This window comes from Vitis riparia, chromosome 3 (genome assembly GCF_004353265.1).
Source record: "Vitis riparia cultivar Riparia Gloire de Montpellier isolate 1030 chromosome 3, EGFV_Vit.rip_1.0, whole genome shotgun sequence".
Taxonomy (NCBI): domain Eukaryota; kingdom Viridiplantae; phylum Streptophyta; class Magnoliopsida; order Vitales; family Vitaceae; genus Vitis; species Vitis riparia.
Genome location: NC_048433.1, coordinates 3,015,073 through 3,156,988, shown reverse-complemented (window position 1 = coordinate 3,156,988; position 141,916 = coordinate 3,015,073). Strand labels below are relative to the sequence as shown.

General features: G+C 33.0%; 13 protein-coding genes and 1 pseudogene across 26 annotated transcripts in view; 9 read left to right on the top strand and 5 right to left on the bottom strand.

Annotated features, from left to right (window-relative positions):
• The first annotated feature begins 1,613 nt into the window (after window positions 1-1,613).
• Window positions 1,614-5,359, top strand: LOC117911606 (annotated as a pseudogene).
• Window positions 5,360-7,939: 2,580 nt separating this feature from the next.
• LOC117911441 (AAA-ATPase At3g50940-like) lies at window positions 7,940-10,847 on the top strand. Its single transcript, XM_034825819.1, has 2 exons — window positions 7,940-9,161; window positions 10,162-10,847. The coding sequence occupies exons 1-2, from the start codon at window positions 8,151-8,153 to the stop codon at window positions 10,636-10,638; spliced, it is 1,488 nt and encodes a 495-aa protein (XP_034681710.1). The 5' UTR covers window positions 7,940-8,150; the 3' UTR covers window positions 10,639-10,847.
• Window positions 10,848-13,564: 2,717 nt separating this feature from the next.
• LOC117911438 (bifunctional dihydrofolate reductase-thymidylate synthase-like) lies at window positions 13,565-20,722 on the bottom strand. Of its 2 annotated transcripts, XR_004650880.1 has the most exons (12): window positions 20,473-20,722; window positions 18,462-18,976; window positions 17,998-18,388; window positions 17,834-17,878; window positions 17,581-17,646; window positions 16,251-16,312; window positions 16,089-16,163; window positions 15,804-15,969; window positions 15,602-15,725; window positions 15,053-15,159; window positions 14,713-14,895; window positions 13,565-13,904 (listed from the first exon to the last, which is right to left on the bottom strand). XR_004650880.1 is itself a non-coding variant. In XM_034825815.1 (11 exons), the coding sequence occupies exons 2-11, from the start codon at window positions 18,887-18,889 to the stop codon at window positions 14,785-14,787; spliced, it is 1,575 nt and encodes a 524-aa protein (XP_034681706.1). In that variant the 5' UTR covers window positions 18,890-18,976; window positions 20,473-20,722; the 3' UTR covers window positions 14,520-14,784. The 2 variants fall into 2 exon arrangements, 1 of the variants encoding a protein (XP_034681706.1); XM_034825815.1 differs by lacking the exon at window positions 13,565-13,904 and having other exon boundaries at window positions 14,520-14,895.
• A 6,721-nt stretch (window positions 20,723-27,443) lies between these two features.
• Window positions 27,444-36,381, bottom strand: LOC117911498 (diaminopimelate decarboxylase 2, chloroplastic-like). 2 transcript variants are annotated; one of them, XM_034825899.1, is made up of 8 exons: window positions 35,783-36,381; window positions 33,777-33,951; window positions 31,738-31,887; window positions 31,011-31,172; window positions 29,678-29,863; window positions 28,555-28,677; window positions 28,335-28,431; window positions 27,444-27,779 (listed from the first exon to the last, which is right to left on the bottom strand). In XM_034825899.1, exons 1-8 carry the CDS (start codon window positions 36,271-36,273, stop codon window positions 27,706-27,708), a joined length of 1,458 nt encoding a protein of 485 aa, XP_034681790.1. In that variant the 5' UTR covers window positions 36,274-36,381; the 3' UTR covers window positions 27,444-27,705. The 2 variants fall into 2 exon arrangements, with proteins under 2 accessions (XP_034681790.1, XP_034681789.1); XM_034825898.1 differs by having other exon boundaries at window positions 27,444-27,786; window positions 28,342-28,431; window positions 35,783-36,378.
• Window positions 36,382-38,867: 2,486 nt separating this feature from the next.
• Window positions 38,868-43,856, top strand: LOC117911059 (phosphatidylinositol/phosphatidylcholine transfer protein SFH12-like). Of its 5 annotated transcripts, none has more exons than XM_034825223.1 (15): window positions 38,868-39,080; window positions 39,339-39,494; window positions 40,240-40,504; window positions 40,688-40,787; window positions 40,910-41,176; window positions 41,333-41,410; window positions 41,531-41,632; window positions 41,722-41,771; window positions 41,902-42,001; window positions 42,127-42,219; window positions 42,356-42,472; window positions 42,615-42,741; window positions 42,821-43,218; window positions 43,321-43,410; window positions 43,510-43,856. In XM_034825223.1, the coding sequence occupies exons 2-15, from the start codon at window positions 39,449-39,451 to the stop codon at window positions 43,525-43,527; spliced, it is 1,851 nt and encodes a 616-aa protein (XP_034681114.1). In that variant the 5' UTR covers window positions 38,868-39,080; window positions 39,339-39,448; the 3' UTR covers window positions 43,528-43,856. The 5 variants fall into 5 exon arrangements, with proteins under 5 accessions (XP_034681114.1, XP_034681115.1, XP_034681113.1 ...); XM_034825224.1 differs by lacking the exon at window positions 38,868-39,080 and adding an exon at window positions 39,098-39,168; XM_034825226.1 differs by lacking the exon at window positions 38,868-39,080 and adding an exon at window positions 39,218-39,241.
• Window positions 43,857-43,978: 122 nt separating this feature from the next.
• On the bottom strand, window positions 43,979-52,919 carry LOC117911057 (phosphatidylinositol/phosphatidylcholine transfer protein SFH8-like). Of its 2 annotated transcripts, none has more exons than XM_034825220.1 (15): window positions 52,729-52,919; window positions 52,535-52,633; window positions 50,342-50,645; window positions 49,178-49,277; window positions 48,630-48,896; window positions 48,450-48,527; window positions 48,237-48,338; window positions 48,084-48,133; window positions 47,850-47,949; window positions 47,600-47,698; window positions 47,362-47,478; window positions 46,742-46,874; window positions 45,521-45,921; window positions 44,743-44,817; window positions 43,979-44,309 (listed from the first exon to the last, which is right to left on the bottom strand). In XM_034825220.1, the coding sequence occupies exons 2-15, from the start codon at window positions 52,566-52,568 to the stop codon at window positions 44,289-44,291; spliced, it is 1,881 nt and encodes a 626-aa protein (XP_034681111.1). In that variant the 5' UTR covers window positions 52,569-52,633; window positions 52,729-52,919; the 3' UTR covers window positions 43,979-44,288. The 2 variants fall into 2 exon arrangements, with proteins under 2 accessions (XP_034681111.1, XP_034681112.1); XM_034825221.1 differs by having other exon boundaries at window positions 47,362-47,468; window positions 47,593-47,698; window positions 52,729-52,918.
• A 5,226-nt stretch (window positions 52,920-58,145) lies between these two features.
• Window positions 58,146-68,977, bottom strand: LOC117911307. 5 transcript variants are annotated; one of them, XM_034825624.1, is made up of 18 exons: window positions 68,769-68,977; window positions 67,015-67,205; window positions 66,298-66,923; window positions 66,142-66,208; window positions 65,881-66,045; window positions 65,639-65,784; window positions 65,500-65,566; window positions 65,244-65,408; window positions 65,074-65,156; window positions 64,917-64,980; window positions 64,485-64,831; window positions 63,977-64,391; window positions 63,795-63,892; window positions 63,607-63,650; window positions 61,948-62,143; window positions 61,125-61,269; window positions 59,726-59,862; window positions 58,146-58,594 (listed from the first exon to the last, which is right to left on the bottom strand). In XM_034825624.1, exons 2-18 carry the CDS (start codon window positions 67,070-67,072, stop codon window positions 58,439-58,441), a joined length of 2,979 nt encoding a protein of 992 aa, XP_034681515.1. In that variant the 5' UTR covers window positions 67,073-67,205; window positions 68,769-68,977; the 3' UTR covers window positions 58,146-58,438. The 5 variants fall into 5 exon arrangements, with proteins under 5 accessions (XP_034681515.1, XP_034681517.1, XP_034681516.1 ...); XM_034825626.1 differs by having other exon boundaries at window positions 59,744-59,862; XM_034825625.1 differs by having other exon boundaries at window positions 65,074-65,153.
• An 11,073-nt stretch (window positions 68,978-80,050) lies between these two features.
• On the top strand, window positions 80,051-81,388 carry LOC117909400 (bZIP transcription factor 44-like). The gene has a single exon (XM_034823439.1). It carries the CDS (start codon window positions 80,694-80,696, stop codon window positions 81,165-81,167), a length of 474 nt encoding a protein of 157 aa, XP_034679330.1. The 5' UTR covers window positions 80,051-80,693; the 3' UTR covers window positions 81,168-81,388.
• A 2,031-nt stretch (window positions 81,389-83,419) lies between these two features.
• Window positions 83,420-89,203, bottom strand: LOC117911048 (pentatricopeptide repeat-containing protein At4g21065-like). Of its 2 annotated transcripts, XM_034825208.1 has the most exons (3): window positions 87,294-89,203; window positions 84,290-84,393; window positions 83,420-83,711 (listed from the first exon to the last, which is right to left on the bottom strand). In XM_034825208.1, the coding sequence occupies exon 1, from the start codon at window positions 89,167-89,169 to the stop codon at window positions 87,382-87,384; it is 1,788 nt and encodes a 595-aa protein (XP_034681099.1). In that variant the 5' UTR covers window positions 89,170-89,203; the 3' UTR covers window positions 83,420-83,711; window positions 84,290-84,393; window positions 87,294-87,381. The 2 variants fall into 2 exon arrangements, with proteins under 2 accessions (XP_034681099.1, XP_034681098.1); XM_034825207.1 differs by lacking the exon at window positions 84,290-84,393.
• A 10,550-nt stretch (window positions 89,204-99,753) lies between these two features.
• LOC117911832 (chaperone protein dnaJ 10) lies at window positions 99,754-107,026 on the top strand. The gene is made up of 9 exons (XM_034826254.1): window positions 99,754-99,978; window positions 100,375-100,434; window positions 100,823-100,905; window positions 101,170-101,326; window positions 101,410-101,539; window positions 102,567-102,725; window positions 102,824-102,993; window positions 105,467-105,550; window positions 106,606-107,026. Exons 1-9 carry the CDS (start codon window positions 99,892-99,894, stop codon window positions 106,684-106,686), a joined length of 1,011 nt encoding a protein of 336 aa, XP_034682145.1. The 5' UTR covers window positions 99,754-99,891; the 3' UTR covers window positions 106,687-107,026.
• A 2,713-nt stretch (window positions 107,027-109,739) lies between these two features.
• Window positions 109,740-111,504, top strand: LOC117911510 (protein CASPARIAN STRIP INTEGRITY FACTOR 1). Its single transcript, XM_034825914.1, has 3 exons — window positions 109,740-109,936; window positions 110,142-110,206; window positions 110,987-111,504. Exons 1-3 carry the CDS (start codon window positions 109,858-109,860, stop codon window positions 111,128-111,130), a joined length of 288 nt encoding a protein of 95 aa, XP_034681805.1. The 5' UTR covers window positions 109,740-109,857; the 3' UTR covers window positions 111,131-111,504.
• Window positions 111,505-125,231: 13,727 nt separating this feature from the next.
• On the top strand, window positions 125,232-131,009 carry LOC117911276. 2 transcript variants are annotated; one of them, XM_034825575.1, is made up of 5 exons: window positions 125,232-125,404; window positions 126,507-126,962; window positions 128,574-128,635; window positions 128,729-129,734; window positions 130,400-131,009. In XM_034825575.1, exons 2-4 carry the CDS (start codon window positions 126,641-126,643, stop codon window positions 129,710-129,712), a joined length of 1,368 nt encoding a protein of 455 aa, XP_034681466.1. In that variant the 5' UTR covers window positions 125,232-125,404; window positions 126,507-126,640; the 3' UTR covers window positions 129,713-129,734; window positions 130,400-131,009. The 2 variants fall into 2 exon arrangements, with proteins under 2 accessions (XP_034681466.1, XP_034681467.1); XM_034825576.1 differs by having other exon boundaries at window positions 125,233-125,404; window positions 128,574-128,605.
• A 389-nt stretch (window positions 131,010-131,398) lies between these two features.
• LOC117911518 (late embryogenesis abundant protein-like) lies at window positions 131,399-132,838 on the top strand. Its single transcript, XM_034825923.1, has 2 exons — window positions 131,399-132,191; window positions 132,318-132,838. Exons 1-2 carry the CDS (start codon window positions 131,871-131,873, stop codon window positions 132,564-132,566), a joined length of 570 nt encoding a protein of 189 aa, XP_034681814.1. The 5' UTR covers window positions 131,399-131,870; the 3' UTR covers window positions 132,567-132,838.
• A 4,850-nt stretch (window positions 132,839-137,688) lies between these two features.
• LOC117909421 (bifunctional phosphatase IMPL2, chloroplastic) overlaps window positions 137,689-141,916 on the top strand; it is a 4,885-nt gene continuing 657 nt past the window's right edge. The window contains exons 1-7 of the mRNA XM_034823470.1: window positions 137,689-138,142; window positions 138,482-138,560; window positions 138,899-138,993; window positions 139,107-139,156; window positions 139,988-140,112; window positions 140,281-140,347; window positions 141,440-141,529. Coding sequence (XP_034679361.1) covers window positions 137,860-138,142; window positions 138,482-138,560; window positions 138,899-138,993; window positions 139,107-139,156; window positions 139,988-140,112; window positions 140,281-140,347; window positions 141,440-141,529 — 789 coding nt within the window. The 5' untranslated portion in view covers window positions 137,689-137,859. The remainder of the gene's footprint in view (window positions 138,143-138,481; window positions 138,561-138,898; window positions 138,994-139,106; window positions 139,157-139,987; window positions 140,113-140,280; window positions 140,348-141,439; window positions 141,530-141,916) is intronic.

Sequence of the window (141,916 nt, the reverse complement as noted above, 5' to 3'; positions counted from 1 at the left end):
CTAAATAGGAATTTGAAACAACTTATCAATACGGAAGTAGACTTCTTTTAACATGCATCTTAAATCTATAAGAATTTAATGAGGTCTATAATGAATAATATCTATAGATTGAATCATACGATAAAAATGATATCATACGAATCCTTACCCTATGTGGAAATTTTGTTTTTTTGATCCTATAAGAAATGTCTATTTATTGAGGATAATTATGATATCTTAGGTTTAGTAACACGTTTCAAACACTATACACTTAATATTTCAATCACGTTAGACCTCCATAGACTATTTCAATCTCTCTTAAAGTAGTGAGAGCCGGCCATTACACTGCCCTACGTACACAAATGCACCAAGAAGGAAAAGAATGCACACCAGTCATGACTTCGAACCTCCATACAATTCAATCTCTCTTTAATATTCAGCAGTTCCATACGCCATATCCATGTATAAAAGGACAAAATATATGTACATATCATTGACATATTTTCTAATGGCATGTATCAAATGATTTAACAAGATATTTTCCATTTTTTTTTTCCTTTGATGCTCATTTGAAATGTGGCTTTAGCTGTTGGGACAGTTAACCGTGTTCATCCCTCTCTTATTTTTTATATAGATTTAGCTGCATTTTTATGAATAAAATGTTTTGATGGATGGCTCATCAGAAATTTCAGGAAGATCACCAGTTTGGTATCAATTTGTGATGCAGCTTCCATGAACTTCTAGCACAAAAGGCAATTTTCTTCCTGAGAGATTTAGATACAAGCATGACAAAAAAGTAGGATAATGATAAGGGAGATGACTTCAACACCATTTTCAGGTCATTGCCAAGCTTCTATAAAGAGATGGGAAAAGAGAGTGGATGTGAGTTGGGGCAATGTTTCATTTTTGGTGCACCCGGGTCTTTCTAAGGCAGGCTCTTCCCTGGAAATTCAATGCACTTTGTTCATTCTTCTTGTGGTCTTCATTGGCTGTCTCAGGTCAGTGCGTCCAGAAAAAATGACCCAGTGTTTCAAAGCCCTGGATGTAATAAACATAATGCAATTTAACACACCCATTGCATATATACGACAGGTTCTAAAGGGTTGGGAAGCAAAACAGGTGAAGCACTGAAAAAGGGGAATATATGCCTATCAAAGGCAAGCCCTCCTGGAGTCTTCAAAGCATACTTTGAGCAATTTGAAAAAGATTGCATGGGGTTGGCATGGTCCTAAAAATCTTGGGGAGAATCCAGAGCCATAACCCTTGCTGCATTTGGGAGTTGGTTGGCATCACACTTAATGACATGGTCTTACATGTACGTAACAACCCAAGATCACCCCATATTTTCTAGAATTAACAAACAAGAGGGAGAAAGTTGTTTTCTCAATTTTCTTTACTTCAATTCCCAGTTCCCAAACAGACTTTCTCTGCATGTATTGCATTGTCTGTATATTTCTCAGGTTGATTGTTCAATCAAGTACAGGGGTTGATCCAAGAGGCGAAATTGGACTCTTTCAATCTGCCACTCTATACGCCTACTGCAGAGGAAGTTAGAAAGGCGATAGAGGCAGAAGGATCATTTACTCTCAAGAGACTCCAAAATTCCAGTGTTGATTGGGATGCAAACATGACCCATGACAAGTACACGAGGAGAAATTGTTGCCAATACCGTGAGAGCAGCGGGAGAGCCCATTCTGAAAAGCCACTTTGGAAAAGAGATTATTGATGATCCCTTTGCTAGATTTACCGACAAGGTAAGATAATCGATGATCTCTTTGCTAGATTCACGGACAAGGTAATTGATTCAAGGGGTAATTGTCTATTGGAGGCCAAAAATTAAGATTCGACTTATAAAAATTACATAATTGATTGAATAATATAAAATATGAAGAAAATAATATACCTTTTAAAAAATCAATATACCATTCAAAACTATTTTCTACCATAATATTTGAAAAACTTTTTTATTTTTTTATTTTTTTAATAATTATTCTGAAATTTTATTATTTTTAGAAAACTAATTTTTTTAAAAATATATCATTTCAAAAAAATAAATTTGACATATTTTCAGTTATTTTTTATATATATAATTTTAAATATATATATTTTCCAAGATGTTTGATTTTTAAATAATAATGATTTATTTTTATTTTTTTGGAAAATTGTGTATTTTTTTTCAAATCACTAAATTATATTAAATTTTATTGAGATTTACAAAATGAATAAAATTTAAACTAATGTTTTTCTACTCTTTTTTTTTTCATAGTCAATAAAGGTCATTTTTGGAAAAATAAATACTTCATATCCTTCATCTCAATTTTCACACTTCATTTAGGTTTTGGGCTTAAATAATGAACTTATATAAACCAAAACTTAATTTTTAGGCTCAACTAGGTCCAAAACACAATTGTCCCTTGATTCAATAGTAAGAGAGAAATACCACTACTTTAATTTGTTCATATCCTTGACAAAGAACGCTTGAAGAAATTTAATCTATTTTTTAATTTAGCAATAAATAAAATTATCAATATATTAAAATTAAAAAAATACTTATATATATCATCATTTATTTTATATCATTAAATACATCCAAATTATATGAATTTCTATCAAATGTGAATTAAAATTCTAAGTATTATTATTGAATGTGATAAATTATGTCATACATATCAATTTTTTTTAATAAAACAACTTCAAAATATCTATTATTACTTTTTATATCATTTTTTAGAATTTTTCTCAATATTTTCATGACTTTTTATCAATTTCCACTTCATCGATATTTTTTAAAATATTTGTAAAATCAAATTACCAATATATCAATAAAAACCAATATTTTATATTTAATTCAAGAAAATAAAATATTAGACCATTTGAATATATTAAAATCTTAACTTTGGTTTAGACTTTAAATGTCTCCGGCATTGTTGGCCAATTCTCTAGAGTATTGAATCTAAATGTTAATCTTTCAAATTCACACATATAGCTTGAGATGGTATTTAATAAATCATTTCAATTTTTGAGATTTGTAGTTTTAGGATTATTTAAACAAATAAATTTTAATTATTTAGGTTATTTCAGATATTCAAATCTTGATTTACAGAACATAATAATAGGTGATTAGAATTGATTGAATTATTTAATTAAAAAAAAAAAAGATAAATATGTTGGATAATGTGATGATAAACATCAAGTGTACTGCAACATGTTTCCAGGGTGTTTGAAGGTGCCAGACTTGGGCTGCTCTCCTGAACACACTTATAGTCGTCTCTCAGATGTTGGATGCTATCTCCACCACTTGCACCCACTTAAATCGCCACCAGCACTGCAGGTGTTCCTTAATGATCTTCCTGGAAATGACTTCAACACCATTTTCAACTCATTGCCAAGCTTTTATGAGGAGGTGAAGAAGGAGAAGGGAGGAAGATTTGGGGCATGTTTCATTGTGGGGGCGCCTGGGTCTTTCTATGGCAGCCTCTGTTGAGATATTAGGAATGCTTTCCTTATATCATTATTTCCTTATATCATTTAGTGTTTAGATATTAGGAAAGTTAAGATATTATGAATATTGATATATTAGGAATATTGAGATACTAGGAATATTGAGATATTAAGAATATTGAGATATTAGGAAAGTTGAGATATTAGGATATTAGTTGTTATTTCCTTATATCATTCTTTCCTTGTATCATTATTTCCCATTCTTAGAATGGTGATTACCCTCTATATATACTCTGTACATGAACAATGAAAGTATGAATGAAAAACTATCATTCATCAATTTGAAGAGCCTCTTCCCTAACAATACCATGCATTTTGTTCGTTCTTCTTATAGTTCCACTGGCTGTCTCAGGCCAGCCATCGATCCCTTTTATACTTTGTATTCTTGGGTGACTTCACCAGAACTGTCTTAGCCTACTGATGAGCTTACTGAATCCATGTGTTGAATATTGGGCGTAACAGGTTCCCAAAGAACTGGAAACGGGTCAAGTAATGAACAAGGGAAATATATGCATAGCAAAGACAAGCCCTCCTGGTGTCTTCAAAGCATACTATGAGCAATTTGAAAGAGACCTAACATTGTTTCTAGAGTCCCGCGCAGAAGAAATTGTCCCTGGAGGTGGCATGCTCCTAACAGTCATGGGGAGTATCTAGAGCAATGACCCTTGCAGCATTTGGGAGTTGGTTGGCATCTCACTTAATGACATGGTCTTACAGGTACTGGGACCATCCCATTCTACAACCCACCCAAGATCAGCACATCTTTTCTAGAAACAAACAAGAGGGAGAAAGTTGTGTTGTCAATTTTCATTGCTTTTTGCTTGTACAATTTCCTTTACATCAATTCCCGGTTCCCAAACAAACTTTCTTGACATATCATCCGATTCCCAGTTCCCACACAGACTTTTCTTTGCATCTAATGTAACAACCCGTTCTCAACCGTGTATATATTGTTCGCTTTGGACCCAAAGAGGCTCTCACGGCTTTAAAACGTGTCTACTTGATTAAGAGGAGCCTCTACATATATAGCGCCAGGAACTTTCTCCTCAATCCGATGTCCGATGTGGAACATCACAAACACCCCTCCCCCCATGCAGACACAACATCCTCGTTGTATCTCATGGGATTGCGGGGTCAAACAAACAAACACCTTTTACGGGGCTAAACAAACCCCCACACCAGGGTCGAGGATCGATTCTGATACCATTTATAACAACCCGCTCTCAACCATGTAAATATTGTCCGCTTTGGACCCAAAGAGGCCCTCACGGCTTTAAAACGCGTCTACTTGGTTAAGAGTAGCCTCTACATATATAATGTCAGGAACTTTCTCCCCTATCCGATGTGGAACATCACATCTAACTTCTCAGGTTGATTATGCGCAACTCCAATAATTTATTCAATCAAGTACAGGGGTTGATCCAAGAGGCGAAATTGGACTCTTCCAATCTGCCATACTATGCACCTACTGTAGAGGAAGTAAGAAAAGTGATAAGAGGCAGAAGGATCATTTACTCTCAAGAGACTCCAAAGTTTCAATGTTGATTGGGATGCAAATATGAACCATGACAAAGTGTTTGAAAAGTACCCAAGGGGAGAGAGTTTGTTGCCAATAACATAAGAGCAGGGGGAGAACCCATTCTGAAAAGCCACTTTGGAGAAGAGATCAGTGATGATCTTTTTGCTAGATTTGCCAAGAAGGTCATTGATTACATGGCAAGAGAGAAACGCCAGTACCTAAATCTGGTCATTTCCTTGACAAAGAAGGCTTGAATATTCATCTATAAGGTTTATGCTTATGGTATGGGCACATATGCCTTTCATGTTTGTGCTTGAGAAGTATTTTTCTTTAACAAGAGCATTCAGAGGTCTTGATAAACACATGCTTTGCTAAGCTTTTTGGTACTCATAGAACTTAAAATCAATTCCAAATCCATTACTTTGATTCAGAGCCTCCAGTTCCAATTTCAGGGCCTCCTTTAAATATGCAATAAATGCAGCTTCAGGGCAATTCAAATCAGAAAATCTGAGCTCCTAATTGACTGACATTCCTCTTAGATTAAATTGATTAATCAATGCTCCTAGGCAGAATAAGGGGAGACTTGGTGGGAAAGTGGAAGATACCTTTTTGTATACGTTATGATCAAAAGGTGTGGGAAAGCTGCAGGAATTCCCTTCGTCTTCAAGCTTTCATTCCTCAGTCCAATGATTTATTCCTTCATAAACCTCCCACCAATAGGGATGGGCCTAACCACGTCCACAAAATGTCAGTACCATGTAAGATGGTTCAAAGACAATTCACAAGGACGGAATAGACTAGACCCTGCTTTGCTCTGCCCTGGCTTCACGGATTTCCACATCATCATGGCCCACTGGATCCCGTCTTTAATCAACCCACCTTTCTTTGAAAGCAGCGACCAGGGAAGGCTCAGTGAGAGGAAAGGATAGAATTTCGGTGAGAGGAAAGGATGAAGTGTGATATCACCATCCAATAAGGACTAAGTAATGCATTTTTAAGTCACAAGGCTTGTTTGGCTCCACAATAGGGACTTGCTGTCAGCATGAGAGATCAATGTCATACCCCAAAGGAAAAAAGTTTCTAATATCATATATAATAGTAGATTTCTCTTAAATAGGAATAGTGATTGGTATTGATAGGTCGTATTTATATAGTAGATTTCTCTTATATACTGTAAATTCAAACCCATGAAAAACTTGTTCAATTCGAGTTAATGAATCGAATTAAACTTTAGATTCAAAATGAAAAATATTTAGAGAAATTATTAAAAATATTGAAATCAATTAAATATCAATGGTCATTTTAGTTTAAATTTGGAGAGGTTTGGTACATCACCAAAATTACATGTTAGATATGATTGAATTGGTGTATAACCACTAACAAGCAATATACACATTGTAGCTTTCATTGTTTCTCCGATGGGACCAACACTTTTTCCTCAGCATTGACTTAATGGAGCCTACCGAAGATGAGAGAAGACAAGAAGCAATTTTCATTCATTAATGTGAGAAAAGAAACTTGGCAAGAAGTTTCGTAACGTCTAATCCTAACTAGCATTGTCCAAACAATTATATTAAAGTGGTAGACGAATGCTCTAAAGAATGTATAAATAATTTATCATCTAAAAATATTCAACAGACATTTTTAAAAATTGACAACCTTTTCAAAAAATAATAAATAAAATCTTTCCCAAAATTATTTAATATTCATATAATTTTTTTTCCAAGTTGCAATTATTATCTTTAATTTATTTTTTCATTAATTTAATGTTTAATTATTATTATTCTTAAATTTGATTTTTTTTATTTTTATTTTTGAAATTTAATCAAATTAGAACTATATAAGGCATGTATTCATATTTTTCTACACCAGTTTATTAAAAAAATTATTTACACGCATGCACATATGTTAAATATATTTTCTTCACATTTTGACATATATATCTATATATATGAAAATTACACCGAGTGTACAAGACATTTTTTGTCATTTTTTACATTTTTATTAATATCAATAAAAACACGCAAATATAATCACAATTGACGGGGTTATGCATGTCTTATATAACTAATATAAATGTTTTATACATTTAATACAAATGTCTCGTAAATGTGTAAAAATTATATTTAACATTTATGCATGTGTATAAATGATGACTCTAATGATAATTCTAATGATGTAAAAAAGTAAAAGAAGAAAAATAGAGTAAAAATCTTCATAATAGGCAGACTTATACAGGTCTCGTACACACAAATATCTTGTACACACGTGAAAGTGTTAAGGAAAAAAAATACTATATTTGACATTTATGGATATGAAAATAATATTCCCAATGGTTTATATGATTTAAGAAAAACATGTAAATAGAAATATATGAATAGTAGAATGCGATTTTATCTATAAATATTTATGGATTTGGGAATGATTATGCAATATGCAATATGTAGCCTTGCCATTGCCACATTCATCTACCACTTTAGCATAATTTTCCCTTAGCAAGAAAGCAATGCCAAACATCTCCCATTGAAGGTTTTTTAACTTTTTGGTTTTCTTGAAGATATGATAAATAGAAGCTGAAAATGACAATGGAAGAAAATTTTCCAAAAGGTTGGCAATGGATTTAGGAACTTCATTCGAACCTACAAAGAAGTTAGGAGTTAGGATGAGAATTCAGCAAAATAGTCCAAAACTTTAGTCTGGGATGGGCCCTATATGCTTACCAAATCTTCCAACACCTCACTATCAACTTAGAATGAGTGGAGAGTAGTAGTGTTTGAAACGTTGAAACGCCCTGTGTTAAGGGTGAAGAGCCTTCAGAGACTCAACCACTCCTAGCCAACTAATCAAAGGATGACAAAAAGGTTGTCAGAAGAGGAAATAAATAAATATTTAAATTCATAGAATAAAGACCCTTTGGCCTATTTTTTCTAAGTCTCCACAAAAAAACAAGGCGCTAAAGGGCCCTTTCCTCTCATCTTTCCACTGCCCCCACTGCATCACCGTTTCCAACTCTCCATGTTTTTCTCCTTAAGACCTAGAAATCAAACCCTATAACCTCATGATCCCATCTCCAAACCTTCCTTAAATCCCCTTTAACACCCATCCCAAAGTCCCCATCAGAAACTTTGAGACCCATCAATCTGTGAAGGCCATGGATCGCAAAAACTTCCAAATGCCCTCCACCAAAACCATGATCTCGGCCGCGGCCTCCCTTGCTGGTTCAGCCATGTTGATTCGCTCAATCATCCGAGACCTCATCCCCCCAGAGCTCCAACACTACCTCTTCTCCAGATTTCGAGGCCTTTTAGGCTCATTCACCTCCGAATTTACCTTGGTAATCGAGGAATTTGATGGGTTTGGACACAACCAACTCTTCCGAGCAGCAGAGGTCTACCTGGGATCTGTCATCTCCCCAAATGCTCAAAGGCTTCGAGTCACATTGCCCAACAAGGAAAGCAAGATGTCGGTAACCATGGACCGGAATGAAGATGTGGCCGATACCTTCAATGGGGTTTCCTTGAAATGGACATTCATTTCAAGGAGCATTCCAACCAGGTACTTCAATGATCCAGACAATTATTACTCCATGGCCAAGTCAGAGCTCAAGTTCTTTCAATTGAGCTTTCACAAGAAGCACAAGCAAACGGTGCTTGAGGCTTACTTGCCATATGTACTGGAGAAATACAAAGCCATGAAAGAAACAAACAAGACCCTGAAAATCCACACTCTCAAGTTTGAGAGGTTGCAGGGAGGGAGCAGCGATCCATGGCAGTCGGTGAAGCTTGATCATCCGGCTACTTTTGATACACTGGCGATGGACTCGGAGCTCAAGAGGACTTTAATGAATGATCTTGAGAGGTTTGTGAGGAGGAAAGGGTTTTACAGGAAAGTTGGCAAGGCCTGGAAGAGGGGGTACTTGCTGTTTGGGCCTCCTGGTACTGGGAAATCGAGCTTGATTGCAGCCATGGCTAATTATTTGAATTTTGATATCTATGACTTGGAGCTCACAGATCTTAGATGCAATTCTGAGCTCAGGAAATTGCTGATTTCTACTGCAAACCGATCCATACTTGTGGTGGAGGATATTGATTGCTCCCTTGAATTGCAAGATAGACTAGCTCAAGCCAGAATGATGAATCCTCATCGATACCAAACAAGCCAGGTACATCTTGTCTTTCTTTTCTTCAATCAATCTTGCATACAAAACTTTTTAGATCCCCAAATTTATTTGTTAATTATGTCTGAGAACTTTGAACTTTGAGATTTCAGTTTGTTGTCAAAAACCACTACAAGAAGAATAATAATAGGGTGAAGAAAACAAGAGAACAAGAATAAAAACAAGCAAAGCATACAATGATTTACAGCCACGGGTGAAAACAGCCAAACGAGTATTTTAGAGAGAGCCAACAAGGAATTCCATTAATGACTGGCCTGGCTGTTTTGGTCCTTTGGCACAACTCAGATTCATTTGGTAGATCCTTTTAGGAGGTCCCCCTCTTAGTAAGCTTAGATAGAACAAAGAACTTCTATTATTGTTGAAGGAGATTATAACCTAAAACCCTCAAATTCCAAAGTCCCAATTACATCCAAAAAGAGACTCTCATTCTTTTAGTCAAAATCTGTTACTATATTTTTTCTATTTATATAGGAAGATTCGATATAGGAACTTGATTGAATAATTGTCCAAGATACCTATTCAAGAAATAAGATCTCACAATAGCATTTTTTTTTAAATGATAATAGGAAACCCGTTACAAGAATATATTCTATTAGGAAACTATCAATGACTTTTCAATTGATTTAAAAATAAAATCTGAAACACTTTCAAACAATTTTGTATGGTTTCTTGAACGTGTCTGTTTGGGCAGAAAGAAAATGTTCTGGGTGGGTGGTGGAGTGCCTTTTTGGGCCTTTTAGCTTTCAACACAAAACCCCACCCTACCTGAGAATTGAGAGAGCTACCCATTCTCACACATTTTCTATCAATTTTAGGTAGGTGACTGACTCTATAAGGGGTCTTTTGAGGATTTACATGACCCCAGATTGGTGTCTTTTGGGTAGAAAGAAAATGTTCTGGGTGGTGGGAGTGCCTTTTTGGACCTTTTAGCCTTAAAAGGGCATAACCCAACCTACCCATTCTCACACATTTCCATCAATTTTAGGTGACTCTATCAGGGCTGCTCAATTTCATAGATGGGCTGTGGTCAAGCTGTGGAGATGAGCGGATCATAGTCTTCACAACCAACCACAAAGACAAGCTCGACCCAGCTCTGTTGCGCCCTGGTCGCATGGATATGCATATCAACATGTCTTACTGCACCCCATGTGGGTTCAAAATGCTAGCCTCCAACTACCTTGAGATCACAAACCACCCTCTTTTCCCAGAGGTTGAAGACTTGATCTTGGAAGCAAAGGTAACCCCTGCAGAAGTGGGTGAGCAACTGATGAAGAGTGAGGAGCCTGATATCACCCTAGAAGGCCTAATTCGGTTCCTTGTGGAGAAGAAAGAAAGTGATGCAGCTAAAGCTAGAGAGGCAGAGCTGGAAGCAGCCAGGGCTAGTGATAAGGAGGAAAAGGAGAAAGATGAGAGTGGGAAACCAGAGAAGGGGGGAGAGGTGGAAATAAAAATGATCCGGTGAGTTGCTGCAGGTGGGTTGGAGGAGATACAATCTATTTCATGAAGCTCACTCCTTAGATTTATGTAACAGAACTTGACATAAATTTTATGTAGGAAAATAAGTCTTATCACAAGATTTTGTTCTCTTTGGTATCATTATTCTTGTTATAATATCTCTAGGAAAATTTGAAGTAAAATCCCTTTCTTTAGTTCTTGTGTTAAATATGACAATGAGTGTCTACTTATTATCATTTTTATGAGCCAATTAGAGTCTTTAATCATATTTTAATCTCGTTTTTAATCTATTAAAATTCAATTGAAGGCTACTATTAATTTGATGAATCCATCGAATCCATTTTTCGAACTAATTCAAGACAACAAGTCTTTCATTTGAAAGAGAAGAATCGATCAAACAATCTTACCAATTTTGCAAATTAAGGATAGCTTATTTCATAGGTTTAAAATTAATAAATTACTTTTATACACTATTTCAAATTTATTTTCCTGGTTTTAAATTTACTATATAAAAATTAGTATACTTGATATTTTTTTCTTTCTTGGATAAATTTAAAAAAAAAAAGTAAAAATAGTAAAAAGAGATAAGAATAGATACCCGTCACTAGAATTGGAAAGGTCAAGGGGGTGGGTTCATAGCATAGCAGGGCAGGCAGAAAGTTAAGTCCTTGTACCTACCCCTTCCTATTAAGATCAAACTTCCCCACATTCATCTAGGAGCAAGATAAGTTACAAAAAATACTCCATACCCAATTTTAAATGATTCTAACCTACTAATAATAATAAAGCCAAAAGTGTCAGATATACCTAAAAATTCCTTTTAGAAGTTGACTTTTTTATCATCCCATACCCACCATTTCAACCTAACTCCAATGTATTTTATATGATTAATAACCTTTTTTTATTAGGAATCCTAAAAATATTGTTATCTTTAATACACTTCTCCCTCTTGCTCACATGCTTTCACTATCTCCCCTATACTTCATCAATGTCCATTAGCATCTTCTTTATCTTTAGTGACAAACCTTCTTTCCCTTTTACCCTGGCTCTACAAACATCCTCACTAGCAAAGGGTTGCCCTTAAAACTATTGGATCACATGTTTGGTTGTCATAAATAATTTTTTTTCCCTTTTACATTGGGTCTACAAACATCCTTACTAGCAAGGAGATGCCCTTATCATTGGATCACATGTTTGGTTGCCATAAATAATTTTTTTCCCTTTTAGCTTGGGTCTACAAACATCCTCACTAGCAAGGGGATGCCCTTAAACTCATTGGATCACATGTTTGGTTGTCATAAATAATTTTTGTGTTATTCCCGTTTTAAGGACTCGTTATTTGCTTTTGTAAGAGTGTATTTAATATTGTTTCTATTTAATGTATTTTTAAGAGAATCACCTCTCGACTCTTCCTTTCAATTCTTTAGAAATAGGAGATGACACTACAACTCGATTAGATGGGCTTTCAACAAGAGAAGCTTACCTTTACCATAAGACTCCAATTGGGCATTTTTACTTGCTTGAAAAAAGGTCTCACTAGAAGACTTGCTGTAACAAAGGATGAAAGCACTTCACTTGAACCAACTTAGAAGCACTCATTAGAATAGCCCAGGAGAGCTAGCCCATAGAGTTATTGTTGCTGCCTTCCCTAAGAGGGGTGAGGTATGAGTGACTTCCACAAGATTTGGCTTACTTTGCTAAGTGTTTCTTCAAAAAAATAGATTTTCCAAAACTTCAAGTAATTATTTAAACTTTTAAAAGTGTTTCTTAAAATTTATTAAACACTAATTTTATTTTATTTTTAAAAACACTTTTTAAATAAACACTTTCTAAAATCATTGTAAAACAAGTTCTAAACTTAAAACAATTCACTAATAGCTCGTTTAGCAGTGATTTTAGAAAGCATTTTTAATATTTTTAATATTTAAAAATTTTCATTATTCAAATATTAAAAATATTATAAACACTTTTTAAAATCACTCCCAAACGCACCCTAAGTTTCATTAAAAACATTTTCCACCCTTAACTTCTTTTGGGTTTTAAGGATAACATCCCAAAGGGTATTCCTCTCACTAAATCTTGTAGTGTATTCATTCAAGATATTTATTTCCTCAAGAGAGAGAAAAGGCTAAAGACCTTGCAATTTAAGTCCAAATGGTACAAAAACTTCAATAAAATACTATTAATATCAAAACAAATAATTTTTGAGGTCTTAATATTAAAGAAATCAATTTGGCATGCCTTAATAAAGATAGGACTATCAACTGAAAAGCAACCATAAGAAATGAAGCTCTTGTTTGGTAATAGTTTTTCATTCTCTAAAATGAAAAATAAAAAACATATACACATTTGACAACAAAAAAAATAGAAAACAATTTTATTTTCTTAAAAACAAAAAACATAATGTTTTGAGAAAACAAATTTAACTATTTTTATTTGTTTTCCAATTATAATTTAAAAAAATAATTATACAAATACAAATAATGATTAAAAATAAAACACCACATATAAAAGTTAGTTTTAAAATATATTGAAAAACATTTTCAAAATATTATAAAACAATTTTCAAAAACTATTTCCAAACTGTTTTGGAAAACACTTCCTAACTTTTGGCCCATCAGAAGGGATGAGAATGAGACAAAGTGTTTTTTTATCCTACTCGTCCTATCTAAGTACAATAGTATTGGGATAAAAGTAAACGAATGAGAAGACTTCTAAATTTTTTTAAAAAACTTGGAATGAGTCCAAGGCAGGTATGGATATTTTAAGCCATTGAAACCACAGCATATTCAGAATTAATAGTTTCAGTGCCTAAGATAGGAAACCAGAATCTACCCATATGATTAATACACCAATTGGCAACCCTATCAAATTTGTTTCCCAAAAATGTTTTTCATGATTTTGCAAATAATGGTGTAAGAAATAAACAAATGAAGCTACAAAGGAATTCTTTTAAGCAACAAAATAGAAATAGTTCCACCAACTAGATAACCACTTCAAGATGAAAAATTGGGTCATCTCAGGTTCCCATTTGTTTCTCAACAGTGCTCGAAAGGTATTTGTAGTGACTGAAAACAGCAATTATAACAGACAAAACAACACAGATTCCAAAAAGTGAAAATAAATATATATCCTAAATCACCTTAGAACCAACATTTTGTAAGAGGAACTAAAGGATTCTCAGTTACTACATATGTAGAGCTTCAAGTGTATCCAACTCTAGGAGTTTTTTATTTGTATATAACTATCAACATTAACTTCCATTAGCCGTGCCTGCAACATCATTAAAAACAGCGAGCTTTAATCGCACAAAATAAATTCAAGATTACCTATTAAAACTGATGATAATCGAACTAAATAACCTAGAATTCCTCAGCATTTAACATGGTGTGTTCCAATCCTCAAGCAGATAGACAGTAGTGTGAAACGATGTGGGACTAAAGCATGAAACGAAACAGAACACAGCAAGGGAGCAACTTTTCTTATCACTGGTAATAGCTGATACCTTTCTGGGCAAGTAGAAACCAAAGTTGCACTCTGACTTGTTTGTGAATCGAAATACCTACCATGAAGCAAATCGTTTACCTATTACCCTTGTGCCTAAATCGGATTTGCCTGATTTTGAAGATATTTGTTAACCTATTTTCTTCATTTCAGGTACTTATTAGCATTAAATAATACCATCCTATCCAAACACAATCCTACCCACAAATCTCAAATTCCATTTTTTTATGAGACTATCACTTTCTCAGACAGAATTATATCCCTACCACATCAATCTCCAAGTGGGTAAATCATGCACTGAAAACCCTAGCATGTGCAAGGGATATCATTCTCCACACCACCCAATGACATACACCCACCAAATTATAAATTTCTACAAGAGTATGAAAGGAAAACACACACACACACACACGAATCTCATTGCCAAAGGGGTAACAAACTAACAGTGGGGAAACCAACGTTTCGAGTTGCTATGGCAGAAGAGATGCATGCCATGGGACATGCAGCGCTTAAGCACATGACTTTATCTAGATTAGAATGTGAAATTGATAGGAGATATAAGCAGACATGTACTTGCCTCAAAACTACAAGCATATATAGCCTGAAAGGGGAGGAAGAGCCTCCATGTTTTCTTTAATGGATTGGAGCTCTATACCGCCATTTTCATCTCTATTTTCTGATGAGGATCATAACCTATGAGTTGGAAATCAGCTGCCACAAAAGAATCAATGTTCTTCTTCTGTGGATTGATCTTCAAAATCTGCATTAAAGTGCGAGTAAGAGGATGTACGGAACAACTCAAATAGAGAGAAAAATACGATAGAATAAGAGTGAAAAACACAAGAAGAAAGGAATTATACTCCTTACAAAACCAATAAAAAATTTGGAATAGAACTAATCAATTCAAGAATACTAACTGGAAAAGGTTTAGGAAGCTTCTGAAGCTGCTCCTGCAGAGGCCTGATATGAGTCCGATAAACATGAGAGTCCCCAATAACATGGATGAAATCACCAGGAACAAGGTCTGTACAAGATAAAATACAATTAAAGACATTTCTTTAATACAAATAATCAAAAACCAATGAGCTGAACATTAAAAATAGAAAAGAAGAAGAAGAAGAAGAAGAAGATAATCATGTGTGGCCATTGTTACAATTAACACTTGCGTAACATAATCATGTGTGGTAATCACGAGTGATGGCCTTGTTTAGTAAAGATATGACCCTCTGCCTGCACATAGAGTCATCAATTGCATATGCAGGGGTCCAAAAACTTGTGTAGATATCTGCACAGGGATCCTTACTAGGTTGCTATTAATTACCACAAGAATGTCATCAAAGAAACATTTGCAGTTATCAAATTTTCAGATGCCTACATGTACCCATCTATCTAGATATTTAAACGTTCTAGCAAATTTGCATGTGAACAAAACTGGTTAGGTTTCTGGATTTGTCACAAATGCATACCACAAACATGAGCGATCATGCATGTTAAGAGCGCATAAGATGCAATGTTAAACGGCACACCAAGACCCATGTCGGCAGATCGCTGGTACATTTGGCATGATAACTCCCCATGGCTTACATAGAACTGCAAGAAGAAAAAGGAAAAATGTAATCAAAGACACAAATGATAAAGGAAATATAAATAAGCCACTTTAATACCAACCTGTGCAAACATATGGCAGGGTGGAAGTGCCATCAATTTGAGATCAGAAGGATTCCAAGCTGAGAGGATAATCCGTCGATCATTCGGATTATTCTTGATCTTGTTAATAACATCTAACAACTGATCAAATCCTTGGCCAGTATAGTCAGCATGCATGTCAATATAGCTGTAAAATATATGAGCAATAGGTTAAAACTGGAGAAAAACTACCTTGAGAAAACAGAATCCTTACTCGAGAAAAATAGAGTCCACCACATAAACTTTCAAAGAATAAAATCCACGAACCTAGCACCAAAGTGCCTCCACTGGAACCCATATATGGGTCCCAAGTCACCCTCTTCCCTGTCTGCCAAGCCAATACTGAAATAGAGAATATTGAATATATCAGTAAGAATTGCATGAAACACACCAGTTTAGCAAAGTAGATATGGATAGACAACCACTTGCCTATCAAGGTAGTCCCTGGATGCATTGCCATCCCATATATGAATTCCCTTTTCCTGTAGGACCTGTTAACAATACAAACATTTTAGAATGATGTACACTTAGATCTGAATTTCACATCTATACTGGATGGAAGAGAAGAGAATCTTGACCAAGGTATTTGGACACTTTACAAAGAAGAAATGGTTCCATTCAGCTCACATTATCATTTGAATGATTGAATGCAACAAAGTATATTCTATAGTGGATTCTTTAAAATAGAAGATTGGAGTTATCACAAAAAATTACAATAAAGACCTAAAACCACTTCTAAAATCCTGATAATGACCTGACATGTACAACCAAATAAACTCAGCTTCTAAGTGAATTCATTTCATGTATAGTCTTCTATGTGTCTCACAGAACAGAATACATTATTCTGTCACTATGCCTATTATGTGAAATATGGGGAAAGGGCCCCGTGTATTTAACAAGCTTCCCTTACAAAAATCCACCAGCAAGGATCACCTACATTTTATAATATGAGTACCTTGTTCTTTACAAATTTGCAACAGGTGACCTTCCTTTAGTGCTTTTGGTGTTACATGTAGTGAATTCAAACAAGCAGTTCTGGGCTTTAACCCTAACACTGTTTCTTGATTCACTAAAAAAAGGAAAAGAAATCCAGGATATCATAACATGCAATATTTTACCAATCACCAACAAATCATACCCATATCTGACCAAGCATCTTCATATCATGACCATATTGTCCCTTAATCATCAAGAAGGAAACCCCTTCAAAATCCCCAAGCATGCAAGTTTACTCTCTAGAATTTTCCATGAGACCACAATTATCTCAGGCTCCAATATACATTGCAAGGAACCCATCCAACACATATCTTAAAACTACCTTCTATTTTCTTGATATGCATCTTAAACTATTTTCAAATTTTTTTCATAGCCTCTCAAAACTATTTTCCAATACACTCAATTGATGTTCAAGGCATGCTTAAAAACCACATAAGAACCTCCACTTCATGTGCAAGTCCAGTGAATTTAAGCTTATAAAGTTATCTTTCAAGGCTTTTCCTTAGTCTCAATCTTAAAAGTTCCATACATTTCTAAGACTATGGTTTAGCCTCGATCTTGAAATTTCCATACATTTCTAAGACTGGTTCTATTGAAGTGTCACAATAAGTCCTTATTTCAACAATTTAAGTAATTAAGAATTTTTCATTTTAATGGAATAGACCTAGAAAGCCAAGTCAAGTCTGTTCTGGTAATACCATGAAAGATATGAAAGAAGGAGAAATGAAGTAAACAATCCATAATACTCAATAACATTTCATACCTTAGCATTTGTTGAGCCACTGATGAACCACAGTAGTTCTTCAACAACCCCTCGCCAAAATACTTTCTATCAAAGCAAACAATAAAAATGTGTAAACTAACATATGAATTGATAAAAAATATTCCTTTTTCACTTGAATTTCACTCATAATGCATCAAATAAAACCAAACTTCTGAGAAACAGAAGCAAATACCCACAGAACAAACTAATACAATTATTTGTAAAGGAAATCTTCATTTTGAAAAATATATACCTTAGTTGTAAGAAGCGGAAAAATTTTTCGTAGATTAAACCGCATCTGTGAATAAAAATTGATTACTACACTGGTCAATAGTTGAATATAAAACCATATAATGGAAACATACATTCAGAAGAGGAACATGACCAACTCTCTCAATTATCTGAAAATAGCAGTACCTGGCAACCAAACTTTGATAAAGTACCAGTCCCTGTCCTATCATCCCTTTGAACACCATTTAAGATGATGTCTTCAACCAATCTCAGATAGATGTATTCCTCATGCCTCTCAAAGATCATCTTGGGCAAGAAAGAGAACTTCTTAATATCAAATTTAATGGATTCCAACCCACTGTCACCATTGTTCTGGATTTGGGATTCGTCTGCAGAACTTCTCACACGAACATAAGTCATGAAAGAATAACGAATATTGTTTTCCACCAATGGGAAGGATGAGTACCAAGGCTGAAATACCAAGGAATCAATAGCAGGGATGAAAGTGTCACATTCGAAGCTTGTCTCAATTTCTGTAATGTGGATAGCATCACATCCAGGTGCATTGAGAGCTTCCCTGTATTGAAAAGATAATCAACTGAAAGAACGAAAAAGCTCCTTAATACAGCAATGATCAACAAAGTACACACCTTAGTATCTGGCCACCTCCTATAACAAACACTTTTTCAATGGACAGACAATAGGGAGATGCGGCTAATAGTTCCAAAGCAGAAGCCATGCTTCCACATATTACAACATTCTCTGCAGTTGCAATATCAAAACTTCCAGAACGAGTCAGAACAACATTTAGGCGGCCAGGCAGAGGCCGATGCTCAAGAGGAATACTTTCCCATGTTTTTCTACCCATTATAACTGCATTCTTTTTCACCGTATCTGACACAGTCATAGTAATGTCCTTGAAAATTTTCATGTCAGAAGGCAATCTCCAGGGTAGTTTCCCATCCTTACCAATACCCATATCTCGAGTTGCAGCCACAACAACTTGGTACGTCCTCTGTGGATCAGGCTGTATATTGGCATTGCCATTAGGAAGGCTCACAACAGTGTCACTGGCCATAATTGAATCCTGAACCCAATGAAGACTTAAAGATGTTGACTGAAAACTGAGACTGCACAACCAACTTTTGCAAAAGTGCAGTAGAACCTGAAATTGAAAAATAAAAATGAAAACAAAGGGAATAAATGAAACACTAGATCCGTTAAATTCATAAAGCAAAACCACAGGCAATTACACATTCAGCAATTTATTTTTTGAACTTCTCAAGCATGTACAATTATGTGGAAGCCTACAAGTGTAAACACATCTTACACAACACATAATCATCAACAATTTTAATTTAAATCAGATAATAGAAATAAAGCATTCAAGCAGTGATTTCAATCTCTTATTAATATCTGGGCTTTTCCTTTTAGAAGACACCGCTTAACTGTCAAAAAGTGGCGGACCAAGCTTATCAAACTGAAAATTCTGCACTCAAACTGAACTGGGCTGAGACACAGCCAACGCTTAAATAATTGGCAAAGATTTGTAAGCTTCTGGTTCTTTCTAACCAATCCCTGGTGTAAATCAATGGAATTTATATTTGATCCAAGGGAATTGCTTAGGAACCAGAAGTTGAGGCATCTTTTCATTAAACACAAGGTCAGTGCAAAGCTTCGAAAAGCTGCTCAAGATGCATGTTTCTGGTGAGAATTTAAGAAATGAATCCATTTTGGTTGAAATTTGCCCGCATATCCATGTTATCTTTTCCACAAGCGAATGTAAAGTTTCTGGGTATGCCACTAAGAACCCTAGAACAAGCACACAGGCATATTATATGGCGCATTTACATAAACACGACACTTCCACTCAATCGAAAGAGCAATCAGCCAACAAGACATAGAACCATCATAAACCCCACAAACTCTTTCTAATTTTCAACAAAAATAAATAAATTCAAAAACTCATCCGTACAAATCAAGTAGGATCCCACTGTGACCTACTAATCCAAAAAAAAAAATACACCCAAAAAAACCCCAGAACAGAAAGAAAAAAAATGAAAAGGTTCTCAGGAAATTAAAAATAAACAAATAAGTTTTGAGCTTCTCAAAATTTACAACAATACTTACAAGCTATATCACAGGAACGAGGAAGAAACCCACATTTACAAGGCAAAGAAAATACCCAGATTTTCCATTCACAAGATCACAACACATAATCTAATCCCAAATGTTGAGATAGAGCACAGATTAACACTGAAAATATAAGAATTATAAAACATACATTAATTGCAATATTATTATTATTATGATAATAATAATAGTAATAATAATAAATAGATAATCGTAATAATAAATAACAGCAGGAAATAATGATAATAAAGCGATATTTCCAATGCGAATGCTCAGGAAAAGACAAGTAAGCTTCATCAATTCATCGAGTTTCCCCTCAAAATATTAACACAAACCAACAAAAATATCATTTTTTTCCTTAAAAGAAAAAAAAAATGTAACCGAAACAAGGCATTCAAGAAACAATTTAAAACAAACAAACCGAACCCAGAAAAGGAAAATCCAAAATAAAAAGAAATGGCAAAATAGTAAAAAAAAAATTAAAAAAAAAAAAAACAAACAGAGATCTGAGGAAAAAAAAAAACCAACCGGAGGAAATCTGAACCAAAATGTAGCAGCGATGGTGGATCTGAGGAAGTAAGAGAATTGGAGTGAAGACACTAGGGTTTGGAAGAGAAAAGTTAGGAGAGTAAGTTGGTGAAAGAAGAATGAGAAATGGAGAGAAAAAAGCACTTTGGTTAAGACTCAAGAGAGAAGAGAAGGAGAGAGGGAAGAGAGAGAGAGAGGAAAAAAAAGGTAGCTCGGCGGAAAACACAAAATCCAAAAGCACGGTTGACGCGGAGTACCGCCAACCTCACTCAATGACTCTTTGTCTTTTTATTGTGGCTCCCCTACCCCTTCCCAATCCAGTCTTTATTTTTCCCATTTTACCCTCTTTCTCCATTTCCCCATTTTCCCACTCTGTATATATATATTTTGAACTGTAAAATTTAATTTTGAAAATTAATTAATTTTGGAAAGTATTAAAAGGAATTACTTTGTGATTTTTAATTAAATATATTTTTTAAAATATTTATCAAATTTTAAATAAATTCTATAATTTTGAAATTGGGTGTGCCAAATAAAAATTTCTTTTTATGATGAGGAAAATATAAACAAGTTCAACATCTCATTTTTCGAAATTACTGTTATTCTATTTATTTTTTTTTATTTTATAAATATATGAATAAAAATATTATGTTGCATAATATTATCTTTATTTATTATTTTATACATGTCATTCATACTTAATACTTTGTTATATTATTTTTATGCAAATAAAAAATTTTATATTTTTTGTAACTCCCATATTCTTTGTATCTTAATTACATTTTTTTTATTAATAAAATTTTGTCAAATTCTTTAAATCATAGTGACATTTTTCATATCCGACTAACATTCTTTCTACCCAATAGACAAATTTTGGTATCTCAATTGTACTTTTATGTTCATATTCAGATAAAATAAGTCTTGTTTCATTGAACTTATTTTATATTCTTAAAAAATTTTAAATTCTTTTAATTTTTTCAAATACAAGGTTTTTTTTTTTTTTTTTTACTATTATTTTAAATATATATATATATAAAGTAGAAAGAGAAAAAGTACCTAAATCTAAAATTCCATCCAACAACCCACCAAATTTCAGTTGAAAAATTAAAGCCTTTTTATCAGTCATCGGTTGCTTTGAATTCAACTTCAAAGTCGAGATTATTTTAAATAATTTCAATTTTATTTCAAAATAACATTTTAAAATTTGGACCTTATCCACTTCATTATTCTAGTCTACAACGTGACACACATTTTATAATAATTAATTAATTTTTTTTTTTTTAAGAATATTTTGACTGAAATTTCTAGATTCCCATTAGATAATACCTGTGAATTTAAAATAATTAATATCAATAAATCAAATATAGAATATAATCTTATCTAAAAACTAGAATTATTCTTTGTATTATTAATATCCGGAATTTGCGAAGACGGTCTTCCATAAAACGACGCGTTTTAAAGGTAAAAGCGTTTCTGATAAAAACCAGGGGCAAAAGCTGTGTGCAAGGTTGAAAGCAGAGACGGGAGCAGTCTACGTCAGATCTCAGCCGTCCACTTGGCAGAGATCGGAACGCCCGGGTCAATGCTTGGCATTTGTTCGGGTGGCGAATATTTAATAGTTAATAGGTATTTTATTAGACGTCCATGTCATATGAGATTTTGCGTGGGTTTCATTAATACCTAACTTATCGTGTGCATTTTATCGTATCGGGAGATCTCGAGACTTGTAGTTGTGGATGCCCACGTGTGACTACGTGATTAGTAGAGGTGATAGTTGAAAAATGTGACCAAAATCCCTCTCAAAATGAATATTAGATAACATTAAAATATATTTAAAATCAGAAATTATAAAACACTTGAGCTTTGTTTTGTTCCTACAAATTTTGAAGAAAAAAACGAGGTATGGAAAACATAGAAAATAAATAAATAAAAGATTTAAAATCGATAAATTATTTTTATATATGGCTTTGAATTTAGATAATTTAAAAATATATAAAATTTTAATAATTTTAATTATATTTAACTTTTTTTTTCATTTTTTATAATAAAAATGAATATAAGAAAAAAAATTTAATATTTTTTTTTTCATCCTATTTTCTAGGAACCAAACATAACTTTATGGTATTAAAATTATACATTTATTTAGAATAAACTTAAGAATATAAATAAAATTAGCCCAATTGATATCTTTTTTCTTATTAATATTAAATAATAATCTAAAAAAGAAAATTAAAATTTTGAATTAATACTCCTAATTTAAAGTTGCTCAAGAGTCAAGAGCTTTCAAAAAAGGGATAATTGTTTTTTTATCCAATTGGACTCAAAATTTAAGTTTTGGTCTATATAAGTTCACCATTTAAACCCAAAACCTAGAAAAAGTGTGAAAATTGAGAAGAATGATATGAGTTTATTATCTTTTCAAAAATAACATTTGCTCACTATGAAAAAAAAAAACATTAATTTAAATTTTATTCCATTTGTAAACCTTAAAAAAATTTAATATAATTTAGTGATTTGAAAAAAAAAAAATACACCATTTTCCAAAAAAATAAAAATAAATTATTATTATTATTTAAAATCAAACATCTTGAAAAATATCTATTTTTAAAATTGTGTGTATAAAAAATAACTAAAAATATTTCAAATTTATTTTTAAAAAATGATATATTTTGAGAATATATTTTTTATAAAATTAGTTTTCTAAAAATAATAAATTTTCAGAATAATTATTTAAAAAAAATAAGATAAAAAAGTTTGTTAAATATTATGATGGAATATAGTTTTAAAGGGTATATTAGTATCTTCATATTTCATATCCTCTCCATCAATTATGTAACTTATATGAACCAAAACTTATTTTTTTTTGTCTAATTGGGTCTAAAACACAATTGTCTAAAAAAAATATAATATAAAATCTATTTGGATTTTAAAAATTTTATTATTTTTAATTTAATAATAATTTTATTGAATTATTATACCTCATTTGTGTACATTTCATATTTTCCATTTTCTTTAAAAAAATATTAATAAATAATTTTAATACAAAAACTATAAATTTTTTTTGAAAAAGTTTGACGTTATTTTAATAATGTTTGTTTTTTAAGTGAATAAAAAAAATTAAATATTTTAACTCGGTAAAAAATAAATATCACTTTATTTTTACTTTTAAAAATTTTTAAATTTGATAAAGTAAAAGTTTTTTTAATGCCATTAATATGATGAAAATATAATTAGAAAAATAAAAAAAATAAAAAAAAATAAAGGGAAGGGTAAAAGATTAGATAGGGATGAATTCGTAGGGAAATTGGTGGGGGTTGAAAGGGATATTGATTGATGGATTGATCATCCCACTTTTCACACCATTTCAAAAGGCAATTGTGGTGTTCCACAATTACTAAAGCCCACCCAACTTTCCAACTATCATCTCCCTAAGAGAATTTTTTTTGAGACTTTTAGGAACTACTATGTACACGTGCCAAAGGATGTGAAGAAAATAAAAAAAAGTAAAACAAAAAAGTATGGGAATTTATTCTTTCTAGACTTACGTAGAAAATCAACTAGAGATTCAAAAATAAATAATTGAATTAAACATGAGACCATATTAAAAAAATAATTAGTATTAGATATAAATAAGATTACATTTTTGGATACCAAAAATTATGATAAAAAATTATTTTTTAACCAATTTTCTTAGATTAAAGAAATAAATACCACATTGATCATTGGTCATAATACTGACCAATTTCAATTTAAACACGTTATTTATTTCTTTTGCACTAAAATTGTAAAAAAAAATTGTGTTAATTATTTTATATATAGTTTAAATACTATTTTTCCTTTTATATAAGATCTTTTTAATAAAAATTAGAATAAAAATAAATTAATTTGAGCAAAAAAACTGTGGATTAAAAAAAAACATTTATATATATATATCAGACCGATAGCATTGTCAGACAAAATTAATTGGAAGAGTTGAAAAGAAAATTTTTGAAAAGAACAGAGAATGACAAAAAAAGAGAAAATTTCTAACTTTAAAGAGAATAAAATTTATAATAGATGAGAAATTTGAAAAGTTTACAAACTTTTGAAGGTAGATTTTTGATAACATTAATTATATTAATAGTGTGGTTTTAAAGAAAATGAAATTTATAACTTTAAGACATTTTTTGAATGAAAAAATTGAAGAGTAAATAAAAAAATAATGATTGATTTTCATACACTTTCTTTTAAATATAAAATAAAATAAAAAATTTATATTAAAATTTAAAATTCTTATGAAAAAATTATTGACTTATATTATGTTGTTAAAAATTAATTTTCAAAATTACAATTTTAATTTGTTTTTAAAAATATATAATATATCAAATTATTCGATTAATCGAAAAAATTAATAAAGGAAAAATAAGTTTTGTTCTAAAAATATTATAAAAAACAAAAATCAAAAGAATTAAAATCTCAATATAAATTTTTTGTCATTTTGATAAATTTTATATCAAAATCTTAATATTTTTAAAATAAAGTTGTAATTTTCTTAATAATATTTAATTTTGTTTAAATAAATAATGTAAATGAGTGATGAAACTTTTTATTCAATAATTATCTATAATATAATAAATTTTATTGTTAATTCACTATTATTTAATTAAATATAAAAGTTTAAAATATTTAAATATCTCAAAATGAATAAAAACCACTATTATAGTTATAAAAAGTAAAAAGTTTCATGTAATTAAAAAAAAAAAATCATTGAAGAAATGAAAGATAGGTTATGATAAGAAGAAAAAATTAATAATAAATATAAGTATTAAATACATTTTATTTATTTTCTCAAAACACACTTAAATATGATTTAAAATACTTAAAATTTGCTATTAAGAAGAAGAAAAAAAAAAAAACTGATTTGTGGAAGAGTTCCAAACAAACTGTAACTGTTCTTTATCTCAATTCTAAATCTAAAATCAGAAAAACTCTTTGCGATAATCTTCTACCATAACCAAACTTCTCTCTATACATATTATAAATAAACCAAAATCAATGGTTGAGACTAATAAACATTATATTGGTGAATCATAGGGCATTTCGTTAAACAAATAGAAAAATGGAGTAGTTGTGTTATATGAAAGATTGTTGTGTCGAAGATGAATGCCTAATTTGAGAGGTTTCCCACAAACATTTAAAGTCTTGTTGGGTAATTGTTTTTTAAAACAATTTTGAAAATTAGTTTTTAAAAACAATTTTTGAAAAATATTTTCTAATGTTTTGTAGAACAAAAACCTGTTTGGGACCTTAAAATGTTTTTAACCTATTTTTAATATTTTTAAATATGTTTTAAAAACATTTTTTATGTCCACAACTTTATTTTTAATCATTATTTATATATGTTTGTGTAATTATTTTTTTAAATAACTCTAAAAAAACAAGTGAAAATAACTAAAAGGTGTTCTCTAAAAACACCTTGTTTTTTATTTTATGATAACAAAAAATAGAAAACAATTTATGGTTGTCAACTGTGTTTTCAAGTTTTTTTATTCTAGAAAACAAAAAATTGTTATTGAAAACAGTTCCAAACAAAGCCTAACCTTTTCCTTTATAGTTTATTCAGAATAGTTTCAAGATTGAATTTGAGTATAAAATTAAGATGAAGTATTGAAATTGAATATAAAATCAAAATGAAGTTATGATCATACCAATTTTTGTTAAGTCTTAAAGTAATTAAAATCTTAAATAAAAAATTTTGAATTACCTTTTAAGTTCCGAAGGATAATTTCAGGAATAGCTTTTGTCACGTCAAGTAATTAAAATCCAACTAAATTATTAGTATTAATAAGAGTATTTCTAGAAATAAAAAAGTGAAAAACAACTCGTACTTTTATGAGTAGTACAGATTTTTAAAAACAATTTTTGTTATAAAAAACAAATAATTGTTTTTCATATTCAAAAACATATTTGACAAATTTTTAATAGAAGACAAGTTTTGAACATTTATCCTCAAGACAAGATATATTTTCACTTGTTTTAAAAAATAACTATCCGAAGAATGATTACAATAGAAAACTGTTTTTAAAAACTTTATTTAAGAAAACTATTTTCAAAAATTGTTTTAAAAATCATTATCGATCACATTCTAATTGATTACCCAATCATCTTTTTCTATCTAATGAGATGGGTAAAAGTGGGGAAATGATGAGCATTCTCCTTTTCCAAAATACAAAAAAAAAAAAAAAAACCAATAAATCAAAGGGAGCAACATCTCAACAAACACTATGTCCATGTTTGGTCCCCTATAATCTCAACATGCCCACCCTGCTTTCCCCTGTTTCACCCCCCTCAAATGGCTAAAAACCCAGGTCTGTCTTCTAGAAACACCATTACTTCCCGCGTTACAATAGTAGGGTAGGCCATGCATTAATTGGGTGAGTAGGAACATCATCTTCATTTTTCCATTCAAACCAAGTTTGAATTGACGGATGAACTGAAAATTAATAATAATATTGTGTCACCTAAGGGTTACTGTCTATTAAAGAGCATGCATGTGTTCCACCAAACTATGGAGCTGTGGTGGGGTTCATCAATGCCAACCCCATCTCCCACGTCTTGTCTTTGTCCAATTGAAAGACCGGGTTCAACCAATCCAATCGTCATTAGCACAATATTAAATCTCAGTATGTTCCAATCTCCAGGTTCCATAGATGAAAAGATGGTGATCCCTGGTTTGTTCACAAAGGTGAGATGAGGTATGTGATGTTGAAATTACAACCTCTACTGGTATACTAGCATTTTAGTAGAGTTTTAGCTATGCTACATAGTGTACCAACATCTCATTTTTCTCCCTCATCTACCTACCCCATTTCAGATGATTATGGGTGAAGCAAAACCAAAGGCACTACTTCAGAAATGAGATCATGCTCATATGTAACTGCCTACAATGGAAATGACTCTTAACAGAAAGATCTGGCAAAAATAGAGGGTGGTTTAAGAAAGACTTAAGGAGATAGTTAAGTTGACTTGTCAACATCTCTCTCTCTCTCTCTCTCTCTATCATCATCATCATCATCATATTTTGTTTTGTCTAATAATGGATCATAATAGATTGATAGATCAGCTGATCAATAAAATTCAGCTACTATGGAGTATTCAGATACACAATTTCCACCAACAGGCCATGCATAGATTGAAAGCAACAAACAAGCTTCTTACCCCTAAGTAGGAATGTCAATGTCTGCCACCATACAATCAAAGCCCCTCAAAGTACCTTACATGGTCTTCAAATGTCTCTCCATGCCTGATCTTGGACATGGTTCCATCATCTTCAACCTAGGACATCAATTCAAAATCCCAGCACTTATTTCTTGAAAGAATAGAATTTGGGAAAGTGCAAAATAAAATTTTAACTAAATGCACGAGGCATGCTGGAAATTTAGTGGCAGACACTATCACGAATTTTGTTGCATCATTTGTATGGCAGAGATGAGTGGAAGAGCCACTTTAATTCTATGTTTTAGGATTTACTACAAGGAAAAGTTGGATTTATAAGCCAGTGATAAATGATGGTTCATGGACCAACTGATGACTTCTATAAGGAAACCATCATGAGGCCTTGAAAATCATTTGATGTTACAACTAGCGAGTTGCCACGTCTAGGATTTGCCCTTCAATGGAAATAAGATCCCTAAGCAGTAAGATATCTTGGGAGATTGTTTAACTCCAAAGAAAAGCCATTAATGAAATGAAGGTTGATTAAAATTTAATCTAATCAATGAATGTGAACAGAATTATTTACTAAGACATAGCTAAGAGATGAAATCAAATTAGAAAATAAATAAAAATCAGGTAAAAACAATTCAAAGCGAAACTTCCATCATCTTCAACCCAGTACTCAGGTGGGCGCATCTTGAGATTGTAAGTTGATGCCATGCTCATGCAGTAAGCACCCGCATCATGAACAACCAGGCCAGCTCCCTGAAAAGTAGAACTCTAAATCAGCAAAACTATTGACAATTATTGCAGCCTAAAAATAAATAAATAAATAAGATTTATATGGCCGATGTCCATACATCCCCTAGAAAAGACCAAGCTCATTACCCTAGCTGGAGTGGGAAGTTCTCTATCCTTCCCCAAGAAATCTGCAGATTCGCAAACAGGGCCCACCACATCAAAAGTTGAAATCTGAGCATCAGAAGGTGGAGGAGACACCAGTTCTATGTGCTGCAATTAGACAGAGAAGCAAACTGTAACCAAGATATGCCAAAAACGTAACTGTTGTAAGAAAATATTACAAGAGCATAATGTTCAAGTTATAAAATTGTGTTTGCTAACTTTCTTTACCACCACATAATTTCTTCAGAAAAAAAAAGGGAGACAAACTTGAGAAAATGAAGATTAATAGCCTGGTTCATGAAGAACTAGATCAATCTATTAAAATAGGGGTCAAGCTTTTAGTGGAGAAAAGGCAGGGGCAAATAAACTCTTTGGCTCAGTAAGGTTGCAAAGACAGGTACATGGGGACATGAATGTCAGTGTTTGCCACAGTTATGGAGTGTACAAATGCAATGAGGCCAACCTCAAAATAAGATGACATGTGGCAGGAATGTGCTCTTTGAAAGGATGTGTGCAAGAAGGTGTTCATTACTCAATGCAAGTCCTGTTTCAGGTGCTCTAAAAACCCTGACTTGTAATGGAGCTGATCCCAAATATCATGTGGGAAACAGCTGCATGCTTTTCCAGTGAAAAAGGAGAGCATCAGAATTGCCACAATGGAAATTCGCCTTTGTCATCTAGAGTGGCTCAAACAACAATTTATATTTAGTACACAGATTCTGAATTGTAGATCCATTCTTAAGGAATGAGATATGATCAATTAGTATGCAATATTACTACACCAACATATTTCAATTTGACACCTCAAGAAATCACGCTTTCCAAGTACTTCATTGAAAGTATTCAGAAAGACACTCATGGTACTACAAGAAAAAGTTGGTATGGATGTGTGTTTCATGGAATAGGGCCAAAGGAACACCCACCAAAAACTTTCTGATGTGAATGGCCAACAGACTCTTAAGAAGATTTTTTCTTTAAGAAAAATAAAAATAAAAATCAATAACCCAAAAATTATATTAAAAAGCAGAATATTCATCATTTTTAATCACCACATGCAGCCAAAAGCAGATTCAACAGCAAGAGTAGCTGATCTAATTTAATTACTTACTTGATAAGCATCGTAAAGACTAGGACGGATAAGTTCAGCCATGCTGCCATCAATCACAACAAAATTTTTTGTTCCATTAGTTTTCACTCCAGTGACCCGATTAACTAGGCAGCAAGTGTTAGCAATAAGTGATCTCCCAGGTTCAATGATAAGATTAAGATCTCGTGAAAGAACCAGCTCCCGAACCTACAGTAACAACCCAAAATGAAAATATATATATATTTTTTATCAGTAACTCAAAATGAAAATATTAATTGACCTTTTGTTGCTTGAAGCAATAATTGCCAATTCTGACAATTCTCGTTATGACCATACTCCACTAGGAAGCTTGGTCTCAATCAGCATTTGAGCATCATTTTCAATCCTTCATGAAAAGAAATCCCAAAATTTCACCCAATCTCAGAAACCTTTCAAATAAAACTATCATAATTGGCCATGAGTTCAAGTGGCTTGTAAAGATTCAAAGTATCTATCTCAATGTAGTCAACCCTTAGTCTTGCAGGGAAATGAGCATCATCGACATGCATTAAGGTCTACAACCTAGGCTAGTGATTATTTCTTGAAAAAAGGAAGCACCGATGAAAACCACATAACAAATATATCCAGGCCACATAACATGCAGGGCCTGGCATGATCAATATATCCAAGCCAGCATTAGATACCCACAAACATACAAATCTGATTCCCTATTTAATCCAAAATCATACCAACAGATGCATAAATATGTATGCATGAATGCAAGCATCTATAATACAGTATATCATAAAAGTGTGTGGAATTAAGTTGTTGAAAGCATCAAAGTATTCTAAATTAGGGGGCCCTTAACCGCCTATATATCATTATCATCCAAGAATCCATCAATTTTTATTTATTTATTTATTAACAAAAAAAGTCCTTTTTTCCTCACTTTAGTCGGGATTCAGCTGGCAGCAATTGTTTCCCCCATGAATTAAATCCCTCCTTTTCTTACATGTCTTTTACTGCTTTCTTGTTTCTGAACGGTGGAACAGAAAAACTGAAAGCTCAAAATAAGGTGTGGACTAGGTAGATCTAGAATTCTAAGGCCCACTTATGATGTGCCAGAGCTTGGAAGGTTTCCTCACCCAGTTTCCAGATTTATAGTTATAGTTCTGTCAATAGTATTCAGTGCATTATGCACAAGGCATCAAGAATGTAAAGAAGTATAATTGCTAGCCACATATTAGGAATTGTCATTTTCAAAACCTATTTAAACATGCTTACTACCATGGTGAAGATATGGACAATCATGATACCATGCACACACTGTGTATTATACAAGCTATTTGCCTAGATTTAGAAATACGATCCTCACTGTATCTATAAGATCTCTCGGAGTGGGAAGGACAGCACCAGCATGGTAGTAATCTATCCCAAGACCACCTCCAATATTTAGGTAACTTATTTCAAAGCCTTGAGCTCGGATTTCGTCAATGTAGTTGACCATAAGAACTGCAGCATCCCTAAATATGTCCACCTGAAAATAAGAAAAATAAAATTCAAAATTTAAAAGCTAGAAAGACTGATTGATAAAGAAGAATAGTGAAAATGGAGGAGAATAAAAAGGTCTATTAAGAGAGCAAAACAAATAAATCATGAATGCAAGAGGAAAAAGGTATGACAGACCTTCAACCAATCAATTGAAAGAAAGTATTAGTACCAGATCAGTTAATCAACTTGAAAGGCTGAGAAGACACATGCAACAAAGAAAGATCCCAAAGACAATATTGTCTTATCACAATGAGGGACACTAATGTTTGCTTACAGGAATAGGGGTTTTGCCATGTAAAAACAAAATGACTATTATGAAGTTAGCAGATAGATGTCCTTGTCAATTTCCAGAATGCACAATTCACATATACACATACTTGATTTGGTGAGATATAAGTAGAAACAGAGCTAAAATAATTTAATCTTTTAAAAAATGTTAACCATGCAAAGACAAGTAATCATCAAATAACAGAAAAGGCTTTGTTTAACTCAAATCAACTTTGCAAAATCATAGTAAAAAAAAAACAAAAGGAAGAAAGTCAATGACATACCTTGGTAATGGTAGACCCAAGATGGCAATGGGCCCCCACAAGCTTCAGCTCATTGGGATGTGCCTTTACAGCATCAAGAAACCATTGCAGCTTCTCATTTCTAATACCAAATTTGGAGTTCTTGTTCCCAGTAGCTACATATGGGTGGACCTATGAAAAAAATATATACATACATAACTATTTAAGTGCAAAATTGAAGATTATGACACTGAAAAATTCGAACCTAGCTAGCTCTATTATAAAATATTCAAACAGGATTGCAGCAAACAGAGGTCTTAACCTCCAATACCCAAATATCTACCTTCTTAATTAGATGGCACCAACAACTTCTTAATAAAGTACTCTCAGCTTGGGTTTTAAAAAATGATTTTTTTTTTGGAAGGATGATTCTGGAGAATGATAGTTTTAGAGAACTTTGAATCATTTCTGCTGCTAGATAATTTAAAATTTATGGTTAATTGACAAGACCACAATTAAAGCTATGATTGCATTTTTTTTTAGTCAGAATTACATGATATTATTCCCAAACCCAAATCCAAATATATCATAACATACATTTGAATTGATGGAAAACATGACCAATTAACTCGACATAAAATCAAATAAGTAGCACCACGGACATTTTTCTCACCAAGGCCCTTGTGCGTGTCCTTTCCCTCTTTGTATGTTTTAGCCTTATCCAAAGAGGCTTGGGTGGCAGATTTATGGGATGAGAAGAGGATCATTAGAATTCATGTTTCTCTAGACACTTAAACAATTGGGAATTGAATATAGTTGAGACTTTTTTTTCTCAAGATTGCAATATAAGTTAGCGAAGAGGGAAGAAAACGATATGTGGTTGGGTGGATTGAGGAATGAAGTTGTTCTGTCAAATCTCTTTATTCTATTTGAGGGTCAAGGAGATCAATTCCCTTCCCAACGAGTATCATTTGGAATTCAAGGGTCCATCTAAGGCGAGCTTTTTTGCTTAGGGAGCTAGCTGAAGAAAGGTGTTGACGTTAGATCAACTTCAAAGGAGAGGGTGACAGCTCTATTCTACTTATCTGGCATAGTTTGGGTGTTCCCTTCCATGATCAAAGAGACTCTTTTAAGTTGGCCTCTATGGGAAGAAAATGAAGAAGGTATGGAGAATTGCTCCTTTATGAATTTGTGGACAATTTGGAAGGAAAGAAATTGAAGAGCGTTTGAAAACAAGAAATATTTAGATTAAAAGCTATAATGTTCATTCCTAAGTAATCCTTTAGTATGGGTTAGGTTGTAAATAAAAAATGCTCAATATCTTTGATTGGTTTTGATTGGTTGGGATCATGTTGAGGGAGAGAGTTGATTTTTATGTTCTTTCCTTTCCGGGATTGTCGTTTGGTGCTTGTTGTATACTGTGCAATTTGGTGTATTGCTTTTTTCGCGTATCTATAAATTTTATTGCCTAAAGAAATTAATAATAATTAACTCTAAAATGACAACAACTAAACCATAATCATGGATGTATAAAGTTTTAGCACTCAAAATTTTCACAAGTTCCAAGATTCGTACATTTAACTAAAACCAACTCTCGAATGAATTCAATCAACAGAAAAATTTTGAGATGTCAATTGCATTTGAATGTTTCATTCTCTTCAATTCATATTACTAAATGAACAAAGCCAAACTTTGAACTGAAGGAGCAAAAACTTTTCTATGAACAGCCCAAAACATGAACATATTTACTCAACTAAAAATGAAGTAGTTAAATAGCACCAAGGAGATTTCTCCTAGAGATTAAAATAACTAAAAAGGACTGTCAATGCATAAAATTTTGACCACTCCAAATTCTCACATGTTTCAGGAGTTGCACCACATATTTAACCAAAACTTGACCCTTGAGTGAATTTAATCAACAGAAACTTTTAAGTAGTCAGTTGAGTTCCATGTAGTTTTCTCATTAAAGTCTCATAACCAAATTTACCCAACCTAAGGGCAATACCTGTTCTATGAACACCCTACAACATTACATTATTTGTAACATTAGAATTAAACAGTGACAGCACATATGGGTGGACCTGAGGATCCACATCTGGATTGATCCTAAGTAAAACATTGACCTTCTTGCCAGCAATTCTTGCAGCTGATATAATATTATCCAAATCAAATTCACTATCAACATTGACAAAGACACCTTCTTGGGCAGCTAGCACCAAATCCTCCAAAAGCTTCCCATTCCCATTAAAGATACACCTGTTCATCCAGACATCAACACAAGGAGTTAAACTAAACAGGGAATTGCACAAGCATAACACCAAATCAAACCCGAATAAAGAAGCAAATTAATAGATCTATAAAATCTAGTGTTAACAAATTTTCACCTCATGCAGGCCTCTCAGCCACCAAAGCAGAGATTTGAGAAAGAGCATTTTCAAGGCCAACCAAACCTCGAATTTGCTGACTAAATACTCATTATAGTTAGACTTCGGGCCTATGGTCCTATGTGTTTTCAATGCTTGGCATCTCTTGTGTTTTTCCTTGAACAGTTAAGGATTCTTTCTTGGTTGGCATGGTGCCCTTGCAGGAGCCAATCACAAGACAATTTAGAAGCTGGCTCCACTATGTAGTTCTGGATCACTTGGAAGAAGCATCATCATAGATCATTTGATGGTATGGATAGATCTTATTCAATGGTCAAGTATGTGATTCTAAAGATGGTTCTAGTGGACAAAAGAGGATGTGAGCTAAACTGCTTGGCCTTTCTTGGACCTTGGTGATATTATGGGGATTGGTTAGCTAGTTAGAATCATAGGTTTTACTTTTCTTTTCTGTTTGTGCACTGCTTGTATGCTTCATGTTTTTAAGGGTTGTGCATCCTTTTTGTTAGGTGCTTATCCTAATACGATTATCCTAATTTCTTATAAATCGAACCTCTAGAGTCCACAAAAATATTTTCTATTCTACTTTTTCCAAATGCACTGGATAGAGATAAATAGGCCATCATGGGTTAAAGTTGGGGCCATCATAGGTTATTTAAAATACTAATTTGATTGATCCCACTCTAGTCAGGGGCAGAGTGTTCATTAAGTTGTTTTGTTTTTTGATCAGATTAAATTAAACTGTTTCATAATCACATCAAAGGCTAACTTTTAGGGTGCAATTTCCTCTGTGGTTATTAGAAATTGCGAGAAACCGGGAATTGAGTACGCTTTTTTATTTACACAAAGTTTACCTATACTACGTTGTTCTACACTCATACCAAAGTCTCAATTTTTTGGTTGCGTTTCCCCCTTCCTAATGATCAAACAAATAATAAACTAATGGAGACTACCTTCATTTGCAACAAAGCATTCATTTTTATGATTTGCCTCTTAATATAATATAATCTCCCAGCCCTTGAGGCCTGGGTTGAGTGGCAAGGGATTGTTTGGGGATGCTGGAGATTCCATGTTCACTTGCCAATGGATTAAAAAAGTTACCAACAAATAATAAACTAATCTCCCCACTACAATAGTGATCAAACGAAAACCAAACAGGATGCCACCTCTCCTAGCAGACAAGAAATAAATTTAACCATTTGTTAGTTGTTAAGTAGGAAAACTTAAAAGTTAATTGCAAATTAAGTGAGAAACCGCAGTCGTAAAAATTGAAACACCCATCATAAACTTCTAAGCACTCATCGTTCAAAAACAAAAATTGAAATGCAACATAATTGAACAACCTAGATTTCTACCACCCAAACACTAAAACCAATCTTTTATGATACTTTCCCAATATCACCCATCAAAACCAAGAATTCGGTCTACCCATAAAACAAACGCAAAAGTTGCATACACGTACTTAACCTTGACTAGGTAAGGTTTAAGTTCCACCATAACATAGCCCCGCAATAACAAAATATAAAACCGCTACTGCATTTTTCTTTTTTCAATTCTTTCCAGAGTTCTACAAATTAAAAATACAACATTGACGCTATTATGCATTGACATTATCTTATAGATACAGATATACAAGCAAACACTTCCTCTCTCAGAATTTCTCCCTCAATGCACAATGTAACACTCTTTTCTATCTATAATTATACCTTGTTGGATCAAACCCAGCTCGAAGAGCCAACCTCAACTCGTTCCCGCTCACCAAAACGGCACCGCACCCCAACTCCCTCAAATGCTCCAAAATCTTCAAATTATTGTTGGCTTTAATCGCATACCCAATAATCGATCTTAAACCCTCCAAAGCCTCCTTGTAAGCTTCAAAATTTCGCGTAATTTGTGGTTTACTATACAGGTAAAATGGCCTTTTCTCTACTTGGTTCATGACGTCTTGGACTCTGAGACCTTCGCAGTAGAGAAACCCATCTTCGGATTTTCTGAAACAATGCTGAAATTTCTGGGCTTGTGCGTCTGGGGTTAAGGTTTTTGCAGGGTTTTGGGATAGAACAGCTTTGAGCGTCAGGGTTTTAGGGGAGGGTCTGAGAAGTAAGTTGGGAAATGGAGAAAATGACTTTGGGTTTAAAGGGTATTTTAGGGATTTGGAGAAAGTGGGAGTTTGAGGGAGAAGGTTAGTAGCCGCCATTGATGAGGAAGAAGCAGCAGCAGAGAAATGCTAAATGGAACAAGGTGACTAGGGTATGGATGCTTTAGTTGCATCCTTGCCGTTGATAACACGTGGGACCACATGTGTATAGGTCCGAATGCTGAGGTGAGCGGCTGAGATTCCAGAGTTGACTCAGTAATGACCAGTAAGAAACGGACGGTCACTCCTGTTTAATTGGAATCTGAAAAAATATTTAACAACAGATTCGCACGTGAAGTCTCTAGGGTTTGCGCAATTATTATATACACCTTTTTGCATTAAATAATTATTTTTCACTTAATCAAATTAGATAAGATTTTTTTCTTGAAATATGATATCCAAGAAAATTGTCAAAGATATATATATATATAAAAGAATTGTTCAAATTATTTTTAAAAAAATTATATATTTTAAATTATTATTCTTATAATTTATTGATTTATATTAATTTAATATAAATCAAAATTTGATCTCAAGTGGGATCATTCAATTGATAAAAATGTTGCTATAGTTAATTTATTATAATATAAAGTTTTTATTGAGTTTAATAAAATATTATCGTAAAAATATTGGATTGGATATTAGATTGAAATGGGGCTTACCACAACTTTAGTTTAATTTGAAATTTGATTTACGAATGTGGTGTTTGTTTTATTTAATTGATATCAACTAGTTACTTTTAGAGTTCATTTGGTAATGATTATAAGAAACGTTTTTAATATTTTTAACACTTTAAAAAAAATTATCATTCAAATGTTATAAATATTAAAAACGTTTTTTAGAATCACTCTTAAACGCACCCTTAATTGAATAGAAAAAGTTAAATATTTTGAATTTTTTTATTTAGTTGAAAAACAATCGCCCGAGTTTATATTTATTTAAGTTAATTATCTGTAGAAATATCTTTTACCTTGAAGTTTCATCATTATAAACCAAATAAATAGATGATGATTCAAACAAAAATTTCAATTTTCACCAATAAACAAATAAAAATTTATTTTCAAGGTCATTGGCCATTTCGTATTTGAGAACTAACAAAACACGTTCCATTGAATAATTATCTCTAAACTTGAATATGGTCATATTCCTCAAATTTGTAGATGGTCAAGACAAATAGCTATATGTATATTTTTTTTTTTTACAATAATTTGAAAAAGAAGCATACATGGAGTTTATATAGAAATTCAAAAGAACAACATATAACATCAATAAATCTCTATCACTAAGTTCACAATTACAAGATTTAATAATAGTAAAACACCTGAAAACATAATTAAAGAAAAATATGTACAGAGAAAGAGAAAGATTATATGGGTGTTTAATAAATTAACTTAGTGACTTAATTTAAGTCATTATGTTTGATAAAACAACTTAATTATATGACTTAAAGTAAAAACCAACTTTAGGTAATAATTAAAAAAAAAACTAACTTGTTCTTAACTCTATATTTTCATTTTACCTTTTTATCTTTATTTATCTTAATTACTTCAATTATGTCATTTACTATTGTACAACTTTTACTATTACCTCATTTACCTTAATTATAATTTACGAGAATAAGTATATCAATTTACAATTTAAAATATATTTTAAGTCAATTTTATCAAATAACTTAAAGTAAAAATTAAATAATAAATTTTAAGTTAACAATTTAAGTATAATTTAACTTAAAATCAACTTAATCAATTAAATAATAAGTATTAAGTTTTACAAAAAATCCCCTCTATCTATCTAAAAACAGAGAAACCACACAAATCACTATACAATTATGAAACGGGAATACATTATTAACTGTTGATAATAAACGCATCCCATTATGCTTAAAAATGAAAAGAAAAAAATCAAATAACAAGTAGCAGATATAAATTTAATCACAACAACAGTGGAATAATTACAAAATTAATTAACCATTAATAGAAACCATGATAGAGTTGAGTTAAATTTATACACTTGGAATCCAGATCCAAAAGCTAAAAACACCAGCAAAACTTCAGAAAGATATTGAAACAAAAGTCCCACAAATTTAAGAAGTCTTTCCCATGTTACTCTCTTAATATTATTTATAAATTTATATTCCTATAATTAATCCAAAAATCAAAGTGTCATCACAGTTACATTCAAATTCCATTGAAAGAGTTGATGAATAAAAGCTTTTTGTTACCTTTTAGTTTTAATTATCAACATTAATGACGGTACTTTTTAAAATAAAAAATGGTAAATGTCGATATTATTTAATGACTTAAATTAATTTAAAGTTAATCAATTTAAGTTAAATAAATAAAAGAAAATCCATATTTAAAAGGAAAAAATAAAAATAAAAAGGCATATGACATATGACCAAGCTTAGTGGAGAACCACAATGCAGAGCCTCTGTCTGACCTTCATCCTAAAGTGCTGATCATATAAAAATGAGGCACATATATTTATATTAAATATTAAAATCAGAGAATAATAATAATAATAATAATAATAATTATTATTATTATTATAATAAATGAAAACAAAAATTTGTTTAGAAAATCCCACATGTGACCCACTTCCCAATTAGGGCAGTGAAAATGGAAAAAACCGTTACAGCATTTTACCGGGAAAAGGCAGAGACGTTAGAGAAAGCTGTTAACAGTAATTTGAACGTAGTGGCATGCATTTCTCTAACGGAAAATCCAATATTCTCATTGAGACTCTGTCAACAAACATTTGTATACTCTCATCGTGGCTGTCCATGGTGGCCGCTTTTTCACAGATTTATTCGGTCTTTTATAGCCCTCCCTCTTCTTCTCTCAACCCCCCCTACATTCTTGCCACAGGTAATCTCTTTCCTGCCTTCTTCTCTTCCTTGTTTTCATTCTTCTCTCGACCCCGAACAGCTCTTCTTTGATTACTTTTTTGCGTCTGGTAATTGTTTGTGAATTGGTTTCAACGAGATCCAAGATATGTATCTGTCATGATGGCTGTTCATTTCAAAAGGGTCGTGGTATTTTGATGTTTATAGATTGGGTTTGGTGAAAATTTTCGAGGATATTGTCATCTGATTGTGTTGTTTGTTGGTTTTTTTTCGGGTGAAGGGTACGGAGGCGTTGGCAAGGGCATTGATTCCGGCATCCTGATATGAGTGCTTGATCATCTTTCCCTTTTCTTTTACTGTCTTGCGCGTGGAGAGCATACAGATTCAGTCATGAGCGACTATTTTTCTGGACCTCTGGAACGAAGCAATAAGCCTGGTGAGTTTTCTTTGATTGAATTTTTTTTCCTTTGCTAGTTATGTTCTTCATTTCTAGGCTGTTCCCTTTTCTTGATTGTAATGTTTCTGTAGGATTCCTATGGGAGATTTTAATGATTCCTGCAGAGATGGAAGTGATATTTTGAATTTAAACGAATAGATTCTTGTTGCTTTTTGTTTATCTATTATCTCTGTTTGGTTGCTGAGAAAAGGTTGAAAAGGGAAAAGGAATTGATATTTTTTGTCTCTGATGTTTCACTATTTGGGTCCTGAAGGAACAAGGTCAATGAAAAATGAACATAAGATTCTAAATTCTATGCTCTGTCGTTTTCCTGGGTGATAATCAAATAGCTTCAAATCCACATGAGCTTGTATTAGATTGGAATTCTTATATGTCCCGAGTCTTATAGAACTTTTTCAAATGAAAAATAGAGGAAAGGATATTGCTTACAAAGGAATCCAACTTCAGTAGATTCTTCAATTTGTATTGCATCCAATTGCTTTAATTCTGAGCTATAACAGTAGGTTGTAAAAGTTTGGATAATGATAAAAAAAATCAGAACCCTAAAACCTTGAAACTATTTGGCTTGTTTTCTTGATTGACCATTTAATTGCTCGGTTTTAGTGGAATCATGTTGGTTGAGATTAACTTCCTGTTTCCAGTGTAGAGCTCATATCTCCTGTTAATTTCCAATTTATCATATGTCTGAGTATGGGAGTCCTTTCTTTTGATTGTTAATCCACAGTCAATGAAAAATCCGACATCGAAAACTCCGAGGACGAGAGGAAGAAAAAGATGGGGACTTTCAAGAAGAAGGCAATCACTGCCTCCTCCAAGTTCAGGAATTCTTTGACAAAAAAGGGTCGAAGAAACAGCAAAGTAATGAACATTGCAGTCGAGGAGGATGACCTTGATGCAGAAGAACTACAGGCAGTAGATGCATTTCGCCAAGCACTTATCTTGGAGGAGTTGCTGCCCTCAAAACACGATGACTCCCGTGTGATGCTAAGGTTAATTTCTTTTCCTTGTTAGGTTTTTAATGATAGTCTATGATTTTAGCATCAAAACAGAAGCAAATAGGTTTTGGAAATCAGTTTTGTTGATAAAAAAGGTCTGGGCTGAAGATTATTGTATGAGATTGCATTTACATCCTCGCATTGATTGGGCTGTTAACTTAGTGTGTTATGAGACAGATTCTTGAAGGCCAGGAAATTTGATATTGAAAAAACAAAGCAAATGTGGGCTGATATGATCAATTGGAGGAAGGAGTTTGGCGCTGACACAATCATGGAGGTATCATCTTGGGAAAAAGTCAATTATAGTTGGTTTAGATCACTTGTATAGAAACCACAATTGGGTGGAGTCCAACCATTTACATTTTCTGAGTTCTTAACCTTATAATTCTCTGTTCCTAGGATTTTGAATTCAAGGAAATTGATGATGTCCTTGAATACTACCCACAAGGACATCATGGAGTTGATAAAGATGGGCGGCCTGTTTATATCGAGAGACTTGGTAAAGTCGATCCTGTCAAGCTAATGCAAGTCACAACACTGGAGCGCTATGTGAAATACCATGTACGGGAATTTGAGAGGACCTTCAAAGTCAAGTTCCCAGCTTGTTCAATAGCAGCGAAAAGACACATTGATCAAAGCACCACTATTCTGGATGTGCAAGGAGTGGTACGTTCGAATTTGGCTCAAGAGAAAAACTACTTACATATCAATATCACTGAGAAAAGATTTTTCCTGGAAAATCTTAGAAGTGGATGTTTTATTTTTGTTGAGCTCTGCTTGTGAAAAGATTTCAGTAAGTTAATATTCAAAAATTTGCCTCAGGGACTTAAAAATTTCAACAAATCTGCGAGGGAACTTATTATGCAACTTCAGAAGATAGATGGCGAAAATTATCCTGAGGTACTCATTTTATCTGTTAGCCTAAGTTGATGTGCCAGAACTTCTTGATTCCTTTTTGGAAAAAAGGATGCTTCGACTTTGCCTGATCCAATGTGGATGTGGATGTTCTATATATTGCAGACACTTTGCCGTATGTTCATCATTAATGCTGGTTCTGGATTCAGGCTGTTATGGAATACTGTCAAATCTTTCCTTGACCCCAAGACCACTTCAAAGATTCATGTAACCATTTGTCTTCTGTTTACCTTAAACTATTACTTGTTTTGATCAAACAAAATCCACTTAACCATCCAACGGTTTTATTTTACCAGGTGTTGGGTAATAAATACCAGAGCAAGTTGCTTGAAGTAATCGATGCTAGGTAATTTGTTGTTCATCACTTTCACAAATTTTGCTAGGATTTCTAGTCTCCATGGTCTAAATTTTGCTATTGATTCTTTGAGCTTTCCTATAGAGTCTCACAGCACCGTGTTTTTCTGGATTTTTAACAGTGAGCTGCCAGAGTTTTTGGGTGGTACTTGTACTTGTGCAGATAAAGGTGGTTGTATGCGTTCCGATAAGGGCCCCTGGAATGATCCAGAAATACTGAAGGTTATTTGCTACTACTACTATGTTTAACCATTTTTCCCAAATAGAGACTTCTCTGCTTTGAATATTTTGAATGAGCAACGTCAAGGTGTGTGTTAGTAACATGTATTTGATAATTTGATGAGCAGATGGCTCAAAATTATGACGCCAAAAGCTTTAAGAAAATTTTAATTCCTGTCATCGACGAGAATACGGTTTCTGGGGAAGAGATGGCACATAAGGTACTTCTTCTTTCTTATTAAGTTTCCCTTTTTCTTTCATTCTGTTACATTTTGAATGCCAGACAGCATGGTGCAGTTTCAGTATTCAGATTATTGATTAATTGCCCAACGTTTCCTTGCATGTTAAAACATGAAGAAATGTGATTCTTTCGACTCAGACATCAGTTTTGACTCAGGAGATAAGTGGTCTCACTCTTCCAGACTTGCAAAGGAGCATGTAGAACATCAACCACTCTCTCCTGTTCAAGAAGAAGTAAGTTTTCTCGTCCAGATTAGATCTGCATGACCCACATTTTTAACTCAAATCAAGTTGGAACTCAGACACATATTCTCGAGGATAATGTCAGAAAGGATGGAGTGATTGATGTAAATTTTCCTTGTATTTCCTTTTGCAGAAATATCCCAACACAAAGGACTATGGTGGCTATGAGTATGAGGGCTTCATGCAAGTAATTGACAAGGCTGTGGATGCAACCTGGCCTAAAGCTGTAAACAACAACCCCCAATTTGCCCTTTCTAGAGGTACAGAAGTTTTTGAATGAAACATGTCGTTAATCCAACAAGACGGTAAAAAAAACTTACTATGTTTCCGAACCTACAGATTGCTTCCCCACACATGGAGATCCTTGCAGGCCTCAAGGACGAGTAACTGATCAAATTTTCAGTGGGTTGATGAGCTTTGTGGTGGGCATCATCACAATGATCCGCTTGACAAAAAACATGCCAAAGAGGCTCACAGATGCCACCCTTTATTCTACTCCAGACTACTGCGTGGACACAATAGTAAAAAGCCATGCACAACATCCCCAGAAGTCACCAGCACCAGAAGTTTCCAGTGTGGATTACATGTCCATCATCAAGCGTGTAGCTGAAGTGGAAGAAAAGATGAGCGTCCTAAGCATTAAATCCATGGCCATGCTAGCTGAGAAAGAGGAAATGATGAATGCTGCTATAAACCGCGCCAATGCCCTGGAGCAAGAACTGGCAGCAAACAGGAAGGTAACCATATGCATCTATGTTCAATTCTGTTATTGTCCTCAATTAGGTCCAACACTGCAAATATTGAAGTATCATCTTCACTGAAACTTTGTGTTGGTGCAGGTTCTGGAGGAGGCTCTTATACGACAGGGAGAACTGATGACCTACATCGAGAAGAAGAAGAAGAAGAAAAAGAAGTTTATAAAGAAGTTGGTAAGTTTGCAAACATCTCATATGGCTTTTCATTAGTCTATGTATCATCTTTGGGAGAAGTGGATTTATCTTTAAGTTTTTTCGGGTTGTTAACTGCAGAACCCATTCTGCTGGTGAGGAGGGCGGGGGATAAGCACCGGATGCAGGAAGCTGTGAAATGCTGAGGATAAAAGGAGACCTGAGAATCAAGGAAGTGAAGGTGGTGGCAATGGTGATTTTGGGGGCTCCGAATGCCGTACAACCGAGCCTAATCCATGTTTTATTTGTGAAAAATACTCTGTTCAAAGCTTTTGTATAACATATATTCATTTCAGAGCTGTGCATAATAAATCTGGGTATCACTTTAGTTTTAGTGAAGATATCCATGCTTCTTTGTGGACTACAACATTACAATAATACTGAGAGCCAAATGCTCTCAATAAAAGTTAAATCTTTTTCCCAGGTTACTGCTTTGGTCCTGTGTTTTGATTGATGATTTTCATTTGGCTTTTCCCATGGTGCATTTGCATTTGTTCATTTATCATATTTTCCGATGCTATGAAATTGATCTCAAGTTATAGACTGAATATGGTATCAAACTGGTTTCTCAAACTAGAAAATGATCGAGGAAGATTGAACAGTATGTAGAAATCCCCACTGGACATTGAAAAGGGATCAAAGTTGTAGCAAACCAAACCACACCCATAAATAGATACAAACCATAGCAGCAAGAGAGGTAGCAAATGTATTTTCTCACAATGGGGTTCTGCATTACTACTCAATAGACACAAAGTCACCTTGTTACAATCAGAAAAGCCTCTGAAAAACATCTGTTAAATGTGTATCCAAACCACAAATGTAAGTAATAGCTAAATGCCTCCTGTGTAGTGTCCTTCACTTCACCAGCAAAACTTCTTCTTCTGCAATAACATTCAATGCAAAACATAAGGCGTCTTGAAAATATATAGATTAAATTACATCAGTAAGACTTCTAATTTTACACCTGTCAAGTACTCTTTTTTGAGTTCCAGGCTTTCACAAATCATTGGATAAGATGTCACCACACAAGCACATCATCCTTGACAGAAACTGAGTTGATTGGACATTAAGAGCTCTCTCATCCATATTGTGTTCTAAATTTGATTTCTATTTCAATATTTAGTAGAAGGAAACACGAGGTTGTTAATTGGAAGGCTACCAGACCAATCAACTTGACAGTGTTTACCAAGCATGAAAAGCATGAATGCATCTTTATGCAATGTAAACTTGGCAAAACATTGACCTAGGAGGAGTCTTTTGAGAGCTGAAAGAATTAGAAGTTCACCCCTAGGTGTAAAACTACTCAACTTATTCCCGAAACTTAGCTTCTTCCTGACTGTCTATGTAAGCAAGCAATTCCTCCTGCCTCAATAGAGCTTCATGCAGGGCCTGCACAGGAGGCAGTGCAAATGAGTTTAATATATGCAATGCATTTATTGAGAAACTGTTGGCATGCAAGATAACTAAGAATAATAGTGATGCGCAAACCCCCCCACAAAGCCAGTCCCACATACATCAGTATTATGAATTTGTAAAGGACCAATGTTGCATTCTTAGCAACAACCTAAATTTATCAGCAAGTCGGTTACACAAAGAATAAGGAAAAAAAAGAAGAAGAGAGAACTCAAAATTTAAGTCAAGAACTACAATTATGCAAATCAATATCAAGATTGAGCATGTCCATCAAAGAAATGGACATAGAGAGATGATTCAGGCACTATAAAGCCTGGTGAACAGCTGGCAGCCAACCCGTTCATCACCTCTTTTTCACTCTCTTTTTTCTTATTCATATAACTTCTGATTTTGGTTTGGCTGAACTTAGCCAGTAAACCAATACTTCAGGGCCATGCAGAGGTGTGGGGACTACACTGTAGTGAGATATAACAGATGACTGGTGAATGCCTATTTATTTGTTGGTGAATGCCTGTGAATCAAAAATTTAAAAATAAAATTATCTCTATTTATGAATTGCCTGAAATCACTTTATATTAATCATGAAATGGTGTGAAGGAAGCTAGAGAGATTATTATGACCAAGATTGGGCTTCTGTCAGTGGAAATGAACAACTTATACCATAGATTTCATGCAGGGCCTTTTTGGTAGCAATTAACTCAGCTTCTAGGGCATCAACACGGCATACAGCAGCATTCAGCAATTCCTCTTTCTCATAAGGCATCTCTGATGGTTTTGCTTGAAGCGTATCAACCTTTTCCTCAAGCTCACTCAATTTTTTCAAAACAGAGGAGAGGAGATCTGCCTCTGTAAATGCAGGAATCGGTGAAGGGGGGCGGAAATCCTCTTTGTGTATAGCATCAGGGGCGAGTTGAGGGATATTTTCATCATGATCCACTCTATCAGGAAGCTTGTGGGTTACACGCAAGGCCACAGTATAGAAGAGTGTGAAAAGGGTCATGAAGAATGCCAGTAATGCTGACAGAATCCTAGTATGAATTCCTTCTGGAGACTTTTGAGTACCGAGTAGGGGGAGTGTTCCTGCATTGAATTATTTTAACTCATCTTCTAGAGTATACCAAGTCAAACACCAGATGAAAACAAAAGAACAATATACTAACATTCATGGTATGGTGTGTTTTCACAAGTATAGAATTAAAAAGAATCGTGTGGGAGGAAAATGAGGTTGCCATAACTTTCAATCTATTGTAATGAACTAAAAGTTCATAGCATATCTTGTATTAGGTTCAAAACAAAACCTCAAGGGATAGACACCATAATGTCTATGGGATAGTAGTTGAATTTAGAGAAAGAGAGAGTTCTATTTGTTGCCATGAAATGAAAATTTGTCATACATCTTGCATAAAGAGCAAAACAAAGCCATGAGAGATTGAAACCACCAATGGGATTAAAAGGTACAAGAGAATGTACTAAAATTAAGGTAACTAAATGGAGGGATAAGGGATCATTTTACTGAAATGTATTAAAACAAAAATAAGAATCAGGAGAGTTCCTTCGTCCCCCTTGTGTTTAACCTTGCATTAATAAATTGTTGTTCTGTTCCCATGTCCTAAGTCATTTTTCTAAACATGATTATTCTGTTATTACTCCAACAAGAAAAGGGCACAAGTAAGGTAGCCAAACATGAGGCATAATTCATGTATTCTGCCAATCCATAGGAAATGCCCAAGCTATTCATCCAAAAAATAACCATACTTTATACTTCGAAGGGACGCTTAAAAGACATCTCATGACAAAGAGATGAATAATCACATGAACGAAGGAGTAAATTGGTAAATGTTGAACATAAATATTGGAAAACAGAAACCATTTTTTTACCATCTAAGTAGATCTTACTAACCTTTGGATGAGGAAGGCCTTTGAAGAGCAGCTTGCTTCTTCCAACCTGCATCAACAGCTTTGTCGACCATGGGAACATATTCATCATACCCCCCGAAGCTACCAGCGTAGCTTACCTTTCCAACTACCTTAGCCTGCATTTCCACCAAAGAAATATTTGAAGAATAAGTAACTACTATACAATGTGAGCTTCTTTCAATCTTAGACATTGCACTCAAGAAATGCCCTCAATACTATTTTCAATACATCTTTAGAGTAATCTTAATAAGTTAAACATGACCCTTATATTTTAAACCCTTTATTAATATACAATTACATATACATATATTATATATGCATGTATGCATGACCATTTCGCCAGTTTGAAAATCAATCAAATCTAGTAACCAGAGGAGTGCAACTGCAATTCCTAGAGAATGACAAATGGTTAATATCCATCCTCACAAAAACTATCCTAGGATGCACAAACAGAATCCCAAAGGAAACTCTTGAAGATTCAATAGTTCAAATCAGATGTGTGAATCAGCATCCTCCAAAAGCATCATTGGAAACGACATAAATTCAAAGTCAATAAAATTAAATAATAAAGTAATCACAAGTTAAAAAGTCAAAAACCTAAGCTTCTTCACGGACAGGGGTCAACCGCAGTTGTGAATAACTCTTAGTCATTTTTGGGGAAGCAATATCTTCAGCTTCAGATCCTGATTCTGCTGTCGATGTATCACTACCTTTCATCTGCTTAAAGATGATAACAAAATAGAGAATGTGACAATATTAATTGAAAATAAATAAATAAATAAAATAAAATAAAAAATAAAACCTGGTTCTGTCCAAGGAAGGAGGTCTCACTACCTTTCATCATTGGGTACTGTGGCTTAGCATATGCAATTACCTTCCCCTCACTGTTTAAAACTTTTACAACCTGTCTAGCACGTCGTGCATCACCATTATGCATCATCTGCAACAAATTGCACATGCACACAATTGTTTCTCATTATAAGCAATAAAATGACGCTCATGAAAATGAAGGATAAGGGAAACAATAACATCTTAATCATGGGATTTATTTAAAAAAAAATGAAAATAAAAATCCTAGTCCAGTATGGAACCTTCAATATATCTGGGTTATTCCATGGTCCCTTATCAGACCGGAGGCAACCTCCCTGATCTGCACACATACAGGTACCACCAAGAAATTCTGGCAACTCACTGCAATGATCCCAAAATTTTCCAGAAGTTTAGAGACAGGTAGATGCAGTTGTGACAAGTAATCACCATACACTTAGCGGATAAAAGTAGAACAAATAACCTATCTCCATGACAGATGAATCAACTGTAATTACCTGGCATCAATAATCTCCAGCAACTTGTTCTGGTATTTGTTTCCAAGTACCTGAGGAGAAATTCCAAACCCCAGAGACAAAGTTATACATCATATTTTGAAGGCTCTACAAATTTATGAAGTAAGAATAATAGAAGAAAAAAATTTCACATACATGAATCTTGGAAGTTGTTTTGGGATCTAGAAAAGTCTTTACGGTGTTCCAGAGCAGCCTAAAGCCAGGACCAGCATTGATAATAAACATTTGGCAGAGAGTCTGCAGCAGTTAAGAGAGTTCAAGATCCAGGGCTCATATTCAGTCACCTATATCAATTTCGAAATGGATTACAACTATAGCTTATCATGTCAACAGAAAAAGGTTGAATACCTCAGGGTAATTATCCCCATCAATCTTCTGCAGCCGCATAATGAGCTCCCGTGCAGCCTTTGTTAGGTTCTTAAAACCCTGGAAAATTGATGATCAGAAATAGAAAAGATAAGTTTAAACATTTTGATTGGGCCAAAATATATTTTGCAATGGTGACCAAAAAAATTACAGAAAGCATACCACGCCTTGAACATCCAAAATAGTTGTGCTGGAATCTATGTGCCTCTTTGCAGCAATAGTACAGGCTGGAAACTTTAGGGCAAAGCTTTTCTCGAACTCCTGCACATGGTATTTAACATACCGATCCATAGTTGTAACTTGCATAAGTTTGTAAGGATCAACTTTTCCTAGTCTTTCAATGTAAACAGGTCTTCCCTCCTTATCCACACCATGATGACCATGAGGATAGTGTTTCAACACCTCATTCAACTCTTTGAACTCAAAATCCTGATAACAATATCAAACAGGTAAACATGTCAAAGAATTTGGTACAAAACAGCACTTATAAAATTGAAGAAAGGATATATTCATATATAGATAGATAAGACACATACATACATACATGCATATTTGATAATAACAACATAAAATGATAGAATAACAACTACAATAGATGCTTGGAAGCCAACTTTACAAAAGCATAGAAAATATATTAACTCAAAGCCAGATGCCAAAAGTATTTTGAATAATCCATCACCAAATTCAGGCAAATCATCAGATATTGATACCTCCAAAATTGTGTCAGCACCAAAATCCTTCCTCCACTGAATCATATCAGCCCACATGTGCTTTGCTTTCTCAATATCAAACTTCCTTGCTTTCAAGAACCTGCAAGTAATATAATGCTCTTAACAATGTTATACCTACTCATTATGAAAACATGGTTGAAGCAATACCATACAATAAAAAATAGTTGGAACATAAAATATTGATATCATGCTAAACTATAAATATGTCGTCCAATTGGATAAATCAATTTAGCATGTTCTTGGTACCGACTATAGAAACAAGTCAACTTGATCACACCAGAAAGAACAAGAAAAAGAAATCGATTAAAACAATGAGATGGTTGAACCAAATTAGACTACTTGCTGCAAAGCATGGTAACATGCACCCCACATGAAAGTGACATGAGGAAAGAAGGTATGGTAACATAACCGTGATTTGTAGGAAAGCAATCCCTATAGAAAGCTTAGTTCATTACTCAATTAAGCTCCCTTTCAAGGTGTTCATGCATCTTTTATGTGTAATTGGGTTGTGACCCTTCTATTGGTGCCTTGTAATGAACTTATTACTGCTTACCAAAAGAAATTTACTTAATTAACCATTTGTCAAGTTTTCACTTGTTCAATCCAAAATGATTAAGCAAGCTACTTTAGTTAATGAGAGGAGAGGTGAACATCCAAGTATAAGCAAGCAATGGTGTCACATAACACTTCTTGAGAAAGTAGCCTTCCCATTCGTCATACACCATCAAAATCTACCCTATTTGTGCCATACATGCACTTATAGTGGGACATTCGCAACAATGACCTACTCGAATACACCCAATCAACTTATACAATCCAGAGGATAATGCTAAATTTTGGCACAAGGACACCCAAAGGGAGCACTATGTCGCCCCAAAAACATAAGCCACAAATGAGTTCCAAATGCCACCCAACCCATCAAACTACGTACCCTTTATTCAGGAATACAAATCAAAAAATGCTTCGTTAGTATAAATGTTTCAAGAACAAATTTACCTTTGAACATAACCTCAAAGGCAACCAAATTTACCTTTGATTCCTAACACAGGAATCAAATCAATGGTCCCAAGTCCAATATTTTGGGGAGCTAAACATAGTAGCACCATGCAGTGAAAAATTTAAAAAGTTGGAAGGAATGGGCACCTTAACATCATATGATAATCATCATGTTTTGTAGGTAACAGTTCATCTAAAATCAATGCTTGTCGAAAAGCATCAACAGCCTCTAGTTCTTCGACATCCCTAACATCCTCAATTGATACAGAGCTGACTCGACCATCACTTTTTCTTCTACTGCTCTTTTTCTTGAGAGAATGTTTAAATTTGGTAGATGCGTTTATAGCTTTCTTTTTCAGAGACCCAATTCTTGTCCTCCTTTCGTCTTCCGAGTTTTCAAAATCAGACTTTCTTTCTCTTCTCTCATCATGACCAGAGAATCCCTCAAAGCCTGTCATAGTCGAAATATTAGTCAAGAATTGATAAATTACAAGCATTACACAAATTTATAACATTTTGTACTCGCGTAATTAATGACACTTAAGTTTATAAGTTTTAATCTCAGCAAATCTTAAACATTTAAAGAATCAAAACAGTTAAAATTCAGTTCCCCTAAAAAAGAAAGTTCTCACAAGTAGCTTTAGAAAATGTAGGCAATGAAATTGCAGAATGTCAATAAAGAACCATCAGAGTTATGTTTACAGTCTGAATTGGTGTTCATATAAGCCAGTCCCTCATTATGTTATGCCACTTCAGACTAGATAGAATCATATAGAGTGAAAAACAAAGTTACAAATAAAGGCCCACATCATAACATGATATCAAACCTATAATGGCAGACAATTGCAAAAGAATGAAAAATCATGAACAAGCATATAATTTGAAAAAATGCAAAACAACCACATTCTTGTCATGTAACATAAATTATCCCATGAAAAACAAGGCAAAACTATATCAGAAATCTTTAAAATGCCCAAAACAAGGAATTTTCATTGCATCACTAAAGAAACCTATAAAAGTAAAACCTAGTCTGGAGAGCAAACTGAAATTACTGAAATCTCATACCCTAACAAAATCACATATGGACAACCATTAAAACTGAAATGCAAAACCAATGAACAAATTGCTTCAACCAATCATCATGAAAACAAAAACAATGCAAAAAAGAGGAAAGAAGTAATGCCCTGCTTGTTTTCTGTGAACCTATCAAACAAAGACAACCAACCAACCATCTGGCTTAGTCTAGGTCAGTATCTCATTGTATGAAAATGAGACAGTAGCATTCAACCCCTTCCATCCTTTCTTCCAAGATATACTCAGCAATAAAACAGAGGCTGAAAGAGATAACTACTGCTTAGTTGATGTGACAATGTGGGGAGAAATTTTGCGTTGTCACTATAAGACTAACCAAGAAAACAACTCATCTATATGGCTTAGTTTAGGCCAGTCTTTCATCAATGGAAACCAAATTACCCAAGTCACCACTACTTTCATTTCCTCATCTTTCTTTAATTTGCTTAGTAGTCAAACAAAGGCTATGAGAGATAATGATCTGCCTGATCCTTGAGTAAATCTAGACAGAAAAAACAGAATTCTATAGAATTTTCATTATTCAAGTACCAAGAAGACAAAGGCCTCAACTCATCCAAATGTAACTCAACTATCTGGCTTAGTTTAAGTCGATATTTCATCTAGCAAAACCAAACACCACAACTCAACCCTTTCTTTTCTTCTCTTTTACATAGTTTTCTCAGCAACAAAACAATCTTTCAAACCTAGCTCTACTATCCAGCTTATTTAGGTCAATCTTTCATCTGCCAAAACCAAATAACACAATTCAACCCTTGCTTTCCTTTTCTTTTAGTTTCCCTGGCTTTGTCAACAACCAAAAACAGTCTCTGAAAAACGTAATCCACATAAAAAAAAAAGAAAGCGTTTTTCATCTTCACAAGCCAAACAGAATCATCCAAATCTAACTCAACTATCTGCCTCAGTTTAGGTCAATCTTTCAGCCCTTCCTTTATTTCCCCTTTCTTCTCCCCAGCTTTCTCAGCAACCAAACAGAGTCCATTTTCATCATTGCAAACAAAAGAACATAATTCAACCCTTTCCTTTCTCCACTCCTTCCCAGTCGATCCAACAACCAAACGCATACTAAAGGAAAATTCTAAAATACTTGTTATTAAAAAAAGAAAAAAAAAAAAAAAAGACAAGAAAAAGTGAAACCCTAGAATCAGCTCGAACAACCACATCGAACCAAAACATGCAATTCCAGTCAACACAACTCCAACACCACCACAACCAAATCAACCAGAAAAAGATAAAAAAAGCACTCAAAGCAAGGTCTCGCGAATCGATCCAGAGGTCCAGACATCTCTCGAATCCTTCTTCACACAAGAACTCCAGAGACACAAACGAGCATCACCGCACCAACAGGAACTGCATAGAACACAAGACACATTCTGAATCAACCAACCCTAGTGAAGAAGAAATCGAAGAAAGATAATAGATAGTACGGACACACGGAAAATTACATGTGGAATGTTCGCAAATCACGAGAAACTTTGGAGGACCATAAATGCACGAACCGGATCTGAGCAAGAAACTGTTAGTTTGTTACCGATCTCCGGTTGGCTTGCATTAAAGAGAGAGAAAATAAAAAAAAATATTAAGAAATACTAATAAATAATCGCCGATGTAGAGACGGCGGAAGAGAGGAAACGAGGTGTGGTCTTGGCTTATAATTTCAAGACTGTATGTATGTGGGGCCCTGACGCGGTGGGGACGCGTGGCGAGAGTAGGAGCGGATAGGTGGTAGGGAGGAATACGCCGGCGGTGGTTGTAACTCGTAACTTGTAATTGGGTAATGATTCGGTCACTGCCAACCCATGGTGTATACTTGTGGGCATTAAATACGAACCCCACGTGGTGTTTTCGGAAATTAATTTTGAAAAGTACTTTCACAATTCCAAATGGATTGGTCTCTATGATATTTTCATGTATTTTAATTTATAATAATTACATCAAAAAGGTTCCTCTTAATTTCTCTTATTATTTTTTCCCGTAATTTCTTTTTCTAAAATTTCATCTCATAATAATTTTATGAAATATTTTTAATCTTTTTAATATTTAAATTTTTTTATTAAAAATATTATTTTTAAATATTAGAAATACGATTTGTGCCCAAATCACATCTTTTAATTATTTGACATTATATTTATTTATTTTTTAATAATTATTTTAAAAAATAATTATACAAATATATATATATAATGATTAAAAATAAAATACTAAATATAAAATTTATTGTTAAAATATATTTAAATATATTAAAAACATATTTAAAATATTCTAAGTTTTCAATTTATAAAAATTAAAAAATAATTTTTAAAAGCTATTTTTTAAAATTATTTTCGAAAACATATAAAATAGACCCTTAATATATATATATTTAAAAAAAAAAACATTTTTACACTAAAACCACTTCCTAGAATAACTATGAAACGGATTATAAAGTTTAATAGATCTTCACAACGTTAAAATACATCACCTATTACATATATAATGTTTAAAAAAAAAAATCTTTTACGAGAAATCATATTTAATTAGAAGTTTTAGTAGTTTATTTTATAAAAAAATAAATGTTTTATGCTTCAATGAAAAACCAAATCTCTGGTGGTTTTCGTATGTCAAAAACTTTACTTATAAGTCACTTTTCTTCCTATTTCTTCTTACCTATTTTAATCATTATTATATTCATATTTTTAATTTATTTACTTTTAAGCATACAGTAATACCAGTAATGTTAAAAAAAAAGTATCCTTCAAAAAGACTACTATAAATAATAAATATGTAAATCTTATAGTATTTTTCATAGATATGGAAATCTTAGAGTATATTTAATTTTTGACATATTGGGACACAATCACTTTACAAAAAAAGCTCTAGCATATTTTTTCTTTTTAAGTTTTACTTTATTTATTTTAAACATTTTATTCTAAAAAAATAATAATTTGTTTGGCAACTGCTTTCACAATCAAAAACCGTTTTTTATTTTTTATTTTAAAAAATAGAAAATGGGGTATTTTTAAAAAATATTTTTTTTATTATTTTTACTTGTTTTTTTATAACTGTTTTAAAAAATAATTCAACATATATAATGATTAAAATAAAGCATTGGATATAAAATTATTTTTAAAACATATTAAAAATAAATCAAAAGCATTTCAAGTTTTTATTTTACAAAACATAAAAAATAACCGTTTTTAAAAATTATTTTCTAAAATTATTTATTAAAGCAATCAACAAATTAGGCCTAAAATTCTATCATTTTTATTTTTTTATTTAGAGTTTTGAGCAAGAAATAATCAAAACAATCTTCATGACCGACCAACTACTAAATTGGCTTTCTCCATATGTTTCACCAACTCATTACCAAGGTGCATGCTTTGTTTGCATTCCTCCAAAACCCATGATGAAAAAGCAAATCCCACAGCCCCACCACAACAATCAAAGCAAAAACATGCTGTGAAAAAAAAAAAAAAAAACCAAAAACAAAAACAAAAATCATAAAAGCTTTTGAAGGGCATTTACTTGTTTGGAATTATTGAGAAAGAAACAAGAAGGATAAGGCGGAGGTTGACAAGGTCATATGATATTGTTTCCTTTTCTTTTTCCCGAGAAACCAGGCTGGCTCGAAGATGTGGGGATGGGTACCATCGCATTTATTAATATTCCCAAAATTTGGGTCATTATGAGGTGGAGATGGAAATGATATTCTTCTATGAAACCTACAGAGCACCTACTTTTGGACACATTTGTTGCCATGTCCTGTCATCATTTTTCATAATTTTTTTTTAACTTTGTTTATTTATGATACTCTGACAACTGGGATTTCCACATCAGCATACCCTCTGACTTCTACTATTTCCATCCTAGGCAAATATATTTGAGGATTATTATAATAATTGAATTTGATAGTATTTGCTTTCAGTAAAATAGAAAAAGTTAAAATATTTTATTTTATTTATTTAATTAAAAATAATTTGTTGATATTTTAATACAATTAAAATGAATTTGTTATCAATTTTAACATATTATTTTTAGTTAAATAAAAAAAAGTTAAATATTTTAATTTTTTTTATTAAGTTAAAAATTAAATATATGATTATTAATTTTATTTAAAATTTAATAATTTTTTATAGACTAAGAGTGAAATAATTAAACCTACTTTATTTAAGTTTGATTTGATTAAAAATCCATAATTAGACATTATAGATCAACAAATTTAAATAATAATAATATAATAAGTTATCGATTTGTTATTATTGTAATCAAATCATCTGGATATCTATTAGCACAAAAAGTTATATAAGCATGATTTGAGATCATATCAAATGTGAAAAATCGGATTAATAAAAAAAAGCTTCAAAATCGTACAACTGTCAAAAATCTTTTTTCTTATGCCAACACGCCGTATTATGATGTTAGTGTAAATTTTATAAATTTATTTCACGTGGGTTGGCACAAATCAAGGAAGAAAACTACAGAGGAAAAGCTGGAGTCAAACCTCCACCCATCAAGGAATTGACCGAGTGGGTGTGTTTGGGCACCAAGAATCTTTCCATTACCTTGTATGGTAAATGAGAAATGGCCAACAGGGAACTTTGTGAGTCACGTCCAATAGCGTGGGGATGGAAGATAATTAGGAACAAAAAGAGGAAGGCGAATTTGTTGGACTCTGACCTGGAATCTCCTTTTATTGATACCAATGCCAACTTGAGAGGGGGAATGAAATCAAAGAGGTCAGCCATGGCGGACCAGACCGCGCATGTTAGCATCTTCGCCTTTTTGTTTTCCGCCATCATTTGAACATAAAGGTTTGAAAATCCTATGCTGTCCATCTTAGAATGATCCAAAAAGAAAAAAAAAAAAAAAAAAACAAAGTGTTAAAGTCATGTTGTACAATTTTGAGAAAAGAGGGGACAGACCAAGAGCGAAAGGGGCGTTTTTACAGGAGAAATTTTGGAGTATCTGATGCTCCTATGTATTGGAGTCAAAGGATTTTTGGCATGAGGTCTTGATTTTAGACCACAATTCATGAAAATTCATGGACTTTGACTAAATAAATCAACCAAAATAGAATAATAATCGATTTTAAAATATAAATTCAAACATGATGTGACTCACATATTTATGATTTAATTAATTAATTTATTCAAAATCAAAATAAGTCAAATAGGGTTTAATTTGATTATGAGTACGATTAAATTAATTAATCAATAAGATTATTAAATAGATCAATTTGAATCAGACTCATAGATTATATTTGATTGCCAAAAAATTTGGGGAAAATGCAAAGAAAGGAAAATGAAAAAGGAAATGCAGATGAAACAAAAAAGTTAAAAAAGAATAAAAAATTGATTTAAAGTAGATAAATTATTTTTTATATAATTTTAAAATATATAAAATTTTAATTAATTCAAATTATATTTGATTTTTTATTTATTTTTTATAATAAAATCAAATATAAGAAAATCACTTTTCGTAATATATACAGGGACTAATGAACTGAATTATGCTAATTGACTTAAAAATAATTTATTTATTAAATGAGTTAAATAAATTAACACAAATTTAATCCAAATATGATCATATTCTTTCTAACCAGCAAAAAGGATGTAAGGTTCGGATACAATTCATAATCTAGGTGGTTTTTTTGGGTGAATTTTAAAAGGGTCTAGGAGACTACGTGTTTGATGACAATTCTAGCTAAGCCCATATGGTGCACCAAATCCATATCCTACACTGTGCCCTACTTCTCTACTTTTGGGCAGATAAGGTCCAAGCAATGTACTATTAGACAACTGTGAAATGGGTGTAGTTATGAGGGCAACGGGGACGTGTACAACCGTGCAACCCAAGCCTAACACATCCTGGAGATTTGATGGTCGGCAATTGGGCTAGGTTCTAGATAAGGGAGGAAGGGAGGCAAGTTGAACCAACAAGTGAGCGAGTGGGAAGATGATGCCCAATACCTTGTTGAGTGGATGGCGACTTCCCACTTCTTTATTGTTGGGATCTTTGTATCACTATTACTCTCATCACGCATTAATAAGTCTTCCAAGCCCCTGCTACCAAATATGAATGCGCCTTTTCTAATGTCGATTGCCAAGAGAATTCCTGGATTTGGGCCATGAGTCCTACAACTTTCAAGAATAATTTCCCCAAAAACATAGGCTTCCTCTATAAACAACCTAACTTTGTCATACGTTTTTATTCTTATCTTTCAAAGACCAAGAAAGGAAAAGAAAAAAAAGTGCCCTCAACTTTGTTTTATTCTAAAAATAAAACAGAATAAAATTCTAATTGGGTATACATATTTATATTAAAAACAAAGAGCTTTCAACCATTCAAAAAGAAAAGGGCCTTCAACCATTTTCCACCCACCTCTGAGCTTCATCTTCACTCTTCATTGGCTAAAGATTTAGACCTACTACCGAGGAGGAGTTGAAAAGTTAAAGAAAATGCTTTTAAGCATCAGAAAGCATTTGTAGTCCATTCAAAACCACTCCCCAATGGGCTTTTAATGTAAACATGCATAGGCATAGAAATATGCTAGCAGAAAATTGATCATAGTTTTAAGGGCAAGGTTAAGTCTGAGAACTTAGCTGGTAAATACCCAGAGATTGTAGCAAGAGTGAAGGTAAAAAAACAGAAGAGCTCACTCCTGTAGCTGCAAATTTTCTCAATCCACAGAATAGAAGGGAGAGAGTTAGTATGGCATCATCCTGAAGGTGGGATAGGTCGATTAGAAAAAATCTATTTGACATGGGAAGGAGAGAGTTGTACCTTAATATGGAAAGATCTACTGTATGAAGATTTGATATGGCATCATCCTGTAAGGTGAAATGTCAAATAGATAACAAGGGCCCTGAAATGAAGCCCCATGTGATGAAAAAATTTAAGATATATTGATAAGTAGAACCTCAACTACAAAATGAAGTGCAGGACTCCATGAAGCATCGTACACACAGCCTTCGGAAAGGTGAAATACATCCATGGGCAAAAAAGACTCCAGAATGAAACTCTGGGTGACAAAAAATGTGGAGTAAATTCACAAACACAATCTTAAATATGCTGCATTTACAAAGAACCAATATTGATAGATGGTTACTATAACCATCTCATAGCATTAAGCAATAGAAACAAGAGTGAGCATCTGATCTTGAATGATTGAAATTTTTATAATTCACTTTTATATTGACTCCATCTATACAGGTCATCATCACTTTCATCAGACTTCTCAGGACCAAATTCAGCAACGTCTGTTTCCTTGTCTTCAGCTAAAGCTTCTTCAACGGCACCTTCTTCATTTTGGTCAGACTTTGTTGCACCTTCCTATCAAAGCAACAGTAGATTGCAAAAGTATGCATCAGGCCACTATGTATAACTTTTTTTCTTGATAAGTAAACAAGATCTATTAAACAGATCCTGCAAAAACGAGGTGCACCCAGGGATGATCACCAGTGTACTACCTATCCAGTAGGCCCAGCTAACCAGGCAAAGCGCATTAACCATAGACTGAAGAATAATGCTATCTTTCTACAAGAGCACAGATTGTACATATAGCAAATGAAGGGAAGTCAAGTCCCTGAGGCATATAAACATGACATTATACTTCATTTTCCATCATTTCATTTGCCCATGACCTGGCATTTGGGTTTCTCCTAAACATTTTTTTAAAAATAGGTTCATTACTAAAATGTGTTACTTTCATAAGACAAGTTATAATCATGCCTAAATACCTGAACTCCTAAACCGTGCACCTATCCTTAATTGTTTTTTGCTTTACTAGAAATTGAAGCGAAAGTCCTAATATCAAGGGAGCAATGTTGGCATTGAAAATTTAATTAAACAAAAAATAACTACCCATATAATCTAAAAATAGGCTTCTAAAAGAAACAACACCATTCTGACTTCTTTATTAAGCTATTTCTAACACATGAACTCTTTTAGTAAAAATAGTCAAATATCGAACAGCTCTTATAAAGCTTAAAAAGGTATTTTGGCTTTTCTCAAAAGTCAATCAAAACAGGGCCAAAGAGAGCAGACATGGTTTACAGCATACTCAATGCAAACCCCTAAACAGTGGATTCTCAGTTTAAAGTCTACAGGTTAAAATGGTTTCTGATTACGAGTTCCCACAATGCTTTTTTTTTTCCATTTTTTTTTTCATTTTTTATCTTTTATTATATGTGGTCCCTTGATTTTATTCATCATCTAACAAATAGAATGAGGAATAAATTAAATAGTCCAAAACCATTTGACTAGTCTAGTACTTATACCATGAAGCATTTTTTTTAAAATGTGGAACAGATAAGCTTCTGTCCAGAAATCAGCACGTACATCTTGATAAGAAAAGATGGTATTTCCTGAATATACATCTGGATGCACAGAGACATGACCATTCCTCAAAAGTATTGTAGTGCAGCGCAGAAGAGAAAAATAAGAAAGATCAAGAAGGCATACATTAGTTTCAAGAGTCACCTCTTCCATCTCCTCCTCCACACCTGTCAAACCAACTGAGTTCTCCCGCTTTGAGTTCTGTTCTTCCTGAGCAGCAACTTGTTTCAGCTGCTCAATTACTAGTTCAAAATGGGAATGATCTGCAAAAGAAATGAAATCCTTACAATGATTTTCAACCATACTATAAATAGCATAGTGAAGCATCCAACTGGAACTGTGAACCTATATTTTCTAACTTGTTCTTAGTGCGAGCCAGCACAAGCCCCATGCATGAATGCTGCTAATTGTCACAGCTTTTTCCACATATGGTGGTTACAATAGAGCAATCATTAGATGGATTTCTCAGTCATATAAGACTGGATTATAATTTCTGAAAGGAACATCAAGGATTTTTATGGGATGAGATATCAAAGATCAATATAAAAAACTCTTCAGTCGTTAATGAACCCACATACCAAAAATAGGGGTTTGACACAGGATTTCATTAGTTGTTTGGTCTTTTTATTTTATTTTATTTGTTTACTCACCTTTTAAATAAACATGCGCAAAGAAGTACAACACGGGTGACAACAGTTGGGGCTAGGTTTTAGTTTTGTTAAAATTTGAATAGACCATGATTAAAGCCTAATCAGAATTTCGTTGAAATCATGCCCATGGCCAACCTAGGCAGTGGCAGTGCCAGGAATGCAGTCTAGGGGGGGCAAAGATAAGAGATTTATTTCAGGGGGGTCAACAAATGGCAAAATTGTGGTGTTTATGCTAATGGAAAGCATATTTTCCAATTGTACATGAGGTCAAGGGATGGAATCCATCCTTTGATTTTAATTTTTGCCACAGGGTGGGGGGGTGTTGCAGGCACATGCCCCTCCTGAGCCTAGGCATAGTGCCCACTGTTGGGATAAAGGGAGTAGAAAACCTGACTCCAAGGAATAAGTTTTGTAAGAGTTGCAAGAAAATAAGTAGGACAAGGACCAAAAATAAATAAAAAGAAAGGACAAAGGGGGCATGCAGCAGAAGGGAACTACTTGTACATATTAATACACATGAGTGATCTGGCTCTATTTGCATGAGATATGGCAAAATGAGAGCAGCCTTTTGCAAAAGATGAAAACTAAATAAACTTCTAGTTCAACTAAAATTGGAAAAGAGAGCAATTGCAGTGTTAGGTCAAAAAGGAAGGTGGAGAAGTCCCTAAGCTGGATTTATATAAAATCTAAATTTTGGTGACCTTTCATAAGAACACATATTTGACTCTCAGAAAACAAGATAAGGCACACACGCATGATTTCCAGCAGAAAACTATTGGCACTAGCACATTAAAGGAATATTTAATATTTCCCAAACAAAATTCTAATCAAATGTAAAGTGAAGAAAAGAGGGGGATGATCAACAAGGACTTCACCTTTGGCACGATTTGTCGAAGCTTCAAAAAGCCTCAATGGATGTTTACGCTCTTCCATCTTATACTTCAACTTGACTTGATTACGTGTTCGACCAGGGAAAAGTTGCATTATCATAGAAAAATCTGTCCCAAACTGCTGAACAGCCTAAAATAGATTAAGACACTATTATTTTTTTGATTTAAGACACTATTATTTGAAACATTTTGTAACTTATGGAAATACCACTTATGCCAAATGAAGCAGAAAAGTGATGACATTATCAATGGCTAGATTATCCTACCAAAGATGATTTTTGGTGAAGGTGCTGATAATGCATCCATGCAATCAGATGTACAAAACTATCAATGATATGGAAAAAAAAAAAAAAAAAAAACAAATTAATAATACCTCCATGACATAATAACACCTATCAAAAAAAATAAAAAATCTCCATGACATAATGGATACAACTAAAATGTACTACCCATCTAATCCAGTAGCAATCTTCAGCACTATTCAACATATCCTCTTGCCTATTTTTGGGTGTATACACTGCTCCATTCATCAGTTTAGTGGTGGAACAGTGTCTCTTAAAAAATTTGTTTAAACTTTTGCAACTTTATTTACTCGAGCCCTATATGAACCATTTGAACAAATGCCTCATAAAACTAACTTCTAAACTAAGGTTCTAAATGAAATTACTTTCAGTTTTCTAACTTTAGTTTTGGCAAGTAGCCTACCATGAAACAAAATTTATTCACCTTCTTTATCAGTTATCAATGTAGGGTATGATAATGGGTCAGAATAAATAATTAAATTAATACAAAGTACTGCCACTCATACCTCATAGAACAACTCTGTGTCACTTTTCGACCATCTTGAAGTGGGTGTTTTGTCCATGTAAGACTGGTAATTAATGTAATGACTACTTGATTGAATCCTAACATTTTCTTCATCATCATTTGATGCCCTACCCTGTTCTGTAGCACCAGTTTCCCATCCATTATCAAAAGAATCATGCAGATAAGAATCATCAGCACTGCAAAAATAGCAATTAGTATTATGAATCAGTGAGCTAAATCTGTCTATGCAAAAACTAGTACACACAAACAAGCGAACCTCCTCTTTTTTGTTTTATTAAATCTCATAAGATCAGTAAAAGAGCAAGTGTTTACAAATAACAGGTGCCCTAAATCCCAGATGTAAATTGTCGTACAGACTACTATCTTTTAATTTAATCATGAGATTTCATATTAAAACTGTCCTACTGGTCTATCCTTCTACCTCCCAAAAGCAATTCTAAAATGAAAACTAGCACAATTATGATGGAAAAACATAGTGGCAAAAAATATATATATATATGATGAAAAACATACACTTTGGTGAGACAAGTAGCAATAAACCAAATAGTGGCAATCCTTGGAAGCAGCTAAATATTTTTTTCCCTGCATGCTCACTCTGGAAGTTGAGCTAAAAGTATGATCATGCTACTATGCAAGCTCCCCAAGCACCAATTTTTTTATGTTAAATCAATAAACTGAAGTTAAAGATGGAGAGTGGTATGTCCATGCAATCACTAGGAGTTAAGACTTTCTCCTTAAATTACCATATACAGCTTCCATGTGTGCAACTTAAAAACAATATTATTCAGGTGAAGTTTGAAACACTACTGCTAACAAATATCCTGATTTAGTCTCACACCTGAAGTTAAGAATAACAGTAAGATCTACCCACTCTTTTCTGTATATATATATTTTTTATAGGATATAAGTATACCATAGTAGACTTGAGCAGCATTGTAAAGTGGTTATGTTCACAATGACGAAAACTCTTAATAAATATATCATAGTAGACTTGAGTGGTATTGTGAAGTGGTTATTTTCACAATCATGAATGCTCTTACAATATATCATAGTATACTTGAGATTCTCTTTCTCTCTCTCTCTCTCACATCCACTTACTCTTTTCCCCATGTATTTTTTATAAATATCTCATTGTAGACTTGAGATTGTACACCACCATGATTATTATTGATTGCTGTAAAAGAAGCTACACCTATCAGCAGCTGATTTGAATCAATTATTGTTGGATTACAAAGACAAATTCAAGAACAAAAAAGTGAAAAGGATGGAAGGTGCAGAGCATGTGTGTATGTTCATGCAGTTGCCCTCCTTATTCTATGAAAGGGACACTTAATGCGGTTGTTGAATAGTACTATCCTTACTATTTGAAGGAAGCACAATAGGGTCATTCAAGAGTATGCATATTTTCCGAGTGTGGTCTTTTCCTTCATTTTCCCCATGAGGGTAGGGTTCACACACACAAAACCAGAAAAACTACAACAAGTTGTTTTTGACATTAAGCTGCACATAAACAATTATCAATCAGAATATATGCAAAAGTTTTGCAATTCTAAAGAGTTCAGATAGCTTAAAAGAAAAGAAAGTTGAGAGAGACAAATTTTTATCCAAATATAGTTCCTAATTTAAATTATTCTAATACCTTTGATTGGCCAATGGTACTTTCGATGATGAGGCCTCTTTATTCTGCATAAAAATACAGATAAGGGAAGAGCAACGACATCAGATATTCTTGAATAGTGAACCCAACTAAATTTGGCTATTCAAGTTTCTAACCAGTGAAAGATGTGAGCATGATTGTTTCGCTTCTAAGACAAAAGGAAAACATACCATCCGCTCTCTCATCTCTGACAGAACAATTAGATCCCTAATGGGCAACTTTTGAGGGTCAATTTCATCCTCCGGTGTTTCAAGCAAAGTCTTGTCCACTATGAAAGGGGAAATCTTTTGTTAATACATAGATGAGAAATAATCATGTCTTACAAACTTTGAAAACAAGCAATCAAATGTACCACATCTTCTTTTCCTCCTGGTAGAATGTGAAAATTTCTTGGGAGGTTCTTTGGTTGACTTGTCCCCTGTTTCATTGGCATTCTTACGCTTCCGAACTGGCTTTTCATTTTCAGCAACAGATTTCATTGACTTTCTTGGAGCTCTTTTCTTTCGGGATAAATTTTCCACCTTGCACTCATCATCCCTATTTCTATCCTCATCAGCAACAGAATTAATAGGAGGTTCAGCAGGCTTGGCCCCATTATCACGAGCCTCATCCTCAGACTCATCAACAAGTTCACGTGTAGGTATCCGTTTTCTCAGCCGCCTTGATGATTTCCCAGTTTCATTCTTGTCACCAGCTGTGGAAGATTTTTGGCCCTTTTGAGAGAGAACAGATCCTGTCGAAGTTTTTCTTTTTCTGCCCTTTGAACTCTGAGAATCCCAATAAAAGAACACAAAAAGGTAGGACCAGATTAACATGATTGAGCATGATGTTTTATTTACTATAAATGTCTACAATGTTACCTCACTTCCAGGAATTTTAGGACCAGCCCCTGCTGAATGCACATCTCCAGAAGCAGCAGCATCTAAGTTAGCACTCTTTGCAAGGTCTTTATTGTTCACTGGTAATTCATAGGTAGGATCTGTAGAAGCAGAGTCACTGAACCTCACAGATGAGAAATCAAGAACTTCACCAGCTGGGAAAGCAGGAATCGAGTCCTCATCCATGTATTCAGTTTCAGATGGAAGCAAATGAGCATCCTGTGAACATGAAACGGACTCAACTGTGTCTGGATGGGGCACATCAAAGCTAGGTTTATCTTTGTCAGTATGTAGCTTGGATTGGGATGGGTTTTCTCCCATATCTTGCCCTGAAATTAACATGGAATCAATTAAAAAAACAAAAACCAGCAAAATAGTAGAACATACCATGCAGGCAGCTAATTGTTAACATACCAGATGCAAGGGTGGCCTTTGACAAAATATCTAGAGCTTCCAAGCCAGAAAAGGCCTCTACTTCCTAAAATGAGCCAAAGGTCAAACCAAACCAATCCAAGAAAAAATTTATAAAAGAATGCTGCAATAGTATTTAAAAGAAAGTAGAGATATTCACCTCTGGCTGCAACCTTCTATTATCAATCTGAAAATCTTGATCATTTTTACAGACATCAGCTTGCCTCCCACCCGCTTGATCTTCTGTCACGGAAAGAATAGGGTAAGTTTGATCTGGTGTAGGATCATAAACTGCAGCAGCTAAGTCAACAGAAGAAAGAATTGAAATACCAGGTTCCTCCCCTATGTCCTTGTTATTGGAAGCAGGAAGATTTTGTGCCTCTGAAGGAGAGAGCCGACCTTCAGCATCAGTATAAACAGGATATGATTCCAGGAACTTGTTCCCTGGGAGGGCATTCATGTTAACCTGAGGTTGGGGCTTACTTGCAGCACTCACTGTGAATAGAAAATAAGCAAAAGTGCTCAATAAGGTGAACATAAGCCAATGGAATCTTTCAGCAGGTAAACAAAGCTTTTCATCACTGACCTGTCACAGTGGCAGGCTGAGAGAGAAAATCATCAAGATATTCCAACCCAGAAAATATGTCTGCATTCTGAAAATAACAGAATTTATCATTCCTGTAGTTGCATCACAACAATATCAGGAAAAGAGATCAAATTTTTACCTCTCCTGTTGATTTTCCATAGCTAGAATTCCAATCACCATTGCCATCAGAAATTGCAACTTCTGAATGCAGAGCATCTATTGCATCAAGTGGACCTGAGGGGTTTACCATTACAGAGCTTCTATCATCATCACAGAATGTAACCCCTGAAAATGAACCCACATGTTCTATCAATGGCTCCTTAGCCCCAACCATCCCAGAAGTAGTTGAAGAAGGACCAACTGAATCCGTCAATCTATTACCTACAACATTAGCCGGCTGAACAGACTGTGCTGCATCTATGCCAATGGAGGCTAGTGTAACTGGTTTTTCCTTTATGACATCAGGGAGAGTGGTAGTGACTGATGCAGATGTTTCCTTCCTTGGTTGAGACTTGGCCTTGGGTTGAAACTTGCCACTACCCCTAACTGCACTAGAATTTAAAATCAACCACTTAACCCCTCATAAGCAAGAATACGACTTCATATACAAGAGATTGAAAATGGTGTGAAACAATTACTTACCATTGCTTGTGGCAGGCCCAGGAAGAATGTCATCAAATGGGTCCAAATCAAACCCCAGAGTGTCTGCCTAAAGCCAAAAGAATTCTCAGGGTAATAGAACATAGAAATCATGTAGATGCTACAACGATACCGGGAAAGAGAAATACAAAAGATTACCTCTCCCACTGATTTTCCAAAACTAGAGACCCAATCACCATTGCCATCAGAAGCAGCAACCTCCGAATGCAGAGCATCCGTGGAGCCCAAATCCTCCACAAGAAGTTGAGATGAGGGGTTCACTAGAAATGAGCTTCTGCTTTCATGAGGAAATTGAAGTTCTGAAGGAGAACCCTCGTAATTTTTCAATTTTTTCCCAAAGCTAGAATGCCAATCACCATTGCCATCAGATATAGCTCCTGGATGTGGAGCACCTGTCTCTGAAGGGGGAGCACCTGTGGTGCCCACATCCTCTCCAGAGGCAAAAACTTGGGACAGGGAACTCACTGATGCCAGACTTCTATTGTTATCAGTGAATGAAACTCCTCCAACCAAACCCTCATGGTCTTTCAAAGTATCTTTACTCCTACCAATCTCTGAGGTATCTAGAGATGAACCAACTGTGTCATTTAATCCATTCTGTATAACATCGATAGGGCGAAGAGACTGTGTTGTGTCTGAGCCAGTAGTGGTCGGCCTAATCATCTTTTCCTTTGTAGCATTAGAAATAGTTGATGGAACTGAGGCAGATGTTCCCTTTCTAGGTCGGGCTTTTGCCTTTGGTTGAAACTTGCCCCCAGCCCGAGCTGCAACAGCAATTTTGTATCAACCCACTCAACCCCTTGATTGGAAAATGGAGCCTAAATACAGAATTTTCACAGGAAGGGTAAAACTTACCATTGATAGCAGCAGGCTCAGGAAGCACATCATCAAGGGGATCCAAATCAAAACCCATGGTTCACCCAAAAAACCAATAGAATTATCGAAGCACACTGGTTGAAAGTTTCATGTGTCACAAGACTACAAGGAAGGTTATCAAACAACCCAATGCAGCACTGAATGGGCCTTCAAGAGAGCTGAAAATGACTCTGGAAATAATGAGCAAGAGAATAAAAGAGTTAAGCAGACTTTTTCCAGACCTACAAAAATCAACAGTTCATACAAATTTTCCATCCAAATTTCTCATACTAAGTACTCAGGAAAAACAACTCAGGTTTATGTTTTTTAAACCCAAATTCAAGCACATTTGATGCATGGTTATTAAAGGCACAAGATGCATTTCAGGTGTAATGGTTCCTTAGAGCACAAGCATGAGAAGTAGCCCATCAGTTCAAAGCCACAAAGAAGCACAGATTGCTACAAGTAAACTTATTTTCAGCAAGATCATTATTGAAGCAATGCTGGCATCCATGGTTAAATAGTATAGGGGTCCATGCAAGTAGGTTTCAATAATTTAGCAAGCTTTGAATTTTATTGGGAAATACTTCCATAAAGAGAGAAAAGGATGTGGCTAAGACTATATAGGAGCCCATTTGGTAAGCCTCGTGTGAAGGACTTCCATCATTATCATCTGGCAAACCATCACACAATGTCCATGTTTTCCTGATTTTCTTAGTTTTTCAGATATGACAATGAAAAGGAAACTTTTTCTGTTATGCGACCAAAAAAATGGTAGGACGCTAAAACCTGTTTGCTTACACATTTTAATAACCTGTTGGTGATGGTTGATCATTTTTGGAAAACATTAATATACTTGGTTCTATTCTCATAAAACAATTCTCACAGACAAATTTTTGAAAACAAAAACAAACGGCAGTTTCTGAAATTTTGTTATTTGAACCTAATAGTTGTTTTTATCTTATCTTAAGAAAATTCACCTCTTCGAGTCTTAATGGTGTAAATCTCTCAAACTTTAATTTCCCACCATGATTATTTTGAGAATTTGTTCTGAAAACGGGTAATTTTTGGAAGTTTTAAAATGTGAGGCGTTTGGGGTAATTCTTGTATAGATTTCTTAGAAAAAATTGGAAGCATGGAGAATAGGCAAGGAAAGGTGATTTTCATAGAGTGTTCTGAGATACAATTGGAATCATGCTGAATGGGTCAGGAACTTTGGCATTACGTATTCTTTTCTAAAGAAATTTGGCATTACATATTCTTCTCTAAAAATAGTTTATTATTTAACTCTTTTCATAAAAATAGTTTTTTATTTTATTTTATTTTATTTTATTATTATTATTATTATTATTATTTTTAAAGAAGAAACTGTTCTCGAAGAACAGAACCAAACAGGGCCATTGTTTTGCAGTCTTCAAAATACAAGAATGCAACCATCCAAAAATAACATCTCATCGTTTTGGTTTCTGCTACCCAACCGAGCCAAAATTCCCTTTCTTTTTATAGTTTTTTTTTTTGTTTTTCTTGTTTTCGGGGAATGCAAATCTAGGAAGAAACACGATTTATTGAAGGAACTGATCTGCAATTCATATCGATCATATAACAACTCCGATCATAACCCTAAGCAGTCCATCACGTATGTTATTCATTTTGTGGTCCTCTGGCAAATGTTCGACTTCCGAAACTCCGAGTTCAATGCATACAATTATCAGTTTAAACTTTAAACTACATCATTGAATTTTGAGAGAGAATACCTGTGCGAAGAGCCGAAGTAAGAGGACCGCTGAAGAGAACAGAGACAACAACGCCGAACTTGAATCGAAGCTATGGACTAACTTGATGTTATCTCCTTCTCCAATCGACGAAGAATGAGGATGAACGGCTTAGGGTTTTCAGAGACACAGCTGAAATTTGGAGAGAGGGAGCGCGAGGATGACGACGACGGTCGGATTTTGATTTTGTAGAAAACCTAACGAAAAAACATATACATACGTGTGTGGGGGGTAGAGAGGGAATATAAAAATAAATAAAATCATAATTAAAAACCAAAAAATAAAAATAAAATAAATAAAATTTTATTATTTTTCATTTTTTTCATGCCAAACGAGATTTCTTTTTTCCAATTAAATAGATTTTTCTTAGAGTAAAACCTCCAAACGGTTTTGTGTATAAAATTTTCTTAAATAATTGAAACTTTATTACAATAATAAGTACTTCTTATTTATTGTTTAATAATTACAAAGACAAAAATTTAAATGACATCAAATTAAAAATCAAAATTAGTAGTTAGCATATTTTAAAGGGAAAAGCGGTTTCACTTACTAATTTAAATAAATATAAAAAAAACTTTAATTTTATAAATCAAATTTATTTTCGTTTATTTAAAAATATTTTAAAATATATGTATTTATAATTATTTCATGAGATGACTCTTTTACTTTTACTTGTGAGATTAATCAATAAAATAATAAAAATTTAAAAACTTAAAATATAATTAAAATTAAAAAACTTTAAAGATAAAAATATAAAAGTAAAATATTAACTTTCATTAAGTATAAAAGTAGAAAATGTAAATATAAAGAGTTGAAAATACAGTGGCAATCAAATTTTATTTTTTTTAAGTATTTTATTTTATTTTATTTTTTATTTTATTACTGATGTCCACTAACAAAAAATTTATTTAAAAATGACTTAATTTATATAATATATGATATAAAATCATTATTAATTATAAAATTATAAATATTTTATTTATTACTTGATGATTCTAGATGATTTTTCCATAATAATTTGTATCTTATATATATAATAAAAATTTATAATATATTTATTTGTAATATATTTTATCAAATTAAAATAATAACTTTTTTTTTTTTTAATTTTATTTAATATTATCGAGTAAAAAGGCATTTTATGAAACAATTATATGACTTATGAAAAAGTATATGTATTTTTAAATAGATAAAAATAAAACCAATTTATAAAAGTTCGGTTCTTTTCTATATTTTTTTAAATTATCAAGTCATAACCCACTTTTCCCTATTGAATGTATTTGAAAAATTCTACTTCAAAATTAAAGTTGATTCTAACCGAACTTGAATTAGTATTTATAATTCATTTCCCTCGGTTGAGAATCTTCCAAGTTTGGGCTCATTTGATGAAGGCCCAACTCTCCATCATCATGGAGTTCTGTGATTCAAATCCATTTTCAGGGCCCAGTGTAACTGGGCTGCAAAATGCATGTTCAAGTTCAGATTTGAGCTGGGTCCAAGCCTCCTGGTCTTTCTTCAACTCGATTTTAAGTCCATTAACAATAGGCCTCTCAAAAAGGATTATCAGTAATGGAATAAAGATTTCAATCACAAATCCATACCCAAAATACACCACATAAAAACAAATGACTCCATGATTAATTAAAAAAATTAAATTAATTTTTAAACTCTAAATACTATGAAACTATTGATTTATTAACTAATTAAATAATTAATCATTATAAAATTTTATTATTATAATAAATTCTTATGTTTTGAAATATTTGAAAATATGCTAAACTAGCTTTTAAATATTTTTATCTTAATTGTATGAATTAAGAAGAAACTTAACTGGGTGTTTAGTAGACCAACTTAATAACATAAAGTGACTTAATAATTTAATTTAAGTTATTAAGTAAATCAAGTATATTTGATAAAATAACTTAATGACATGACTTAAAAGTGAAAACAACTTTAAGAAATAAATAAAAATAATTTATTTATTTTTAAATCCATATCTTCATTTTACCTTATTACCCTCATTTACCTTACTTGTTTCTACGATCTCATTTATTACTTTAGACCTTTGTTATTACTTGACCTTTTTTTACCATAGTTATAATTTATGATAATAAATATATCAACTCGATAATTTATAATAAATTTTAAGTTAATTTTATCAAATTATATGTAAAAATTAAATAATAAATTTTAATTCAATAACGTAAATATAATTTAACTTAAAGTCAACTTAAGTCATTAAATAATAAGTATTAAGTTTTACTAACATCCTCTCACGATATATTTTAATAAAGATTTTCAAAATTAATCATTTTGGTGAGAAATAAAAATTAATTTCTCAAAACCTAGAGAGTATTGGTAGATGTTTTACTTTTAATGAAAAAGACATTTGAAAGGATGCCCCAGAAAGGTCACTCCTTTCTTTTAAGGTTGATGCTTCCCTCTCAATCACAAAACAAATACAAATTATTGTCTTGGTGGAAGTGCTTTTTAAAACCATATAATTTAATAGCTTTTAGAATAAAAAAAAAACATTTAAAAATATTTTTAACCCAAAGTTTTTGTGTTCTCAAAACAATGTTTTTACTTTTTGGAGAACAATTTTAAGTTGTCTTCTCTTTGTATTTTTCTATAATTTTTAAAACAACTAAAATATGTTTTTATAAAACAATGTACCCTTAGAATAATTGATGATCTGTTTTTTTATTTTATTCTAAAAAGGCAAAAGACTATTTTTCACCAATGCTCCCAAACATAGTTTTAGAGTATATATGGTTTTCGAAAAATATTAAAGAAATGAAAAAACAAAATAGTTAAGGTTATGTTTGGATATCAGAAAGGAAATGTGACAAAAGAAAATAAAAAAATAGATTGAAATTCAATAAATTAATTTTATATATTGCTTCAAACTTTTTTTTTTCACTTATTGAATTCTTATATATAAATATTAAATAATTAAAAAATATGTAATTTTTAAAAATAATTTTAATTATATTTAACTTTTTTTTGCATTTTTTATAATAAAACTAAACATAAAAAAAATCATTTTCCTTAACATTTTTTTTTTCTTTCTTTAATACTTTATCGGAACTAAACATAACTTAAGAAAAATAATTTTCTCATATTTGTTTCATTATGAAAAATATAAAAGAAAATTATATATAATTAAAATTTGTTAAAATTGTATGCATTCTAAAATTAGGGGGGAAAATAAGTTAAATTAGTTTGAAAAAACTACATAAGAATAATATAAAAAAATTTCCACTTTTACTTTATATTTTCTTTTGCATTTTTTTTCAAAATTTTTGCGAACCAAACAAAGTCTCAAGCTACGTTTAGTTCCCAGCAAGAAAAGAAAAAAAAAACACTAAAGAAAATAATTTTTTCATATTTTGTTTTATTTTAAAAAATAAGAAAGAAAATCAAATATCATCAAAATCGGTTAAAAATTTATAAATTTTAAAATTATCTGATATTTATATAATAAGGGAGGATAAGTAAAATAAATTTGTAGAAGGATATAAAAATAATTTATTGACTATGGATATTTTTTTTTTCATTTTTTCTCTTTATTTTTTTCCCTCAAATTTTATGAGAACCAAACACAGTATTATGAGTGGAATCAAGAATTCGCATTCGAGCAGCGAAATAATTTTTGTAATTTTACATTTAATGGAGGGAAAAACCCTAATAATTTTCAAGGTGGAAGCCGGATTCCTTCCCCACCCCAATCTCTTTATGTATAATTTCCAAAAAAAGCCCACATGGTTGTTACCTTGAGAGCAAAGGCAAGTTGCAGATTGGGACATGGCAGAAACAGCAAGCTAAATGCATTGTAGGCAGCCAAGAATGCTTCAAATTTGACAATGATGGCCATGGGTGGCTGGTGGGTGGTGACTCCCTGTCTCCCACGCTTTCTCTCCATGTACTCTCCCCGCTCCTGTCCTCACGTGAAAATAATGTTCATATTTTAATTTTTTAACACAGTTGAAAAGATTTGAGGGTATCAATTCGGTACTTACTGAAATAATAAAATTTAGATCGTTGGATTATATACAAAATGCGACATGTCTTCATCGATTCTAATTTGATGCGGTAACAAGATTGTCATGTCGGGGAAAAAGTTTTTGAAATTACATAAATATGAATTTCTTTTAATTTTATAAGCGTGTTTTAAAATGAAGAGAGTTTATTTGATTTAAAATAAATAATATTTACACAGTTAAAATTAGGTCATTATAAATGATATCAGCGCAAATCCCGATCTCGTGAGGGGTATCTATTTGTTAGATTTTATAATCCCATGAATATAATAAAAACATTGTATTTATGCTAGATGATTGTGATGTATTATTATATCAAATAAGAAAAAAAGTATTTAAAATTATATAAATATATTTATAATAGACAATATTTATATGATGGGAACGTGAAATTAAAAGAAAAAAAAAACGGTTATTTACTTGGTCAAGTTTCTATTGTTGTTATGCAAAACAAAAGTTTTAAAATTGTTCTCTATATTGTTAAAAATTTCTCCAAGCGTTCCATGAAAAATATTTAAAATTTGTCCTACTTGGAAAATTGCTTCCATATATAAAGAATAGAAACGTTTTCCGAAAAGTGCCAAACAGGCCCTAGTGTCTGTGGAGGTCGTGAATCATGATGAAGTAGTGTTTTTTGGCACCACCTTCACCTTTTCTCAATCAGTGCAGGTTGGTTTTCTAGGCCAAGGCCATACCAATAATTAAATCTAGCTTTTCATTCAAACCCAATTTCTATTAAAAAAAAAAAAAAAAGGAAAAAAATTCCCACTATTTTCATGATTCCTTTGAAGATCTTCTTCTTTCAAAATTTGACTGTAGAATACTTGTTCAACCCTTAGATTTTAAGGGTTATAATCGGTATTTCACTTAAAAAGCGATTTTTAAAAAGTATTAATCATGAAACGACTTTCCATATAACTTTTCGGATAAGTCAAGAGAAAAAAGCGTCATGAAAAACATTGTGTTATTTGAAAACTTTTTTTTTTGAAAATAATTTTGTTTTTTTATTTATAAAAGCAAAATTTTCCATTTAAAAAATATTTTTGATAACTTTTTGACAATATATATATTTATAATTTGTTCTAAAATATGTTTATTTTTAGTAAAATGTTCTAAATAATAATTAAAGATACGAAGAATATTTTGAAAAAAAGAAGATGCTATTTTTCATGTTAAAGTACTCTTAACAAAAATTTGTTACTAAAAACAATAAAAATAACAATTATTCTTGAAAACGGTTTTTTAAGTTCTATTTTTTAAAAACATTTCCAAACATCTTCAAGTATGATTTTTCACATATACATATTTGTGAAAAATAACAAGTGTGATTTCTAGCGTTTCTACCATAACCCTAATTCCCAAATTTTAAAACTTTCTAATTTTTCATAAATAAAATAAATAATTAAGAAAACATACTTTGATTCGTGAGATTGATTTTGAAAATAAATTATTTTCGGACAAATTAGAAAAAAATTGGTTTCTCTTTTAACCCTTTTAGTTTGACATACATTTTTTATGGAGATAAAAATATATGAAAAAATGTATTTTCAAAAAATCACAAAATAGAAATTCAAATTTATAAAATATAAATTTCAAACCATTATCTAAAAATAATTAATATTTCATACACTTTTTTGGTCAAATATATTACATTTGACCATTTAAGTACTACCTTTCAATTATATAAACATATTAGGATTTAAGAAAACAAAGGAAAATAGGGGATTTGGATTGAAGAAAAACAGAGGACTTATTATTCACATTGTTGAAAACTGGTTACAAGATCTTCTTTAAATATAAGCTTATAATAGATTGTGAAACTACCTATGAAACTATTTTCTTAACTTCTAACAGACTAACTACTCTAATGTTAACAACCCCCCTCAAACTCAGAGTAGCTAAGTCTTCTACTTTGAGTTTGTTTCTTAACAAAGGAAATTTAGAGTTGGAAATGGGTTTTGTCAAAACATCTGCTATTTGATCTATTGAAGGAACATGTTGCACCAGAACCTTCTTCTGTAGAACTTTCTTTCTGACAAAGTATAGATCTAATTCAACATTCTTTGTCCTAGCATGCAATATAGGATTTGGTGCAAGTTGTACCGTACTCAAATTATCACACCAAATTATAGGTATTTTAGTTGTAGCTACCCTTAACTCCTCAAGTAAAGAAGTTAACCAAGTTAATTCTGCCACAATGTTTGCAAGACTTTTATATTCAACTTCTATAGATGAACGAGAAATAGTATGTTGCTTCTTAAAGTACCATGACACCAAGTTTTCACCAAGAAATACACAATAACCAGATGTAGATCTCTTGTCATCTGGATCCGTGGCCCAATCAGCATCACAAAATCCCACCAAGTTCAACTGAGATGATCTTCTAAAATGTAGGCCATAATCCAAAGTTCCACTCAAGTATCTTAGTATTCTCTTGACTGCTTTACAATGAGATTCAAGTGGATTTTGCATGAATTGACATACCCTATTAACACAATAGGAGATCTCTGGTCTAGTAATAGTTACATTTTGCAAGACTCCAACTATGCTTCTATACAACTGTCCGTTCTCTACAGGATCACTTCCATAAGCAGATAATTTGAGTCCACTAGTCATTGGTGTACTGCTACTCTTGGCAAACTGCATCTTAGCTTTGCAAAGTAAATCCTTGATGTACTTAGTTTGAGAGAGATGAAGTCCTTCAGTTGTATGCCTTACTTGAATGCTTAGAAAATAGTTTACTTCACCAAGATCTTTTAAAGTAAAGCTCTTATTCAATTGATTGATGATAGTTTGAACTTCTTCACTGTTGCATCCAGTAACTAATATGTCATCAATATAGACTAGAATAAATATAGTATGAGTAGTAGTAATCCGAATAAACAATGATTGATCAAATCTAGCTGTGAAGAATCCAAAGGCAATGAGAGCATTACGTAGTTTCTCAAACCAAGTTCTAAGGGCTTGCTTTAATCCATATAAGGATTTGTGTAATTTGCATACCAAATGAGGTTGCTTAGGATCCACAAATCCAGGAGGTTGTTCCATGAATACCTCTTCCTGTAAGTCTCCATTTAAAAATGCATTGTTAATATCCAATTGCCTAACAACCCAATTCTTTGCTAAGGCAATAGTTAACACCACTCTGATAGTTGTTGGCTTAACTACAGGGCTAAACGTTTCATTGAAGTTGAAACCAGCTACTTGATGAAAGCCTTTAGCTACTAACCTGGCTTTATACTTGTTAATTGTCCCATCGGAATTTTCTTTGACCTTGAACACCCATTTGCATCCAATTGCTTTTCTTCTATTTGGTAGAGACACTAAGGACCATGTTTTGTTTCTCATAAGTGCTAAGAATTCATCTGTCATAGCTGCTTTCCATTGTTCTTGTTGCAAAACATCAACAACTGAGCTAGGTTATAGTGTTGTAGCATAAACCTTTGGCTTGGAGATCCCATTTTTTGACCTGGTTACCATACTGTGAGTGTTTCCACTAACTTGGGCATGTGCTGGAATAGAAGAGCCCACCAAAATCTGTTCAACAAAAGGTTTAGTTGTCTTTCCCTGAGTAGCAATAGGTTCGGTTGTCTTTTCCAAATAAGTTGACGAATTGCAACCATTGTCAACAAGAGAACTTTTTTTACCAATATGTGTTTCAGCATGTGTTTGGGACCAATTAGGTAGATGACCATTAGAAAATGGAAGAAAATTAGGAGGTAATGGTGAAGAACCTGAAATTGATGAGATGTTTGGTGCTTGTGAGGCTAAAGATGTTTGTGATGAATTTGAATAAGAGAATGGGAAATAGTGTTTATAAAAAATAACATCTCTAGAGATAAAAATCTTGCCATTTGTGTCTAAGCACTTATAGCCTTTATGATTCAAGTTGTAACCAAGAAAAGTACATTGAGTTGATCTAAAATTGAGTTTATGCTTGTTGTAAGGTCTAGTATTTGGATAACATGCACATCCAAACACTCTAAACATAGAGTAGTCCGGAGATGAGTGAAACAAGACTTCCAAAGGAGTTTTCCAATGTAAAACTGAAGTAGGCAACCTAATGTATAAGAAAACAAAAGCTCTAAAGGCCTCATCCCAATATTTTAAAGGCATAAAAGCTTTAGCTAATAAAGTAAGACCATTTTCTACTATGTGAAGATGTTTTCTCTCTGCAACTCCATTTTGTTCATGAGTATGAGGGCAAGAATTTCTATGAATTATACCATGAGACATTAAAAGATCAGTAAAAGCTCTATATTCTCCTTCCCAATCAGTTTGAATAGCCTTTATTTTATAACCAAACTACAACTCAACTTGTGTCTTAAAATTTGTGAAAGTTTGAAGAGCATTTGACTTATGCTTTAACAAAAAAATCCCAGTGAAACGAGATAATGCATCTATAAAGCTGATGTAATATCTATAGCCACTAGATAACAACATTGAAGAGAGTCCCCATAAGTCAGAGTGAACCAATTGTAAAGGTTTTGTGTAGGTTGTATTAGACAATCTAAAAGGAAACTTATGAATTTTACCAAGGCAACAAGTTGAACAAAAAGAATGAGAATTTGAATCATGAAGAGATATTTTGCAATTTGTGAGTACAACTTTTACAACTTTCTCAGAAGGGTGACCTAATCTATCATGCCACAAATCATACAATGAACAAGAATAAGAGAGAACATGTACATGTAAGGCAATGATAGATGGTGTTGGAATTGGGACCTTTGAGGAAGACAAAGGAGGCTGCAACTGCTGGTTGAGATGAACTTGAATGTGGTCAAAGACATATAATCCATTTTTAAGCTTTCCTTCCAGTAGCACAGTTTTGGAAGTCTGATCTTTCACAAAACAAGAATGTGAGTGAAATTAAAAGAAAACATCATTATCATGGGCGAACTTCGAAACACTAAGTAAATTTTTTGTTATAGTTGGGACATGTAAGAGTTGCTTAAGAGAAAGAATTTTAGAAGTATAAGGAAATGAAAAGATAGACTTACCAACATGCTTAATAGATAAACTCATACCATTTCCAATATGAACTTGATCTGATCCATAATATTCAACCTTAGTCATCAGGTTTGTAGCATTAGAAGTAACATGGTTGGAAGCTCCCGAGTCAGGATACCAATTGGTATCATTGACAACTTGTGGTGTAGCAACCATGGCTGTCATTTGGCCTCCTGCACCTTGTAAGTGGCTTTTAACAGAAGACTATTGATTCTGGAATTGAGATGGTCCTACGAAACTCTGATCAAAACGATAATAATAGTTCATCACCACATGCCCAATCTTTCCACAAAGTTGACATTGAGGTTTGTTTTGAGACCAAAAGCCTCTCCCACCAAATTGATATAGGTACTATATTTCTTTAAGTGCATGAAACTTAAATTATTTTTAAAAAATTTATATTTTATAATTATTTTTACATGAGCATGTGAAAATTCACTTTTTCCAAACTATATATATATATATATATATATATATATATATATTATGTTGGGGTAGAGAGAGGATTAAATTTGTAAGGAAAAATATAATACTTATATCATTGAAAATGTAGTACCTTGTACTAAAAAAAGTGCATGAAATGAAATTTATGTTTTATAAACTCGAGTTTGTGGTTTTTCCCTTATGAGTATAATAGGATCTCATTTTTTTCTTATGTTCCATCAATTCGAACGGTTATTTAGATAACATCTCCTCGACCCATCAATAAGATTTTAGCAATTAATATTGTTGACCATAATTATATTTTAAATCAATTAAAAGATAATTAATAATAAAATAAGCCCATCATAATTATATTTTAAATTAAATAAAAAATAATTAATAATAAAATAAGCCACGTGGAAAAAAAAACTAACATATATACTTGCAAAATTTCAATTATTAAATTCCTAGATTAATATCCAAATAATTCAAGGTCTATAAAAAGGGGATATGGTACATTTGTGGCATCTCCACCATAGATCACCCATTCAATAATATAATCATAAAATAATAATAATAAAAAAAAATTGAAATTGAGTAACATGGTCCATTAGAAAACCAATTTGGCATATAGTACTACAAGATCTCTTGAGAATATCACAAGGGTGGACAGACCAATTTGCAGAGAAGTGGATTCTCATTGTCTCCAAATTCAAAGACAAATTAGCCCTCCAAATCTCAACCATTTTATCAAATTACCATGACCATTTCAGACAATTCCAACATCATCACCCCGTCAAACCAATTAAATTAACATTATTGTAAATATTTTTCTAAATATTATAGTCCGTCACTCCCAGCTACCACTCCTTCAAGTTGAAGACTCTCAAAAGGCAATTTAATTTATTTTTAATTTAATTAAATAATTTATTTTATTTTAATTTAATAGTGGCCTACATCCCTAGATGCCCTCCATACAATTTCAGGTGGTGACACTTGCGTTAGAATATCATGTCATTTCATTTCATATCAAATCATATTCCAAAGTACAAATACTATGCAAGTTTCTTATACGACGTCGTATTGAGGGGCACTCTTACTCCATTTTAATTAAATTAATGCAAATTTGTAAATATGAAATTATTGTAAAAAATAAAAATACATAACAAATAACATTTTACCAAAATTTGGTGTCTAAAATTAATTTTAAAAAAATTATTAATATTAAATTAAAATATTAGACATGAGATGTAAATATTTTTTATAATTAAAATAAATTTAATTTATTTACTTAGCTTTCCTCATTTTTTAATTTAAAATATATAGTTTTTTTTTTAAAAAAATTTATACTAATTTCTATTTTTATTTCTATCTCAAACAAATAAACCCATTTTTAAAACAAAAATAAAATGCCACCTGACCACAAAGATAATATTAAAAAATTGTGCCACATGACACATCTCTCTCTCTCTGTATATATAAAATTAAAAAAAGAGAGAAAAAAAAAAAAAAAAAACCCTGTCACTATGCAATCTATGATAGTGGTTGCAACCAGCTGGATCTGGGCAGTTGTGGAGTTTTCTTCCCCACCCCACATGTCCCATCATCTTTCCCAACATCTTTTTCTCAGAGTAGATTCCAAACTCCTTTTTTTTTCTCCTTTAATTTTCCTTCTCAGTCTTTTATATAGTTTTTATTTCAAATTTTCATATTTTTTTACATAATTTTTGTAGTCACCTGTTGTCCCCCTATTGATCTATAAATTCCATCCAGAACACACTCACAAGCCTCTTCTCCTCCTCCTCCTCCTCCTCCTCCTCCACCAGTCCCTTACCAGTCTTCATCATAGATGTATTTCGTCTGTTTTTTCTTCCAGGGTATTGTATTGGATCCATAGTCAATCTTCTATGGTTCTTGGTTTCTGGGTTGGTTTGTTTTGCTGCTCCAGTTTTTAGTTCTCTTGCAAAATTTTCAGTTTCTTGCTCATAGCTTGAAAGATTTTCTACTTTTGTCTTCTGGGTTGGAGTTTTTGTGACTGTTTCAAGCTTCAATCCACAAATTTTCTCAGGAAAAATAGCTTTTTTTCGTCTTAGAAGTCCACCTTCATGCTCAACATTTTGTTCTTGATGTTTGAGATTCATGTCTCCAATTCTCAGTGAAATTCTTCTTTTGGGGTTTATGATAAATTCTACATTCAGACGCAGGACCCACTTAGTTCAGTCATTCTCAGTTGTGTTCCTCTACTGGTTCTATTACATTTCATGATTTTGCTCTCAAATTGGCTCTGATAATTAGGTATTAATATATAGCTATATATTACTGTTATCTTTTAAGTACTAGAGTTAATCAGTGTCTGGGTCCTGCTAAATCTCTCTCTTTGAGGCTTTGAACCTAAGATTAATCCCAAAACTGCATAATTTTCTGAGTTTTCATGGCTTCCTCCAGTGGCACATCTTCAGGGTCAACTTTGCTTCAGAACTCTGGTTCTGAAGAAGATTTGCAGGCTTTGATGGATCAGAGAAAGCGGAAAAGAATGATTTCCAATAGAGAATCTGCAAGAAGGTCAAGGATGAGGAAGCAGAAGCACTTGGATGATCTAATGGCTCAGGCTGCTCAGCTGAGGAAGGAGAACAACCAGATTATCACAAGCATGAATGTCACCACCCAGCATTACTTTAACATTGAGGCTGAAAATTCAGTACTCAGAGCTCAATTCTCTGAGCTCAGCAACAGACTGCAGTATCTGGTTGAGATCATAAATTTCTTGAATACAAGCAATGGTGGCTTTGAAAGTGGGGAGCCCTGGACCCTTCCTGAGCCTACCACTTCTGACAGCCTCATGAACCCTTTGAGTTTGCTATATTTGAGTCAACCCATCATGGCTTCTGATATCTTTCAGTACTGATCTTTATGAGCGTCTGGGTTTTCAAGAGAGAGAGAGAGAGAGAAAAAAAAAAAAAAAAAAACCAAATCTCCATCAAAGGATGGTAAGGAATAAGCATATGGGTAATCAGTTCATGGTCTGTAAAAATAGGGTTGCCATATAAAATATGGACTTAAGAACTATAAATGTACTTGGTCTCTCTGCTTTATATATAATAATATCAGTTGAATTCCTGTCTTGAACTGTTCATCTTGCACCAGTTCTTCCATTACAACATCTGTGTTTTTGTGTATGTTCAAGAAATTCTCCATAATCAAGTTTTGTTATCCTTCTTGACAGTGATTCATGGTCCTACTTCCTCTGATTTTCCTGGTTTGTCAGATGAGTTGGTGACTGTTCATGGAGTTTTCACTTTGATCTTCATTAGATATAAGGACTTCTAACCTTCCAGGCTCTTTAACCCACAAATCTCAGCCTACTTTCTCAAGGAGGTTGATGCCAAACAGTCGTGTTGACTGTTGAGTAAAACTCAGAAAATGGAGGAGTAAACTAAGGCTATGTTTGGTTATCAAAAAATTTGAAGAAAAATATAAGAGAAAGAAAATAAAGAAGAGAAGTAAAAGGAAATAAAAAGTTAAAAAAGAAAAAGAAAAAGATTTAAAGTCTTCAAACTCGTTTCCCTTATTTTAAGTCTTTGATATAAAATTTAATAATTTGAAAATATAAGAGTTTTAAAACAAAATATGAGAAAATTATTTTCTTAACATTATTTTTTCTTTAGCACTTCTTTGGGAACTAATAACCTAGTGTTATGTTTGGTTCTTGAAAGATTTAGGGAAAAATGTAAAAGAAATAAAATAAAGAGAAAAAATATAAGGAAAGAAAAAACGAAGAAAAAGAAATTTGAAGTTAATAAATTATTTTTATATACTACTTTAAACTCATTTTGCTTATTTTAACTTATTGATATAAAGATAAAATAATTTGAAAAGGCATAAGTTTCTAACCAGTCTTAATTATATTTTATTTTCTTTGTTATTTTTCATAAGACAATCAAACAAAAGAAAATTATTTTTCACAACATTTTTTTTCTTTCCTTGAGACTATGTTTGACTCCTAGAAATTTGAAGGAAAATACAAAGAAAATAAAATAGAGAAGACAAGTAAAAGGAAAGAAAACATGAAAGAAAATAACAACAAATTATTTGTATATGCTTTTTCAAACTCATTTAACTTATTTTCCACTATTATATAAAAATTAAATAATTTTAAAATGTATAAATTTTAAATTAATTTTAATTATATTTGGTTCTTTTTTTGTATTTTCTAAGATGAAACCAAACATCAAAAAATTATTTTTCTTTGTATTTTTTTTCTTTTCTTAGTACTTTTATGTAACCAAACATAAGAAAATACTAAAGAAAATCAAATATAATTAAAATTAATTTAAAATTTATATGTTTTAAAATTATTTAATTTTTATATCGATGAGTCAAAATAAGTGAAATAAGTTCGAATCAACAAATAAAAATAATTTATTGACTTTAAATCTTTTTTTATTTTATTTTATGTTTTTTCACTTTTTATTTCCTCCTACTTTTCCACTCTATTTTCTTCCCGGAACCAAACATAGCATAAAGGAACAAGTTGATTGAAGATTAAGATATGTTAAAACTCAAATGCTACATGAGTATGAAGATGAAAAGTGGAAAAAAAGGAAGGGGCCCATGATCTTGCAGAGGAGAAGTGTTGTTGTAGTAGTGGAGTAAAGCCCACGTGCAGGGAACCATGTTTTGAAAACAAGTACTAGAACACATGATGCCTCAGAAAAAAAGCTAGAAAGAGTAGTCTATTAGTTTTATAAGATCTGCCTGCACTATTGCCCAAAAATAATACTTAATGAGACAGCAAGTATGTTTTGGGAAGAAATAAACAACTTCAACTTGTCTACAACAGCATTTCAAGGTATAGAATTCATCATTGATGGAACTTGGAGCATTAAAAATGAACTCTAATATCTGAGGTATATATGCATTCAATGAAAAGGCAATAGAAATAATCCAAGTCTTTCAGATACCGAAACAAAGCAGAGTATGTCCACAGAGGAATACTAACTACCTCAAAGGGCAAAGGAAAAAAAATAACTTGAAACTTTCCATGTGCAGAAAGAGCCAATGGTACAAGGCAAATGGGCTCCAACTCGATTTTTATAGAGAAATGGAGGCTCTGGTTTTCTTAAGATTCCAATAACTTTTGTACTTCCATCTCAAATAAAGAAAGCAAAAACAAAGCAATGTGATTAAAGATTCTTTGCAAAATTCAATCTCCCACTTGTCCTAATGCCTCATTTTTACTTCTATAAAATACAAGACATTATAAGGGGACAAGAGCTGTCATGTTTTAGTCACAATTTCATGCATATAATCATAGTTTCGTAAGCGCTCATGTCACTTACTTTCCTTGACCCTTTTCAAGCGTAGCACGTAAGGCAATCGATGATCGCCCACCACAAGCAAAGCAGCACGCCCATTTGTAATGACCATCTTGCCATTCTATCAGGTTAGCCTGAAAAAATTGAAATCAGTAGACAGCATAACATAAAACGTGGCATCTAAAGTTGAAACGAATTAAAGAAAATTTTTCCAGGCCTCCTGTATCACATGATATGGTGTTAGGTAATGAAATACAAGACCTTCACAGTGTGTTCTAGATCAATCAACTGATGTCAATCCCCTGCCAAATATGCATTAGATATGGGTGAAGCAAATATATGGTGCTTTCACTTTAATGATCGATGCTTACACAAATGGCATGAATTGTGTAGAAATCAGATCAATAAGTCTTATAGCTTTTGCAGTTAAAAAGAAAAATTTGGCCTAAGCAATAATGGTGATCTATGGTACACAAAGGTAGGTAGGCATGACTTATCTTAAGTAAACAGGATTTGACGGAGAGCTAGTAAAGAAAGCAATCTCAAAATCTTAAAAGCAATAAGCATAAGAACCCGCTTTGAAATTTTTTATTATATTTAGCATCGAGAATAACTTTTTTAAGATCCTTTCTTATACTAAGAAACTTATCTTTCTGTGTCTTTTCTCACTCCTTTTTTTTTTTAAATGGTTTTCCCCTCTTAGTTTCCTCACCTTCTGTTTTTATAGGTGCCCATATTCCTCCACTTTCATACAAATAAAACAAAGATGGATGGAAAGAAGGCAATGCCTATCTTTTCTTTAGCTCCATAGAATACCTGAAACAATAGGGAGTTAGTCAAGACCGTCATAACTACCAAGGGGCTGATCATAATTGTATGTATTTTAGGTTTGTTTGGCATCAGGGAAAACGAGGTCAAATCATTAAAGAAAACTTAGGTAACCAGTGAGTTTGCAGAGCAATAAGAATGAAATTTGTTGAAACCAAGTTCTGTGCTGTACAAAGTCAAAGAGTAACCATTCTTATATATTCTGTTGTAGGAAGTTGCTTTCCTGGAAAAGGGAACTTTGCTCATGATTCCTTTCTTTTTCCTTGATATGTAGAGTGTTTTTTTCAGCTCTTACATGGAATTGAACCTGGAACTTCACCCTCCCCAACCCCAAGCCTTGCCCCACTTGAGCCTGGCCACAAGGTGTACTTTCCCCATGATTTATTTGTCTTGCATGCTTCACATACCACAATGTCATAGCATATTGGTGGGATAATAATAATGTTACATGTCAAAGACCAAATGATACATGCTTCATCCAATAAAAATAAAACATTTCTAGTCTAATTATTTTGTAGAAACAATTGGAGTATCGATTGACCTAAAGATTTTAGGTTATTTAACTCATAGGAACCAATAAAGTTTCGACAAGTAACATGTGCATAGTATTTATAATAATTTAAAGATTTTAGATTATTTGACTCCCTTTTTGAGCTAATTAATTTTCGACAAGTAACATGTGCATAGTATCTGTAATGACTCTGAGCCCGTCCCATTCTTCTGCCACTATATGCTTTGTATATCAGGAAAAAGTACTAAACAACAGGTAAAGTAAGAAGTCGGTGAGTTTAGGCATGGTGGTCTCCAATCTTCTGCCTGAAAAAATTGAAAAGAAGAAAAAGGTGGTAGTAATTTTCTAATAGGCCCATCATCAAAATATAAAGAGGGAACAAAGATGAGCCAATCTCCTGTCCTACCTTTTTCTTTTTGGATTTGATTGCATGCTAGAAAAAGAACTGCAAGGACATTAGTTAAGGGATGGTGAAGAGCATGTGGCCAGCCATGCAATTGAATGGCTCACATGAAATGAGGAAAAGTGATCTTTCCTTGTTTTGTTTAGTGGGGGAATTACCATTTTTAAATCAAATCTTATTTGAGTAAAGCAACAGCGATGATGTTAGCCAGGAATTGATGAAGAACTTTGTTGCCTCTTTAAGATTTGATCATGACAATCAGAGAATCACAAAAAAGAGAGAGAGAGAGAGAGAGAGAGAGAGAGAGAAATAAAGGAAGAGCTTAACTTGAGAGTATTGTCTCACTGGTTGAATATTGATGGTGGGTGGAGAGAGCTTTAGCAACACAATTAAATATTCAGAGAGTGAGAGAGAGAGAGAGAGGTTATTACTTCACGGGTAAGAGAATAGTCCTAAGTTCATTTCTCTTGACACCACAAGCCTTGGTTTGATACCACTCCCTGACTGATAAGGTAGTCAAGGGAGAACAGTATATGTTAAGATCATCTAAATACAATAACAAAAAAGTGAACATGTTATGCTTACATCACTCAGCCAATACAATGAGAAAGGAAGAGAGAAAAGGTCATCAAGCCAATGCAACTAAAAAGAAAGAAAAGCAAAGCAATCAGTATCACTTTTCTATTCTTCTGCTTAATTATATGTCAAAGTGGGACTTTTAATGCTTACTAATTATACATTGATCCTTAAATATTAACCTCATAGCAGTTTTGAATCAAATTGAATTTACAAGTCTATTCTCCTTTAACAAATTTTTGCAAAATACAACAATAAAAGAAAAGTTTTGGAATATTTGGTTCTTTTAAGCAAATATTTGGACACAAAAGCAGAAAGTCGGTTGAAAAAAGTCAATGAAGTCGGTTGTCAAAATTCACTCATTAATTCAGCAACTTGGACAAGCTAAGGTCCCTAAGGGAATTGGTTTTCTGGAAATTCACAGATTGAAAACTATTCCACTAACCTTGGTTATATCCTTCAGTAAATTTAAAACAGCTGGCACACATGTCAAAAGCCATGCCAAGATGGAATCAGATACCCATGTTTATCAAATTACCACTCTTAAAACAGTCCAAATATCATTGATATAACCTTCTATTGCAAATTTGCACAGCTTCTTTCACCACAAGGGTATCCGTTGATATAAGCTATTTTCACCCCTAAAAATTTTATGGTGGACAAAAGTACTAAAATTTCTATCATCTCCTAATTGGTGTGACAGACAAGGAAAATCAGGTTCAAGCCAATTTAACGCTAGATATATACTTCTCATTAACATATCGTATGGTTGGTTATATGCCACTCGCCCTAGAAAAGCATCACAGTTTAAATATTTGTCTTTTGTCCAATTATTTGAGGATCTCAGAGGCCCAAGCATGGTCTGGAAAAGCCACAAAAGGTGCTATGTGGGCCACCTGGGCCAATATGTAGCCCTACCTACAACATAAGATTATCAATATGACATGAAAGAAAGTTTTGAACAAGATTGCTAGGGATGAGACCGAGACTTAGTCCCTGCAGGTCATTCAGGAGATGATTGATTTTACGCCTATTAATACCTCCAAGCTCAGAAGCAGGCAGAACATTTCCATTTGAATAGTGTTCATGCTCTTACTCTCAAATTTGGGAGTAATAGTCAGTGCTACATAGCAGTATTATTGGAACTTTTTTCAACTCTCATAAGAGCAATTTATGAGGCTTATACGTTCAAAATTTTCATTTATTTAGTAGCATCTTATGAAGAGAGTTTTTTGCTTTCTTTTATCTTTCTGGATTTTCTGGATTTTAATGAACTAAAATATGTGCTATTCATGATGACACAAGAACAAGAAACCAACAATTTAACTGATGAAATTGAAGCATTCACTTTGCATCTAATGAAAGAATTTGTCATAAGCTCTGAAATTAAGAAGTTACCTCTACAAATTTTGTTTTCTATTCATGTGATACGTGACATGTGCCGTAAAGCTCTGTTTGAATCATTATTCAAACATAAATCTTCCTGCTACCAGTAATCCTTACATGAGCAGTCCCCATTAATGAAATGGTGGAAGCGGATCCGATCTCTAACAATTATATCCTGTTGGTATATCTTTGAGATTAATTTCATAACAGAGTGACAGTCCTCACAGGATCGCAAGTTTTTCACAATGCGGATTTCAGTCCCTGGACTAGTTTTGATTAGTCCAAAAGCAACAGCAAGCTTTTCACTATGGTGATGCAGTTGAAAAGCTTTCTCCTCGTTGTCAATTTCAAGCAGAACCTCTGAGAGTTTTGGATGATACCCTTCTGCTTTCAATCTCTCTTCCACTTCATCCAATTTTGCATAGATTTTTTCTGCTTCAATGTGACCTGAATCTCCTGCTGCAAATTCATGGACTAAGCCATCCACTTCAATCCTGCTACACCCTGGTGGCTTTGAAAGCCCTTTTTGATTCATTAACTCTCTCATCTTTGCCTTATCATGCCATTTCCCAGCAGATGCATAGACATTTCCAAGAAGTACATAACTCCCACAATCATCAGAATCCATCTTTAGGAGCCCACGATCTTTCATCAACCGCTCACTTCTATCAATGTCACCATGAACTTTAGAAGCCCATATCAAGGTTCTCCACAGAACCACATCAGGCTCAATGGGCATCTTTCTAATAAACTCCTCAGCCTCATCTAGATGCCCAGTTCGAGCAAGGAGGTCTACCATGCATCCATAGTGCTGAATTGTCGGTTTTACTCCATATTTGCACCGCATACTATTAAAATAAGCAAAACCTTCACTAACCCAGCCTGCATTCCTACAAGCTGATAAAACTGCAGTCATTGTCCTCTCATCCGGCCTTAGGCCAAAAGACTCCATCTGATCAAACAAAGTAACAGCCTCCTCACACAGCCCATGGTTAGCAAGGCCAGATATCATAGCAGTCCAAGCAAAAACATCCTTATTCACAATCCCATCAAACACTTTCCTCGCACTACCAATGGACCCGCATTTTGCATACATGTCAATAAGAGCTGTTCTCACATTGGCCTCCAAACCAATCTTTCTCTCCTCAATAACCCCTTGAACTCTCCTCCCCATACCAACTGCTCCAGCGTCTGCGCAAGCTCTCAGAACCGAAACTACAGTTGCCTCATTGGGCTCAACTCCATCTTCCACCATTTCCTCAAACAACCTTATAGCCTCAACAGCCCGATCATCATCAACAAACCCATCAATCATCGATGTCCAAGATACCACATCTCTCTCACGCATTTTCCCGAACACCTTGTACGCACGACCCGACTTCCCGCAACTCGAATACATGTGGATCAACCCGTTCGACACGTACCGATCCGATTCTAGTCCCGACTTGTATATCAACCCATGGAGCTGCTTTCCTACCCGGGGTTGCTTCAATCGGGCGCATGACTTGAGGAGGAATGGGTACGTGAACTTGTCGGGTCGGGGTGAGGTGGGTTGGCAGAGCATTGAGAGGAAGAGGTGCAGAGCTTGGGTCGGGTCGGAGGTTTGAGAGTAGGCTCGGATCATGGTGTTGTGAAAGAAGGAGTTTTGGGTGGAGAGGGAGTTGAGGATGAGGTGGGCGTAGGTGAGGTCGCCGGCCGGTGAGAGTGCGGCGAAGGTGAAGAGTGGGGTGAGGTTCCGGGTCTGGTTTTTCGGGTCAGGTGATTTGAGGATTTGTGCGTGTAGCTGCATGGCTTGGCTTAAGCTGGTGATCTCCATGCTAGAGAGACACAGGAGGGGGAGTGACGCAAAGAGGATGGATTTGGATATTTGTACGAAGATTTGGGTCATTAACCGGTCCAATTTTTGAATGACCAGTGAAATAGAATTGCCTATTCCAGGCCCATCTCGGAAGGGAAGCCTCCTAATTGCTAATAAATGACCCAAACTTGTAATATACCCGATCCATTTTGAAAAAGGGGCTGTACAACAGCAATGCTATTTCATGTACCAAATTTGCCCTTTGATATACAAAAATAATAGTAACATGCTTTCAAGGATCACAATGGGGTGAATTTATTTGGTACTCATGCTGCTTTGCCCTAAGAGATGGATTTTGGGATGAAAATATATGGTTTAAGAGTGGGTTTAGGATTTTCCTTTTTAAAAAAACTAGTTCGGGTTTGAGTGTTACCTTGTTATACCCCGCCTCATAGATACATATAAAATTAAATTTAAAAATAGTTTAATTTAATAATTTTCACTTTCCCCGTATAATAAATATTAAATATGTATTAAATAATTAAAAATTATGTTTTAAAAAACTATATTATAAAAATTTGAGAATAAAAAGTATATTGGGTACAAAGGGACATATGAGAAATTTTCATACTTATCAAAATCTAACATTACCTCAAATAGTTTAAACTTTTCATTAAGATGGGATGAGAATAGGTTTATATAAAGGGGATGAGGTTGGGATGAGATAATCCATCTCGGACTCACTCTATTGTCACCCCAACACGCATTATCTTTAGTATTATAAATTAGAGTGTGATACCATAATTTGATAAGTTTTGCTATAGGTAATCACCTAGTAGGATAAAGATGATGAATTAGACCATAGTCAATTTTTAAAATCCTTTTATCATATTTAATATGAGCAATATATGAGTATAAATGATGAAAGAAAAGTGATAAAACCAAAAAGAATAATGGATTAGATTTAGAGGAATCTTGAGTCGTTTTTTTAATTTAATTTTCGAGTAGGCTATTTTTTACTTTTGTGTATATGATACGGAATTTGTGATATTTAATTATATTGATTGATATTTTAATCATTAATAGCATGATTTTGATTCATTTTAATTTTTTGGTCACGAGAAAGTTCTTTTTATTTTTTTGGAATTGCATGTGAATGCATTTATATTTTATTTTGCATGGAACTAATATTAGTTTTATTTTCTTGCATGAAATGCTTTTGTATTTACATATATATATATATATATGATTTTATTTTTTTGAAGGCTCGAAAGATATTCTTGGAGGGAAAGGTAAGCTAGAAAATTCTGACGTGAGGTGGAGCAGTTAGGAAGTCTCCAGAATGTTGGTGAGACATGGGGATCACGCGGAGAGCATTTTAGGAAGGAGAAAAAACTTCAGTTTCATGTTATAAATAAAATGAAACTTTAAACTTAATGCTTTATAAATTCCAAGATCTTGACTATCATGATTTTCACAAACATAAATAACATACCTGAATCCATAGCAATCTTTTTCATTTAATTCTTGATCTGAAAAATTGTAGAATTCTCCAGGATATTGGTTTCTCTCTCTTAGCCCTTTTTTTTTCAAAATGAAAATTACATACCACACATGAAAAGATGGAAACTGTGTAATGCTACTTAAATGGGTAGAGAGAGGACCCATTTCCTTTTTGATAACTACCAACAATTTAGTAACTGCTACTCCACTTCCCATCAAACTCAGGAGTAAACAAAAAAATAGGAAACTACTTCTCTAATTGTATAACCAAAATTTTAGAGATTAGATTAGATAACTCCATTTAAATAAAAGACTAAAGTCATACACGTGTCATGTGGGACATTAGAAGAAAATTTTCTAACATTCTCCCACTTGTCCCATATGACTAACTTTATTTTAACCCCAATGAAGTCAACATTATGCGCATAAAAAAAAAAAAAACTAATCCATTTCTAACTCAAATTGGTCATCATAAATACTATGGTCAAATGAATCACTAGTATGAGTCATGGCGGTTGTACATCAATAAGGCGACATAGTCCCTTCCATGTACTACAACACTAGCAATCCAATCAACCATGGTTCATAAATGAGAAGTATCCAAAATTGGTCCAACAAAAAATGTCTTTGTAAAAGACTTCCTGTTATCATTTATCCAATCTCATAGATGTACGTACAAAATGGAAAATAAGAAAAATCAGAAACATGATTAATGAGATCTCAAAATGTCTAATAACATAAACAAACATTTGCAATCCAAACATAATAGGCATCAAGGGTTACAATCAAGACCCATTCTTTTAACATGTTCTTTAAATGTCTTTGGTGGTAACCCTTTAGTTAGTGGATCTGCAACCATGAGCTCAGTATTAATATGTTCAATAGACACCTGTTGTTTCTGAACTTCCTCTTTAACGGCAAAATACTTTAACTCCATGTGTTTAGCACCATTAGAGTATTTTTCGTTCTTGGAGAAAAATACAGCTGCAGAATTATCACAATAAATCTTCAACGGCTTCTCAATAGTGTCGACAATAGCAAGTCCTGAGATAAAATTTCACAGCCATAAACCATGAACCGTGGCCTCAAAGCATGCCACAAATTCAGCTTCCATCGTGGATGTAGCAATAATAGTTTGTTTAGCACTTTTCCATGAAATTGCTGCCCCAGCTAATAGATATACATAACCAAAAGTTGATTTTCTACTATCAACACATCCAGCAAAGTCTGAATCTGTGTAGCCAATCACCTCCAAATTATCAGACCTCTTAAAAGTAAACATATAATCTTTTGTTCCCCTCAAGTACCTCAGCACTTTCTTTGCAGCTTTCCAATGATCCATTCCAAGATTACTTTGGTATCTGCCTAACATACCAACTGCAAAACTGATGTCTGGCCTGGTGCAAGTTTGTGCATACATCAAACTTCCTACAACAGAAGCATAAGGAATTCTTTCCATCTGTTTACGTTCCCATTCATTTTGTGGACATTGCATGAGACTAAATTTATCCCATTTCTGAATTGGGGCTACACTAGCTGAACAGTTCTCCATACCAAATCTCTCTAAGATTGTTTCAATATATTGGTTTTGAGACAACCCCAACAAACCACGTGAGCGATCACAGAATATTTCTATTCCAATCACATAAGTTGCCTTACCCATATCTTTCATTTCAAAATTCTCAGAGAGGAATTTCTTGGTTGTGTGCAATAAACCAAGATCACTACTAGCAAACAAAATATCATCAACATATAAAATCAGAAATATAAACTTGCTCCCACTAACCTTCAGGTATATACACCGATCAACGGTGTTTTCCTTAAATCCGAATGAAGTAATTGTATCATTGAATTTAAGATACCATTGTCTAGAAGCTTGTTTAAGTCCATATATGGACTTATTTAATTTGCAAACCATCTGTTCTTTTCCCTTTATGGAGAAACCTTCAGGTTGATCCATATAAACCTTTTCTTCTAAACTCCCATTAAGAAAAGCAGTTTTCACATCCATTTGATGTAGCTCTAAAGCAAAATGAGCAACTAAAGCCATAATGATTCTAAGTGAGTCTTTCTTGGATACAGGAGAGAAGGTCTTCTTATAATCAATACCCCCTTTTTGAGTGAAACCTTTGGCCATAAGTCTGGCTTTATGTCGTTCGATATTGCCTTTTGAGTCGCGTTTGGTCTTAAAGACCCATTTACAACCAATTGCTTTATATCCTTCAGGCAATTCGACAAGTTCCCAGACTTTATTTTGATCAATTGATTTCAACTCATCATTCATGGCACCAATCCATTTATCAGAATCACTACAGCTAATGGCTTGTGAAAATGAAACCGGGTCTTTACTTGTCCCAATATCATAATCAGATTCTTGTAAATAAACCACATAATCATCAGAAATAGCAGGTCTACGTTCTCTTTGAGACCTTCTTAATGTTGATTGTTGTGGTCCTTCCATAATTGGTTCATTAGTGATAATCTCATTGGAGAGTGACTGGTCATTAATTTGTTGTTCAACATTGCCAAATGATTCTACAATTGTAGGAACAACAATTTCTTTAGAAGTTATGGGTAGTAGGACTTGCACCCTAACTTCTTGAATATTTGTTTTTTGTAATTGATCACTCCCACAGATTTCATCATTCTCAATGAATCTGGCATTACCCATTTCAACAATTTCCGTACTATGATTAAGACAATAAAACCTATACCCTTTGGATTTCATTGGATAGCCAATAAAGTAACCACTAATGGTTTTGAAATCCAATTTCTTTTCGTGTGGATTATAAATCCTAGCCTCCGCTGGGCAACCCCAAACGTGCAAGTGCCTTAAACTTGGTTTCCTTCCTGTCCACAGTTCAAAAGGAGTCTTTGGAACTGTTTTAGTAGGAACCCTATTCAATAAATAAACAGCGGTCTTAAGGGCTTCCATCCATAATGAAATGGGTAAAGAGGAATTACTTAACATACTCCTAACCATATCCATCAATGTACGATTACGCCTTTCAGCCACTCCATTATGCTGAGGCGTACCTGGCATAGTGTATTGTGCACATATACCATGCTTTTCTAGGAGTTTAGCAAATGGGCCAGGGCATTGACCCAATCCATCATTTCTACCATAATATTCACCACCTCTATCTGATCTGATAATTTTCACTTTTTTTATCTAATTGTCTTTCAACCTCAACAATGTACACCTCTAGGGCATCTACTGCTTGAGATTTTTCATGCAATAAATAGATATAATAATAACGTGAAAAATCATCAATGAAAGTGATAAAATATTTTTCTTTACCAAAAGATGGCGAGTCAAACGGCCCACAAATGTCCGTATGGACTATTTCAAGAAGTTCTCCACTTCTTGTAGCACCCTTCTTTGTATGTTTGGTTTGTTTTCCCTTAATGAGATCAGTAAAATCTAGGTTATGCAAAATCCCATCTTTCACTAATCTCTTCATTCTTTCTTTGGATATATGACTCAAACGTTTGTGCCACAAGTAAGAAGAACTTTCATTGATCAGGTTACGTTTAGTTCCAACATTATGATGCAAGGTTAGAAGGCTTTCAGCAAAACGATTATTAAGATTCAGTTTATACAAACCATCACATAAACTTTCGGAACCAACAAAAGAAGAATTTTTAAACAAACTGAATCTTCTATTACGAAATGAAAATGAATAACCTTCAAGGTCAAGTTTAGACATAGAAACCAAATTACGAGAAATAGAAGGAACATAAAGAGTCTAAAACAAATCTAGATAACAATCAGTGTCTAGAAATAAACGAAATGTCCCGGTAGCAACCACTGGAACTTTGACTCCATTTCCCACAACTATGGAACTTTCATTTTGGTTTAAAGTCTGGATTGTAAGGAAGCCCTGCATCGAATTAGAAACATGAACAGTGGAACCTGAGTCAATCCACCAAGTATTAGAAGGAACTTCAGTAAGATTTGATTCGAAACATACGTAAGCTAAAGGCTTACCTTTCTTCTCAAACCATGCCTTACGTTTGTGGCAATCTCTCTGAACATGCCCAAACTTCTTACAGAAACGGCACTTGATACTGTTTTGTCCCCTTTCATGAACCTCTATTCTTTGAGTTGGCCCATTGATCTTAGGTGGTTTTGCCATTTTGCCCTTCTTAGGTTTCTTCCACTTTTTACTAGCTCCTTTACTTATAAGGTGAATTGAATGATGTTCTTGTTGCTTAAGTTTTGTCTCTTCTTGAACAAGCATATTGGCCAATTCATTTACATTCCACTTGTCCTTAATAATGTTGTAATGAATTTGAAATGACCCATACTGAAGAAGCAAGGAGTTCAAAATAAATTGAACAAGAAAAGACTCATCCATATTCATCCGAAGAGCCTTCAGTTTAGCAACTAGATTTGACATCTCAAGGATGTGCTCATGCATCCCACGAGTACCATCAAACTTCATGGTGGTAAGTTTAGCCATTAATGTCCCAGCAAGAGACTTGTCAGCTGAACGAAAACGTTCTTCCACAGTCTTAAAAAATTCCTTAGCAGTGTCACGTTCAGGAAGTGTTGACTTAATGTTGTTTGCTATACTCATTCGCATAAACATAATGCTCAATCTGTTCGATTTTTCCCAAGAATGACTTAAAGTTTTTTCTTCCGCGCTACTTTCCTCAGTAATAGCAGGCGGTTTCTCAGTCCGAAGTGCCAAATCAAGATCCAATACACCTAGGTGAAACTGGACTTGCTCAGACCAGTCTAAGAAATTTGTTCCATTAAGGATCGGAACACATGAAGCGTGCAAATGAAGCGAAATAGGAACTGAAACTGCAATTAAATATATGCTCACACATTAATGCTTTGAGTTTAATAATAAATAATAAATAGTACTATTGTAACACATCTTTGGATGAAAATTACAACATACAAAATTAAACTTTTGACTATTATGGTGATTCTCTTTCACCTATCAAAAATAATTAATAATGTATCCATAATTCAATAGGTCCGTTGCCTTTGGGTATCCGATTTCAACTCTCAATTAAGGGTACATATTAATTATTTTACCTCAGTATATTAATCACAAGAAAAGTGGTGCACCTTTGGGCCAAGCCAAAATATTCTCATGATCAAAGATACATATAAATATCTATTCAAAAATTTGCAAAGCTATTTTCTTAATACCTGGGATATTAGTATTAAGATCCAAAATACAACTTAAAACCTATGACTTTCTAGTTAGTTCACTTTGGTGATCACCAAACTATTTCATAAAATAGGATTTCGAGTTGAAATAATCACTTTGCAAAACAATTTATCATCAATCACATCACATTATCATCTAAACAGTTTCATATAAGTGACAATTTCATGTTCATATAAACTATAGAAAATAATTATAACATATCAATACAAGAAATGTCACTTATAAAATCTAGACATGAATCAGATTTGTAAATGATACACATTCTGTGCACTGTGTTCTATATTGTAGAACAAATTATGGGCAATATTATCAATTTACTAAAAGATAGGCATGTAGCATGTAGCATCACGCGGAAAAAAAAAAGAAAAAAAAATTGCACGAAAAATATGTGATTTGTTCAATAAATTAAAGTAGCCAACAATATCACTAGAAATTCTCATGGAAATAACATCATATATGAATTACCCAGCAAAATAAAAACCCACTTATCTAGGAATTAGTTAGTCACTGGATAATATGTAATAAATAATGTAAATAAATTAAATAAATAAAAATTTAATTTGTCTTATATTTTGCGAGTATTTTTCTACCACTCCTTTAATGTGATTTGCAGATCTTTATTCGGCATCATGAATAAGAGCCACAGAATTTCTAAATCTTAGTAGTTTCTATCTTTGGCTTTATTCTGGCTGAATTTTTTATGTCTATTAGAAGATGGTTGCTGCATAACTTCATCTATATGTCTGCTATTATTTTAGGATATGAAGAGATTTGAAATTAATTCTCAAATGGACCCAAGTGAGTGCATCCCGTGTGAATCCGTTTTCTCCATGTTGTCCAATATCCTAATGGTGACCAGCTTTTCACTACTGTTGCTGCTGTTCATCATTGTGAAATACAGGTGCATCCATTCAAGGATGCCAAAATGGCCCATTTGAGGAAAATTTAGGTGGTTTCTATTTTGCTGTGTTTGGTTACCGAAAATATTAAGAAAAAAACTTCCCTAAATAATTGATTCCAGCAAATAAATCATAATGGAAAATCATGAAAGTCTCAACCTTGCTCTGATACCACATGTTATAAATAAAATGAAACTTTAAACTTAATGCTTTATAAATTCCAAGATCTTGACTATCATGATTTTCACAAACATAAATAACATACCTGAATCCATAGCAATCTCTTTCATTTAATTCTTGATCTGAAAAATTGTAGAATTCTCCAGGATATCGGTTTCTTTCTCTTAGCCCTTTTTCTTTCAAAATGAAAATTACATACCAGACACAAAAAGATGGAAACTGTGTAATGCTACTTAAATGGGTAGAGAGAGGACCCATTTCCTTTTTGATAACTGCCAACAATTTAGTAACCGCTACTCCACTTCCCATCAAAGTCAGGAGTAAACAAAAAAATAGGAAACTACTTCTCTAATTGTATAACCAAAATTTTAGAGATTAGATTAGATAACTCCATTTAAATAAAAGACTAAAGCCATACACGTGTCATGTGGGACATTAGAAGAAAAATATCTAACATTTCAATCTTGGAGGAATGAGATTTTGGGGAAGTTTTAGCTTTCATCTTTTGGTGGGAAAGAATGAGACAGAGGAGGAAGGTTTGAGCTATGAGGGATATTCTATCTATTCTAGGGTTAGAGAGTGAGCAGAGAGAGCATTTTTGGTGAGAAAGACACAGGAAAGAAAACTTAGAGAGTGAGCTGATTCTGGGAGGAGGGAGCTGTTGATATTTCCTGATTTCTGGAAGAAAAGAGAGTGTTTGAAGAAGAACACACCTTGCTCGGAGAGGAGATTTCCAGATATGCTCATTGTGATCTTCATGTTCTTCATTTTTGTACTGTTTTATTCTCACTTTCTGCTTTTTTTCTGGGCATCATTTGTCTTGGTTGTGGACATCATAGCCACTTAATTATTTGGTCATTGCGATGTATTCCTTTTTTAATTGATTTTGGTCATTGTGTTTATTGAATAAATGATTGATTTGACTTGTTTTGATATATACGAAATTTTATATTCATTACCGTACACTACCATGTTTTCTTTTAAAGTATATTATCGCTCATTGCTAAGGTGTGCATATCTCTATTCTATTTAGTATTTATTTATCTATTCCTTATTGTTATAATGATCATTCTCCCTATCCATTGATTAATTAGTTAGTTGTTATAATTACTTTAACTTAATTAGTAGAGACCTTTACTTAAAGTTCAGAAGAGTATTGCGGTTTATTATCGTACATTCCCAATAGGTAATTTGATCATAAATTCGACTTGGTTTTTATGGACTTGTCTTTCCTTTCTGGAGTCACACTTGGAATTTTTCTTTAAAATAAAACAAAAATAAGTGGTGATTCCTATTTTTTTTTGTAAAAATCTAATTTTCACAAATAAAAGACAAATCTCACCATCAAGTAGGAAAACACGTAAAAAATGTAGGTCCACAATTTTAATACACTTTACCCCTTCAACCTATTGCATGTTTTGCACATTGCCCCCTTAAGTTTAAAATTGAACAAACTGTTCTTCAAGCTTTTTAAATGTCAGTATTGTGTTATTTTTGTTGAACGGTGTTAGTTTTAATGGATGGAAATATTACATGTTATGCACGTGACTAAAGAAGTAGGGGTAGGTTTGTAAATTCAATCGCCTAAAAGCCTCAAACACAATTTTTGGCGATTTCTCCAAAAATTTCACCAAAATGATATTTCTCCACACCATAATGATATTTCTCCACCAAATATCGTTTCCATACCCTTCGATACACGATGTATTGACGATATATCTCTTCCATGCTTGTAGTTAAGTGTGATTTGTGTATTGGCTTGAACAACATTAATAGAAGTCTTGAACAAAATGTATTTTGTAGATCTTGATATTGAAGGTTTGAAGTTTTTGATAATTTGAACACCTTTAGAAGAAATTAAAGATTCTTTAAAGAAACTTCAAAATTTCAAGAATTGAAATTTTTTCCTAAAGATTTGAAGAATCTTTTATTCCTCTTAAGGAGCCCCATCTAACTTTTGGTTTTTTGACTTATATTTGAGAAATTTAAATTAATGGTTATTTATATATAGATTGAAAACATTATATTTGAATAATTTTCTAATTCTTTTCAAATAATTTACTTAATTAAAATCAAGATTTAGTGAGATCTAAAAGATAATATTTAGCTAGTTATAACTCTACAAAATATTATGAAGACTATGTTTGATTTCAAAAAATTTGAAGGAAAATGTAATGGAAAAAAAAATATATATATATATATATATATATATTAAAAATCAATAAATTATTTTTATTTGCTACTTCAAATTCATCCTATTTATTTTAATTTATCAATATAAAGATTAAATAATTTTAAAATATATAAGTTTTTTTGACTAATTTGAATTATATTTTATTTTTTATAGGACAATCAAATATGGAAAAAAAAAATCATTTTTTTATATATAGTTTTTTATTTTTTAGTATTTACTGGGATCCAAATATAACCTAAAAGTTATTTTAAGCAAACTTATTCATCAAATAAGAAGTCGATAAATTGTGTGATGTTCGGCTTTTTAAATTAAATTTTGGCATAATTTATATATACATGCAAACAAAGAAATTAATTTCACTTGCCTACGACTATGCCATCTAGTTCCTTAACAAACTTTTAAAGGTATTCTACTGTTTTAAGATTCTTTAATATCCTATATCATAATCTTTTTACAAAATAAGAAATATTTTCTAATTTTTTGAAATGATCGTGACACCTATCAAAATTATTAAAAGCTTTATTATAAATTAATTCCAATGCTTTCACAATAATTTAACCCAATTTTTTAAAATTTATTAAAAAAAAGGCTATTAAAAATAAAAAATTGAATCAAGGCCCACCACCAGGTAAGATTCTCAACAGAAAGGTACACGTTGCGAAACCGCCCTTCAACTTTATCAGAATTCAGACAAACTCCCCACCAAAACGCGTCGTTTCGATCATTGTCATCATTCAATCAGATCCATCCTTGGAGAATCACTCTTCCTCAATTCCTTTTGCTTTTGTTTTCGTACGACCCTTAATCTGTTTTCTGTGTTTCTGTTTTCGGTTTCTTCGAAGCCATGGTGAAGGAAACTGAATACTACGATATTCTGGGTGTCAGTATCGACGCCTCTGCCTCCGATATAAAAAAGGCTTACTATATCAAGGTTCGGAATTCTTCTTCTGTTTTCGCACTTTCCTTGAATTTGAAATCGGAGCAAAACTGTTTTGAGAATATTTGAAATGGAAGCAAAATGCAAATTCGAAACCGTTCCAGCTCAAAACCCAGCTCTGATGTCTGGTGGGTGTCCAGAATTCAAAATGTTAATTCTCTGGGGTTGAGAATTTTTTTGCCTTGGCGGTGGAAATTGGGTCTGGGTATTTTGAAATTGGGTTTCGAATTCATTGCTTGAGCTTGGTGTGCTTTTGAACGTATATGTTTTTTGTTTCTGCTTTCTGTTTTGGAACTGAACTGGGTCTGGGCTAGATCAGAAATTTGTGTAAAAGGCTCCATGATAAGGTTGATGTTTTTTCGATCACAATGTGTTTGTGTTTGTTTGCAGGCGAGGATAGTTCACCCAGATAAGAATCCTGGAGATCCCAGAGCTGCCCAAAACTTCCAGGTAGTTTATTAGATTTCATTCTCTACATAAGAATAAATTTAAATGTATAGTTATTCAGACAAGAATTCATTACCTTAGTGTTGGTTGTTTCGAATCATTGAACAGAGAAGCTCAATAGATCAACTAAATGGGTGTTCATTTTCAATCCAGTGGATGTTTGTGAAGTGATAATATTAAGGGGGCTACAGATTTTTTTGGGATTTTTGTTTTTCGTTTTTTTGTTTTGTGCTTCAAAAAATTTCCCTTTTGTGGCATTGTGGATGTGAAATCTTTACTTCATTTTGAGTTATATAGACGGCTGATGTAGAATGAACTTTTTCTGCTATTTTCAACTCTTGTTGACTTTAGTTTTGGGGATTTAATGTTCTGTTTTGGTACATGTGTGAAGGTGCTTGGGGAGGCTTATCAGGTTCTAAGTGATCCTGAGAAGCGTGAAGCCTATGACAAGCATGGAAAGGCAGGAGTACAGGAGTAAGTATATAACAAACTTGAAGCGGAAAAAAAATACCGGGAAAAGAAAAAGGGGACATCATTGAGCATACATTTGGAACCTTCCATTATTATACACAATGATGTTACTTTTCGTCACTTGTTTGGAAACGTTTAGCAAGAGAACTATTCGCTACTGGTTCTATCTGTAATGCTTTATTTTCTTCTTTAAAAATTTGTTTTTTCAAAATAGGAAATGGGTGTAAAAGGGATACTAGTCTCAATTGATTAATTTTCCTTTGTCAGAGACTCCATGCTGGATCCATCAGCTGTCTTTGGCATGATTTTCGGGAGTGACCTCTTTGAAGACTATGTTGGGCAACTTGCATTGGCTTCTTTGGCATCTGTGGAGGTTGAAGAGAACACAGAAGACCGGACCCAGCAAGTTCGAGACAAGATGAGGGTATGTTCATCCACTGGTGTTCTAAAAATGTCAACTGTTCTTAACAACTTGTTGAAAACCTCTTGCCCATATTTGATGTCCAGGCATTACAAAAAGAAAGGAAAGAAAAGCTCATAACAATTCTGAAAAATCGCCTTGAACCATTCATTGATGGTCAAACTGATGAGTTTGTGAATTGGGCAAAGTCAGAAGCTCGCCGTCTCTCAAAAGCTGGTATACTTTTCCTAACCTCTGTAATAGTTTTATACTAGTTAAAATGGAGGACTTTAGAAAACCATGCCTTAACAAAGACCAATAATCATTATGAGTTCAAACCATGCCTTAACAGAGCAGCATGGCACACTCATAAGCCAACAAGATTTTTATGGTGGATAAGTGCCTACATTAATGAAGGAGGAAGAATAATTAGTGTACAAAGCTCTATCATCTTCTTGGGAGGGTGTTTTTGTGACATACATCATCTATAGAATCCTTCTGTGTTGGAGTAGTACTTCCACCCAATAATGAATACAAGGCGTCTATTACCATAAGTTGTTTTCCAGAATATGCCTAGAGGCTGGAAGATAAATTTGTAATTTAGTTGAAGCTATTTTTTTTGGAGGCAAATTTATCAAGTTGCTGTCCTTCATTTCCTCATAAAAGAGTCATGAGAATAACCTGGATTGTTTTGATCTTAAGATGCTTTTCTTAGTTTCACACAATTCTTGGTAAGCCAACAAGACCTCACAAGGCCATGATCTATCAACTGCTGATAGTCTGTATGCATTGTGACAAAATTCTTCATAGTATACCCAGCTTCTTTTGTGTGTCTGTACCTGTATTTATCATGTGCATTTCAGCCATTAGCAACATATTCATGGATGTTCCCTTGCATGGTTTCCTATTATTTTGTGAACTTCTGAGTTATATTGACACATCTGAGAAGGACACCACTAGGTTCTTATGTTGAATGATCTGAGAATGGCATCTTGTACTTCTTCTCTTCGCCTTTGCTCCCTCTCTTTCTCATCTTTTTTCTTAGGGAAAAAAGCATTAACTTTACCACATACATTCAAATTCTTGATTTTCAAATAAGCTTTTAATAATTGCTGATTTTTGAATTTCTCTTTATATACAATATGGAAATCAAGGGAGCTAGGAATAAAAATGATGGTGTGTATATAAACGGCTTGGAAATTTTCTTTCTGCTTTTCACTTTCTATTTCAATGTATAGAGACTCATATTTGCTACCATTATTAGCTTTTGGTGAGGCTATGCTACACACTGTTGGATATATATACACAAGGAAAGCGGCAAAAGAGCTTGGGAAAGACATAAAATATATGAAGGTGCCATTTTTAGCAGAATGGGTAAGAGACAAAGGACACCAGATAAAATCGCAAGTGATGGCAGCTTCAGGTACAAAACTGCAATTAGATAGTTCTCTTAGGTGAAGCCATTTGATTTGTCAAGCCCTCAGATGAGCTGCACAAGTTTATATGTCTTGAAATGTGCAGGTGCCGTGTCTTTAATTCAAATACAGGAAGAGCTGAAAAAATTGAACCAAGGAGAAAACAAAGAAGAGAACATAATGAAAGTCATTGATGAAAAGAAAGATGCCATGCTTAATTCACTTTGGCAGATCAATGTCGTTGATATTGAGTCGACTTTATCACATGTCTGCCAGGCTGTAAGTACAATCTTTTTTTTCTCTTTCTTTACCTTTAAAGTGTCTGACTATGATGGGCTACTTGTGACAGTTTGTCATTGCATTGGCATGATGGTGGCAAATATTTAGTTATTCCCTTAATTTATCTCATGCACATAGTTTTATGCCTGTCTTTAAGATCATTTTTTACTAAGCAAGCAGGCAACCCTATTCCTGATAATTATCACATTTAATCAGGGTTCAAGAAACCAAATTCAGGGACTAAAATGACTCATTTGTTTTTAACTGTATCGAATGACCTTGTCTCTTTTCCTTGATATTCGTTTTGAGTATGGACATTGCAAGATTTTAGGAACCAAACTCTTTATGTTCCCTCTCCAGCAGGGCTCTAGACCATTCCATGAGACACCTCATAAGGATCTCTTTCAGCTTTTAGTCGTTGAGCTCTTCCCTGTTGAAGATCATTCTATTTTTTTAATGTCACACACATCAAAACAAACAGAAAGGAGCCATACTCCACACCTTTCTTTTGTCCATGCTTTTTCACAAAATCTGGAAATACTCATTGCAACCCAAAAATGTTAACATGCCACAACTTTTTGGTTCTGTCACAATGGATAAGAATGTGGTTTGCTGACTGCTTACTGACTTTACAAAGACTGCATCTGTTGGTCATCAACCGTCCTCTCCTCATAAGAATATCAATGGTTAAAATTTCTCCCCACACAGCCTCCCAACAGAAAAGAAAAGAAAAATCTCATAGGGCATAAGTGGCAGAATTTCTTTGAGGGGGAACATGGCTTGCTTATCATAATGGAAGTAGATATTGAAAAATTTCACCTGGAAAGTCCCATTCTTCTCCTCCCTCTAAAGTAAACTATGCTCCCTCAATTCTTGCACACTCACCTTGTTGATGAGTTCCATGGATTGCATCACAACTCCCAACTCACAATCTTGAAAATGTCTTCTGAAAAGAAGGGGCAAAGAACCTTCTTCCTTCCTTTCCACCCATAAGTCAGCTACTGTAGCATTCCTATTAGAGGTAGTCCTAAACAACTGAGGGAATTTCTCTTTGAGAGCACACTTAGCTACCCATCTATCGAGACCAAAATTTTGTCCCAAGGCTGTTCTTAACCAGAAAAGAGGTTCTAAGGCTGAATTCATCCCATCCTTTTCTAATTGCCTTCCATAAAGCCATACCAAAAGCTTTTCTACCCTCTAGAATAGATCACCCTCCCTCCACCTCTCCATATTTGCCTTGGATTATCTTCCTCCCTAGGTAGTTGCATTCAAGAGCATATCTCCACAACCATTTGCCTAACAATGGATCATTAAGAACATCTAACTTTCTAATTCCCAATCCCCCATTCCTCTTAGTGTCATACACTGTTCTCCAATTCAAGAGATGTACTTCTATCTCATCAGAATGACTCTTCCATAAAAAAAGTCTTTGATATTTTTCTAACCTGCTTGTCACTTTCTTGGGCATCACAAAAAGGGACATGAAATATATAGGAAGGCTAGTGAGAGTACTCTTATCTTTCTCCCTTTGACAAATGCTATTTCTTCCAAGGGTCCAACCTCCTTTTGAACCTCTCCTAAATTGAATCCCACACCATACAAGACTTAAGACATGCTCTCAAAGGCAGCCCAAGAGAGATGGCGGGGGGGTCCTAGCCTTGCCCCCAAACAATGATATGCCAAAATGCCCAAATCTTCCACTTCACCAATCAAGAATTATCTTGCTTTTTTTGCAATTAACATTCAATTCTGACGCAAGCTCAAAACATTCATGACCCATTTCCAATTTGAACATCCATCTCCCATTCTCATTGATGTAGGACAACCCTAGGATGGTTGCCTACACTCAAGGGTAGGTGGGCTAGGGTTTTATTTTTAGGGTGTAAGGAGAGGAACAAGGAATAAATTTTATGGTAGAGAAAATGATAAGATAAGAAATAGAGAGAAAAGAAGAAATAATGAAGAAAAGATGGAAAACCTTAGAGTCTCACTAAGGCCTTCTAGGAGTCTCACCTAAAAGAAATCAATGGAATCTTACCATTGTGGGTTGCAACCTTGCAATGAAAGAAAATATAATATAATTCATATCAAATCATCCCTTTGATTTACATTGATTAGCCTATTTATAGGTTTTTCTAAGAAATCAAAAGTCTACTACGATTCTAATAACCTATTATGATTCAAATTCTAATTATAACATCCAAAGTCTACTAGGACTCTAATAACCTATCATGACTCAAATTCTAATTATATTATAACTTAACTAGCTAATCCTAATTAGACTCCAACAAATATTAATCCTAATTTAATTCCAAGTAATATTAATCCTACTTTAATTACAACTAATACTAATTCCCTTTCTTGATATATTTCTTGAAGATTCATCCTCATCACTCATGTATGTGGAGAATATTTTATATAGATGTTTTTATTTCAAGGAATGATGGTCAATTTTGTGCTTCTACTGCAGGCTGTTCTTAAAGACCCTAGTGTTTCAAAGGATGTTCTGAAGCTACGGGCCAAAGCATTAAAAAAACTAGGAACAGTTTTCCAAGTGAGTTTTGGTTCCTCGGCATGTTTGTGCGCATTTTTTAGTGATATTCCAACTACTCGCATTAAAAATTAAATTATTCAGGTTATGATTTGCACATATAAGATGTTCCTTTTTCTCGATTCGTTCTTGCTTCAAAATCTTCTCATCAATGGATATGATTGATCTGAAACTTTGCTAACAAAGAAAATTAATCAAGGAAACCATGGGGCCACTGGTTAATCTTCTAAAGAGAAGGAAACAAGGTGAAAAAGACCCAAGGAAAGAAATGTTCATTTACATAAAATTTCTGAGTCCCAATATAAATATATGTTTGAGTTCTCTTCCCTTTGCAAGGAATATTGGTAAAATGCTGTAAATTGATTGGCTCAGTTTCAAGTGGCAATATAATATTATCCACCATCATACCTAAAAATCTTGTCATCTTGATTATACAGTACTTATACGATACTGAGTTTGTTTAGGGCCAATCATTTTTTAAAGTTCTGTACCATTTAATGACATTAGGTTGATTCTGCCTGTGAGGCAATCATTTTGTAGAAGAAAGTATTTTTTAATGAGCTTTTAAATTTTGATTTTGCTTTTAAAAGTACTGGAGAAACTATTTTTGCTTTGTACCTAATCTGACATATTACGGTTGGGGTATATCAGCATCCAAGAGAGAGAGAAAAGAGAGGAAAAAGAAAAAAAGTTGAACTTCAAACAAGAGAATGAGTTCCTTCAGGACTAGTTATTACTGCCATAGATGCTGTCATCCAAAGCTTGACTGTAGTTTAGGGTTTGGGTCTGATTCATTCCCTAGCTTTTTTGTTGGGAGGTAACTGGAGTCCTTGATGTAATTTGTTGATTGAAACGGCAACAAGCTCACCATGTAAAATGTATAGCATATTCATTTTTTATGACATCAACTTTATGCAAATTTTATGAAATTTTTTTATTCTTTTCATATAATTTGCATTTCCATGTATTTGACACAGATGCCATAGAAATTAATGTCATTCTTTGTTTATCATTCTATTTTATATCTAATAAAGAACCATTCTCCATGACTTTCTCAGGGTGCCAAGGCTCTTTACAGTAGAGAAAACAGTCTGCGCCATGAAAACGATAAAATCCCAGGAGCTGGGCCATCATCATAGCCAGCTTGATGTTTCTCAAAATCCTGCTTTTTATCAATGTATGTGCATGGTGTATTTTTAGTGGTGGATGCTGTCCCTATAGCTTCAGATTTATCTTGAACTTTGAATGATTTGTGTACTAGTTTGTTTATATTCCTGAATTTGGTTCCTTGACTTGCTTCTTCCATAATACTTCCAAGGTTGCTTCTTTCCCTCTTCAGTTCCTAAAACCTAATCTGCCATATAGAAAATGTCTAAACTGTGAAAACCCTTCTTGTGATCATCAGCCTTGAATTCTTTATTGCAAGTTTGTTATGGATGATGCTTTGGCCAAAAGAGTTGTATTTAGCCTTCAATTCAACTGTATCTTCAAGACAACAACTTTTATTATTGAGTTCCAAGTCGATTGAATCGATTGTATGGTGTTTGATGCAAAAGTATCAATCCTTTTGTCCAACAAAATTTCTCCTCTAAGATCCTTATGAATCCTTCCCTTATTTATCTCAATGAAAAAGCGATAGATCATCACATGTTTTCAGATCTGTGGGAATCCATGCTTAGGAATATGAGTAGCTGATTGGGAAAACCAGTGGAGCTGCCTAAGTCCCCTGAGAAAAATCTTAGTTATGGCCGTCAAACTATCAATTAAATTATTAATTTTCTTAAGGTTATGTTTGGTTTCTAGAAAATTAGATGAAAAATGTAAGGGAAATAAAATATAAAGAAAAAGTAGAAAGAAAGAAAAAGTGAAGGAAAATACAAAATAAATTAAAAGTCGATAAATTATTGTTTTTGTTACTTCAAATTCATTTTATTCATTTTAATTCATCAATATAATGATTAAATAATTTAAATATATATAAGTTTTTAATTATGTTTGATTTTCTTTTATACTTTTCATAGGATAACTAAACATGAAAAAAATTATTTTCTTTTCTTTCCTTAGTATTTTTTGGGAACTAAACATAACCTAAAAGTTTAAGTTAGTGAGATTCGGGTTTATGCTTCTTTTAACACCCTCTCTCACATGTGATACCCATATTCACATATAGAGAGACAAAAATTGCAAATTAGGGAACAAATATACAAATGAGGAAAGTGGCTTGAATATATGACCTACCAAACAAATCTTTGACATTGTTCGATCAATTTTCTTAAAAATTTAAGCTTATAGGAAAATTGGTTGTTTCATCGCATTTGTTTATCCAAGCTCGTGGAAAGCTTAAATTTTTTAAAGAATTGGTTGTTTAATAATGGTCATAGTCATCCAGACCACATTAGGAAAAGATTTTCCGGGTTGAGGTTGATGATTCGAGAATATCTTTTTGTTGAAATGAAATAGATCCGATCCTGTCCCGTCTGAACATCAGGCAACACTCAGGTTTGATTTGAAGTCCAGCGGCTGTTTGGGCAGCGAGAAACCACACCTGCCTATGTCAGGTCTCTTCAAATGCAACTGAGTTGGCTCCTACCATGGTATCCATCAACATTGCTGCAATTTGCTGCCTACCCCACTTCCTGCATTTTTCCACAGAGCCCTTAGTTTATGCCACTGTCACTATCCGTGCCAGCAAAACGAACCTATATGGCACACACTGATCCTAAAAAATAGTTCTATCAGAATCCTATGCCCAAGTTGCTCCAAATAATTCAACTTGTTCCATATTTATCAGGAAAATTAGGGCATTCCCCCACTCATAATGCAGCCACTAATATGTATACATATATCTGAATCATTCAATCAATGTTCATGAGCAGAGACTTGAACCTAAATGTAGATAAACTTTGGAGATATCGTAAGTGGCAGAGGAGGAGACTAACCAATGATTGAATGCTAAACAAAGAGAGAGAGAGTTTAAATTATGGGAAAGGTGGCACTTTATGAGAAAAGCGAAACACAGAGAGAGAGAGAGAGAGAGAGAGAGAGGGAGGGAGGGAGAGGGAGAGAGAGATAGAGAGATGAATATTAAAAATCCACAGTGCTTCTCTTTATTCTCCACCACTGTCCTTTCAGTGGTGGCATTTGGTGGGTTGTCCTTGTCGTTAGGGATAATTGAAAGCACTAGTCATCTATTAAATGGATTTTGTGCCAACGAATTCATCTTTTTAGCTCAATCAAACACAAACAATTCCCTAATCACCAAGCATCCTTTCCTAGTTGACATTGCAGCCCTTTTAGGCTATCAAACATATGACCACTATGTTCAAATCTAGCCTCTTGGTATTAATTTGCTTATATTGGTAGTACATGGTATTTTACAAAAGAAAATGACAAATCCAACCCTAGAGTGTTTGTGCTTGTCTTCATTGCCACCTCCAATTATCAATTGGAATCATAATTGGCTCAAACCATCTTGGGCTTCAAGTCATAAATATGCTCAATTCCTGATGTGGGTGTTTCCAAAATCATTTCATTTAACTCTAAATATGAGTTTTTTAATGTGGGTCCTTCAAGAGTTGATGATTATCGTTAAACTATCATTTTAACTCAAAACCTTAAGTTCTCAAATTAACATCCAATCATATATATCAAGTTGGATTAAAGTCATTTTCTCTTGAAAGATTGTTTTCTTCTTTTTTAATTTGCAAGAAATAAAAAATTAGAGGTCGATAATATATATTAGACTAACTTACTTAAAGTAAAACCCTAATAGATAATTCCTACAGGATTTTCTTCGTTGATAAGCACAAATTAACATGTCAAACATTTGTTTTACTTGTTATAATGCAAATATATAATCCCAAAAAACCCTACAAAAATTAGGCGCCCTTGGGGCTAGGATGAGGCAAAATCTATGAGAACAAGGGCTTTCATGTCAAAATACAAAATACAAGCAAATACTGCAAAAAAAAAGTAGTAGAAACTCTTGTGCCAAAATTGATGGGCACTTTGATAACTTCCACTAGCGTTCAGAGTCATCAGTGTTAATTAAATAAGTCAATCCCACTAACTTCTTAGACTTTAGTGCCCCAACAACAGCAAAGTGGTCTCCTCTCACCTTTTCTAATTTGAAATTTTAAACTACAAAGCATGAAGCTTTCTTTATTTATAATACCCTAATCAATATATTCAGTCTATCCCTAAGACTGCCAGCGCTCCAAGTAAAGCAAATGTTCTTTGCATCATAGAAAGGTTCTCTCTTGAATGAGAAGAATAACATCTTAGAAAAGATATTGATCAGTCTCTCCAACATGGGTCTCATGCTTCTCAAGAAGATCTCCCTTCTCTTCCTCCTCATCTCAGCATCGTTTCTTTCTACTTCATTTGCAGGTGGGTCTCCCCAGCTCAGTCTTTTCTGCAGAAATCCCACCACTACTACTCGCATTACAAAGAAAGCTTAAATTCTCATAGATTATTAAGTCTTTTGTCAGCTTCTTCGTCAATAATCTTTGTTCCAACCCTTGTGTGATGACAGTACGTAGCTTTCCTCGTAAAACTTTTACGTGCTCAACATCCTCATTGCCTTTAATTGCAGGCCGAGCAGGCCGACGATCGAAGCTCGCGAGCAAGTCAATTCACGTAGCGGATGCAGCTTTTAAGGTTTGTCCCTCGGCCATGCTCCCCTTTTGGAGTAATGATTCCAGTTAAAGTGCTTTTCACTTTAGTGTATTTGCTGGTAAGGCTATGTTTGGTTACTGAAAATTTTGAAGGAAGAAAAGATAAGAAATATATCAAGATTAAATGAATTTAAAATCATAAATTTCTAACAAATTTTAATTATATTTAATTTTCTTTTATATTTTTCGTAATGAAACCAAATAAGAGAAAATTATTTTTCTTAACATTTTTTTCTTTCTTTAGTACTTTTCAACCAAACATAGCATAAAGCTTTCATTAGAATCATTTTTAAGAAAATCGTTCAGTATTTAGATATAAACTATAAAAAGATTACTTTAATAATGTTTTTAGTAACCTGTTATGTAAAAAAATGTGTTTTTTTCCCAATTATCCTAGAATCATTTCACGCAATAATCGAAGGCTACATTTGGTTCAAAGAAAATTTGACGGGAAAATATAAAGGAAAGGAAAAACGAAGAAAAATAAAAATAGATTTAAAGTTAATAAATTATTTAGGTTTAAGTTTGCTTCATTTTAAAGATTGTTATGCTTTAACCGATCTCAACGTCAAACCTTATGTTGGATGAATTAACATGGTTGATGAATAATCAATTCTCCCTCACCATCATTGCTGTTGTTATAGTGCTTCATTACCCACCTATGCTGCAGAAAACATCAACCATATCAGAAAAGAAACCATCATTCACTTCACTTAATTACACCACATATGATATTTCATTCCAATATCTGCTTTAACTGCAGGAACTATCAAGGAAGCCATCACACCATTACAGGAGAGCAGAAGCCATCCATGAAAGGCTTCTCAGAGCAAACACCAGAGACTATGGGAACTATGATCCTGCACCAGCTCTTGGGAAGCCTCCTTTCAAGCTCATACCCAACTGAGATGGCTTAGCCATTGGTGTTGGGCAATGGGCATGCACCCTCGGATGTTACAAATACGTCAATAAAATAAAGAAGCAACGGCCGGACAATATAGTATGGCTCCGCATGCAGTATATTATAAGCATATAGTTGATAATAGTAAGTTTTGGAGATATCGATGGATATATTAGGGTTTGCATAGCCCTAATGATGTGTTATATAGGTGTCTTAAGCGAGAGGATGGTATGGTGTGTATCTGTTATATATCAATAGTGAAGTACATGAACCGGGTTTTTTTTTATGTATATGTTGAAAGTATCTTATATATGTGTAGTTATGGGAACTAAATTGCTTGAATATCTCATGTGAGTAATGCTAGAATGTTTTATGAATGAGATTCTAACACGTAGTCTTTTGTTATTTCTGACAGAAAACCATTTTTTAACTGAGGGGGCAGGGCAGGACGTTTGGTAAAATTCAATACTTATTATTTAATGATTTAAGTTAATTTTAAGTTAAATTATATTTAAGTTGTTGACTTAAAACTTATTTTAAGTATTAAAATTGTTTGAAAAAATTAACTTAAAATTTATTTTAAATCATCAAATTAACATATTTATTCTCATAAATTATAATTATGGTAAAAGAAGTTAAGTAACAATGGAGGTTGTGAAGTAACATAAGAGATCGTAGAGAGATAACTAGGATAAATGAGAATAAAAAAATAAAATAAAGATGTGAACTTAAAAATAAGTTAATTGTTTTTACTTATTACTTAATTATATTATTATTAAGTTATTTTATCAAATATACTTAACCTACTTAATGACTTAAATTAAGTTATTAAATTACTTTAAGTTATTAAATGACACTAAAAAAGAATTGATTTAACTTGTGATGGAAAATAGTTTTTTGATCATTTGTTTTGAAAATATTTAAAGTGTTTTTTTTTTAATGTAATGATTTCGGAAGTGCTTTAAGTGTAAAAAATCTTCATGGGAAAAAGTTGAAAAAATCATTTTCCGTAGTTGCGTTTCCAAATAAAATATCAACCTACGACAAAAAATATTTTTTAATAATTTGCTTTGAAAATATTTAAAATAATTTTATATATATATAATGATTTGAGTATTAATTTAACAACTTTCATACTATGTATATAAGTGTACGTACAACATCTTCATGAAAAATAAGCCGAAATTTTTAATTTCCCAAATAAAATATCAATCAATCTGCGACGGAAAATAGATTTTTAATAATTTGTTTTCAAACACATTTGAAGTGTTTTTATTTATTTTTATATAATGATTTGAGTAATACTTTAACAACTTTTGTACAATATATAACTGTACAATATTTTTATGAAAAATAAATTGAAAAAAAATCATTTTTCATAGTTAAGTCCCTAAATAAAATTTTGTTCTTAAAAGCATTGTCTAGACCTATTTTTGAATACTCATAAATTTCCATCTCACATGGCTTACATCAAGAATAATATTAAATATATATATATATATATATATATATATATATATATATATATATATATATATATATATATATATATATATATATATATATATATATATTTTAACTCTTTTGGACGGCCCATTTTTCAGTAGAAAATTTTAATAAAGCATGATCAAAACGTATCAAAGTGGGTCGAATCATTCTAAAAAATTTTTGCTACAGTAAAAAGATCAACTAAGTCAAAAAGAGCAAAAATAAAAAGTCTTCACAGGCAACTTTAGAGAGTTCATGCTCGTCTTGCAATCAACCTTCACAATCCAATTGAGTATAAGTAATATGCGTTCATACATTATGGGTGCGTTTGGCTCTCCGAAAGTACTAAAAAAATAATAAAAAAATAATTTTTTAATATTTGATTACATTATAAAACTATAAAAATATAATTAAAATTAGTTAAAACTTTATGCAATTTGAAATTATTTAATCTTAATATACTAATAAAAAAATGTGATTTTTTTTTTACTTAATTTTAAATAGAACTTTAATGTTTAATAGTGTTAAATATTAAGTTATTAGTTTTTGTAGTATTTTATTTTTATTAAGTATTAAAGAGTAAAAAAAAAATATAATATATTATTTTTTTCTATTTAAAAAAGCTATATATTTTGATTTTTTCTATTTAGTAAAAAGTTTATAATAAGTTATCAAAAAATAGAAAAACAAATAATCTAAATTCTGAAAACAAATTACTTTAAGCAAAAAAAAAAAAAAAAAAACAAACATCTAAGTTAAACAAGTTTAAAGAAATATATAAAAATAATTTATTATTTTTTAATCTATTTTTTTTTCCTCAAATTTTATGAGAACGAAAACGTAGCCTATGTATATTTGGATTATGCCCATAACATTATTAGATTTTTTTTTTTTTACAATCTAAATATAAATATAACATAACATATCTTATTAAATATATTATCTTAAAATATCATATATCATGGAAATTATATTATATATATATCCGATTCTATTTTATCTCGACAGTCGAATATAGTCTAAGTACTTAAAATTTTCAATTTTTTTTTTCCTCATTTTAAATTTATTCTCTATGATATTAATTTTCTATTCAAAGGCACCATCCATTCACACTATCACAGACTATACTTTCACAATTGGTCCCCATAAAAATATGCTACACTGCAGCCACGTTCACACACCATTGAAATATTCTAAAGGGAATATTGTTTTAAAAGGTAATAAAATTGTATTTTTTGGAAATGAAATCATTTTTTTTTTTTTGGAGAATTCTTTTTTTTTTTTTTTTTTTATAATTTGAAGTTTCAAAATAAGGACTTTGTTGGTACAACGAGTCTACTACTTTATTTGTTAGCATTTTTGTTGATTTACTCTCCATTCAAAATTCAAAGTTGTCAAAGTTGTGATTCAACCGAAAGCTAAGTCAAGATTGGTTGAGTAAAGATAAATTAAATTTTTTATAAGTTAATGATAGATTAAAAGTCTTAATTGAGTTAAAATGTTTTAATTAATTTGTTAAATTAAGAATTTAAAATGAAAAATCTTTTTAGATAATTAAAATAATTTGAAAATAAATTTTAAATTGATGATTTAAAATTGAGAATTTTTTTTATAAAAAAAATCAAATATTTTTTAATTAATTTAAAATAAAAAATCTTTCCAAATCCTTTTAAAACTCTTAATTTTTAAATTGATTTCAATTTCACTATGTTTTCTCTTTTATATATATATATATATATATATAGCCTACCTAAATGTATTTTATTTTATAAATACACTTTGAAAAAATCAACCAACTTATTTTATCAATCCCAATCTCCCACGAAAATTGTTGAATATTAAATCTTGTTTGTTGAAAAACTTGTTTCAAACAATTGAAAATATATATTATTTCCATTTTTCAAATCAAACATGCCTTAGAAAATTTCGTGAATTTTCCACCATCTCTTTGGTTATATTTCAAAAAATACGACAAAAAGATAATAGAAAAGAAAAATAGAAGAAAGACAATATATATATATATATATAATTAAAGTTAATAAATTATTTTTATATATTACTTCAAATTTATTTTAATTATTTTAACTCTTTTATATAAGAATTAAATAATTTAAAAATACATAACATTTTAATTAATTTTAATTATATTTGATTTTCTTTCATTTTTTCATAATACAATTTTCCTTTATTTTTTTCATTACTAATTTCGGAAATCTTAAAGTTGAAATTTAATTCATTGTAAGTTGAGAAAAAACATCCTTGTATTAAAATCTTTGAAAGTATGTTTTGAGTGGACTTTTCAAAAGCACGTTATTCTTCATATTTGATTTCAAAGCCACTAAGAACGTGTTTGGTTAGTCAACATCTAAACATAAGATAAGAAAATTGAATTTTCGGAGATAAATACTCAAAATGTAATGGACTAATTGGAATTTCAAATTTGAATTGAAGTTGTGAATTTAAAATTTTCATTAAATTTTATTTCTTTTTCTGTCTAATATATTGTTACAAAAGTACGATTAGATGATCTTTTAAAATATTTCTTAAAAATAATTTTAGAGAATAATTCTTGATAATAAATTTTCAAGAATAAAATTATATTTAGAAATTTAAATATGAAAATTATTTTTTAGAATAAAATTTTATTTTTCAAAACAAAAAATGTAAAAAACACGTTTAACAACCAAAAACTGTTTTTTGTTTTATGTTTTTAAGTATAGAAAACGGGATGTTCACGGATAACATCTTTTATTTATTTTCTATTTTTTTACTTATTTTTTAAGAACTATTTTAATAAATAATTATACAAACATATAGAATAATTAAAAAAATAAAACACGAAATATAAAAATTATTTTTAAGAATAATAAAAATAAGTTAAAAACATTTTAGGTTTTCAAACAAATATTTATTCTAAAAAAATTATAAAGCAGTTTTTTCTCAAAACTAGTTTTTAGAATTATTTTCGACAACAGTTACAAACATGCCCTTAGCTTTTTCCTTTTTTTTTTTTTTTTAATTTCCTTTCATTTAATTTATTTAAATCCTATTTTATATTATACATATTTTAGAAATAATTCATAATAAGAAACCTAAATTTTATCTTCTCCATTTTTATTTTTTTTTTGAATCTTTTTGGATTTCAAACATAAAACACCCAAAAACACTTCAAATTTATTTTAAAAAACATATCATCTTTATTTATTATTATTATTATTATTTTTAGAATAAGGGTAAGTTAGTATTTTCCTTTTTTTATTTCCTCTCATTGAATCTATTTAAATTACCTATTTTAGAAAGAGTTCATGATAAAAAAAAAAACTAAATTTTATTTTCTCTGTATTTTTTTTTTTTTTTTTTTTTACTTTTGAGTCATTTTGGATTTTAGACATAAAACACCCCAAAACACTTCAAATTTATATTTTAAAAAAGTAATAAGGGTAAATTAATCTTTTCATTTTTATTTCCTTTCATTGAATCAGTTTAAACTCTATTGTCTTGTACCTATTTTAGAAACACTTCCCAACAAGAAACCAAAGTTTTATTTTCTCCATTTTTTTTCCTTTTGAATCTTTTTGAATTTCAAACATAAAACACCCAAAAATACTTCAAATTTATTTTAAAAAACATACCATCTTTATTTATTTATTATTATCATTTTTAGAATAAGGGTAAGTTAGTCTTTTCCTTTCTTATTTCCTTTAGATGAATCCGTTTAAATTCTATTTTTTGTTATACCAATTTTAGAAAGAATTCATAACAAGAAACCTAAGGGTCTGTTTGGTTGTTGTTTTTGAAAGTTGCCCTGGAAAACAGAGTTTTTTGTGTTTTCAGAAAAAAAAAAAAAAAGTGTTTGAAAACTAAATTCAGAAAATAGTTTTTGTTTAAAAAAAAAACTTAATAAAAGTTTTTTTAATTAAAATAGTTTTTTAGAATAAACAAAAAAACATATTTGTGTTGTGAAACAAGGACAAATATAATGCAAATCAAAGTAGTAGAGATAAAATATATCTTACTTTGATATATAATATGGAAGAAGGAATCAAAGAAGAGAATTGAGAAAGTGAAAGAAAGAGAGAGAGAGAGAGAGAATGAAAGGAAGAACTTTCTTTCTTTTCTCGGGATGCTTTTACATGGAGGGGTAAGAAGCCTTTTATAGGCTTCATAATATGAACTCCATTTACTCATCTTTAAGATGAGTAATGGGAGTTCATAATGGCCATCAATGTGGTCATTCATTCTTTTCATTTACAACACTCCCCCTTGGATGACCACCATATTAAAAGAATATGTCTCATTAAAACCTTGCTAGTAAAAAACCCTATAGGAAAAACCTAGCGAAGGAAAAAGAGTACAATATTCTTTTCTTGGTATATTAGGACTGTCTCGTTAAAAACCTTGCCAGTAAAACCCAGTAGGACAAAACCTGGACGAAGGAAAAAAGAGTACAGTACACTAACACCCTTTTACAAGCATACTCCCCCTCATGTCGATATCCTTGAGTTGACGCATTCCAATCCTGTGTATTAACTTCTTGAATGTTGAGGTTGGCAATGATTTTGTGAATAAATCTGCTAGATTATCACTTGAGCGTATTTGTTGCACATCAATTTCACCACTCTTCTGGAGTTCATGTGTATAAAAGAATTTTGGTGAAATGTGTTTAGTTTTATCTCCTTTAATATAACCCCCTGTTATTTGTGCAATGCATGCAGCATTATCTTCAAATAATGTTGTCGGGTCACCTTTGATAGAGGAGAGTCCACATGATTCCCGAATATGTTGGATCATAGATCTTAGCCATATACATTCACGACTTGCTTCATGAATTGCCAGTATTTCCGAATGATTTGATGATGTGGCTACCATTGTTTGTTTGACAGATCTCCATGAAATAGCAGTACCATTGCAATTAAACACATACCCTGTTTGTGACCTGCCTTTATGTGGATCTAAAAGATATCCTGCATCTGCATATCCAAGCAATTGTTACTTTGATTCCCTTGAGTAAAATAAACCCATATCAGTAGTTCCGCGAAGATAACGCAATATATGTTTGATACCATTCCAATGTCTTCGAGTTGGAGCGGAACTGTATCTTGCTAATAAATTGACAGAAAAAGCAATGTCTGGACGTGTACAATTGGCAAGATACATAAGTGCACCAATAGCACTAAGATACGGTACTTCAGGACCAAGTAACTCTTCATCCTTTTCGCAAGGACGAAATGGGTCCTTTTTCACATCAAGTGATCGGACAACCATTGGAGAACTTAAAGGATGCGCTTTATCCATATAAAAACGTTTCAAAACTTTCTTAATGTATGTTGATTGATGTACTAAAACTCCATTTGGGAAATGCTCGATCTGCAGGCCGAGACAAAATTTTGTTTTTCCAAGATCTTTCATCTCAAATTCTTTTTTCAAGTAATTTGTTGTTCTTATGAGCTCTTCAGGAGTTCCAACAAGATTTAAGTCATCAACATACACTGCAATAATTGCAAATCCGGTTTCTGATTTCTTAATGAAGATGCATGGGCATATAGGGTTATTCACATACCCTTCTTTTAGCAAGTATTCGCTAAGGCGATTGTACCACATGCGTCCAGATTGCTTTAATCCATACAAGGATCATTGTAACTTGATTGAGTACATGCTACGAGGATTTGTATTATTTGCATCAGGCAATTTAAATCCTTCGGGGATTTTTATGTATATATCATTATCCATGGATCCGTATAAATATGCTGTAATAACATCCATGAGACGCATATCCAGTCCTTCTGAGACTGCCAAGCTAATTAAGAAACAAAATGTGATTGCGTCCATGACGGGAGAATATGTTTCCTCGTAGTCAATGCCAGGTCTCTGCGAGAAACCTTGTGCTACTAATCGCGCTTTATATCTTATGATCTCATTATTCTCATTGCGCTTTCGTACAAATACCCATTTGTACCCAACAGGCTTTACATCTTCAGGTGTTTGGACTACAGGTCCAAAAACTTCTCGTTTTGTTAATGAGTTTAATTCTGCCTGTATAGCTTCTTTCCATTTTGGCCAATCATTTCTATGTCGACATTCTTCCACATTTCGTGGTTCGGGATCTTCATCATTTCTTATGATATCAGAGGCCACTTAGAAAGAAAAAATATTGTTAATAACAATATTATTTCGATCCCATTTTTCTCCCGTTTGTACATAACTTACTGAGATCTCACAAATTTCAGGTACCTGTGCCTCTTCAGGGGCTTCTCGTTCAATATGTGGATCTTCAGGAGTTTCTTGTTCAATATGTGCCTCTTCGGGGGCTTCTTGTTCAATTTGTGCCTCTTCGAGGGCTTTCTGCATTATTTGTGCCTCTTCTAGGGCTATAGATTTATCAATTTAAAACTGATCAGTCATTTTGATGGTCTCTTCTAGAGTGCCAAGTTTTTCTTGGGTTCTCCTCTTCCGGGGAGTTACATCCTTTGAGCCTACAGGTCTACCACGCTTCAGGCGTATCTTAGATTCATTTGATAACTGTCCTACAGGGACATCAATCCGTGCTGGAGTATTTGCAACCGGGATATGTGACTTTGTCACTTTCTTTGTATCAATGAATGCATCTGGTAATTGATTTGCAAGATTTTGCAAATGAATGATCCTTTGAACTTCTAGTTCACATTGATTTGTACGAGGATCAAGATGGGTCATAGTAGATGTCTTCCAACTAATTTCTTGTCGTTCTTCAGGAATCGACTTTTCTCTCCCTAATGATGGGAAAACACTCTCATTAAAATGACAATCCGCAAAGCGGGCTGTAAAAACATCGCTTGTCAAAGGTTCAAGATATCTTATGATAGATGGAGAATCAAAACCTACATAAACCCCAAGTCTTCGTTGGGGACCCATTTTAGTGCGTTGTGTAGGTGCAATTGGTACATATACTGCACAACCAAAGATTCGTAAGTGAGAGATATTTGGTTGTTTTCCAAGCACAAGTTGTGAAGGAGAGTATTCATGGTAAGTTGTAGGTCGAATACGGACTAAAGCTGCAGCATGCATAATAGCATGTCCCCAGGCGGAAGTAGGTAATTTGGTTTTCATTAGTAACGGTCGAGCTATTAATTGGAGACGTTTGATGAAGGATTCTGCTAAACCATTCTGGGTATGAGTATGAGCAACAGGATGCTCAATATTTATCCCTACTGACATGCAATAGTCAATGAATGTTTGAGAAGTAAATTCGCTAGCATTATCAAGACGTATTGTCTTAATTGGATAATCTGGAAATTGTGCTCGTAATCTGATTATTTGTGCAAGAAGTCTAGCAAAGGCTACGTTACGTGTAGAAAGGAGACAAACATGTGACCATCTAGTAGAAGCATCTATTAAGATCATAAAATAACGGAATGGTCCACATGGTGGATGGATAGGCCCACATATGTCCCCATGTATTCTTTCTAAAAAGATTGGTGACTTAGATATGACTTTAGTAAAAGATGGTCTGATTATCAATTTACCTTGTGAGCAGGCAGCACATGAGTATTCATTGGGCGAAAGAATCTTCTGGTTCTTTAGTGGATGCCCATGTGAGTGTTCGATTATTCGACGCATCATTGAAGACCCTGGGTGACCTAGTCTGTCATGCCAAAGGACAAAAACTTTTGGGTCGTTGAACTTCTGGTTCACGACAACATATGATTCAATAGGCTTTATAGTTGTATGATACAACCCAGAAGAGAAAGCCGGGAGTTTTTCCATTATAAGCTTCTGGCCAGATATAATGGAAGTAATGTAAAGATATTCTACATTATCTTCATTCATAGTTTCAATATGATATCCATTTCTGTGGATATCTTTAAAACTGAGCAAATTTCTTCTGGATTTGCTAGAATATAACGCGTCATTTATATGGAATCTAGTTCCATTTGGCAACGTTATGTTTGCTCTTCCAGAGCCTTCAACTAAGTTTGTAGTACCAGATATGGTACTTACATTAGCTTTTATTAATGTCAATTCGAGGAAATATCTTTTATCTCGAAGAATTGTATGTGTGGTCGCACAGTCCGCGAGACATACATCATCCTTATTCATCTTGAGACCAAATAACACATGGATTTCAGATATAACAAAAAAATAGGGCATAATGTAAATAACAAAGTAAATCAGATGTAAATATAAGACATAATAATATATTATTTTATATATAAAGTAACATCAATCAATGTTAATTTTTTCATCATTTATCAAATGGTCTGTTTTTTCATTGGGACCTCCAAAGAAATCAATGTCATAGTAGGTTAGGTCCAATCCATCATCATCGGTAAAGTTCATTTCTATCTCTTTTCCTTTAGCTTTTATTGATGCTTGGTAAAGGTCGACCAAATGTTTAGGCGTACGACAGGTACGCGACCAATGCCCCTTCATACCACATCTATAACAATTATTCTCATGGTTCTTAGGAGGTTTATCTTGTAAACGCTTCCCATTTTCTTGTATTGTCTCAGTATTGTTCCATTTCTGGTGGTGCAATGAGGCTTTCATTTTCTGAGAATTATTACTATAAGAACCATGGTATCGGGGATTTCTTCCACGACCACGACCACGTCCTCGTCCTCGTCCACGTCCACGAGTTTGGGACGATATTGCATTCACTTCAGGGAATGGTTCAGATCCAGTTGGACGAGACTGGTGATTTATCATCAAAAGCTCATTATTTTGTTCAGCAACAAGAAGACATGATATTAATTTAGAATATTTTGTAAATCTACGCTCTCGATATTGCTGCTGCAGGAGCACATTCGAGGCATGAAACGTAGTAAAATTTTTCTCTAACATGTCTTCCTCTGTGATTTTTTCTCCACACAGCTTTAATTGAGAGCTGATTTTAAAAAGTGCAGAGTTGTATTCACTAACAGTTTTAAAATCTTGCAACCTTAGGTGCATCCAATCATATCGAGCTTTTGGGAGAATCACAGTTTTCTGGTGGTCATATCTTTCTTTCAAATTACTCCATAGAGTAAATGGGTCCTTTACCGTAAGATACTCATTTTTTAAACCTTCATGGAGGTGATGGCGAAGGAAAATCAATGCTTTTGCGCGATCCTGCAGGGATGCTTGATTTCCTTGTTTGATTGTAGCTCCAAGGTTCATTGCATCAAGATGTAATTCAGCATTAAGGATCCAAGATAGATAGTTCTTTCCCGAAATGTCAAGTGCCACAAATTCGAGTTTTGTGATATTCGACATTGTCAAATAACTTCATATATATGACAAAACAATATTATTAAAATCAGTTATAATAACTTGATAGCATTGGTATAACTTTGATTATAAACAAAATCAAATAATTTGTTTATAACTTTTAACAATATGTAACAAAACAAATCAACAATAATATAAATATGTGAAATTTTATTCTATATAAATAACTTCAAGTTTAAGATACAAGAATTACCTTCAGAGCAATTCGTGTTGATAACGTGTTGTGAAACAAGGACAAATATAATGCAAATCAAAGTAGTAGAGATAAAATATATCTTACTTTGATATATAATATGGAAGAAGGAATCAAAGAAGAGAATTGAGAAAGTGAAAGAAAGAGAGAGAAAGAGAGAGAATGAAAGGAAGAACTTTCTTTCTTTTCTCGGGATGCTTTTACATGGAGGGGTAAGAAGCCTTTTATAGGCTTCATAATATGAACTCCATTTACTCATCTTTAAGATGAGTAATGGGAGTTCATAATGGCCATCAATGTGGTCATTCATTCTTTTCATTTACAACAATTTGAAAGTTATTTTTTTAATTAATAAAGTATTTTCTTCCGTTAATTTGATATTATAAATATATAAATAATTTTCATATGCACAACTAAAAAAAAAATATTTAATTTTGAAATTTTTACACTAGTTATAATTTTTTTAAACAAATGATGACTTTGTTATCATGTATAAGTATATTAATTTCAATAATTTAAGAAAAAATAAAGAATTTACGGATGAAGGTGTGGTGGTTGGGTGGAGCTCACCTTTGTGGAAACACAAAAAGAAATAAGAGAAAATACGAAAAACAATCTATTATTTGAACAATGAAAACATCTTTTTATTGTTATAAAAAAAAATGATTTTTGAGAATACAAAAAATACAAAAAACAAATAATACACCCCCTTACCCAAACAAGTTTTTTGTGTTTTTTGTTTTCAAGAATAGAAAATAGTTCTTGAAAACAAAAACCAAACAGATCCTAAGTTTTATTTTCTCAATTTTTTCCTTTTGAATCTTTTTAGATTTCTGACATAAAACAACCAAAAACACTTCAATTTTATTTTAAAAAACAAACCATCTTTATTTATTTATTTATTATTATTATTATTATCTTTTTTAGGATAAGAGTAAATTAATCTTTTCCCTTATTCTTTCATTAAATATATTTAAATTCTATTTTGTATTATACCTATTTTAGAAAGAGTTCGTTTTTTTTCTCCTTTTTTTTTCATTTTAAATTTTTTTGGATTTCCCAAATAAAACACCCAAAAACACGTCAAAATTATTCTTAAAAACATACCATCTTTAGAATAAATATTCAAAAATTAATTTTTTTATAAGTTTCCCAAATGTGTTTTATGAGTTAAAAAACCATTTTATATTTGAAAAAAAAATAAAAAATAATTCAACAACATTTTCCCAACATATCAATGTCAAATAGATCTCTTGATTTTGCAAAAGTGACATGATTGAACTTGAGAAGAAAAAAAAAAAAACCCTAAATAAAAAAAGTTCTCCCTTCCCAAAAAAGTAATTATTTCTTTGCACAAGCGTGTATTTTTAAGGCAAAGACAAAGGTGGAGAAAAAACACATCAAGAAGTCTAGCTTGTAGCTCTAAGCCTCTTCCTTTGATGATTATTGATTTGCCTAATCTTTCACTTATACTAATATATGATTGCTTTTGTCCCTTTATTCCACACGCCACCGCTTGATAGAGACTAAATTCACTTTAATGAGGCTTTTATGAAGTGAAATTACACTACCACCCTCAAACTCTTGGGTGCCAAGATGGAGGGGTGCCAGGGCATAATTGACATTTCATGGTTACCCTAACAATTGGAGCTAAATGGTTGGGGGGTTGAACCACATGTTTTATTATAAATATAGTCATTTACGTGCATTACTCAATGTCCCCATTTGTAGTCTTCATGGCTACCTATTGAGTCATGATAGCCGACCCTTGCCATTTGTTTGATTGCCCGGGATATTTGACGATTTTCTTTAATTTTTTAATAATAATGTATATTGCCGACTTATTTTCATATGAATTGGACTGAGTGTTTGAATTTATTATTTAATGACTTAAGTTGATTTTAAATTAAATTATATTTAAATTGTTAATTTAAAAACTACTATTTAATTTTTACTTTAATTATTAAGGTTGTTTGATAAAATTAACTTAAAACATATTTTATATCATTAAAACAACATATTTATCTTCGTAAATTATAATTTTGATAAAAGAGGTCGAGTAACAATAGAAATTGTGCAATAACAAAAGAGATCACTGAGGAGATCGTAAAAATAACCAGATGAAAGTAAAAAAATAAAATAAAGATGTAAACTTAAGAATGAGTTAATTAATTTTACTTATTACTTCAAATTATTTTTTATTTTAAATTATACCATTAAGTTATTAAGTTATTAAAATAAAGCTCATATTCAAGTTCGAGTTAAATAGTAAAAATATCTATACAAATCCTCTTAAACAGAGGATTGAGTTCGATCAGACCAACTCTTCCAAGTTCCATACCCGATTATCACATTAATTATCTTGATTTACATTTAATTTTATAAATAATTTTAAGTTTCAATTTCTAATTTTACAATTTTGTCCTACCATGAATTCTAACATATGGCATGTGAACACAAGGTGAGAGTCGTGGGTCCTTGGAGGAATCGGCCCGTAATCTTCCAAATGTTAATTTCAACCTCGTGTCAACTCTTAATTCCAATTTGGATTTTTCTACCTTCTTCTACTGCATTTATTTGATTCTGACCCCGGAAGAGAGATCTTTTATACTGAATATTTTAATAATTAAATCATTTAAAAATAATAAATATTTTTTTAAAATTCTTAAAATAAAATAAAATTTTAAATTTTTTTTCAAATGTAAAATTCATCAAAAACAGCCTTTCAAAAACGAATAATGTAAAAAAGGGAATTTAGGAGAATTCTATATAAAATGATTTAATTAAATTAAAAACATTAATAAATATTAAATACCCTTCAACTTCCGTGTGAGAGTGAAAAGCTTTGGAATGCGTACTGCGCACTCCGCGTACTGCAGAAGTCACCATTTGGTTTCCCTTTCCACCCCCTCTCGCCTCGTTGCCACATATTTAAAAGACAATAACGTACCATCCTCTCATAGCGTGAATTTCAGAACTGTTAGCCCGGAAAGGTACTACTACCTTATGCACCGATGCTCACTCGCTATCCCGCTCTAATTACCGGGAACCCCCCAAGGTGTTTGCTTTTTTGCAATATTCCCACCCCTCCAAGTTAATAACTCCGTTATAATGGACGGCGCTTAACTAAAGATAGACGAAAAAGCACAGTAACGGAGCTATTAAAAGCCGTCAAAAACGACTTCGCTCCTTTCTCTCTTTCTCAGCGAACAAGCAGCAGAATCAGTTTCTCTCTCTAAAACTTCTCTCTCCAAAGGTCTCTGTGTTTCCCCTTCAGAACTCTGTGGTTTCTCTCTCTAGGTTTCGCGTGTTTTCTCTCTTTCTCTCGTCTGTGACGATCTTAGCGTGGAAAGGTATGGTTCGATTGCGTCATGTTGAGGTGTTTTGTTCTGGTTTTGTCTCCATACGGAGACTCGTGTTGTGGAATGATGAAATTTCAATAACCGAAGATGTTTGATTTATTATTTAAATTTCGATTTCTAGGGTTTGGTTTGGGTGTTTTGACTGTGAATTCTGCTTTGGTGGCACTGAATTCGGATCTCTGTGACCTCTGTATGGTTCGTCTTCGTATTTCTAGGGTTACGATTTGGACTCACTCTAAATTTCCTGAAAATCAGCAGATTTAATCAATTCGTGGTTATATATATATATTATTATTATTATTTTAAAATTTTTTTGGTATGTTGATTGTTATTTGTGCTTTTGAACTCCATGGTTTCGAAAAGGTGAGTGTTGGAATTTTGGAACTCAGTTTCTGAGTCTGGTGGAATCATTTGGTGTTCAACTGTGATGGCTATTTGACTGCCATTATTGTTTTTGACTAAGAAAACCCTTTTTTTTTTTTGCTCTGGTTGCTTTCCTTTTATATTCAATTGGGGATGTGCATGGTGACGAAACCCTAGAATCCATTTGAATTGGGAATTCGGAGTGAATTTGTGTAAGTCGTGAGAGAGCAGTTTTCAGGTGCAAGAGACTAAGAGTCTTTTATAATGTGTTTTTGCATTTTTTGTTTTAATTTTGTCATTTAATCTGGTTTTTTCACGTGGAGCATCTTTTGAGTTTTGGTGCTCTTAGTTATGAACTTGTTTAGTATGATCATGAAGTTAGAACGACAAAATCTTCATTCTTTGATCAAGAATAATTTTCATATTTGTATTCTCTAAGCAATCTTTTGCTTTATCTTACTGCATCCACCGGAAGGGTTATACCCCCCAGATAATAAGTGTATATCTTATCAGTGGTTGAAATAGCAATTCTGACAAAAAGATGTTATGATTTTACCCCTAAATTTTTAATTCAATAGTGTAAAATGTTCTATTGTCGTTTTGGTTCCTTTTGATTTTCTACCTTCATTGAGAACATTTTGGAATTTCTTGATTTGTTAAACTTTATGCTTGCTTATACAATTATTGTGTTAGCTAATTGATGGTCTCATTTCATTTACCATAATTTCAGAGGAAAGACAACCTTTTGGAATATTATTCTTAGAGGTAACCATAATGGGTCTATCGGTCAAATGTAAAGTTCTGCAGATGTGAATGGTGTAGTTGCTGGAAACTTCTGTCAATTTTATATGTATCTGAGTGGGCATGGGGTCTGCTTGTTGTGTTGCTGCTAGAGATAGAACAATAACAAATGGACCAAGCTGTGAAGTTATGCAGCATAGAAATGTTCGATATTCACCATCATGGAGCTTCCGATGGGACAACCGAGGGCGTGTAGCAGGTGAAGTTGATACTTCTGCTAGTTGGTTTGCTGATGGCCCGAACAGGAACGGAGGATTGGAAAACAAATCCGAAATAACTTATGCATCAGATGGGGGAAGTCCATTAGAAAACTTTCAAACGCTTACATGGCAGAAGTCACCGGTTTCTGAAGGAACTGCTGGGAATTTGACAACTCCTGCTTCAGGTGAACCTTCAGAATCTAGCTCCTTTGTTTTTGTTTAGTATGCTATGATGGGGTCAGTTGAGTTTCTTAGAAGTGTCTTTTTTCTCCGTGGACTTGGGATAAAAATGCCATGGTTCTTCCTTGCCTTGTAATGGCCATCTGATTAGCATTAGCCTTTTAATATTTGTTATAGAGAGAGCTGTTATTGAAAATTTAATTTCATGGTCTAGTTTGCTTGGATTTGGTGGACACGCTAATGTTCTATTATGGATGTGTGTGTGTTTTTGTTTGTTTGTTTGTTTTTATAATTTTTTTATTGTGATTAGTGAATTAGGCTCTTGTGTACTTGTCCTGCACCTTTGTTTAGCGTAGCATGTTTTGAAGAACCTTTAGCAATGATGAATTTAAGAGAGCTATTTAAAAGTTACATGTGACAGTGGTTGGCATGTGGGAGTAACCTTAATAGAAGATATGGTAGGGGATTGTTGACTAAGATGACCAAAACATGCACATGAAAGATCTGTGGCTGTACCTATGAAAATACAGGTTAGAAGTTCTCAAGGAATGAAAGATGGCTTAGAAGGAGATGAATAGGAGTTTAATAGTCTTACAATCAAATGGAAAATGTGATCCTAGTAAAGTGAAATGATAGAAAAAGGATTTGTACAGCTAATCATTAAAATGGTCAGGATAATAATCAAGCAGTTTTGGTGTATAAGGTGAAGTAGTTTATGCCTCTTCAAGAGTTTCATGTCCCTCATTTTATGTGCAGTAAAAAGGACCCTCTGTTGGCAAATGGTTATATTTCTCTAAGTTTTAGGTTCTCCCATTTTTAATTTTCTAGGATGTGAAGCAGATGATTCTCACCGTGTTCTTTTTTAGGTTCCATTTGGGAATTAGAACATGGTTATAAATATTGTTCCTTTCCAGTCCAGTTTTGGAGAAGCATTTGGTTTTGGCTGCAAGTGACTGCATGAAACTGGCAAATTACTCATCATATGTCCTTCTGCTTTTATTTTCTTCATTGGCAAGTGTTCAAAGCGAGATGACATTTCAACGTGACATTTTATGATCTCTAAAATGTACATGCCATTCTCAATTTTCATGCTGGATGCACAGAAATTGGAGTTTTACAATTGCATGGTTTGTAGGTTTCAAGCTAATTTCTGATCCTCATAGATGATAGATAATATATTTCAATGCTGCTGAGGAAAGGGCTAGGGCTTGTGTAGAAGCTCTTCACATTTATAAAGAGTTTGTTTATTGGTAGATATATGGTTTCCTGGTTTATGTTACAAGTCGCAGATTTCACACTTTAATTTCTGCTTTTGTTCTTTCATTACTGATGTATTACCGTGTTTTTTCTAATGTTTTAAAATAGCATCATGTGGTTGAGCATTGGTCTGATACGCATTTTTGGGGTCATCATATCATTGACAGAATTTTCATTTTCTACTCATCTCATATTTATTTTTACCTTTATTTTAAGAAACAATTCACTAGTCACTATTTGAAAAGGTTGGCTAGGAAGAACTTTCTGCTCTTTACACCCCTTATTGGCTTCTTAACCTGTACTATGTTTTCAGTGTACCATGTTCTGTTGTATCTGATACCTCTCTACATGTCTGGCAGATCAATCTATCTCAAGGAATATCTCTGTGGAAGTGAGTGTGGAACATCTGGAGCTTGTTATTGTAAAAGACCCTTTTGTTGTGGTTTATGATTCTGGATTTAATATTTTCTTTTCCTTAATATGATATACTTCTGTGTTTATAATCATGTTCTAGGTGAAGGAATCAACTGGATCCCCAGGAGTTTCAGATCCGTCTCCTGCTAAACTCTCACCCGCTTTGCCTTCACCTTCACCAACTTTGCCTTCACCTTCGTCTTTGTCAACATCCCCTGTGTCATCCCAAAGTCATATTCTCCCTGCCACCTCAACCCCATCAAGGTGGTCCAGAGGCTCTCCAGGGCATCATTTATTGCGGCAGGTATCCGATAGCCGAATCCCAGGATTGAAATCACCAAACTACTCAATTTCTGAAGAAAGACCACCGTTTGTGCTCCCTGTATGGAACAATGATTCAATTAGGGGCTCTTATGGTGGGTCTTCAGATGGTTGGTCTATGCATGCTTTTTCTGAACTCATGGCTACTTCCCGTAGAGAAAGGTGGTCTTTTGATAGTGAATCTTTGGGCTTCAACCGTGATAAGATAACCAGGTCTAGTAGCAGAATTTCAGCATCTCCCTCTATCGATCTGCAAACTTGTGGTGTTTGCGCAAAGCTCTTGACTGAGAGATCTTCATGGGGCGGCCAGAAAATTATTGCCAGTAACGAGCTCTCAGTGGTGGCGGTTTTAATTTGTGGCCATGTTTACCATGCGGAGTGCTTGGAGAATATGACAGCTGAAATCAACAAGTATGACCCAGCTTGCCCGGTTTGTACTTTTGGAGAGAAGCAGACTCTAAAGTTGTCTGAGAAAGCTCTGAAAGCAGAAATGGATTTGAAGGCTAAAAACAAGAGATCAAGGAACAGAGTTGTGGATAGTGATCTTGATGGCGAAACTGTTGTATTTGATCATCGAAAAAGTAGTGGACGTGAAGGTAAAGGACCCAAGCTGGGCTCCAGTTCCAGCATGAAGAGCTCCTTAGGAAAGCCTTTCTTGAGGCGGCACTTCTCCTTTGGGTCCAAGGGGACTAAATCCTTCTCAGAGAGTCATCAATCTACTAGAAAGAAGGGATTTTTCTGGGCAAAATCTAGCAGGGAATGAGCTTCTTCACAGCTTTTAAGAGGTGAGCATCTTTGCCTCTCACAAATGTCAGACTTTGTCAAATTCACATTACAGGAAATTTTTGTTTCTCCTTTCTCCTGCACCACTAATGACTCCTGAGCCCCATACCTTTATGCCATAATTACCTCCAAATCTGATGGAGATATTTTTATTATTGTGGAATTGGAATTACTAAGAGCAAATCGCCAAATACCTATAGAGTTTTGATAATTGTTTTTCAACCGAAAAATAAGAGTTCGTTTGATAGTGATTTTAGAAAGTGTTTTTAGTAACATTTCCTATTATCACTTTCAAACACGCAAAGTTTCATGATTTTTTTGACAGCAAATAGCTTTTTAAAAATTTCTCTTAAATCAGAGTTTTTTTTCTTCAACATATTTTAATTGTTTTTGAAGTTTTTTTTAAAAATAATTGTATAAATATATAGAAGGATTAAAAATAAAGTGTTACATACAAGTTGCTTTCAAGAAAGTTACTTTCAAGAAGTATTTAGAAATATAGAAAACCGTTTGAAAATATTTTAAATTCTCATAATGATCTTTGTTCTAGACAGAATTGTTTTTGAAAACTCCTTAAAATTTTTTTCTCAGAACTGTATTCGCCTCTTAAATTCTAGGAGGAGATTCTTTGAACTCTTGCTAGACTCACCATCTTCTATGTATACAGATGCAGCCTGCGATCACGGCTGGGCACCCGAATTGTGAAGGGAGCAGGGCGGCACTCATCACATATCCTGTTAAGAAACATCTGTATTGGTGGATCTTCATATGTTTCAACCAGCAGTCCTTTAGCTAGTGAATTTACACTGTAAAGAAAAGAAAGAAAAAGGAGAAATATATAAAAGAACAATTCATCATGTTGATGGAAGAAGCAAAAAAGGAAAAAAAAAATAAAAAAAAATAGTAGAATGGAAAAGCATTATGACACTAGTATTCTGTTCTTGTTTTGTACAGTTGAATTTGTTTCTTGCCTCTTGAAACATACATGAATTGATTCAAAGAAACTCCATATGACTACTACCACTAGAGAGCCAAGCTGAGTCTGCCAAGAAACACATTGCTGAGCCAACTCTCGACTCTAGAGGGCTTTTGATTTGTCTATCACATTAGTTATCCTTTAATTTCTTTAGGAAATTTACTTCCTATTATGCTAAAAGGGTGGTGGTGATTCTGGTGAATGGGATTATGTTTTCTCTATAATAGTTTATATTGTTCTTCTATGTTATATGACATGATATTGAAATTTCAAGGTAAGAGATTTATTCGGAATTTGCTCCTATGATAAAGAATGTGCTATTCTCGTTGATGTATGACTTTCCAATTCCTTAAGCTATTGAGGAAAAGATAAGGTGTGGTTTGAGCAGTTCTCTCCACTTTGTTGCAAATGATGGGTCATGACTATGTAACAAAGGCCGGTAAAAAAGCTCTTTTTTTTAGGGTAAAAGAGCTAAGGTTCTGTTTGGAACAGTTTTTTGTTCTTAGGGATAAACAGATATGTTTTGTTCTTGAAAATAGAAGATGTGTTGTTAGAAAACATTTTCTGGTTGTTTCATTTCTTGTTTGGGTGTTGATTTAAAAATAATTATTTAAATATAAAAATGATTAAAAATAAAATATTACATAAAAGTTATTTTTAAAACATATTAAATAAGCTATTGTTTTATAAAACATTTTTTCAAACAGGACCTTATGACTCCATATGGTTGATTTGTGGAGTTTAACCAAACAAGGGATGGAATGGCAGGAGGTACGAGGAGCATTGGAGAGGGGAACATCAAGCTTCCAAATCCCACCGCCAATTTGTTTTGAATCCAAACAAAAACGGACTTGGAACCCGAACAGATTAACCAGAACATCGTCATCCATGATCCATCTCAGTCACCAAAGCCATTGAGGCCCATCGGCCATTACCCATTTGTCACTCTCTTCACACAACACGTTCCCTCGCCTCCGCCACGTGCCTTCACCCCCCTTTCTCTTTTTTGCAACCTTCATGATACGTGTCACAACCTTCTTACATGCGCATAGAGCCATTCATCATCTCGTCTATTTCAGTCCCTTCCCCACATTCCCTAATTTCTAACATCACTCTCCGTTTGAAAAACTACTGACTTTGTGGGTCTATAGATTTTGCTTCAATGGCGGATTTGCGGGACGAACATGGAAACCCCATTCAGTTGACGGACCAACACGGCAACCCAGTTCAGTTAACCGACGAGCACGGCAACCCTATGCACCTCACCGGCGTTGCTAGCACCCACCCGATCACCACCACCATCGCTCCAGTGCATGACGCTGATGCCCTCAAAACTGCTGGAGAATCTCACCCGCCCACTTCCGGACACGGGATCGCTGATCAAGCCGTGCACGGTGGTGCACCAGTGGCCGCTGAGCCGGTCGAAGGTGGAGGTGGTGAGATTCACCATGAGAAGCGCGAGAGCAGTTCCAGCTCCAGCTCGGTGAATATTGAAATTCTTAATTAATTACCTCTTCATTCATAACTTTCTCTTTTCAGTTTTATTGAAGTTAGGATCATTAGTAATTGTTGAGACTTTGAACTGTGTTTTGTTGTTTGAATTTTGTAGTCTGAGGATGATGGACAAGGTGGGAGAAGGAAGAAGGGGCTGAAGGAGAAAATAAAAGAGAAACTAACAGGTGGGAAGCACAAGGAGGAGCAGGGGCATGCACCAACCACAGGGGTGGCGATCACCACCACCACCACTGGGAGCGCCACCACCCCCGTTACTGTGCTGCATCACCATGAACAGCATGAGAAGAAGGGCATGTTGGAGAAGATCAAGGACAAGCTACCTGGCCACCACACCTCCCACTGAACCTACCTCCATATGTGCAAATGGCTTCGTTCCTAGGCTTCTATATAGTCTATGCAGTTGGTTGTCTTCTACTTCTGTTAGAATTTGAATTCATGGGTATGCTGTGTGTTTCTTTTATGTACTTACAAATTGTGAGAGTTTGGAGGTTGTGTAATATCCCTAGTGGATGATGTGTATCCATGTATTGATTTCATTAGCTACTATTTCCTATGTAATTTTCCTTAGAGAGTTGATAAAGATTTGGTACCACCACTTCTTTCAGAGTCTCACAATTTCAGTCTTATTCTTTGAGGGGGTCCTTATCAGTTATCACAGAGGGTCTTCTTCCTCGGCACCCAAATTTGAACTCCATGGCCTACTCCTTTTTGCCATCCATCATGCATTCTCTCTATACATAATCGAACAGTAGATTAATTTTCTGCATGCCATGGTACCAATTATATATCCTGCAATATTTATTCGCCTTATTTCATATTGGAGTCAAATGCTTTGGCCCTTTCAATACAATTAATGCCTTTCCAACTTTCTTGGGGTATCAAAGAAAATCTGGGCTTATTCATTGGATAATAATGGTGGGACTAGAAAAAAATATAATAGTTTCAAAACCTGAAATAAAATGTTTTTAATTTGGTTTTTATATTTTTAAATATATTTTTAAAATAAAAATAATTTTGATATGCAATATTTTATTTTTAATCACTCTTTATATTTATATAATTATTTTAAAAATATTATTAAAAAATAACTGCCTAGTAGGATTAGAGGCAGGAGCCACAGGCAGAGTGAGGTGTGATGTTGGAGGGTGGGGTGGTGCCGAGGTGTCAAGGCTTGGGGGAAGAGGGGCGGTCAGGTCTAACCTATGAGAGGTCTTCACATACTTGTATATGTTACCAAGGGATATTACTTTATAGGGGTCTAGGTCAGCTAACCTTGTGAGACCATCTCTACGAGTTTAAAGAGGTCATAACCTTGTCCCTCATGCAAACAAAAGATCGATGTCTCATTTAGTATCTTCCTAATTGGAAGGTGATGGTGCATTCTTCTTCTTTATTTTTCTAATTTAAAGAGGTCACACCTCTTCCCTCCTCACGCAAGTGAAATAGTTGTCTCACTTTGTAATTATGTTCTTAATTGGAAAGTAATGAGTACTCCCTCAATATCTTCTATGAGCAAGGATCCACTAAAATAACGATATAGACGCCATGTGTCAAACATATCTCCCAACCTAACATAGGATGTGTCATAGTGCTCATATCACAATCTAAACACATGTAATCATGTGAGTGGAAAGTCCTCATATATATAAGGATGCATTATTGATGATTCAATATGTCATATTGGAATGAAAGCTTCGGAGGAAGCATAGTGTTAAACGAGGTTAGAAGCGGGTTCTTTGCTTCATATTCATTCAGTCATCGCCCACTTTGTATTCTTTATGGTTGAGTTTGTTCCGCCTTCTTAGAATGTGGAGGCACTCCTAGGTATCCCAATTAGAAGAGATGTTCATTCACTTTTAGTTTGTAAAGTTGGCTTCTTTCATAGTTGGATCCTAGGTTGCAACTTTAAAGAAAGACTAAATTTTGTAATTGGAGGAGACCACCCCTTTTTCCATTTACAAATCAAAAAGAAGATGCTCGAGGTTCAATAGCATTGCCATTTATATAAACCACCAAAAAAGAGTATGTGGTGAGGGTATCAAGGTCGCTATGTGAAATTAAGCATCAAGGTTTCTTGTAGACGGAGGTGAAGTTTGCTAAGGACAAAGTTTAGTGTTCAAGATGAGAAGAACAAAGCAAGTCCTTAGAAGAATGTTTTATATAGCTAAGATAAACCTTCGTTCATTGATTAGATAAGTGAATTTTGATGTTGCCTATCTAACTTGATCATATTTAACTTAACGGGTATTTGATAAATTAATTTAATAACTTAATATGATTTAATAAATTAATTTAATTTATTAAATAAATTGAACATGTTTAATAAAATAACTTAATATCACAACTTAAAGTAAAAAAATAATTTTAAATATTAAGTCAAAATAGTTAATTTATTCTTAATCTTAGATTTCTTTTACCTCATTTGCCTATATCTAGTAAGGGTATTTTATAACAATGAGTCCACATCCATGACTCATCTTTTGTAGTAAATATTTTCTAATTCTTTTATACATCTATATTAATTTAAATATAGATATTTAAAAAATAAATTTAATGTTTAAAATTAGTGAAAGTAAAAATTAATTAAAATTAAATAAGATAAATATTAGTTAAAATTAATGAGAGTAAACATATTAATTTAATAATTTAAAATTAATTTTATCGAATAACTTTAATACTTGAAGTAAAAATTAAATATAAACTTTAAATTAATAATATATAAATAATTTAACTTAAAATTAACTTAAATCATTATAATTAAAGACTCAAGGATCATGATTCTCTTATTTAGAGAATATTGAGATGTCTAAACATGATAAAATAAGGTTCTCCACTAAAAGGGGATACAAGAAGAGATTAAATGAGCAAGTTGGATAAAGACTATACACTCCATATTTAAGATTGGTTTCAAGTAGAACATCGCAAAGGCCACCAATGTTTCATGTTGTGCATGCAAATGTGCCCCACATGTCCGCTAAATTACAAGGGAACATATGCATGCACTTCCACTTTCTTGCCTCGTCTTTCCATTTATCTTCTAAATTAACATATCTTCTCCCATCCCATCATAAGATTTTCAATTTTTATGTCTCACGTCACAAATATCAGCATGTCTTAGAAGTTGAAAACAAAATTTCAATTCTTTAAATTAAAAAACCAAAAAATTAAGATGTTTTTAATTTAATTGTCAATACGAAAATAAACGAAGTGAAAAATCTTAGATTTGACAAACACTTCTTTCAATTGTCCACACAAGAGTAAAGGAAGTGAAAAATGTTAGGAATTTGACAAACACTTGGTTCACTTATTAAAGGTGGCTTGCAATCAAATGAATGTTGAGGGTACCCCCAATGTATAATTGGAGCAAGTGCCAATAAGAGAATTGAGGAGAGTGGAAAAAATTGGAACTTGGCAAAAACTTATTCATAAAGGTGGCTTGCAAACAAAGGAATGTCGAAGGTATCCTCAATATATTATTAGAGCAATTATCAATATGAATTGAGAAGAGAAGAAAATATTGGGATCAAGTAAATTTTTTTTTTTTTTTTTTTAACAAATTAAAGATAACTACAATCAAAAGGGATGTCGAGGGTATTCTCAGTGAATCTCTTCTGATGATAAAATTAGTAAAAGAGAAAAATTGTATAAAAATTTTTAAAAGATGATTGTTTATGTCTTTGTTGACTTATGTGGTATTTGTTTTTTGGCTAAATAAAAAAATCGAAATATTTGATTTTTTTCTATTAAGTTAAAAGTAATTTGTAGACATCGTCCAACATAAATAAAGTGAACTTGTCATCAATTTGTTTAATTTAGTTATATTGGATGATATCAATATGTTACTTTTAGTTGAATAGAAAAAATCAAATATTTTGATTTTTTTTATTTAACAGAAAAACAAATACCACATTAGTTACTATTCTATTTTCATAGCGTTTCATTAGACGCAACTCAATATTTTACTTTAGATATACTTTGGACAAATGGTGACTCATAGATTTGAAGTCAACTCATAATAGAGAAAATAGAAGTTTGGTTATCCATCCAACATACAATTGATGTAGAAGCATAAAGAGTGGTGAAAGGTGATGCTGATTTGGTATCTAATGGGGCTATGCCATGGGATATTCCATCATGGAATCACTGCACTGTTGGAAATGGGTGTGGAGTCATACTTCTACTGCTGGAAGCCATTACTAATTTTATACATTCTCTTTTATTATATAGTTTTCCATCCCTTTTCATGCTTGCTCTGGACTCCACTCTGCCCTATCCTTGCTTCTTTCTGAGACAAGCAGTTTCTGCTCCTTTTCTTTTCGTAAGGCAAAGAGGAAGAAGAGGAAGTGGTTTTTTGTCATTTTATTGAAATTGAAAACAGTTGTATTTGTAGCATTTTCAAATAAGAGAAAAAGAGACCATTATCAACCTAAGTTTCAAAAGAAAACCACAACCCATGTTTGTTTGGGTGAAAAGTTTATTTTTAACCTAAATTCAAACTACGATTTTGAATAATTAGTGCTATATTTCATGTAAAATGAAAGAAAAATTTCTTAATTTAACCGTATAAATGTTTTTTAATTTTTTTTTTAAATTTACAATAAATAAATCTCTAATGTCAAGTCATCATAGATTTCCGTGATATTCGTATCGATTGAGTTACAACTTACAAATCTATTATTTCTATTTGTTTGAAAATTTAAAATTTTTTAAATGTTTATATGCATTTATATATAATATTTTATTTTTCATTATTCTCCATATTTTAAAACAAAATAACTAAAATAATTAAAATATATTATCATAAAACATTTTAATATGTTACCATTCCAGACATATCCTAATATTTTGCAAGCAATCCATTAGTGGTAGTATGGACTTTTTGATAAAATTTAAAATATAATATACACTATGTAAAATATTTTTAGTTTTTATAAAAGGGAATAATTAATAAAAAGATTATTAAATTTTATATAAAAGAATAAAAATGAGTTTAAAGAAGTTGGTAAAATCATTTTAATTTTTCTATTTTGTTTTTTTTTTTTTCTTCCCTTTTCCTTAAAAATTTGTAAGAACCATATACATATACATGAAAAGACATAATTTTAAAAAATAGAAAAAAAATGATATTAAATTATTACCATGGGTGTTTGTCTTTTAATTTTCTTCTTTCTTAATACTTCTAATCTTTCTCAAATTAAAAAAAAAAAATACATAAAAATGTCATTTTGGCTTTTGAGCTAAAAATTATTATTATTATTTACTTTATTTAAATTTCAAAATAATACCTCTCAAAGCATTGAAGAAGATCCAAACTGAATAAATATTTATACTTTTATAATTAATTAATTAATTAACTTTTTAATGAAGAATTTATGCTTAGATGATTCCAAAAATCTCCCATTTATGATCGTTCAAAATTCCCTTTTCGTGATATTTCTTCAAATTTTCTGGGTATCCAAACTGGCGTAGTACGAAATTAGGAATCAATTGCATCAGCCACAATCTGACGGTGACACACACGTCAACCCCGGTCCCCCACTCTCTAACTCTCGCTCTCTTGTTCTTCCCTGGTACTCAGAAAAAACTGGTTACTTTCTCTCTTGGCGCCTATATAAACCCTCATTTTGGCCATAGCGATGCTATCGCAAACCTCAGCATTCGTCTCATATTCTTCTCAGTTTCGAAGTGTTCGATTCTCTGCCAATCTCTCGACCTCTGCCCTTGGCCGAACCTCACTCAGTCTTCCAATGGCTTCTAATTCGAAGCTCTCAAATCAAATCCAGAACATCGGCTTAGGGCTCAATGACTCTGAACTCGACAGGTTCGCCGATGTCGGCAACAAAGTTGCTGATGCCGCCGGAGAAGTGATTCGCGGGTATTTTCGCAAAAAGTTTGACATTCTCCAGAAGGAGGATTTAAGTAAGTTGCTGATTCAGAAGGGTGTGTTTGTTTGTTTGCTGAGAAAAGTTTGTGAATGGAAAGGGACAGTGTATGGCTTTTGCTGGTTTGATTTCTGAAGATTATATATTTATCTATATGGCTTAGTTGAGAAATTTGATGAATGATAGATTTTAGGATTGATTTGGCGTGGTTGAAGGCGGTAGAGCTCTCATATGAATTCAGCATGTAGTTGCATAGTGAAAATTTAAAGCTTCAAAATTATGATTTCTTATCTTTTCCAACATTTTTTTGGCAAATTTTTTGTCATTTGTATTTTCAGTGTGATATTTTTTTGGGTATTTACTTGATTTGCTGCAGGTCCTGTAACAATTGCAGATCAAGCAGCAGAGGAATCTATGGTTTCAATCTTATTAGAGAGTTTTCCTTCTCATGCAATGTAAGTCATATATGTGATTGGACACTATCTTCTCTCCTCCCTTTTTCTTTAAAAAAAATTACTTGTTTATTGAGAAGGGAAAGAAAAGAAAATTTTAAAATGTATATCTGTGTTTGAATTGCAGCTCAGCTGAATATTTGTAAATATATTTTCAGTTTAGTGGAGACTCAAGTTCCAAAAAAAAAAAATGATGATTTTCATATTCCAAAATTTATTTATTTCTTTTGATTTCCTCACAATTAAAAATTTGTTTTATGTTAGATGTTATATTTGAAGTCATTTAGTTTCACTTTTCTTTTTTTTTCTTTTTTTAATTGAATGCATAAGAACAATTGTAGTTATGGAGAGGAGAATGGGTGGAGATGTAAAGAGAAGTTTGCAGACTATGTTTGGGTTTTAGATCCAATAGATGGGACAAAGAGTTTCATAACTGGTATTTTTTTTCTTTTTGATCCTTTTTTTTTATCCCTCTTTATTCCTCTAGAATTATTGGTTCCACGAGTAAGCTCTGTAACCTTCATCTGTTTATATTTGTACCATTTCCAGGCAAACCATTGTTTGGCACTCTAATTGCTCTTCTGCACAAGGGTAGACCGGTAAGAATCACCTTCCTTGTAGTTGGATATTTCAAATAGAATGGTTTGTCTTCTAAGTAGCAAAAAACAGAACTTTTGTGAGATGTTTGTTGTGGCAGATGTCCTGTTATTTGTGTTTATTTTCTGGGGAAACTGGAGGGCTTTACTTGGATGCATTGTAAATTCTTATGCAAGGATCCTGACAAGTTGTCAGTTGAAGAGAACATAAAGAAAAAGATAGAAAATGGATGAAACATGATTGCCTAATTGAGTGATTATCCACCTTAATTACTATGAGGTCTTTAATCTTCATTTAATTAGCTTTATTCTTCAAAACAGACAATTAATAATCATATTGTAAACCAACAAAATAATTAATGATAAACTAATCCATTATTTGATAGAAGGACATAAACCTGCATGACCTTACTTTGAAAAGACTTAAACTAGAATTAACAATTTAATATCGGACATGTAATTCCTTACCCTCATTAGGCCTTTAATAGCTGCAGAATTGCATTGAATTCTTCTCCTGGTTGGAAGTGTTTATAACTATCATAGCAAAGCTCCCCTTCTTTGGTCTCTCCATTGTATTGATTCCAATAAGCTTTTGTAACTGCTATTGAGGCTTGAAGGACAAACAATTCCTGTCCTTCTGCTTCTGTTTCAATGCTTTTCAGAGCTACCTGTAAAAAATAACTTGGGATTTTTTCATCCATATTGACATTCTAATAATTTAGTTTTTTACATTAAATCAAACTTGACTGAACAACTTGCAGGAAGGGTTCATTTGTTGCAGGGCTTATGAAATTTATTTAATTTTTCCCTTAACTGAGAAGCATGCCTTTGCAGATTCTTGGCATAATTGATCAGCCTGTTTTACGTGAAAGATGGATTGGGATGAGTGGAAGAAAAACGACATTGAATGGACAAGAAGTAGCCACACGGGATTGTGCAAAACTAGCACAAGCGTATTTGTATGTCCTCCTTATTTATATAGTATTGTTCTTGTAAAACACTAGAGGTTGTGGTGAAGATTGATCCATATTCAAGCATTCACTCCCCTTTGGCAAAGCTATTTAACCCCTTGCAAGCAAGCCCTGCATGTGGCAGGCATCTATAATCTGTTTTCTTTCTCTGTTTAGGTACACCACAAGTCCTCACCTGTTCAGTGGAGATGCTGAAGATGCATTTGCCCGTGTTAGAAATAAGGTCTGTGTCTTTCTGTTCATTCAATTGATTTCGATGAAAGGTTCCATGCATGGTTTCTTTAAGTATGATTCATACCAAGTAATGACATGTATTTTTTGGTATCAATTACCAATTTCAGATGTACAATGTGATAGAAGCATAAAGAAAATCTCAACAACTTTGACAATGTGTTGATTCAAGTTTGCAATACCTTTATATTGTTGTCCAGGGTCACATGGTATAAACCTATAGCTTGTGAAGCGTTATATATCCAATCGAGTTCCTTTTTCTCTACTTTTCCTCTTTAGTTTTGAAGTTTAGGACTCTATGAGCTTTAAAACTGAATGGAAAGACCTTTTTTTTGAGAGGATTGCATCAAATATTTAAAATTTTGAGGATTTGGGGATCTTTTGGGAGGGATTGCTTAACTGAGGTAAGGAGTCTAAGGACATAACGAAAAGTGGGAAAAAAATAATAAAAATGATACTAAAAGAAAATATCTTTTTTTTTTTTTCTAAAGTCTGGGTTAAAATGACTTCATATTTCTTATTTACTACACTTTCCTTATATTTGCTTTTGTGAAGTTGACATGCAATTTGTTGGATCTGCATTCTTTATTCATCGAATTTTTGTCTTCTTTATTTTTTCATAATACATGCCAAGGCTAGATTAAAATAATAATTGGGTGTATTTTTTTCAAGCAATTTTTGAATTTTGGATGATATATATTGATGGATAGATAATATGCTAAATGGAAATATTTAGGTTTACATTCATAATTAATTTATCTCAGATTTTGGATTAGAATTTATGAACCATAAATCAGTCTAATAAACTCGATCATGTAGTGATTTTTTTGCATCATATCTTATGTACGAAATTACTTGCTTCTTTCAATGTAATGATTATTTTTTTCTTGTAATCCCAATTGACGTGGTAGGATACCTAACCTTATCAAGGTTCATCAATAATGTGAATGAATCTGATACTTAGACTGAAACTGCATGGTTTCTAAATCAAGCAATTATGATATACGTCTGTTTGATGTGAAAACCAAGGGCCTAGGTTTATAGATAGTCTAAATCTTCTTCTCCGTGTTTCTTTGGTGTACAGGTGAAAGTGCCATTATATGGCTGTGACTGTTATGCTTATGCCCTTTTGGCATCTGGATATGTGGATCTTGTGATTGAGTCTGGTCTCAAGGTAAGCTAGCTGTAGCCACTTTTTCCTATGCAGTAGACATGAATTAGAATTTACTTTCCATGGACATGAGGAAGTCTTTGTAGCAATGGAAATAGGAAACAAGCAGTGTCCATGACATAACAGCAATTTTTTCAAGTGACTTCCCGGCAGGACTTGTTCCATGAAAACAAATTGAGCCAAAAGTGATTTTTTTTTCCTTTGTTTTTGCAATTTCATTACATTTAATACTTCACCCCTTTGCCTTTCCACTCGGTCACGCCCTTGTGTGACTATGGACTGTATAATCCAATGCAAAATCTTGTTATGTTCATTTGTTGTCCTGTGAGGAACTTGAAGTGTTAAATAAGCTTCATTGATTTTGTCTAATCATGGTTGTAACTTTTTTCC

What these genes read in the sequence shown, in the direction of transcription:
- LOC117911518 (XM_034825923.1), top strand. Translation starts at nt 131,871, where the DNA reads ATGGCGGATTTGCGGGACGAACATGGAAACCCCATTCAGTTGACGGAC. An exon ending in GCAGTTCCAGCTCCAGCTCG is followed by an intron (nt 132,192 to 132,317) that starts GTGAATATTGAA and finishes TGAATTTTGTAG; the next exon opens with TCTGAGGATGATGGACAAGG.
- LOC117911276 (XM_034825575.1), top strand. Translation starts at nt 126,641, where the DNA reads ATGGGGTCTGCTTGTTGTGTTGCTGCTAGAGATAGAACAATAACAAAT. An exon ending in TTTGACAACTCCTGCTTCAG is followed by an intron (nt 126,963 to 128,573) that starts GTGAACCTTCAG and finishes CATGTCTGGCAG; the next exon opens with ATCAATCTATCTCAAGGAAT. An exon ending in AACATCTGGAGCTTGTTATT is followed by an intron (nt 128,636 to 128,728) that starts GTAAAAGACCCT and finishes ATCATGTTCTAG; the next exon opens with GTGAAGGAATCAACTGGATC.
- LOC117911059 (XM_034825223.1), top strand. Translation starts at nt 39,449, where the DNA reads ATGAGCGACTATTTTTCTGGACCTCTGGAACGAAGCAATAAGCCTG. An exon ending in AGACCACTTCAAAGATTCAT is followed by an intron (nt 41,633 to 41,721) that starts GTAACCATTTGT and finishes TTATTTTACCAG; the next exon opens with GTGTTGGGTAATAAATACCA. An exon ending in TCTCTCCTGTTCAAGAAGAA is followed by an intron (nt 42,473 to 42,614) that starts GTAAGTTTTCTC and finishes TTCCTTTTGCAG; the next exon opens with AAATATCCCAACACAAAGGA.
- LOC117911438 (XM_034825815.1), bottom strand. Translation starts at nt 18,889, where the DNA reads ATGGCCAGTGACACTGTTGTGAGCCTTCCTAATGGCAATGCCAATATA. An exon ending in TCCAGGGACTACCTTGATAG is followed by an intron (nt 16,164 to 16,250) that starts GCAAGTGGTTGT and finishes TCTCTATTTCAG; the next exon opens with TATTGGCTTGGCAGACAGGG. An exon ending in TGGAGGCACTTTGGTGCTAG is followed by an intron (nt 15,970 to 16,088) that starts GTTCGTGGATTT and finishes TATATTTTACAG; the next exon opens with CTATATTGACATGCATGCTG.
- LOC117911832 (XM_034826254.1), top strand. Translation starts at nt 99,892, where the DNA reads ATGGTGAAGGAAACTGAATACTACGATATTCTGGGTGTCAGTATCGAC. An exon ending in AAGTTCGAGACAAGATGAGG is followed by an intron (nt 101,327 to 101,409) that starts GTATGTTCATCC and finishes TTTGATGTCCAG; the next exon opens with GCATTACAAAAAGAAAGGAA. An exon ending in CTTTATCACATGTCTGCCAG is followed by an intron (nt 102,994 to 105,466) that starts GCTGTAAGTACA and finishes CTTCTACTGCAG; the next exon opens with GCTGTTCTTAAAGACCCTAG.
- LOC117911307 (XM_034825624.1), bottom strand. Translation starts at nt 67,072, where the DNA reads ATGGGTTTTGATTTGGATCCCCTTGATGATGTGCTTCCTGAGCCTGCT. An exon ending in GGACATAGGGGAGGAACCTG is followed by an intron (nt 65,157 to 65,243) that starts GTATTTCAATTC and finishes TTTCCGTGACAG; the next exon opens with AAGATCAAGCGGGTGGGAGG. An exon ending in CAGAGATGAGAGAGCGGATG is followed by an intron (nt 63,651 to 63,794) that starts GTATGTTTTCCT and finishes ATTTTTATGCAG; the next exon opens with AATAAAGAGGCCTCATCATC.
- LOC117911498 (XM_034825899.1), bottom strand. Translation starts at nt 36,273, where the DNA reads ATGGCGGCTACTAACCTTCTCCCTCAAACTCCCACTTTCTCCAAATCC. An exon ending in TTGGGTCTACCATTACCAAG is followed by an intron (nt 31,173 to 31,737) that starts GTATGTCATTGA and finishes TCTTATTTTCAG; the next exon opens with GTGGACATATTTAGGGATGC. An exon ending in CGAGAGATCTTATAGATACA is followed by an intron (nt 29,864 to 31,010) that starts GTGAGGATCGTA and finishes TTGTTACTGTAG; the next exon opens with GTTCGGGAGCTGGTTCTTTC.
- LOC117909400 (XM_034823439.1), top strand. Translation starts at nt 80,694, where the DNA reads ATGGCTTCCTCCAGTGGCACATCTTCAGGGTCAACTTTGCTTCAGAAC.
- LOC117911048 (XM_034825208.1), bottom strand. Translation starts at nt 89,169, where the DNA reads ATGACCCAAATCTTCGTACAAATATCCAAATCCATCCTCTTTGCGTCA.
- LOC117911057 (XM_034825220.1), bottom strand. Translation starts at nt 52,568, where the DNA reads ATGTCTGGACCTCTGGATCGATTCGCGAGACCTT. An exon ending in AGTTAATTGCTACCAAAAAG is followed by an intron (nt 44,818 to 45,520) that starts GCCCTGCATGAA and finishes CCTCCTGTGCAG; the next exon opens with GCCCTGCATGAAGCTCTATT. An exon ending in AGGAAGAAGCTAAGTTTCGG is followed by an intron (nt 44,310 to 44,742) that starts GAATAAGTTGAG and finishes ATGTTATTGCAG; the next exon opens with AAGAAGAAGTTTTGCTGGTG.
- LOC117911441 (XM_034825819.1), top strand. Translation starts at nt 8,151, where the DNA reads ATGGATCGCAAAAACTTCCAAATGCCCTCCACCAAAACCATGATCTCG. An exon ending in ATCGATACCAAACAAGCCAG is followed by an intron (nt 9,162 to 10,161) that starts GTACATCTTGTC and finishes CATCAATTTTAG; the next exon opens with GTGACTCTATCAGGGCTGCT.
- LOC117911510 (XM_034825914.1), top strand. Translation starts at nt 109,858, where the DNA reads ATGGGTCTCATGCTTCTCAAGAAGATCTCCCTTCTCTTCCTCCTCATC. An exon ending in TCTTTCTACTTCATTTGCAG is followed by an intron (nt 109,937 to 110,141) that starts GTGGGTCTCCCC and finishes CTTTAATTGCAG; the next exon opens with GCCGAGCAGGCCGACGATCG. An exon ending in TAGCGGATGCAGCTTTTAAG is followed by an intron (nt 110,207 to 110,986) that starts GTTTGTCCCTCG and finishes CTTTAACTGCAG; the next exon opens with GAACTATCAAGGAAGCCATC.